Below are 144179 nucleotides of genomic sequence, written 5' to 3' on the forward strand. Positions count from 1 at the left end.
CCTGAGATTTTATCAGCCTCTCCTTCCTCATCCTTCTTAATGCTGCTATATTGGTGGCTCTTTCAGGGTCAGGGGAATGAGACCCATTGTATTTACTGTTTTTGGCATATCAAATACGCCATGGAAGTTTGCCAGGATCTACCGTGTGGGCGGGATACTCACGGTAGCTTGCCAGGCTCTCTGAGAGGGATAGAGGCTTTTAGGCAGCCTCTAATTGCCCTGGCAGGTGTTCCCATGGTTCAAACAATATTTGAATCAAAAGTGTTGCGGTAATCTTGGAAGATGGGTATTAAGTGTCTTATGTTTTTTCCTCAAGATTACGTTATCTCTTTTGCCCTCTGTCATTGTCTGAAGAAAGCTAGACCTTCATAACAGGCTGTAGAAAATAAGGTGGATTCATTTCACTCGTGATATAATGCTGATGGAGCAGGTACATGAAGTGGTTAATACACTGGAGGGCATGGGGATGTGAACCACTCCAGAACTGTAGCACTGTAGCACTGTCCTCCCGTTGTTCATCGATTTGCTCAAGTGAGCACCAGTAACGTTTCCATTGTGAGACTTGTTGTTACTGTTTTTGGCAAATCGAATATACCCCGGGGAGCTTGCCAGGCTCTGCTGTGCGGGCAGGATACTCTCAGTAGCTTGCCGGGCTCTCCGAGAGGGATGGAGGAATCAAATCTGGGTTGGCCGCGTTCAAGGCAAACTCCCTACCCGCTCAAATATGCTCCAGTCCCACTCAAATACAGGAGAAATCCGCCTTCTCCAGATGGAATCTGGGCGACCATGAGCCTCTACAAGCATGGCTCCAGTATGCGGGCACCAGGACTATTTTTCCGAACCACATGGATGTGCAGTTCCATCCTGGCTCCCAGTCAGCCCCTGATCCTGGAAGCCATGCCCTCAACCTGTCCCTGGTGCCATCTTGCCACACACAGCAGTGAAGAAACCTGGCCAGCGGGCACCACAACACCTGGAGAATTCTCCAGGCCCCATACTGAGCCAATAACACCGGGAGGTCCCAGATGGGGTAGGTGCAGTCTCCCTGCCTTCTTGAGATGGAATCCCAGAGACCATGAGCTTCTACAAGCATGGCTCCAGTATGTGGGCACCAGGACTATTCCTCTGAACCATGCGGTCACATAAGCAGCTGTGCGACCTTTCCTTATATGCATAGTGAGCAATGGAAAGTAAATGACCTAGTGTCTGTCCCTGGAAAGAAGGCTTGAATGGTGGTGGGAAAATGTGAGCAAAATATAATGCCCAACTGAAATGCGTTTGGACTGTGCATTACACTACAGTACTATGCCACCCTGGGAGGGGAAGGGTGTTTGTCCCTTCTCCTTTCTCCACTGGCAGCGGTGGCATGGTGGCCACCATTTTTTAGAACCTAATAGACAGCCAGGTATGAGACTGCATTGATGAGGCACTCAGGGCCTCATGGGATTGGGGGGTGGAACTGGCCCTGCTCTCCTCCTCCCAGGTTGCCACCCACAAACGCCTCCTCTGACTCCTGAATGACCATGATTCCAAAGGCACACAAACCAATCTCAGAGCCCAGCGGCTTTTGGCAATAATCCCCCTAGACTTAAAACTAAAATATCAGAAATCCAAAATCACGTGGCCTCAATAGCAGCCACACAACATCATACGCTCTTCATAATCAGCAATAGAAAACAAACTATCTAATGATATCTTTTTGGCAGGTCTGAATGTTGGGGGAAAATTCCAAATAATAATGTTGGGTCTTTTGTCATAATATTGGATGTGATCAATGTAGAGAGAGAGTAAAGTGGAAATCTGCCACACAGGCAGGAGGAGGGCTGGGAGAGGAGTATACTGGGGTTCTTGGTGGTGGAAAATGTGCATTGGTGAAGGGATGGGTATTTGATCATTGTATAACTGACTGAGACTTAAACTGAAAGGCTTTGTGACTGTTCCCATGGTGATTCAATACATAAAAATTTTAAAAAAAAAGACTTGATGTTGCATCCTTATACAAAAAAGGTATTAAATCATTGAGGTCTCCCAAAGAAGAATAGAAAGAGCTATGCTTGGAATATCACGTTTCACTCAAATGAGAGAAAGAATCCGGAGTTCTGACATCTGTTGACGATCAAGAATCAAGGACGCTGTCTCGTTTGCCAAGGTGTCGAAAATCAGATGGGCTGGTCATGTAATGAGATTTAAAGACGACCTCTGGACTAGAGCTGTTACCGACTAGATTCCACGGGATGTCAAAAGACCGCGTGGCCACCCACCTACCAGATGGTCAGACTTCTTCATGAAGATCATGAACGATCGGTTTGAGGCTCTTCATATTCCCGGAGCGAACAGATGCCATTGGGCTACACTAGCACATGACAGGGACAAACGGAGACCTTACTGGCGCCCGCTCGAGCAAATCGACGACTAACGGGAAGTTAAGTGATTAAGTGATTAAGTGAAATCATTGAAAACACTGTTTTGTTTTTAATTTATTAACTATTTTTTTGCCATTTTAGAGTATTCCATACCGGATATTTTCTCTTATAGCCCCCTGAGAATATTTTTGGGTCCCAAATTTAAGTCATATGGTCCTGGGGTGAGAAATGCTGTTTTGCAGCATAGAGATCACCAACTAGAACTGAAGGCCAACTAATTATTGTGTTTGTCACACTATACATATGCAAATTAAGCCCATAATTTTCAGACTACATTGATTTCAAGTAGGTGGAAGTTTGAGTTTCATGTTACTAAATTTATATTACTAAATTTAGAAATATAAAGTAAAAAGCTCTAGGGACCTTTACTACTTACCCTCTTCCAAAATCTTGAAGTGACTTTGGATTCCAGTGTTGCCTTTTTGTCGTTGTTGTTGTTGTTGCTAAAACAGACACACCCTAATGACATAAACTTCAAAAACCCCAAAGTATGGATCTATTTCTGGAGACCTAAACAGCAAACTAAGACATCCAAATTGTCCCGAGTGGGAGACCTCAAGATTACTCCAGAAACAGACATAGTAGGCAGAGGATCTTCAGAGAACACTATAGGAGCAGCGGTGACCACAGCCACCCTAATCCAAGAAAGAGTAAAGACTTTTTTTTCCCTTTTTATTTAATAAAGGACTTGTTGTTTCCTTTGAAAGAACAAGATTCTCTGGGGAATTTCAAATTTTACCTATAAAAGCTCCTGCCTCCCAGTTCAGAAGTATTATTCTTTCTCCAAGAAGCTATCAAGAGTCAATATTTTCACAGTATAACAGTCTGACCTTGCCTTCAGGAAATAAAATGTGGGATTTTTATACTCAACACCACTAACTTACTGGCATTGGAAAATAAAATTTCTGTTTTAAAATTGATTGTAGTTTAAAAATAGAAAATAGAACAGATTTTTCTTATTTCATTAAGAGATTTAAATAGAGTATAAGATAAAGCCTCTAGATAATGTATATTCCATGTTATAAAAATAGTCTAGGGGTACATATTTTACCATTAAATAAACATAGAGCTCACCTAGAACAGAGGAAAGCTGTGTGCTCTGTGCTACCCTGGCATCGAAATAGGCTTGGCCAAAGTACCATAATGCTTAACTATAAGTGAAGAGCATGGTTATGGATAAATTCTGTCATGATTCAAAAAGAAATAACTAGATTTGGACCCTGCTAGGGTTAGGAAAGGTTAATCTGTCCTAGGCACTGTAGTCTGAGTCTGTGGTGAGATGTTCCCAGGAGAGCCACTTTACAAGCTCAATCTATCTCTTACTGTGTCCATACAAAATAACTAATGTTAAGAAGTAGAATTAAGATGTTAACTGAGATGTTAATTAAGTACTTGGACTAAGAAGAGGAGGAACACCCCTATGTGGTGTTTCTGCCCTTGCCCTTGAGCCTGATGGGCAGTCCGGAAGGGTTTTCTTATGTCAAATTTGCTACTGGACTGGGTGTAGCATCTGGGGAGTTGGAGAGAGACAGGAGAGTTGGAGGGAGATGAGAGAGAGAGCAGGGCAGCAAGATGGAGCGTAGAGGGACTAGCAAGGGGGACAGAGGGAGAAGAATGTAGAAGAATGCAGGAGCAGGCGTGTGGGGAGAGAGAAAGAGAGAGAGAGAGAGAGAGAGAAGGCTGGGAGATGGAGCACGGAGAGATGAGCGGGAGAGACCAGAGGAGATTCGAATGAGGGGCAGTGTGAGACTAGAATGGGGGGCTCAGAGAGACTGAAGCAGGTGTGGGGAGAATGGAATAAACAGCAACTGATCAATCAACTGACTTGGCCCTGTTTCCTCCTTTGTCCACCCATGACATCTGCCACCCCAGGCTGGGCAGTGGCCGGAGCCCACTGAACCCGGGTGGTGAGAGGGAGAGCTGCCAAGCCTTCCCTAGCCGCCCGGAGACTATACAAGGTAGGATAAAAAGAAATGTATGCTGAAAGTAGACTATAGACCGAACATGATTGCCACTCAATTCCTCTTTTGCAAACCACAGCATGCAAAAGGAGAGAGAGAATAAAAGGGAGTGCCCTGCCATAGAGGCAGGGTGGGATGGGGGATGGGGGATGGGGGGTGGGAGGGATACTGGGATTAGTGGTGGTGGAGAATGGGCATTAGTGGACGGATGGGTACTCGATCATTGTATAACTGAAACCCAAGCACAAAAATTTGTAAATCTACAACTGTACCTCATGGCGTTTCACTAATAAAAATTTAAAAAAAAGAAATCTGAAGAATAAGAATAATCTATTTCATATGTGGAGTATAAATAAGCATCACAAGTGAATAAAAAACAGGAATAGAACCTGAGAGTCTGCCTAAGAAACTGAGTTGTTTAGGGAGGGGCTATGAAGGAGGATCTATAGACAATAGTGGAGGATCACCAACACTGGTAGTGAGTATAGTGTAGTAACATTGTTATACCAGAAACATTACTATTCACAATATTGCAAATCATGGTGCCTAATTTTTAAAAAAATGAAAAACAATAAAATACTTTTAAAACAAAAAAAACGCATTCATCATTATCCTAGTAGGTCAGCAATTGCCAATTTTACATTTTTTCCAATATTAGAGAATGCACTCTGAACAGAGAGAAGTCTTATAAGTCTTTATATCACTATATCCAAGGACATGTCAAGTCTAACACATTATACATACTCAAATGTTTGTTGTGCAAAAAATGGTATAAAGTACATTCTGTGATTGTCAAAAGTAAAACTGATCCCTGGAACTATTAGCTTGGATTTTCACATTCACACCTTCAGAAATAAAGATGAAAAATTTCTCCTGCTGTCAAAATCTCACTAGATACAAAGGCAGAATGAACTAGAAATTTATCTATACCAAATAGCTAGAAATAAAAATAAGATATTTAGACAATGTATTATTACCATGTAATTGTTTGCTCAAGACAAGGTGACAAAAAACATTTGTTAAATAGGCCTTCAGAAATCCTAGTGTATTATGTATTTGGCTGCAAAGTTGTACTACGAAGGTGTGTGACAATTCTACTAGGAAGTAGCATCTAGTACATTTTGCTTTTATTAGCCTCCAGGGAGCCCTATTAACAAAGCTTTTTCTTGTGACATTTATTGTTTACTCTCTGTCCTGAATTTAATTTTTCCTTAGGGGGAAATCTTGTCGCAGACTGTAAAATAAATTGAATCTTCTTAATCTAGCCCTTTTGACGAATAAACCTATTTCTATTTAACCTTCAAAAGGCTGACAAATCAGATTAATCCTTGTTAGTATCCAATACACATCAAATCAAAGTGTTCCTAACACATATGACAGTGCTCATCAAAAAACTTTCTGGATACTAGCAGTAATTCTCCCATCTGACAGATCATTGATCCATGATCTGTTTATACCTTTAGTCGCCTTATTTGTGCGTGCATGTGTGTGTGTGTGTGTGTGTGGCATCAGGGCCTCACATACAAGACAAATGATCTACATTGAACTTCATCTCTCATCCCAAGTAATCTTACTGCTTTGGGAAGGATGGGCCACATCCAGCTGTAATCAGGGTTTGGTTTGCTCCTGGTTCTGTGCTCAGGAGTTGCCCCTGGAAATGTTTGGGAGACCATATGTGGTACCTGATATAAAAACCAGAGTCAAGGATATCAAGGATATACAAAGCAGTGGTTGAACTCCAAAAGAAGAAAACATCCAACCCAATCAAAAAATGGGGTGATGAAATGAACGGAAACTTTCTCAAAGAAGAAATTCGAATGGCTAAAAGGCACATGAGAAAATGCTCTACATCACTAATCATCAGAGAGATGCAGATCAAAACAACAGTGAGATATCATCTCATACTACAGAGATTGGCCCATGTCCAAAAGAACAAAAGCAATTGGTGTTGGCCCGGATGTGGAGAGAAAGGGACTCTTCTTCACTGACGGTGGGAATGCCGACTGGTTCAGCCCTTTTGGAAAACAGTATGGACGATTCTCAAAAAATTAGAAATTGAGCTCCCATTTGATCCAGCAATACCACTCCTGGGAATATATCTCAGAGAGACAAAAAAGTACAGTCAAAATGACAGCTGCACTTGTATGTTCAATGCTGCACTTTTCACAATAGCCCAAATCTGGAAGAAACCCGAGTGCCCGAGAACAGATGACTGGTTAAAGAAACTTTGGTACATCTACACAATGGAATACTATGCAGCTGTTAGAAAAGATGATGTCATGAAATTTACATACAAGTGGTTCTACCTGGAAAGTATCATGCTAAGTGAAATGAGTCAGAAAGAGAGGGACAGACATAGAAAGATTGCATTCATCTGTGGAATATGAAGTAATAAAATAGGATAATAACACCCAAGAATAGTCGAGAAAAGTACCAGGCTTGGAAGCCAGCCATACATGCTGGAGGAAAAGGCAGGTCAGATAGAGAAGGGAACACCAAGTAAAGGATGTTGGGAGGATCCGCCCACGATGGGAGATGCATGCTGAAAATAGACTATAGACCAAATATGATTGCCACTCTATGCCTCTTTTGCAAACCACAACACCCAAAAGGAGAGAGAAAACAAAAGGGAATGCCCTGCCACAAAGGCGGGGTAAAGTGGGGGGGGGGGATGAGGTGGAGTGTGGGAGAGCTACTGGGATCATTGGAGGTGGAGAATGGGCACTGGTGGAGGGATGGGTACTCAATCATTGTATAACTGAAACCCAAGCACAAAAATTTGTAAGTCTACAACCGTACCTCATGGTGTTTCACTAATAAAAATTTAAAAAATAAAAACAAACAAACAAAAAATGAAGTCAGTTTTATGCAAGAAAAGTTCTTTAAACCATGCATTATTTCTCTGGCCTAAATATTACTTTTAAAAACTCTTAGTTGGACCCCATCATCAACACATCAGTACCCAAAATAAATTTATAACTGTCACATTTTAATGTCAATAATGGTAGTAAAATTGCTGATATGTGTTGATATTTTTAAATTTTTTGATAAGCCTATTCTCCACCTACTATAGGTTTTGGTTACTCAGTATTTACAACTGTATTCTTCTCTAAATAACTACCTCATTCGCAGATAGAAGCTACCTTTCCCATAGCTATCTGCAATAGCTCATAGCCAATGAATCAGTGAGGCAGGGATGTAAGCATTACCTTTATTATTCCAAAGCATGTCATCTTTATGGTACCATTCATGGATCAAACAACATCTTATTATGTTTGTTACTAGATTGTATTTAATCTATTTCTTTTTGTTTTGTTTTTGTTTTGGGGCCACATCTGGCAATACTATTCATGGTGGTACTCAGGAGACCATACAGGATGCCAGAATGGAACCCAGATTGGCTGTGTGCAAAGCAAGTGCCTTACCCGTTATGGCCCCCAGGTCTACTTCCTATTATCTATCATTTTTATGCCATTTCAAAAGCTACTCATTCCAGTCCAGGACAAATGTTTCACCTGACTATTCAAATTACCTTCTAATTAGTTTCGCTTTCTTATTGTTACATCTTTATGATATGACCAAAATATCTAAGATATAAATTTAATTACCTTCCACACTCTCACCACATGCTTTCTTCTTGAAACCCAACAATTACCACTACAATTACAATTACTATTACCTACCCAGAGGCAATAATCTGAACTTTGCTCAAATGTGAAATTTATTTCTCCCCCAAGAAAAATGAGGTCTTGTAGCAAAGAAAACATTAAATTATGTTTGGGGTTTGCTCGAGCGGGCCCAGTAACGTCTCCATTGGAGACTTTGTTGTTACTGTGTTCAGCATATCAAATACTCTCGGTAGCTTGCCGGTCTCTCTGAGAGGGGCGGAGGAATCGAACTCGGGTCGGCCATGTTGGCCGCTTGTAAGGCGAACGCCCTACCCGCTGTGCTATGTACAGTTATATTATAGTTAACTTTGAGTGGCATTTGTCATAATCTTTTTTTTTACTATAATCTTGGGATTAGAATAATTCTATCATCAAGGAAAAACTATAAAATAAAGTAAATCAGAAAAAAATGGGCTATGAGTCCACTTCTCTGTAAGTTAAGGGGTTTGTTATAGCAAGTTAAAAACAGTAAGTTTCACTTGTGTATAGGATAAAAATAACTTCTACATCTAGCTCAGAATTCATATAATATATTAGATTGAAAAGTTCATGGGTCCACATTGGTGTAATGATTGATTCCAGAGTGGGTTAGCATATTTAAGTCCCGTAAAGTTTCAACAGTAAATATAGTGAGCCAAATGATAGTGGCATTATGTTAAATAATAATTTATGTATTTTATATTTAAACAAATATGTAATACATTTAGATTTGAAATCTGATATTTTCAAAGTTCGCTTACAGAAAAACATCAGATTCTGGCTTATAATGTATATTTAAGTTAAGATCTTATATTGAAGTGATGTTTATAAATAGTATTGTAAGACAATGAAACTTCATCCCATCCTGACTTTTTTGGTTAGTTTTAGATTGAGGAGTTGTATCTAGATGTGCCTAGAATGGTGCCAAAATATATAAGCAAATAAATGCTATCAGTATTAAAAGAAACATGAACATGGTTTTCCAAGTGGCTACCAGCACAGGTGCCCTATTCACTGCAAACAAACTTGAGGAAAGAAACTTTCCCAGGATGAGGGTGCCTCAAAGAAGGCCTCCCCAATGCCCTGCAGGAAAAATTTTTCCTGCTAGCAATAGAACAAGCTGGGGGTAGGATTTGAACTAACACTCCAATGGATCCTGAATGATGCTAATGCCTGGCTCCTTCCACAAGTCACGCCAGTGGTGTTAAACTCCCTCTCCATATTCCTTAAAATCCACATCTTATTCTCATTCTCTTATACTAAATTTTCACCAGGGCAGCCTGCTATCCCAATCACAATAGACCACTAGTCTATAAACGCCTATTCTAATCAAAATTACCCCAAACCCACAAAAGTAGTGGTGAGTAAGAGAAACATAACAACCCTAACCTAAAAGTAGTAGTACATCAGGTCAAAATACACATTGCCTGATTCAGTACAAGATGCTCCAAACAATTACACAGGAGCACCAAATTGGAAGGGAATGTCACTGATGGGGAAAGAGGAGACTAGACCGCCACCTACTGAGTTCCTGGTAATGGGGGGTGGGGGGTGGGGAGTGGAAGGATGCTTATAGTGTATTGGAAAAAATCACCTCCAGACCAGCACAGGCACCATGTGGAAACAGAACCCTATCATGGGAAGTAGACAAAGATAGGAGCCGTAAAGTCTTAACAAGAAATTTCCACCCACATACTCTCTCTGATAAAGAATTCAGAAATGAAATGGTGAGGATGTTTAGTGAGCTCAAAGAAACAGTGGAATGGACAGCCAATAAAACACAGGAGGATACGGGGCTGTAGAGATAGAACAGCGGGTAGGGCATTTGCCTTGCATGTGACCGACCCGGGTTCGATTCCCAGCATCCTATATGGTCCCCTGAGCACCGCCAGGAGTAACTCCTGAGTGCAGAGCCAGAAGTAACCCCTGTCCATTGCCAGGTGTGCATCGCCAGGTGTGACCCAAAAAGCAAAAACAAAACAAAACAAAAAAAACACAGGAGGATATATGAGAAGAACTAAATAAAACTACAAGTAGAAACGCCATTATTTTGAAATTTTCCAGGTGAAATGAAAAACTCAGTGGATGCCCTCAACAGTAAGAGTAACAGTAGCCGAAGACAGAATCAGTGAGCTTAAAAAATAAGATGCAAAAAAACCTCAGGCAAAAGTAGAAGATGGAAAATGATCTCAAAATAAATCAACAGCAGGCAAGAGAATTTTGGAATGAATTCAAGAGAAACAACATAATAATCATAAAAGTCCCAGAGAGACAAAAGGTAAGCCCAATTATGAAGCAATAGTCACAGAAATCATTGCTGTAAAGTTTCTAAAGCTAGAGAAAGTAGGTATCCAAATCTAGAAAGCCCAAAGAGTACCAGCTAAAAGGCATCCTAATAAAAAGTCTCCAATATATATCCTAATCAGAATGATGAAAACCATAAATAGAGATACAATACTGAAAACAATAAGATCAAGGAAAGAAATTATGTACAAAGAAGCATCCCTAAGATTTACAGCAGATCTATTGAATGAGATGCTCTGGACCCAAGGTGTCAGTGGTTGGATATAGTTAAAAAAAATCTTAATGAAATGAAGGACTTACCAAGAATACTTTACCCAGCCAGAATTTCATTAAGATTTGAATGATACAAAACTTCATAAATAAATAAAGCTCAGTTACTTTATCAATTAAAAAATAACTTTAAAAGGAGAACTAAAGCAGAAGGCAAAGCAAAACATAAAAATATATTAAACTTCTACAGAAAGTACAAAATCCCATAGCAATAATCTCTGTGTCAATGGTTTAAATGCACCAGTTAAGAGACACAGTGTGGCAAAATGAAGTTAAAAATTGAATCCAACATTTTACTACTTATAAGAAACAAATTCGAATAGTCAGAGCAAACACAGACTCAAAAATCAAAGGCTGGAAAACAATTTTTCAAACAAACAACTCCTTAAAAAAGACCAGGGTGGCCATGCTGGTATCCAAAGATAAAGACTGCAGGCTGAAAAAGGATGGAGGAGACAGAAAAGGTCATTTATTAATCAAGGGATATATACATTAGAAAGAAATTACACTTCGAATCATATATGCATCCAATAAAGGACGAATAAAATACTTAAAACAACAACTAATAGACTTCAATGAATACATTGATAGCAACATAATGGTAGTTGGAGACTTCAACACTGCTATTCTACCTCTTGATAGATCAATAAGACTAAAACTCAGCAAAGAAATACTGACTTTGAAGGAAGAAATGGAAGAGAAGAGGCTAGTAGATATATACAGTGCTTTTTAAAATTTTAATGTAGGAGTATCGCTATTTATTTAGCCCATTGATTAAGCTGATTGAATTGGGGCATGAACTCCACATTACTTTTTTTAAAAAAAATTTAATTGAATGACCGTGAGATAGACCTTTACAAAGCTGTTCATAATTGGGTTTCAGTCATACAATGATGTAGCACCCATCCCTCCACCAGTGTGTATTTCCCACCACCATATTCCTGGTTTCCCTACCATCATCCCGCAACACCCTACCCCCCCCACCCCAGACTCCCTCTATGGGAGGCACTTTTCTTCTTGCTCTCTCTCTCCTTTTCCTTTTCCACATTATATATACAGGGCTTTTCATGCCCCAAAAGCCGAACACACATTCTTCTACAGTGCACCTGGGACATTCTCCAAGATAGATCACATGTTAGGTCACAAAACATACTTCCATAAAATCAAAATGTTAGAAATTGTATCAACTATCTTCTCAGACCATGATGCACTGAAAATAAAGTTAATCACACATAGAAACAGTGAAAGAAATCAAACACCTGGAAACTGAACAAGTTACTACTGAAAAATCAGTGGGTTAAAGAGGAAATCAAAAGATTTCTCGAAATAGATGAGAATGAGGACACAAGCTACCAAAACTTGTGGGACACAGCAGAAGCATTGTTAAGAGGGAAGTTTATAGTTCTGCAAGCATTCATCAGGAAGGAAGAAAGGGCCCACATAAATAACTTGAATCCACAGCGTAAGGTGTTGGAAAACGACCAAAAGGAGCACAAACCAGGAAAAAGGAAGAAAATAACTGAGAGCAGAAATAAAGGAGCTAGAACCACCACCCCATCTTACTCACTGACTCCCCCTAGTCTCCTGGTCCTGCATTTACATATGTCAACTGTGCTCTCCTTAGAATATCCTAGAGGCACAACCAAAATAATTACTGGTTTTATAAAATAAAATAGAACTTTAGCCTTCTTTAGACAAACATCACTTAAAAGAAAAATGCACATCTATTTTCATAGAAGCACAATTTACAATAGCCATGATTTAGAAACAAACCAAATGCCAACAATAGATGAATTGAAAAAGAAATTGTGAAATATATACACAATGGAATACAGTTATAAGTGAAGAAGAAATCTTGACTTTTTGTTTTCTTTTTGGGTCATACCCAGATATGCTCAGGGGATACTTCTGGCTCTGCACTCAGAAATTACTCCTGGCGGGGCTTGGGGCACCATATGGGATGCTGGGAATCGAACCTGGGTCTGCTGCATGCAAGGCAAGCACCCTACCCATTGTACTATCTCTCCAGCCTGCAATCTTGACTTTTGCTTAAAATCTTGGACAAATGAAGTCATATTAAGTGAAATAAATTAGAGAAAGGATAAATGGTGGACAATTTCATTCATATGTGCTATATAAAGAAATAAAGCAAGGAAAAGGACAATATTCAATGAAAAGATAGTTTTGGAATCTTACTATGAAGGAGGTGGGATGAAGCAAAGAGGTGGTCTGGAAGGGAACTATCTAGGGATAGGGAAAGAGGAGCTTTGGAAGTCATGTGTATAGTAATTTTACATCAAAAACAGAAACAAAGACACTATCCTCAGTTACCTCAATACTTTTTTACTTTTTTTAAAAATAAAAACAATGTTTTCATTGTCCTTTTCCATCTATTTTCTATGAGAAAACATGCATTAATGAAGAGTGGGATTTCCATGCTCCCCCTTGAATTTCCACACCACCCCTTCCCTTTTTCGTTCTTTCTGTGTCACGTGGTAGAGGGTAGATTTTATAGTCTAGTCCTTTTATTTTTCTTCACCGAAATTTAGGGTAAACAAGTTTTCTCATGCTACTTTTGAGGCAGGCTGCAACACTATTGTACCTGGAAAGAAAATGACTAGATTCAGTAGAAGAAAAACTCCAGCAAAAATATATGTGTTGTTGAAGGTTTTGTCACAATCCCAAGAGCAACATTCATACTAAGTGCCACATAACTTTCTGAAAATGATAGAAGGTCTTATGTAGATCACTTGCATTGAATAAACACCTCCCTGGTATAACCGATATATCTGAAGTCTGACATCTTTGAGTCATTTTGGAAAACCACAGATTGCTTATTGATTAATCAATTAGCCCAAAGCTTGGTTAGTTTGTGTTTTGACCTTTTTTTAATTCCAAAATGTTATACCCCAAATGTTACACAGATGTGCAGTTTACCTCATGAGGTGATGTGGTGGAGGTATATAGGAGAAACATCATTATAAAACAGCAAAAGAAAAGACCAATTTCACAATGGGATATTGTCTAATCCAAGCTTTCCATTTGCTTCTATTTAAAAAAAGCTGATTAATGACGTGTAGCAATCAACGTTATTTATTAAAAGATAATTCACACTGGCTTTTCTTTTTGAGTTAGTTTTTATATAAATTAGTTATTTCCTTTCTTTGGACAAGAGATAAAGACACTTGCCTTTATGACTTTTCACTTTGATATCCTTATTAGCATCAGAAATAAACGAGAAATGGCCTTCTGACTTTTTCTATTTAAAAACATGGTATTACAGATAAAGTTCAAATTTGTTTAGCCAAGAAATGTGACTCTTCTATATTCTGTAATAGCAGAAATCCCTAAAATTACCCTGTCCAACACTTTACTATAGCTTTCTCCTTGCAAAAAATATCCCTGCATCTACCATTTTAACTCATTTTGTGTGTATCTTATAGGAAAAGTGCTTGATACACAGCCATTTTGAGAACTGAAGATTGTGATCAGTTATGGCTCTTTTGTATTTATTTAGTGAATTGGGGACAGAGTAGAAGTCCTGGTCTTTAGAGGTGTAAATAGAAAGATTCTCTCCTTTGTTCTGTAGATTTTAAGCAAGAACTCTGAAGCTTTATTCCACACATACTGAATCAGAGATGATGAAGTAGAAGGTTGTATTCAGAGTTCTTATTTCTGAGACAGAACTAATCCTTTTCAACGCAGCCTTTTTGCTCATCCAGTCTTTCTTCTCCACGCACCTCCAACCTGAACCCCTTTCCTGGCGCCTGAGTAATTGAGGGGCACATGGTTCTTTAATCCTTATAGTAAACTATTAATGAGAGATTAAGACTAAAAAGAACCCACTCTTGGAAAGTTCCTGAGGTCAAGGGAAATGGAACACATCAACTATCTTTACAACTGTGAAAACCTCCAACGTTCAGAAGAAAAAGAAAAGGCATCAGTGGGTTAGCGGGACTTTCAAATACTACAATTCTGCCTTTCCCTTCATCTTTTCAATTGCTACCAGCTGAGAACTCAGCTCAACTGCTGGATTAGCACCAGGTCCAATCAGCTAAGGCTCACCTCACCCCTGCACCTCGGCTCCTCCTCCTCACCCTGAAGTCTCAGCGTGAGGAGGAGGAGTCTCAGCGTGAGGAGGCGTGCCCTCCGCACGCGCCTGCTAAGGGGACGCCACGCCCCCAAACGGGGCAGGGCTTCATTTGTCACTTCCTCCCCAGAGGCTTCGGAGGTGGGCGTGGCTAGTGACGTAATTGTACCCGGAAGCTCCTATTGGAGGGGAGAGTCCGGGGCGGGGCGGGGAGGAGGCGGAGTCCAGTTTCCCTGGTGACAGGTTGCCCGGCGGTCGCCTAGTAACCGGTCGCGGCCGTCCGGACTGTGTTAGAGGCAGAGGCCTTAGGCCGCGGCTCGAAGCCCACGGCGGGCTCTTTCGAGCGCTTGTGTGATGGCGCGCTCCGCGACAGTGGTCACGCCGTCGGGTTTAGAGGATGGGACGTCCCGGGCCCGCGGGGATGGGGCGGGGGAGGTGGTCGTGGAGCGGGGGCCCGGCGCGGCCTACCACATGTTCGTGGTGATGGAGGACCTGGTGGAGAAACTGAAGCTGCTCCGCTATGAGGAGGAACTCCTCAGGAAGAACAACCTGAAGCCCCCGTCCAGGTGGGTGTCCCGGTTGCCGAGCGCGAGCGCGCATCCGCGCCCCGGGGACATCGGAGGGCTTTTGGGGAGCGGTTAGTCAGCGCTGACCGACCGCGGACTTTCCGGACTGAACAAAGAGCTGAACCCAGGCCCGGCAACCAGGACCCCGGAGCTCAGAGAGTTGAAATTTGTCCTTTGGGTAGCGCGAGGAAACGAGGGCTGGAAAGGCTGAAATCAGACCGGAAGACGGCTCTGTAAGGGCTCACGCTCCTCCACAAAACACAAACTTTTCGCCCCTGATGATGAAAGTCCTGAAGGTGCTTGTGATAGGAAAACACTTGGAAATGTCCAGGAAAAATACCGAAATCGCCGATCACCTCAGAGATGGCATTGTTTCGAACTCTAGATTTTTTGGTTCCTCCGAGAGGTCCTGCGAGCAAGAAGTCTTGTATCCCGCTGAGAACTTTCCATGCACTTGGGAAACTTTTGTGGTTTTGATGCTTTTTTCTTTTCTTCTTTTCTCTCTCTTTCTTTCTTTCTTTCTTTCTTTCTTTCTTTCTTTCTTTCTTTCTTTCTTTCTTTCTTTCTTGCTGTGGTTCAAGTCTTTTCTGTTTGTAGTATTAGTTGTCTCAGGAACTGAGAATTGGGAAAGACAAATGAAATGGCAACTATTGGTTCATCCTACAATTTCAAGTTTTGCCCTCCTGGTGAGGAAAACTACTAGCAGTGCCTGTGGTGGCAGAGGGTAGGGGACAGCAAATACTTTCTCCTCTTTTCACCATACCTAGCCTTAGATCCATGTTTGGTCGGTTTTTCCTTCACAATACATACATTTGCTTGTTTAATTGTGCCAATGAATTACTTAGGTGAAGACTCTAATCTAGATTGAGAAAGTGCTGCAGGATTTTCAGTGGCTAAAGCCCGACTCCAAGTTATTTCCCAGAATAGTTTTGATCTTTTGCTTTTTTTTTGCTGTAACTTGAATTGTGAGATGAGTAGATTTTATGTGAACTCAGCGTATTGCTAATCAGACCCACTAAGAGGAAGAGATGTGTTGATTGACCCATGACAGAAATTTTAGGATTGGTGGTTATTACTTTTTACAGAGAGCCATCATTTTCTGTTAATAAAAGAGACATACCCCCATCCCAAGAATATTTTTCAAACTGAAAGAATGCTTATAAAGTTCAACTAATTACTTCTGTTTCCTTGGAAGTTCAGCAAGATACTTTGAATCATGGATATATTTGGGGAATGGGGGACCTGGGCCAGGGAAGGGCTATCACAGTTCAGTGTCAGTCTGGTTAACCAGTATCGGCATTACCTGAAATGCAGTTCCCCAGTTCCTTTTCCAGCTCCACAATGTTAGAAATTCTTGGAGTAGGGCCTAAAAGTCTGCAAAACCTTCCTGCTTATTCTGGTGACTGCTAAAGTTTGAACTACTGCCATTAATCTGCTACAGTGCACATCAATATCCATTCCTCTGTTATGATGGTGTCAACCAGCAATGAGAATATTAATTGGTAACAATGGGTTCATTGAAAAAGTTGCAAGCATATACCTGTAAGGACTTAATGGCTTTTATTTTCTCCTTCCCCAGCCTTCTGTTATTTTCCAGAAAATTTACATTTATCCTGCAGGAAAATGTTTGTGAAATATGGGCTGTTGACTCTTATGAAAAATATATAATAGTATTATAATATATGTATATGTAATAGTAATAGCTAACACAAGAAAACAAAATAAATCTCTGACCAAACTGACTTAAGTATTCTTGCTGGCAAGATTTGTTGCTAACATAGTCAGGCTTTTTAGAATCATAAATTCTATTGATTCTTGCAAAACTGTTTTTAGTAGACTAGGGGATTTGGCAAAAGCCAACAAATGTTTATTAGACTGGAGGTCTAGTACTCAGTGGTTCTTAATTCTAGCTGTACCTTAGAACCATCCAGGAAGCTTTTGAAATATACCTATATTGACCTTCTCTCCCAGAAGTTCTGGTTTAAACCATGAGGGAAGAAGCAGTATTTGGCCTGCTAGCAATAAGTTTCAGGAGTTCTTAAATCAAATATGCAGCCATAGAGAGAACTACTTGACATGACTTGAGAGGCTAGAATAGTAAGATATCCAGTAACATTATAAAAACATCCTAAAAATGCATTATGAATAATCAGTTTTCTTTAATTGCTCTTAATTCTAAATTACTATTTTTAGGGTGTATTTTATTATTATTCTTGACCCATAAGTGGTTTTGACAGAATATGTATGCTTTCATAGTTAGCATGCAGTGCATTTTCTGTATATAGAAAGTTCTTTGATTTTTTTAAAAATACATGTAATAGTAGGGCTGGAACGATAGCACAGTGGGTAGGGTGTTTGCCTTGCACACAGCGGACCCGTGTTAAATTCCTCTGTCCCTCTTGGAGAGCCTGGCAAGCTACCGAGAGTATCCCGACAGATCCTGGCAAGCCCCCCGTGGCACATTTGATATGCCAAAAACAATAACAAGTCTCACAATAGAGACGTTACTGGTGCCCGCTCAAGCAAATCAATGAACAACAGGAAGGACAGTGCTACAGTGCTATTTAATAGTAATTTCCCTAATCTTACTCCTGCTGATTAAGTACTTTAGTGTGAGTGCTTGGAATACTAGAAACTTCAAAGAGTGAATTATCAATGTCTTTTAATTTTTAGATTATTTGTAAAAGAAAAAAATTCTTTCACAATATTGTTTGCTACTTACTTATTTGTAATATTTCATATCCCTACCTTTTTTATTTTTTGAAACAGACACTATTTTGCACTGCCTACTAACCCTGGTGAACAGTTCTACATGTTTTGCACTCTTGCTGCTTGGTTGATTAATAAAGCGGGCCATTCCTTTGAACAGCCTCAAGAATATGATGACCCTAATGCAACAATATCGAACATATTATCTGAGCTTCGATCATTTGTAAGTGTAAACAACTTTCTTTGTGCTTGTTCTCAAATTATGAATTTTAATATTGGCAATTCAGCAACCTGAATGTTAATCTCACAGATGAATCCTCTGTGAATAAGATTAAACACATAGGTATACAAAATCATATCTGGATTTATTTTCAGGAAAACCTTTTCAGGATGGTTTTTATCATATGAATATACTTTTTAAAAAATGCCCAGTATATACTTTTATAACCCAAAGTAACATCTCTCAATCTTAGTATGTGTGAAGTTTATGGAAGCATGGTTCTTCTCAAAACTTATTTTTTAAAAATCAGACAATTGAAATACTTTGTATTTTGAAAAAGAACTTTGATTTAATTTTAACCAGGAAAGCAGTTGAAATTTGTATGTTTTAGCTACCCAAAAGAATTTTTGGCATACATGTCATTAATTTTTGATAAGTGAATCACTGTTCTTTACATTGTCATTTAATTACATAATTCTAGGCAGTAATTTTATTTTTCACCCTAACAAGATCAGTGGTTTGTTCTACTCTTATGTGGTTATTGCATTTTAACTTGATAAATTTTAAAAATAAAATGCCTCTATATTTTTTAATATTATCAATATATTTTTAAGAAACGGAAAAGATTTATTTCTAAGAAATAATTATGGTTGTAGCTATTCTAAAAATAGAGGAGTGATGCATTCAGCTGTGCTTTACTTAAAATATTTTGTATTTGGAATATATGTAATAATATTCTGATTTTTATTTCAGGCAAGAACTGCAGATTTTCCCCCTTCAAAATTAAAATCAGGTTATGGAGAGCATGTATGCTATGTTCTTGACTGTTTAGCTGAAGAAGCATTAAAACATATTGGTTTCTCATGGAAAAGGTAAAAAATCTTGCAATAGTAAATTTATGTGCTTGCTTTTTTCCTCTTTCTCTTAACTCTTCCAAACTGAAAGTGTCACAGGTGATTAGAAAAGAGTATAGACAAAATTTTAATGTTTGATGCTTTCAAAACCAGGTATAATATTATGCCCCTTTTCAGTTCAAATATGTAATTATTAAATTTAATAGTTAAGTTTATATTAATATTTAGTTTAATTATCCATCTTTATCAATTTAGGAAAATTTTTTAAAGTCTCTGAAAATTTTTATTTATACAAATGAACACATATCCCTGGGGATAACTGACAGCTGAAAAATAAAAGCAAAATGGAAATTAATCTACAATACTTTAAATTGCCCAGTCATCTTGCTTAAATTGCCCAGTCATTCTTGACTGGGTAAGAATAAATATTAAAATCTGGTTGTATCCCTTGATGACCCTCAGACAGCACTGGATGTAGGGCAGGTACACCTAAGCACTGCCAGATAACCCTGATAGTCTTCATCATCCCTAGGCTTAAGCAGCACTGCATCACCAGGTCCAAGCACTAAAGCATTTATCCCACAAGATCTACTGAGTATTTCCAACTTCCCTCCCCCAAAAATCCTGGAAAAACCACCTACCTTGCTCTTGGACTTTTCTCTGAATGTCTGTCTCTGCCCTAACACTGTTTTATTATTATTATTATTATTATTATTATTATTATTATTTTCTTAAGAAACCTCTTGAGTCCCCCTCCCATGTTCTTATTTTTTAATTTTTATTAAAAAAATTTTTTTTATTAGTGAATCACCATGAGGTACAGTTACATACCTATAAACTTTTGTCTTTGTGTTTCAGCCATATAATGATCGAGTACTCATCTCTCCACCAGTGCCCATTCTCTACCATCAATGATCTCAGTATCCCTCCCACCACCCCCAACCCATCCCTCACCACCCTGCCACTGTGTCAGGGCATTTCCTTTTGTTCTCTCTCTCCTTTTGGGTGTTGTGGTTTGCAACAGAGGTATTGAATGGCCATCGTGTTTGGTCTGTAGTCTACTTGCAGCACGCATCTCCCAACCGGAGCCTGTCCTCCCAACGACCTTTACTTGGTGTTCACTTTATTATTTTTATTATATTTTTTCCACAGTATTAATGTCATGCTCATAGGTATTACTTTCTTGATAGAAATTGAGATCTTCATGTATACCCAATAGCAGTTAGCAGAGTAGATAATATAGTAGATGCTGGAAAAGTATTTACTAAATGCATGTGGGAATTAGGTACTGTGAAATCTAACGTAGATTATAATTAGAAAACATATAAATTTATTTATTGATGATTGGGATTATCAGGTAGGTTAGAGATGTTTAGATCAGAACTAATGTCTATAGGAAGGTTCATACATTGTTTCTTGTTAATGTTTTAATGTCTGTTCAGTTTCATTCTCTTGTATAAATAATATAATGAACTGTATTGATCAGTACTTTGGTGGGGAGCCAGGAATCTGGGCTTCTCCTGGTGATACTCAGTATTTTTTAAAACTTGCTTTAATTAGGTAACAACCATAGAAATTGCTATTCATCTATTTTAAACAAAACAGTGGCAATTTCAAGAGCCTGGAAAATGGCTCAGTGGCTTAAAGCTCTTTTCTGGAAAGGAGACCCCAAGTTTAAATGCTAGTGTGGCAGCGTGTACCAAGCTGATCATGCACATCAAACTGTCTGTTGATCCCAAATATGGAAAAATTAATGGCAAATCATATTCTTCCTCCCAGACATTGTCACTTTCATACAGTATATGAAATAACCACGTGATGTCTTCCTCATGGTCATTGTCATCCTCTTCCTCTTCCTTTCCTTTTCCTCCTCCTCCACCTTGCTCCCCACCCCTCACCCTATTTTAAAAAACTTTTATGTTGGTTTTAGTACCACACTCAGTGGTACTCAGAGCTTATACCTGATTCTGTGCTCAGTTATTGTTCCTAGTACATGGAACGCTGGGGACTGACATGCAAGCCAAATTTACATGCTGTGTTCTCTCTTTAGCCCCCTAGTGATCCATAGCACTTTTTTTTAATGTTCCAATTAAAGTTAAATTATGAGATGTGCAGTTCCAAGTGGCATTTAAAAAAAAATGTTAAATTTATTGTCCACTGTGTTTTAAATTCAGTAAAAGCTATTAGCCTTTCAGCCACTATTACACATATTTCTGGGTTTATTTTATTCTTGACTATATAGTGTGACTTGTATAATTTATAAAGACTGACTATACATGGGGGAAAAGGGAGAAAAACAGTGAAAGTAGGTATTTGAAAGAATGTTATATATGTAAATTATACACAAGTTTCATTTTTATGGATGATTAGTTTACATAACTCAAGCAAATCTTATAAGAATATCACTTTTGAGATGTTATCTAATTTTAATTAATGAAATGTTAGGAGATTTATTTTTTAAGAATATTTATTTTGTTCACATCGCTTTCCTATCTTTTTAAAATACAATGTTGATTTTTATATTCTTGTTAACTTGTCACAGATACTTTAGTGTGTGTAGATCTCTGTCCAGGAATCAGATCCTGAACTTCATTATATGCAAAGTAAGCACGCTAACACTGAGTAATGTCCCAGTCCCCAGAATATTTTTAATACAGGAAATAGATGTTGTTAAAACTTTTTTCATAAGTTGTAATTAATATTTGATGTTACAGTTCACTTTTTTGATTTAGAAATAAGAATAGACTTTGAGTCCTCTTTACTATCTTTAGCAAATGAATTTCATCCTGATCAAAGATTTTACTATTATAGAAGAAATTATGGGTGAACTAAAAGGCCAAAGGAATGTGTATGGGGTGCATCATACAAGAGAAAAGTTTTGAAAATATAATGCTAAGAGAATCACCGATGCAGGAAGACGTTGCTAGGTCTTTGTAATAAGAATTATAACTCCTAAACCTAATACAATAACGTGTTTATCATATATGTTATGCATTTAACATATAGTGTTTTTCATTTTTCATTTCATCATCCTGTTATTCGTCGATTGCCTCGAGCAGGCCCCAGTAGCGTCTCTTTCATCCTAGCCCTGAGTTATATTCAAGGCTCTTTAGGAGAATGAGACCCATCATTGTTACTGGTATTTGGCATATTTGGTACGCCATGGGGAGTTTGCCAGACTCTGCCCTGTGGGCAGGCTACATTCGATAGCCTGCAAGTTTGTCCAAAGTAGGAATGAGATAATAAGATGTCATAAAAAAGAGGTCCTGATAAGATGTCCTTATCCGCGTATTTGCGGCCATGCGGTTCCGGGAGCTGGATTTTATAATCTCTGAGTCTTGGCTGTTGATGGGATTTCACGGCGCCAGGGGGACAGGTGGTGGGTGTGACCCCCGCCTACTAGAATTTGGAGGATCTGGGTGGAAGATGCTCGACTCCAATCCGAGTAGGCTTGGAGATCTCGGCCCCGCAACCCCCGTGGCTTTGTCCCTCTGCCAGTACCTTCATGTGTGCGGAGAGTGGTCTCAGCATGGTGGTGGCTGGTCCTGGAGGTCTTCGGCTGCCGGAGCCCTGGTCGGGGTGGGGAGGAAAGCTCAACCCACTCCCCTCCAAGGGGCCTCGGCGAGGAACAGCCAGGCGCAGGGGCAGAAGACTGCATGGTTCTCGTCTGGGAGTTGGATTTTATAGTCTCTGAGTCTTGGCCGTTGATGGGATTTCACGGCGCCAGGGGGCCAGGTGGTGGGTGTGACCCCCGCCTACATATACTAAACATATAGTGTAACAGCTGTTTAATAGCCTATTTAATCAAGGTTGTATATACTAATTTGGGAAAATACACTTTTTAAAAAAATTGAGTTACCATAAGATATACAGTTACAAAGCTGTTCATGATTGGGTTTCAGTGACATAATGTCCCTCCAGCCATCCTTTCGTCAGTGTACATTTCTGTCCCGACCCTTTGCCTGCCTCTGTGGCTGACACTTACCTTCTCTCTCTCTCTCTCTCACTCTCTCTCACCTCCCCCTGCTTTTTCCATCCCCCCTCTTCCTCTCTCTCTCTCTCCCCCTTCCTCTCTCCCCTCTCCCCACCTCTCTTTTGGGGCATTATGGTTTGTAATATAGATAAATAAGAAGTTATCATGTTTCTTCCTTTATCTACTTTTAGCAAGCAGTTCTTATCCAGAGTGATCATTTCCATTATTGCAATAGTGGTTCTTTCTCTATCCTAATTGTCTTCTACCCCTTAACACCAACAATAGACTAATCCTGTTGGCCTTGTTTCTACTATACTTGTATATTAGTCACCTACTATGTTTTTTAGTGTCCCACAAAAGAGTGCAGTCATTCTGTGTCTGTCTCTCTTCTTTTGATTCATTTCTCTCAGCATGATACTCTCCATGATCATCTACTTACAAGCAAATTTCACACTTCATTTTTCCTAACAGTTGTGTATTCCATTGTGTTGATGTACCATAGTTTCTTTATCCAGTCATTTGTTCTCAGGCACTCAAATTGTTTTCAGATTCAGGCTAGTGTATATAGTGCTACAGTGAACATAGAAGTGCAGATGGTTCATCACGGTCCTCCCGTTGTTCATCGATTTGCTTGAGCGGGCCCAGTAACGTCTCCACCGTGAGACTTGTTATTGTGTTTGGCATATCGAATACATCACGGGTAGCTTGCCAGGCTTTGTCGTGCAGGCGAGATACTCTCAGTAGCTTGCCGGGCTCTCCGAGAGGGGCGAAGGAATCGAACTCTGGTCGGCCATGTTGGCTGCGTGCAAGGCAAACGCCCTACCTGCTGTCCTATTGCTCCAGCCCAGATGGTATTTCTGCTTAATGATTTTTGAGCCCCCAGAGTATTCCCAGAAGTGGTATTGCTGGGTCAAATAGGAACTCAGTTTCTAGTTTTTTGAGGAATGCCCATATTGTTTTTTGAAAAAGACTAGACCAGTTGGCATTCCCACCAACAGTGAATGAGAGTCCCCCTTCTCCCTATATCTCAACAGCACTGGTTGTTCTTGTTCTTTTGGATGTGTGCCAGTCACTGTGGTGTGTGATGAGAATAACAATATCTCATTATTGTTTTGATTTGCATCTCCCTGATGATTAGTGTTGTAGTGCTTCATGGGCCATTTGTATTTCTTCTTTGTGGAAGTTTCTTTTCATTTCTTCTCCCCATTTTTTGATAGGTATGGAGTTTTTTTTTGGTGTAAAGTTCTACAGGTACCTTATATATCTTTGATCACTGTCCACTGTCCTCCCGTTGTTCACGATTTGCTCGAGCGGGCCCAGTAACGTCTCCATTGGAGACTTCGTTGTTACTGTGTTTGGCATATTGAATACGTCACGGGGAGCTTGCCAGGCTCTGCCATGCGGGTGAGATACTCTCGGTAGCTTGCCGGGCTCTCCGAGAGGGGCGGAGTAATCGAACTCGGGTCGGCCATGTTGGCTGCATGCAAGGCAAACGCCCTACCACTGTGCTATCGCTCCAGCCCATATCTTTGATATTAACCCCTAATCTGATGGGTATTGGGTAAATAATTTTTTCCCAATCCGTGCTCTGTAACTGCTGGTTACCACTTCTTTTGAGATGCAGAAGCCTCTTAGTTTAATATAGTCCCATTTGTTTTTCTTTGCTTCCACTTGCTCAGTCAATGGTATTTCATCTTTGAAGATGCCTTTAACTTCAATGTCATGGAAAGTTTTGCCTTTGTTTTCCTCCATGTACCTTATGGATTTTTTTCTTTTTCCTTTTGGGTGATACCTGGCAATGCACAGGGATTACTCCTGGCTCTTCACTCAGGAATTACTCCTGGCAGTGCTCGCAGGACCATATGGTATGCTGGGAATAGAACCTGGGTCAGCTATGTGCAAGGCAAATACCTGCTGTGCTATTGCTCTAGCCCCTTGGGTCTGATATTGAGGAATAATCCATTTAATCCATTTTGATCTGACTTTTGTTCCTGATGTTAGAGAGAAATCTGAGTTCTTCTTTTTTTCTTTTTAAATGTAACTGTCCAGTTTTTCCAGCACCATTTGTTGAAGAGGCTTTCCTTACTTTACTTCACATATTTTGATCCTTTATCAAAGATGAAGTGGCCGTATATTTGAGGGTTAGGATATTCAACTCTATTCCACAGCTCTGTGTACCTACCTCTATTCCAATACCATGATGATTTAATACCATAATGATTAAAACATTACTGCTTTGTAGTACATTTTGAAGTTGGGAAAGGTGATGCCTCCCATCTTCTTTTTCCCATTACTTGCTTTAGTTATTCATAAGGGTTTATTGTTCCATGTGAATTTCTGAAATGTTTGATCTATATGTTTGAAAAATGTCATGGGTATCCTTATAGGAACTACACTGAATCTATTATAATGCTTTGGGAAGTACTTCCATTTTGACAATGTTAATCCTCCCAGTCCATGGGAAGGGGTTGTGTCTCCATTTCCTTGTGTCCTGTTTTATTTCTTCTTTTTTTTTTTTTACTGGTGAAACACCATGAGGTACAGTTGCAGACTTATATATTTTTGTGTTTGGGTTTTAGTTATACAATGATCAAGTACCCATCCCTCCACTAATACCCATTCTCCACCACCAATGAATCCAGTAGACCTCCCACCCCCTCCATTCCCCACCACCCCGCCTCACCTATATGGCAGGGCATTCCCTTTTGCTCTCTCTTTTCTTTAGGGTACTTTGGTTTGCAATAGAGGTATTGAGTGACCATCGTGTTAGGTCTGTAGTCTAGTTTCAGCATGTGTCTTGCATCCTGAACAAGTCCTCCAAACACCCTTTACTTGGTGTTCCCTTCTCTATCTGAGCTGCATTTTCCTCCAGCATGTGCTGCCAGCTTCCAAACAGTAGAGCAGACCTCGTGGTATTTATCTCAACTATTAATAGATGTTCATCTCCCATACTGTTACTTTAGCTGCATAGTACTCCATTGTGTAGATGTACCAAAGTTTCTTTAACCAGTCATCTGTTCTCGGGCAGTCGGGTTTTTTCCAGATTTTGGCTATTGTAAACAGCAATGAACATAAAAGTGCAGATGTCATTTCGACTGTACTTTTTTGCCTCTCTGGGATATTTTCCCAGGAGTGGTATTGCTGGATCAAATGGGAGCTCAATTTCTAATTTTTTGAGAATTGCCCATACTGTTTTCCAAAAGGGCTGAACCACTCGGCATTCCCACCAGCAGTGAAGGAGAGTCCCTTTCTCGCCACATCCATGTCAACACCGGTTGCTTTTGTTCTTTTGGATGTGGATCAGTCTCTGTGGTGTGAGATGATATCTCATTGTTGTTTTGATCTGCATCTCCCTGATGATTAGTGATGTAGAGCATTTCTTTATGTGTCTTTTAGCAATTCGGATTTCTTCTTTGACAAAGTTTCTGTTCATTTCATCACCCCATTTTCTGATGGGGTTGGATGTTTTCTTCTTTTGGAGTTCAACCAGTGCTTTGTATATCCTTGCTATCAAGCCCTTATCAGATGGGTATTGGGTGAATATCCTTTTCCATTCTGTAGATTGTCTTTGCATTTTGGTTACTGTTTCTTTTGAGGTGCATAAGCTTCTTAGGTTAATATAGTCCCATTTGTTTATCTGTGTTTCCACTTGGTTGGTCAGTGGTGTGTCATCTTTGAAGATACCATTAGCCTCGATACCATGGAGGGTTTTGCTGACCTTGTCTTCAATGACCTTATGGATTCTGGTCTGATGTTAAAGTCTTTAATCCATTTTAATCTGACTTTTGTGCATGGTGTTAGGTCGAGGACTAAGTCCATTTTTTTGCATGTGATTGTCCAGTTATGCCAGCACTATTTGTTATATAGGCTTTCCATGCTCCACTTCACATTTCTTGCTCCCTTATCAAAGATTAGATGTTCATACATTTGGGGTTGTGTGTAGGATATTCCACCCTGTTCCATTGGTATGTGGCTCTGCTTTTGTTCCAGTACCATGCTGTTTTAATTGTTACCACTTTTTAGTAGTGTTTGAGGTTGGGGAGGGTGATGTCTCCCATCGTCGTTTCCCAAGAATTGCTTTAGCTATTAGTGGGTGTTTGTTGTTCCAAATGAATTTTAGGAGTGCTTGATCCATTTCTTTAAAGAATTTCATGAGTATCCTTATAGGGATCACATTGAATCTATATTGTGCCTTGAGGAGTATCGACATTTTGACAATGTTAATTCTTCCTATCCATGAGCAGGGGATATGTTTCCATTTCCACATATCCTGTTTTATTTCATGGAGCAGAGTTTTGTAGTTTTCTTTGTAGAAGTCCTTTACCTCCTTAGTTAGCCTGATTCTGAGGTCCTTGATTTTCTGGGGCACAATAATGAACAGAATTGCTTTTTTTATGTCTTTCTTCTGTCTCATTATTTGCGTATAGGAAGGCTATGGATTTTTGGGTATTGATTTTATAGCCTGTGACTTCACTGCACAAGTCTATTGTTTCCAGGAGTTTCTTGGGAGAGGCTTTAGGATTCTCTAAATATAGTATCGTATTATCTGTGAATAATGCGAGCTTGATTTCTTCCTTTCCTATCTGGATGTCCTTAGTATCTTTTTCTTGCCTAACTGCTATTGCAAGTACTTTCAGTACTATATTGAACAGAAGTGGTGACAGTGGGCATCCTTGACTTGTCCCTGATCTTAGAGGGAAGGCCCTTAGTTTTTCCCCATTGAGGATAATGCTTGCCATAGGTTTGTCTTAGATGGCTTTGACTATCTTGAGGAAAGTTCCTTCTAAGCCCATTTTGGTGAGAGTTTTCATTATAAATGGATGTTGGATCAAATACTTTTTCTGCATCTATTGATATGATCATATGGTTTTTATCTTTACTTTGTTGATATGGTGGATTATGTTGCTTGATTTCCGAATGTTAAACCATCTTTGCAGCCTCAGGATGAATCCCACTTGGTCATGTTTTATGATCTTTTTGATGAGTTGTTGGATTCTATTTGCTAATATTTTGTTGAGGATCTTCACATCCATGTTCATCAGAGATATTGACCTGTAATTTTCTTTGTTAGTGGTGTCTTTGTTTGCTTTTGGTATTAGGGATATATGTGCCTCATAGAAACTGTTTGGGAAGGTTCCTGTTTTTTCAGTTTACTGGAAAAGCTTGAGGAGATCTGGCAACAGGTCTTCTTTAAATGTTTGTAAGAACTCACTATTGAATCCATCTTGGCCTGGGCTTTTGTTTTTGGGAAGACTTTTGATTATGGTTTCAATTTCCTTGATATTAATGGGTCTATTCTGGTATTCCAAGTCTTCTTTGCACAGTTTTGGGAGATTACGGGAATCCAGGAATTTATCCATTTCTTCTAGGTTCTCTTTTTTTGTGGCATACAGACTCTCAAAGTAGTCTCTGATTATCTTTTGAATTTCATTAGTTTCTGTTGTGATGTCCCCTTTTTAATTTCTGATTCGGTTTGTTAGGGTTTTCTCTCTCTCTTTCTTTGTGAGTCTTGCTAGTGGTTTATCAATCTTGTTTATTTTCTCAAAGAACCAGCTCTTGGTTTCATTGACCTTTAGGATTGTTTTTGGGGTTTCCATGTCATTAATTTCTGCTCTAAATTTTATTATTTCTTTCCTCTGGCCAGCTTTGGGTTCCTTCTGTTGGTCTTTTTCTAAGATCTTGAGGTGTGAGGTCAGGTTATCTATGTAGGCCCTTTCTTCCTTTCTGAGGAATGCTTGCAAGGCTATAAATTTCTCCGTTAACACAGCTTTAGCTGCGTCCCTTAGGTTCTGGTAGCTCGTGTCTTCATTCTCATTTGTTTCCAGGTATCTTTTGATTTCTTACTTGACTTCCTTCCTGACCCACTCATTGTTCAACATTGAGTTGTTTGATTTCCAGGTGTTTGATTTGGTTCTTCATGTCTGTGTGTGATTCACTTCTATTCTCAGTGCATCGTGGTCTGAAAAGACAGTTGATACAATTTCTATCTTCCTGATTCTATTGAGCTATGTTTTGTGACCCAGCTTGTGGTCTATTTTAGAGAATGTTTTGTGTGCACTGGAAAAGAATGTATATTCTTTCTTTTTGGGGTGTAAATCCCGGTATAGGTCTGTTAGCCCTCTCTCTTATATTTCTTTCTTTAGAGCCAGTGTTTCCTTGCCGAGATTTGTTCTTGTTGATCTATCCAGAGGTGATAAGACGATTTTGAAGTCTCCGGCTACTATTGTGTTGCTAGCAATGTCCTCCTTAAAATCTGTTATTAGTTGTTTTAAGTATTTAGCTAGTTCCTCTCTTTTATTTCTTGAAATAGTCTTCTGTAGTTTTCTTTTTACAGGTCTTTCACCTCTTCAGTTAAGTTCATTCCAAGGTACTTGATGTTTTGAGATGCAGTTGTGAACGGGATTTTTTAAAAAATATCTCTCCTCTTTTATTATTTGAATATAGGTAAGCCATGGACTTTTGGGTATTGATTTTGTAGCCTGCAACTTTACTATATAAACATATTGTTTCTAGGAGCCTTTTTGATGCTTTTTTGAAGAGTCTTTAGGATTTTCTCAGTATAGTATCATGTCATCTATAAATAGTGATATCTTGACTTATTCCCTTCCTACATGGATGCCCTTGGTATATTTTTCTTTCCTAACTTTTATGGCAAGTACTTCCAGTAGTATATCGAATATAAGTGTGAGTGGGCAACCTTGCCGTGTGCTTAATCTTAGAGGGGAGACTTTTAGTTTTCCCATTGAATATAATGCTTGCTGTGGGCTTGTGATAGATGGCTATGACTATATTGAGTAAAGTTCCTTCAACTCCCATTTTGTTGAGTTTTTTAATGAATGGCGCTGGATCTTGTCAAATGCTTTATCTGCATCTATTGATATGATCATATGGTTTTTTATCCTTTTTTATTGATATGGTGTATTATGTTGAACGATCTTTGCATCCCCATGATGAATTCCCCATGATTGTGGTGTATGATATTTTTGATGAGTCATTGGATTCTATTTGCTAGTATTTTGTTGAATTCTTTGCATTTGTATTCATCAGGGTTATCGGTCTGTAATTGTCTCTTTTTTTATTTTTTGGTGTCTCTGTCTGCTTTTGTTATTAGTGTCATGTTTTTCTCATAGAAACTGTTTGGGAGTTTCTATTTCTTCAGATTTCTGGAAAAACTTGAAAAGGATTGGGAATAGGGCTTCTTTAAAGGTTTGGAAGAATTAGCTAGTGAATCTGCCTGAGTAAGGTTTTTGTTTGGGGGAAGGATTTTGATTACCATTTCCATTTCCTTGATAGTAAAAGGTCTGTTCAGGTATACCACATCTTCGTGGTTCAGCGTAGGGAGATTATAGGAATCTAGGAATTTTTCCATTTCTTAATCATCTTCTAGTTTTGCGTCATAAAATTTCTTAAAGTAACTCTGATGATCCTTTGAATTTCTGTGGTTTCTATTGTGATATCTTCTCTTTCACTTCTGATTTGATTTATTAGGGTTCTCTCTGTCTTTCTTTGTGAACCTTGCTAGTAGTTTATCGATCTTGTTTATTTTCTCAAAAAAAAAAAAACAGCTCTTGGTTTCACTGGTTCTTGGTTTGTGCTTTGGGATTCCAGCTCATTTATTTCTGCTTTCAGTTTTATTATTTCCTTCCTCCTGCCTGTAATGAGCTGTTTTTGTTGGTCATTTTCCAAGATCTTAAGTGTGAAGTTAGGTTATTTATGTGGGTTCTTTCTTCTTTTATGATGAATGCTTGCAGAGCTATAAATTTTCCTCTTCACACTGCTTTTGCTGTGTCCCACAAGTTCAGTAGTCATGTCTTCATTCTCATTTGTTTTAAGCAATCTTTTGATTTCCTCATTAATTTCCTCTTTAAACCATTTGTTGTTCAGTCATGAGCTGTTTAATTTCCAAGTGTTTGTTATAATTCTCTGTTTCTGTGTGTGATTAACTTCTATTTTCAGTGCATAACGGTTGAAAGGTTGTTGATAAAATTTCTATCCTCTTAATTTTATGGAGATATGTGAGTAGCCCAGCATGTGGTCTATTTTGGAGACTAATGTGCACTGGAGAAGAATGTGTATTCGACTTTTTGGAGATGAAAAGTCACATGTGTGTGTGTGTGTGTGTGTGTGTGTGTGTGTGTGTCACTTGAACACTTGATCCCCCGTTATTCATCAATTTACTCGAGCGGGTGCCAGTAACATCTCCATTCATCTCTGTTGCGTGCTAGCGTAGGCCAATGGCATCTGTTTGTTCTAGACATGCAGAGCCTCAAACCTATCATTCAGGGTCTCGACGAAGAAGTCTGACCATCTTTTAGGTGGGTGTCCACATGTTCTTTTGATGTCCCGTGGAATCCAGTCAGTAATGGCTCTAGTTCAGCAGTTGTCTGTAAACCTCATTATGTGTCCAGCCCATCTGATTTTTGATGCCTTGGCAAATGAGACAGCGTTCCTGATTCTTGAGCGTTGATGAAGATCAGAACTCCGGATTCTATCTCTCATTTGAGTGAAGCGTGATATTCCAAGCATAGCTCTTTCGATTCCTCTTTGAGAGACCCGAATAGCGTTCTCATCCTGTTTTCGTAGGGCCCAGGTCTCTGAGGCATATGTTAATGCAGGAAGAACAGTGGAATCGAAGAGATGTGCTCGTAGCTGGAGGTTCTTTGTCCTCTTAGTTATTTCTTCAATGCTCTTGAAGGCATTCCAAGCCGCTCTCTTCCTCCTGCGTAACTCACGTGCCAGGTCATTCATCATGTTGATTTCTCGACCTAGGTATATATAACTGTTGCATTCGGAGATGGTGGTTCCATTGAGAGTGAATGGAGTGTCAGGAACGAGGCTGTTTCTCATAAACATTGTCTTCGTAAGATTCAGTTGTAGTCCGACCTTTCCACACTCATGGTCGAAGTCGGTCAGCATGTGTACCGCTTGGCTGATGTTTGGTGTAATTTAAAAAATGTCATCAGCAAAGTGGAGGTGGTGTAGTTGCCGACCATCTATCTTCACTCCCATTTCTTCCCATTCCAGTCATCACATGATGTTCTCGAGGGTGGCACTGAAGAGTTTTGGTGAAATGATATCACCCTGCCGAACCCCTCTCTTGACATGGATAATTACTTCTTTGTAGAATGGTGAGATCTTGGTAGTGAATCCGTAATAGAGCTCACGGAGGATCCTGATGTATTGAGTTTGTATGCCCTGATTGGCTAGGGCTTCTGTGACCGCTTCCATCTCAACAGAATCAAACGCCTTCTTTAAATCAATCAACGTTAGACAGAGCGGCATCTTGAACTCCCGAGAAACCTCAATGAGCTTAGTAATCGTGTGGATATGGTCGATGGTACTGAATCCTTTTTGGAACCCGGCTTGTTCACATGGTTGTCCTTCATCTAGTGTTCTGCTAATCCTATTCAGGATGACTCGAGTGAACAGTTTGTAGATGACAGACAATAGGCAGATTGGGCGATAGTTGCCAATGTCATGGATGTCTCCCTTCTTGTATAGTAGTAGTCTTGCTGGTTTTCTATTGGGATGGAACCTTGCATTCAGACAGGTAGTGTGTGAAGAGTTGAGCCAGTGTATTGATGAGTACTGATGGTAAGTTCTTCAGGTGTTCTGGTCTGATCTTGTCTGGGCCAGGTGCTCTTTCTTTCTTTACCGACGAGATCGCGTGTTGAATTTCGGAAGGGAGAACACTGGGAACAATATATCCATTGTGCGGAATGTGTTATGTGGGCAAGTGGACGGTGACTATTAAAGAGATCTGAGTAGAAGTCATGAATAATCTTCTCCATTGCCCTTCTGGAAGATGTGATAGATCCATCAGGATGTCGGAGGGCAGTCATCTTGGTCTTGTAATTGTGAAGGACAAGTGGGCATTACGAATGCTTTTCCCGGCTTCTGCCACATCTACCAGCACCCCTGTTCTCCTGTCTTTGAGGTCATCCTTGATGGCTTCTCTGCATTGTTTTGCCAGCTCGGACGTTCGCTTGCGGTTGCCTGAGGCATGTGCCAAGCCACGTTGGCGAATAAGTTTAAGAGTGTTCGAAGAAAGGCGGTTTTTTGTGGTTATCTCTCTCGGCATTCCTCGCACAATCATGGAGGTGCTGAATCATTCGATCGTATTCCTCATCAATGTTGTCAATGACAGCATCTTCCCATGTTGCCGCAACAGAGCCAAAGAGCTCCCAATATATATATATGTATATATATATATATATATATATATCCCTTTTTTCCTTTTCTTCCCTCAAATAAAGTATTTTTTTTTAATTTTTATTAGTGAAACACCATGAGGTACAGTTGTAGATTTACAAATTTTTCTGATTGGGTTTCAATTATACAAAGATCGAACACCCATCCCTCTACCAGTGCCCATTTTCCACCACCACGGGTCCCAGTATCCCTCCCACCCCCCATCCCACCATCCCACCCTGCCTCTGTGGCAGGGTATTTCCTTTTGTTCTCTCTCTCCTTTTGGGTGTTGTGGTTTGCAAAAGAGGCATTGAGTGGCAGTCATGTTTGGTCTATAGTCTACTTTCAGCATTCTTCTCCCATCCTGGGAGGATTCCCCCAAACACCCTAAATAAAGTATTTTTTGGCTGAGCTTTTAGTCTAGTTGATCTATCATGAGGTGACAAAGAAGTGTTGAAGGGACTAGTGTGTTCCTCTCATTGTCTTTCTTCAAGTATATTAGAGATGTTTTAGATATCTTGCTGGTTTCTCATTTGGTGAGTATACATTTAGGAGTATGAGATCTTCCTGATGTACAGATCCCTTGACTGTTAATTCAATGAACTTCACTGCCTCTTATGACCTTCTTATGCCTGAAGTCTATGTTGTCTTAAACTAGTATGGCCATCCTGCTTTTTTTGCGGATTGTTTTCCTTAAAGAATTGTTTTTTCTAGCCTTTGACTTTGAATCTGCATTTTCTCTGGCTGTTCAAATGTGTTTCTTTCAGGCAGCAGAGTGGTTCAATTTTCTGATCCATCCTGCCACTGTGTCTCTTAATTGGTGCATTTAGCCTTATTGGTATTGTGAAAGATTATTGTTATGTGGTTTTGTGCTTTCTCCAGAAGTTTAGCGTATTTGTGGAGCTTGTCTTATCTTAAAGTAGCCCTTTTATTTCTTCCTGTGGTAATAATATTGTTCCTTTAAATCTGAATTAGTCTGGCTGGGTAAAGTATTTTTGGTGAGGCATTCATTACATTGGGGTTTTTTGATGATAGCCCATTACTGTCTTTGGGCCCAGAGAATTTCATCTGATAAGTCTGCTGTGAATCTTAAGGATGATCCCTTGTGAGTATTTTCTGTTTTTGATCTTGCTCCTTTTGGTCGTGTATGTCTTTGGTGGAGTATTTTTATTTGAATTTCCTTTAGCTTGTACCCTTCAGTCCTCCTGGATCTGGATGCATGCCCTCTTCAGCTCTGGGAACTTCTCAGCAATGATGGCTTTGACAGTTGCTTCTTCATCAAGGTTTCCTTCCTGCCCTACTGGTACACCAATGATTCTTATGTTATTCCTCTTGACATGCCCATAGTCTCTTGTCATCTGTTGAGGTTTTTTTGAGGCTCTTTTCCATCTTCTGTTGCCTGGAGTTTCTCTGCATTTCATCTTGGAGCTCACTGGTTCTGTGCTCAGCAGCTGTTAAATTCTGTTGCTGAGGCCTTTCAGTGAGTTTTTTCATTTCACCAGTTTTTCAGACCTGTCATTTCTGTTTGTATTTTTGTTTGTATTTTCCTCATTTCTGCTCTTGCATCTTTTATTAGCAGTGTGTTCCATTGTTTCTTTGAGCTCGTTATGCATTCTTAACAGTTACATTCTAAATTCCTTGTCAGAAAGGTTATATAGCTCATTATTACTGATTGGATCATCTGAACTAGCAACTTCATTCACTAATGAAGTTGGGTATCTGCGTTGCTTCACCATTGTGACCTTTGCAGTTTGGAGTTGTGTGTGTGCATGTGTGTGTGTTGTAATATGGTTTTGAACCTCCAGTTATGATGTCTCTGTATGTTTACAGTGTCTTTGTTATGGAGAAGTAAAGGAATGCGAGGTCTGGGTTCACTGGTATCTCTCATATAGGATATAAATGAAGTAACTTCTTTGTGTGGACGCTAGTGCGTCGTGTTTTTTGAGGTTAGATTCTAGAGGGAGGGCATGAGAGGCAGTTCCAGTGGTGAAATGCTGCAGAATCTAGCTGCTGGGCTTCCCTGGTGTGGGGACTGGGACTTCAGGTTGGGGAGGGTACCGATCTTGCTGTGGTTCGCAGCTAGAGTTTAAGACGTCAGGAAAATAATTTTTAACAAGGAAAAGTACATTGTAAGGTAGAAAAATTCAAGGAACAAATTCAAAGGCATTTCACTTAAAATGAACGTAAGTAACCAATTAAAAAAATAAAAAAACTATATATTAAGCCACTTTGATGCAAGAGAAATGCAGTTAAAGCAAGAATAAATTTTTTTCACCTAGAAGATTAGCAAAGATTGTAGTTTGTTTGCATGTAACAGTCATTGCTGGCAGTGTAAATTGACTGGAAGCTAGTTCTGTCAGCAAAAAACAAAACAAAAAGCACACAGTGTACCCTCAGGCATTCTACTTGTAAAATTTATTTTAAATGATTGAAAGTGTATAAGAATGATGTTTGCAACATTGTCCAGTTTAAAAAGCAACCACCAAAAAAAAAACTAGAATGAACCTCAATGTTTATTTTTTTTTTAAGTAAATAGATTTTATTTGAAGGGTTTTTGAAGGTGTGGAGAGGGAGAGAGTGAGAGAGGTAATGCGCTCAAGAGAGAACAGGGGCTTCTCCAAGGCAGAGACAGCCCCTAGACACATCCCAACGTTAGCCATGAAAGCATGAAAGTACACATCTCAAAGGGGGAGATGCGGGCAACACATGTGCTTGGGTGCCACATGTGCTTGCCCACGTGGACCCAAGTAGCACATGGGGCTCAGGAAGCATATGCGCCTCAGTGTTCATTTTTTGTTGTGGTGTTGGTCAATGGTGTGTGTGTCCAGTGCTGAAAGTACAAAAGGAAAAGCCATAGATGATGCATTTAAAATATGTGTGGTAGGGAAAAAAGTAGACTATGGACTGAACATGTTTGCCACTCAATGCCTCTTTTGCAGACCACAACACCCAAAAGGAGAGAGAGAACACAGGGGATTGCCCTGCCACAGAGACAGGGGGGATGGGGATGGGGGTGGGAGGGATATTATCCATGGTGGTGGAAAATGGGCACTGGTGGAGGGATGGGTATCTGATCATTGTATAATTGAAACCAAAGCACAAAAAATTGTAAATCTACAACTTTAAAAAAAATAAAATAAAGGGAAAAAAAATAAAATAAAATATGTGTGGTAGATTAGTAAGTGAAGAAGATATGTTAAATAACACAACTGTGAATATCATCCTGTGTATGTAAAATTTTTAAAGTTAGAGATAAACATTTTTGTTTCTTTACATGGAAATTTTTCCAAACACAAAGCATTTAACAGTGATCGTGGAAGGGCAGAATGTAAAGGACAAGATCTGGCACAGAGGTCACCTTTAATATGTTTTTTTTTCCCTGCTGATATATTTTGGTTTTTGACACTTGCCTCACATTAACTTATTATTTCAGGCCAACATACCCTGTGGAAGAATTAGAAGAAGAAACTGTTCCAGAAGATGATGCTGAATTGACATTAAATAAAGTAGATGAAGAATTTGTGGTATGTACATTACTAAACACTTCTTCCTTTTCACTCTTTGATTCTTTTCTCTTAATTTTCCCTGGATTCCATTTTTTTGGAACATAATTTATTGTTCTATAGAAGAAACATTTTTTTTATTATTATTGTTTTGGTTTTGGTATTTAGGGCACACCTGGCTGTATTCAGGGCTTACTCCTTGGGCACTCTGCTCAGTGGGGCTTTGGGGACCATATGGGGTGCTTTGAATTAAATCCATATTGGCTGCATTCAAGGCAAGTATCTTAACCACTATACTATCTCTGTGGCCCAGAAAAGAAAAAATTTTGATGGAATGCCAAATATCAGTCAGACTTTTGGTTAAGGTGCTGTTCATATTTTCTAATGAGTATAGTTTGAATTTTAGCACAGCTTCTTCAGTTGTGGACCACTAGTTATATGAGCAAACATTTTAGTGATAGCCATTCTTGATTTTAAATAATTCATTTATCAAATTTAAAGCATAACGTTATTAAATGAAATTTAAAACATAACAATGGAATTTAAGATTAATGCGTGCTACTTCATAAGAATGCCATTTCTCAAGCATTCCTTTATGCTTGTTAAATTAGGTGAATCTGATTTACTTCTTAAATTAGTACCTTGCAGGAACTTTTAAGAAATACTTATAAATAACATTTAAATAGTTTAAGCAGCGTCTGGACCTTTTCCCGTTCTTAATATCTTAGTCATATTATGAAACTAAATGATCATGCCCACAGCAGCTTGGACTAAAATGTTAAAGATGTCTCTATCTCAGAACTAGAAATAATTGATTTAACATTCAGGAAATATGATCCGAAATTGAAATAGACAGGAAAAGAATTTTATGGTGTATTTTATAATCATAAACCAATTAAAATTTTTAGATGATTTTTACAAATCAATAGATAAGTATATTCTATATTTCTATTTAGTCGATTAAACTATTATGTTTCACAGAAGATGTTTATCATTGTATCCTCTCATAACAAATGCTGAAAATAGCCACTAAACAAATTAGATTGGATGTACATAGTAAAATATCATGTAGTCATTAAAAATTGTTTGCAGACAAATGTTAATGATATAATACTTGTAACTTATACTGTGCTTTATGAATAAACTCAGTTAAATGTGAAAGAAAATAGAAATGTTAATGATTCATGAATATATGAAAGGATTATGGATGACTATTCTGCTTTGTACTTTCAAAATCTTAAACATTTTATTGGTAGTAAATATTTTATTTTTAAAATGTTTTGTTTTTAAAATGTGACTGCCAGTGCTTCCTGGAATACAGGAAGTGGGGGGAGGTAGCCCATCTCAGCTCTGAGAAAGCCTGGAGATTTAGTCACGAAATCCTTATACCCAGATTTTCAGCAGATTGTATCTTGATGTGTGTCCTGAGATGGTAGAGTCTGGCCAGGGGCATGGTGGCCACTTTGGATTGTGAGAGCAAGCGTCTGCCAGGGGCTCTGCTTGGGCAGGCACCAGGTTGACCCGCTCCCCTCTGATTTACCCCAGAATGCTAAGCCTTGCATGGAACCGAGATTAACTTTGGCTTTTGATTTCTTTAAAGATTTATTTATGGGTTTCTGAATCAAGACTGAAAAATGAGCTTGTATAGCTGAGCTGGAGGAAATTTGTGGGTGTCACTCTCACATGCCTAACTTTTGGCCATTTAATTTCTCGAGAAACTTTATCCCAAGTTGTGGGGATCTAGCCAGAGGCACAGCAGGAATTTTGGGGTACGAGGAAGCCTGAAGGCACCATTAGGTTGCTGATGAACTCACCCCACAGGTACAGGTACAAGTTGACCTGCTGGCAGCACTACACTTTTTCTTTTTTGACATTGGCAGTGCTGAGAAGCAAAATCAGGGTCTTCCACATGCAAGCCAAATGACCTGCCATTTAATTAGAGCCTTACCCCTCTTAAGTTATCTTATTACACCATTGCATATGGCTTTCACTGGTATAATTTCATTAGTAATGAAGTTTAAGGTAGTTTATCTCAAACTTTATTTTGTTAATGTGAATTACAATAACAAAATAATGGGTAGTTTATGTATGAGTATGTCATTTTCCCACAGGGAGCAGTTCTAGTCTTCCAAATCTAGCTGATCACAATCAATAATAATGATAATAATGGTTCAAGTGGCTGAGGAGATGACTTAAAGTTCTGAGCATATGCAAAGTAGGCTCTGCATGGGACAGGTCTGGATTTGATCTCTGATACGACATGGTTCCCTGAGCACCAGTGGAAGCAACTTCCAAGCATCTCTGATGTGGCCCAAAAAAGCAAACAAAAATATAGTAGTTCATCAAAAAACGACTGAAGCTTAAAACTTTTTGAGAACACTGACCAGGTAGATAGCTCTAAGCACCTAACACATTATTTGAATATATGAACTGTGGATTTAGCCCCTGGCATACATATGTTTCCCCAGACTACACAGGAAGCAACCCCTGAGCAACCACTGCGTGTAGCCTCACCGAGCACTGTTATATGCTCTTAAAACAGAAACCTTGAGAAAATAGGGAAGGGTGCTTGTTACGATTTCTATATTTGTAAATATATGTATGTTTGAATTATGCCCTTGTATATGATCTATCCTGCCATGTGTACTAGAGAAAAATGTGTATTCAGCTTTTGGGCTGAGGGTCTGATATGCATTAATCCGAGTTCTAGGTCCCCATTTAGTGTTCTTGTATATTTACTGATATTCTGTCTGATCTGTTTAGTAAAAGTGTTGAGGTCTATCACTACTATTGAATTTCTGTCAATGTGTTTCTTTAGGTTTATGGGCAAAAGCTTGATATACTTTGACTATTCTTCATTTGGTGCATATATATTGATAAGAGGTAGTACTTCTAATCTTTTGTTCCCTTAAATACTAAGTAGTCTCCATTCCTGTCTCTAATTATTTTCTTTAAATTGAATCCTATTTGGTGTGATATAAGAATCACTGTACTAGCTATTTTTTTGTCTATCCATATCTTGTGTGATTCTTTTCTCTCCATATATTTATCTCATATTTATATACTCTTATGTACTCTCTGATATTTATCCTGTGGATTTAGATTTGTTTCTTTTAAGCAGAAAATAGACGTACTGTTTCTTGATTTATCCAGCTACTTTATGTCTTTTGGTGGGAGAATTTATTCCATTGATATTCAAAGAGATTGTTGGTATAAAGATTGTGTTGCCATTTTTTTTATATTTATTGGGTTGGTTTGTTACTTTTGCAGTTGACCATTTACTTTTTTATAGGCAGTCTTTCAGTAATTCCAGCAGGGTTGGTTTAGTTGGAGCAAATGTCACCAGCTCTTATTTTCTGAGGTTTTTGTCCTTCCCTCAAATCTAAATGACAGCTTTGCAGGATAGTGGACTCTTGGTTGAAAGTATTTTTCAGTTAGTCCTTTGAATATGTCATTCCACTCTTCTCTTGTGTGGTATCATATGGGAGATCTATTATGATGTTTATGTAACTTCCCTTGTATTTGAGACGTTTCTTCTCTCTTGATGCTTTACATTGTCTGTCTCTGTCTTTGTTTTTACTGTTTTGATTACTATGTTTTGGTGTTGTTGTTTTTTCCAGTCTATTTTGTTTGATACTCTTTGGGCCTTTTGAATACGTGTCCAAGCCTTCCTCTAGAGACTGGGGAAGCTCTCAGTTATTTCTTCTGCCAGTCGTCTTCCCCTTTCTCTTTTTCCTCCTCTTCTGGTAATCCTAAAATTTCTGAGATTTTATCCTCTAATTATTAACTGTTAAATATCTGACATTCTCTTCAATTCCCTTATTTCTTTTTTCCACTTTATTGTTTCTGATGGCTTATATTTTGTCTTGGTATAGCCTCAAGTCATATGCCAATATGTATGGTATGTATACTGGAATTATTTCATTGAGAGGACTGGTCAATGGTTGAACTAATCACAAATGTGTGTGGATCTGAGGGTAGGTAAAATAGAGAAGAGATCAGTATGACAATAATAGCTGGGAATGATCACGCTGGACAAGATCTAAGGGTTAAAAGTAGGTAATGGGATATTCTTGATAACCTTTCAGTATCAGTATTGCAAACCACAATTCCCAAAAGCGGAGGGAGGGAGGGAAAGAAAGAGAGAGGAGGAGAGGGGAGGGAAGGGGAGGGGAGAGAAGGGGAGGAGAGGAGGGGAGGGGAGGGGGGAGGAGGCAGGGGAGGGGGCAGGGAGGGGAGGAGAGGAGAGGAGAGCAGAGGAGAGGAGAGGAGAGGAGGGGGCAGGGGTGGGGAGGGGAGGGGAGAGGAGAGGAGGGGGCAGGGGCGGGGAGGGGAGGGGAGGGAGGGGAGGGGAGTCTGCCTTTGAGGCAGGCTGGAGTGAGGGGTGGGGGGTAATGGTAGGGAACCTGGGGACACTGGTGCTGGGAAATGTACTCTGGTGAAGGGATGGGTATTGGAATACTGTATGGCTGAAATTCAATCATGAGCAGCTTTGTAATGATCTGTCACAGTGATTCAATAAAAAAGTTTTTTAAAAAAGACTGTACCAACAGAAATGGTTGTTGTCAGAGTTTCATATTACGTTTATTCTGGGTACTATTCAACAAAGTGGATCATTATTAATGAAGTGTCAGATGGCAAGAAACAAAGTGCAGTACTGGCATATGTAAAGGGAAGAATTGCAAGAATAGCATTATAGAAAGTTTGAAGAAATCTAGAGATTTCTAGAAATTCAATAATTTTTAGGTACTTTAGATTTTGGTCTCCTGGTCATAAGTTTCAGCTTGAAAAATGAAAAAGTTTAAATGGATATATATAGGATGATCTTTTCATACATGGGACTTAAAAATTAATGGCAAATTACTGACAAATGGCCAAAGACAACACAGTGGAAAAACTGATATAACTAGTTTGTGGGTTGGGTAGGGAAGTTGAAAGGAAAGACCACTGAGGTCCTTTGGGGAGGATGTGGCCTGGAATTATGTAAGGGGAAAGGTAAAGGCCCTCCCGTTGTTCATTGATTTGCTCGAGCGGGCCCAGTAATGTCTCCATTGGAGACTTCGTTGTTACTGTGTTTGGCATATCGAATACGTCACGGGGAGCTTGCCAGGCTCTGCCGTGCGGGCGAGATACTCTCGGTAGCTTGCTGGGCTCTCCCAGAGGGGCGGAGAAATCGAACTCGGGTCGGCCATGTGGTTGCGTGCAAGGCAAACGCCCTACCGCTGTGCTAAACCTATTATTAACAGTATTGTAAACCACAGAAACCTCAAGCAGTAAAATAAAATTTTATTTATTTTTTGAATTATAACGAGATAGAGTTACAAATTTGTTCGTGATTGGCTTTTAGTCATAGAATGTTCCAATACCTATTCATTCACCGGTGTATATTTGCCAGCACCAGTATACCAGTATCCCCAGTTTCCCTCCTGCCACCCTCCCCATATGCCAGCCTGCTTCTGTGGAAGACACTTCTCTCTCTCTCTCTCTCTCTCTCTCTCCCTCCCTCTCTCTCTTCCCCTCCCTCCCTCTCTCCCTCTCCCTTTCCTTCTCCCTCTCTCTCTCCTTCCCTCCCTCCCTCCTTCCCAGCCCTCCCTTCAGGACATTATGTTTTGCAGTACAGATACTAGGAGGTTATCATGTTGTTGTCTAGAGTGATCATTTCAAACATCATTGTCATAGTAGTCCCTTCTCTATCCTAACTGCCCTCCCTCGCCCTTCCACTTGTGGCAAGCTTCCATCCATTGATTCGTCCTCCTATTCCTTGTTTCTACTGTCCCTGGATATTAGTCTCATTTTATGTTTTTTTTTTTTATGTCCCACAGATGAGTGCAGTCGTTCTATGTCTGTCTCTCTTCTTTTGATTCATTTCACTCAGCATGATACTCTCCATGATCATCCACTTATAAGCAAATTTCACACTTCATTTTTCCTAACAGCTGTGTATTCCATTGTGTTGATGTACCATAGTTTCTTTATCCAGTTGTTTGTTCTCAGGCACTCAGGTTGTTTTCAGATTCAGGCTATTTTATATAGTGCTACAGTGAACATAGAAGTGCAGATGGTATTTCTGATTAATGGTTTTGAGCCCCCAGAGTATTCCCAGAAGTGGTATTGGTGGGTCAAATAGGAGCTCAATTTCTAGTTTTTTGAGGAATGCCATATTGTTTTTTGAAAAAGACTGGACCAGTCAGCATTCCCACCAACAGTGAATATCCACAACAGTACTGGTTGTTCTTGTTCTTTTGGATGTGTGCCAGTCACTATGGTGTGTAATGAGAATAACAGTATCTCATTATTGTTTTGATTTGCATCTCCCTAATGGTTAGTGATGTAGTGCTTTTTTTCATGGGTCATTTGTATTTCTTCTTTGTGGAAGTTTCTTTTCATTTCTTCTCCCCATTTTTTGATGGATATGTATTTTTTTGTTGTAAAGTTCTACCAGTGCCTTATATATTTTTGATATTAATCCCTAATCTGATGGGTATTGGGTAAATATTTTTTCCCAATCCATGGACTGTCTCTGTATCTTGGTTACTATTTTATTTGAGGAGCAGAAACATCTTAGTTTAATGTAGCCCCGTTTATTTACTTTTGCTTCCACTTGCTTGGTCAGGAATGTTTCATATTTGAAGATGCCTCTAACTTCAGTGTCATGGAAGGTTCTGCCTATGCTTTCCTCCATGTACCAGTAAAAAAAAAAAGATTAAAATAAACAGCAGCTAAAAACATTTTTTTAAAAAATGAAATATTTTATAGTAATTTTTCTTTGTAGTCCTTTAGGCAATATTCTCTTTTGGGATTCCTGCATATCTTACTCTATATATTACCCAAGTATCAATGTGGAGCTTATGAACTGTAAAATGATCACTATATCTTCTATGTCATTTATATTTTATTCTTCCTACGTTCTTTCCTCAGTTCTCTACCATATTTATCACTTCCACACTCTTCTCTCCAGCTAACATATTTCTGTTATCAATGTCCACTGGTTTGTCTTCTTTTTTTTTTTTTTTGGTCTTTCCATCAGTCTTAGGTTTTTGTCACGTTCATAGGTAAAGTTATTAAATATTTCCCTTAGTCTTTCATTTTGTCTTATTTCTAATTCACTGAGTCCTTGTATTGTGTGATAATGGCAAATTTTCCCCATAAATTTTATAGCTGAATTGTATTCTATTGTATGAATGTGCACATCTTCCTTGTCTATTAATTTCTAATAATGGATCCATTGGTTGCTTACATATTTTAGCTGTTGTAAATATTATTGTAATAAAGATTTGATAAAACTTTTTCTTAGTGTTTTTATATTTTTCAAGTAACCATTCAAAGTGCTGTATGTTAGATCATATAGTATCTCTATCTTTAGCTTCTTAAGGAAACTCCATATTATTTTGCAGAATAGTTATAATGATTTGCATTGCTGCAACAGTTCATGAGAGTTCTTTTTTTCTGCACACCCTTTTTAGCACTTGTATTTGCTGCTTTTAATATAGCCATTCTCACAGCTGTGAGGTTGAAGCTCATTTTGGTCTTTATTTGCATCTCCCTGATTATGGAGGATGAGCATTTTTTTCATAATACCTCTCTGGATAAGTATTAAAATATTGTGCCTAATTTCTTTGGCAGGAGGGTGGGAGATTGGCCGTTGTTTTGTTTTGTTTTTTGGTTTTTCTACTAAGTTAAGATTGTGATGTACTTTGAATAATTGTTTGGGTATTAAGAAGCAGAATAAAGTAATAATAAATGGTCAAAAGCAACAGAACCAGAGAACTCTTATACAGAACTGAGCTTAACATGGTGGGTGTGGAGGAATGTGGTGGTTTGAAGAGAGGACACTTGTGAAGAATGTGGTAGTAGAACATTGTATGCTTGAAGTACTTCTTAAAATAATATTGTAAATCATGGTGTCTCAAATAAAATTCCTTAAAATATTACTGAAAATTTCATTTGGATTCTATTAAATATGTAGAATAGACATTTTCACTCCATTGTAACAAAACTTGTAAAGGAACTATCTTTTCCATCTCTCGATATCTTGTTGTCTTTCTTTAAACAACATTTTGTATTTTTCATTGTATAGATCATTCAATTCCTTTGTTAAAATTATTCCCATTAGTTCTTCTGGATGCAATTGTAAAAACAAACAAAAAAAAAGCTTTTCATGTAGGGATGAAGCTTTTTTTGCATGTTGATTTTGAAAGTAGGCACTTTACCATGTTTATTGTTTATTGTTTACTTTTTGTTTATTGTTTATTGTTTTGTTTATTGTTTATTGTTTTTACTTTTCCTCTATCTTTAGGGAGATAAATAGATAGATAGCTCAAATAATAGTTTTAAATTTTTTTCTGATTTAGATTTCTTTGATATCTTGTTACATAATTGTTGTGTTAAAGACCTTTCATGCTAATGTAAATAGAAATAGTGATCATGAATAGCCTGATCCTGTTTCTGATATTACAGAAAAGCTTTGTTTTTGTCATTTGAGTGCGGTATTAACTGTGACTTTATTATTGTGAAATATGTTTCTTCTGCCCCGTTTTATTGCTTTTGTAAATTGGTGCTGAGTCTTGTCAAATGCTTGCTTCATAGCAATGGATAGTTTTATTTTTTCTTTTATTGGTAATAGTGTGCTACATTGATTAGCATATGTTGAACCACATTTGTTTGTGCCTAGAATACATCCCACTTTGTCTTGATGTATTATTCTTTCAGTGCATTGTTGATTTTGATTTGCTAGTATTGTGCTGAAATTTTTTGCATCTGTTCATCAGAGATATTCGTAGTTTTTCTTTCGTGTGTGTGTGTGTGTGTGTGTGTGTGTGTTTGTGTGTAATGCCCTTGTCTAGTTTTGTACCAAGGTAATGTTAGCTTCATAAAATGTATAGGGTGTATTTTTTCTTTGATTTTTTTGAAAAGACTGAAAAGAATAAGCTTAAGTTCCTTTATTACAGATTTGGTAAATTTCACAGCAAATGCCATCTGACTTTTTGTTGTGGGGGGAAGTCTTTGATTGCTGTTTGAATTTTTATACTAAGTAATTGGTTGACTCTACTTTTCTGTTTTTTGTTTCAGTTTTTGGTTTATATTTTTTATGTTGTATTTATTCCAAGCTATATTTGTTTCTTTTAGATTATCAAATTTTTTGGCACATAGTTATTCAAAGAAGCCTCCTTTAATCTTATTTCTATGATATGTAATTTCTCCTCTTTCATTTCTGATTCTATTCATGTTTTCTGTCTTTTCTACAAGTATAAAGCTTATTGATTTTATGAATCTTTTTAAAAAAATCATTCTCTGATCCAAGATTTCTTTGATCTTTTCTGTTTTTGAAATTTCCATTCATTTATTTTCACTCAAAGTTTTATTATTTTCTCCGATTGATTTTGTTAGCTTTATCTGGATACTTTTAGCTATACTTTTATATTGTGATTCCTCTTGTTTCCTTTGAAACCTGATTGTCTATTAATTTTTCTTAGTAGAATTTTTGTTATAGCCTATAAATTCTGATAACTTGTTTTCATTGTCTCAATATTCTTAAGATATCTTCATTTCTTTGTTATTTCAAGTGCTTCCTGAGAAGCATATTATTTAGTCTCCACATGTTTGAGGTTTTCTGAGTTTTATGCCCTCCTCTCCTGAGTTATTATTTGGATACCATGATTTATAATGCTGTTAATAATAGAGTTTCAGGCATAGTGCTCCAACACCACACCCACCACCAGTGTCAACATTCCTTCATCAGTGTTTCAAGTTCTCTTACCACCCTCTCACCCAGAACCCACCTTGGCAAAATCTTTTCAAAAATTGTTATAGTTTGGGTAACATGTTTGCAGTAGTAATTAAATATATTTTTTATTATTATCTTTTTTTTTTTTTGCTTACATCCAGCAATGCTCAGGGGTTACTCCTGGCTCTCAACTCAGGAATTACTCCTGGCAGTGCTCGGAGGATCATATGGGATGCCAGGAATTGAATCTAGGTCGGCTACATGCAAGGCAAACACCCTACCCACTGTTCTATCGCTACGGCCCCTAAAGAGTTTTATTTTGATATATGAAGGCCTTTGATTCTGTTGAGACGGAAGCAGTCATTGAAGCCCTAGCCAATCAGGCATTCAAACTCAATACATCAGGATCTTCCGTAAGCTGTATTACGGATTCACTACCAGGATTTCACCATTCTACAAAGATGTAATCATTGATGTCAAGAGAGGGGTTCGGCAGGGTGATACTATTTCACCGAAACTCTTCAGTGCCACCCTCAAGAACATCATGTGATGACTGGAATGAGAAGGAATGGGAGTGAAGATAAAAAGTCAGCAACTACACCACCTCCGCTTTGCTGGTGACATTGTTTTAATAACACCAAACATTAGCCAAGCGGCACAAATGCTGGCCAACTTCATCCGTGAGTGTGGAAAGATCGGACTGCAGCTGAATCTCATGAAGACAATGTTTATGAAAAACGGACTAGTTCCTGACTTTCCATTTGCTCTCAACGGAATGAACATCTCTGAATGCAACAGTTACGTATACCTCGGTCTAGAATTCAACATGAGGAACAACCTGGCACCTGAGCTGGGCAGGAGGAAGAGAGCAGCATGGAAGGCCTTCAAGAGTGTTGAAAAAATAGCTTCAGGGCTGGAGTGATAGCACAGTGGGCAGGGCACGTAATGAGATTTAGAGACGACCGCTGGACTAGAGCCGTTACCGACTGGATTACATGGGATGTCAAAAGACCGCGTGGCCGCCCACCTACTCCTACCAGATGGTCAGACTTCTTCATCAAGATCGTGAACGATCAGTTTGGGGCTCTTCATGTTTCTAGAACGAACAGACGCCATTGGGCTACACTAACATGCAACAGGGATAAATGGAGACGTTACTGGCGCCCGCTCGAGCAAATCAACGAATAACGGGAAGTCAAGTGATTAAGTGATATGTGTTCCCTCACCTCACTCCCCCAAACTGCCCAATATTCTCCACCAATATCCTTATGTTTGTTACATTCAGTCCACCACAATCATTCCCCACTACCCAGTCTCTGACTTACTTGGCATTTTCAGTCCTGTAATCTAGGACTAAGGGTTTGCCATCCTTGATTGCTTTGATTCCCTTTTGTTATCACTCTATAGCATAGATGAATGAGATCATCCAATATTTACCTGCTCTAACATGATGCCCTTCAGTTCCATTAAAGTATTAGTGAACTGCATGATTTTATATTGTCTTATGGCTACATAGTACTTCATTGTGTATATATACCACAAATTCTTTATTCAAATATCTGTCTTTTGAATTTAGGTTGTTTCCATATCCTGGCTACTAAGCACTTCAGTGAATATGGGTGTGCATATATCTTTTCAAATTAATGTTTTTGCATTTTGGGGGTAGATGGCAACACTTAGAATTGCTGGATCATATAAAGGCTCTGTTTTTGAGAACTTTCCATACTTTTTTCCATAGAAGCTGAACCAGACAGCATTCCTATCATAGTGAAATAGTTCTTCCAGAGCCAGTAGTAAGTAATGAGCACTGCAGTATGTGCCCCCCAAACCAAATACATACATCTCTCTCTCTCTCTCTCTCTCTCTCTCTCTCTCACACACACACACACACACACACCATTCTCTCCCAAATACCAAAAGCAAACAGAGATGCTACTAAAAAAAATTACAGATCAGTATCCCTGATGAATATAAATTCAGAATTCCTCAGTGAAACCTTAGCAAACAGAAACAACAATAAATCAAAAGGATCAAATAGTATGATCAGTTCATTACATGGATAAAAATATGGTTTAGCATATACAAAATAATTACACCATGTAAAAAATCGAAAGATAAAAATCATATATTAATTGATGCAGAGAAAACTTTTGACAAAATTCATGAACATCCATTCATGATTTAAAAAATCACTCAATAGGGGTTGGAGCAATAGCCCAGCGGGTAGGTTGTTTGCCTTGCACACAGCTGACCCAGGTTCGATACCCAGCATCCCATATGGTCCCCTGAGCGTAGAGCCAGGAGTAACCACTGTGCATTGCTGGGTGTGACCCAAAAAGCAAAAAAAAAAAAAGTCACCAACAAAATAGGGATAGAAGAATGCTGGGTTGGTGGGGAGGGGGAACGTTGGTTTTTTTTGTTTTGTTTTTAGGTTTTTGGGTCACACCCAGCAATGCTTCACACCCAGCAATGCTTAGGATTGCTTCTGGCTCAGAAATTAATCCTGGTGAGCTTAAGGGACCAAGTGGGATGCTGGGGATGGAACCCGAGTCAGCTGTATGCAAGACAAATGCCCTACACACTGTACTGTTGCTCTAACCCTGAAAGAATGCTCCTCCTATTCAAGTTAGAACAGTCTTTTACAACAAACCCACAATCAACATCATACTAAAAGGCAAAAAACCTGTGCTTTCCCTATGAGATCAGGCATAAAGCACAGGATACCCACTTTCTCCAGTTTTATTCAGTAAAACCTTAAAAATTATCACTGATTAAATAAAAGTTATCGCTGCTACAATTGAAGAAGGAAAACAATGAAAATAGAAAAATAAATTATCACTATAATGCAGATGATATGATCGTGTACATTGAAGACCCAAAGACTGCACTAAAAATCTAAGTGGGACTGGAAGAATTTAGGATGCATGCCTTTTGTGCTCCACTTGATTCGATTCCTGGCACTACATGGTTTCCCAGCATCACACAGTGCAACCCTGGATGTCCCCAGCACTAACAGACTGGCCCACATAACTCCTGGCACTATGGAACCCAAAGAGCTTGGCATCCTTGGTGCCTGGCATCTATGATGTCCTTGGTGTGCTTATGAGCACCCCCTCCCAAAATAAAACATATAGAAACAGTATACCAGTGCAGCAAAGAAGCAGGCTACAAAAATCAACATGCAGAATTCTCTATGTGCAAATAAAGAACTAGAAAAGAAAGAAATCAAGATTTCTCAGTTTAAGATACTTAAAATATCATATGCCTAGGAATCAAAGGAAAGATGTTAAAGACCTCAAACATTGGAAATTATAAATCACTATTGAAAGAAATGGAAGAGGACACCAGGAAAAAATATTTCTTGTCCATGGATTTGATGAATTAACATTGTCAAAATGACATGACAAAAGAGAACAGGGAGAATAGTAAGATAGGGGAATAGTAGGATTAGAAAGAATGGCCCTAAAGAAAAATATATTGGTAAGGCATGCCACGAGGATGAGCCCAAAATATGCAAAATATAATTTTCTGAAACATCCTACTCTTCCTCACAGCCCTGTCTTGCATACTTGAGCCTAATGAAAAGCATTAGCCTGTCACCCATCCCCAGAGTTAAAAAGATAGAAAAGAAGGTTTTACTTAACCTTGGGGATTCTGATTAAAGTGGACCCTTCCTCTGTCTCAGAAATGTTCTTGCATTCCTCTTTCTCATCTTAAATGAATTCAGCCATGATGTCTCTTGTTTCTTGCTTTCAGTTTTAAGCTGTTTGAGGTCAAGAGCCTGTGCCAGCAGTAACAAAAGCATTATACAGACTGAATGTGGTTGCCATCAAAATTCCAATGACATTCTTCCGTGACTTAGAGCACATTCTGTTAAATTTATTTTTGAATCATAAAACTTCCCAAATAGCCAAAGCCACTTTGAGAAAAAAAAGAAGTGGGGGGTATTGTGTTTCCTGATTTATATAATGTAAAGCTGTTGTAATCAAAATGGTATGGTGCTAGAATGAAGATAGACTATCAGAAAACTGGAATAGAATAGAGAGTCCAGAGATAAACCCTCAGAACTATGGATGTTTTAATCTATGACAAAGAGCTGAGTGCATGAATTAATAAAATGAATCCCTCTTTAAATGGTGCTGGAAAAATTGACAAGCCACATGCAAAAAATGAAATTGAATACACATCTCATTTTCTTTCTCTGCTGAGTTCTAATGTTTAGCATTGTAGCAGAAAAGTTACTTTGTATTTCAGTCTTTATAAGCCTATTGATATTTTTATAGCAACATAAGAAAAAAATTGAAAGTTTTTTTTTTTTTGGCTTTTTGGATCACACCTGGCGATACTCAAAGGTTACTACTGGCTCTGCACTAAGGAATCACTCCTGGCGGTGCTCAGAGGACCATATGGGATGCTGGGGATCAAGCCTGGGTCGGCCATGTGCAAGACAAATGCCCTACCCACTGTACTATCGCTCTGGCCCCAAAATGTGAAAGTCTTGATGAAGTTCCATGTGCCTTGAAAAATATTCGACTCTTATAGTGAAAAGTTCTATAAAAAGTCTATTATACCCATTTGTTTTGTGGTCTACCTCTTTTCAGAAATACTGCTTACTACTTTTTCTTGGACTGGAGCGATAGCACAGCGGGTAGGGTGTTTGCCTTGCATGCAGCCAACATGGCCGACCCAAGTTCGATTCCTCCGCCCCTCTCGGAGAGCGCGGCAAGCCACCCAGAGTATCTCACCTGCACGGCAAAGCCTGGCAAGCTACCCATGACCTATTCGGTATGCCAAAAACATTAACAAGAAGTCTCACAATTTGTTGTGAGATGTTACTGGTGCCCGCTCGATCAAATCGATGAACAATGGGAGAACAGTACTTGTTCACTTTTTCTTATTCTGTTTAATGACCTACTCATAGTTGTAAATGGCATGACAAAAATCCCATTTGTTGTATTATTATCAATATCTCTATTTCTAATAATAGTTGCTTAATGTACTTTGGTGCTTCTATGGCTTTAAGGTAAAATTACTATCATTTGAAGAGAATATTTCTTGCAAGGATGAATTTATTTATTTATTTATTTATTTGTTTATAAAACTATCCACTCTCCTACAAAAAGTAATAATCTGTCAGGATACTCTATTCATGGTTGAAAACCCTTTTTATTCAGAACTTTGAACATCTCAAGCTATTATCTTCAGTTTTGTATAATTTCTGTGGAAAAAAATCCACATAATCTGATGAGGATACCCTTAAGTGAAATATATTTTTTACTGGGTAGTTGTAGTATTCTGTTACTCTTTAGTTTTTAATATGTCATATATTTGGGGGGTATTTTTTGGTATTAGAACTCTTTAAGCTTCATGTATTTGGATATTTAGTTTTCTTCCCAAATTAACCAAATTCTCAGCTATAATTTTTTTCAACTAGAATATTTTCTTTCTTTTACTGGGACCTATGCCATACTTTCCAATTCACCGCCTTTAACTGCTTCTTTTGGTTTATTTGTAAGCGCCTGTAATTTAGTCTTTAACTCGGCTATATTTTTTGAGGGTTTTTTTTTACAGTTTTTTTGTTTTGAGGGGTTGGGGAGAGGTGGAGGGTGCACACCCAGCAGTGCTTACAGCTGACTCCTAGCTCTGTACTCAGAGATCACTCCTGCAGGGCTTCAGGCACCGAAAGTGATACCAGAAATCACACACACACACACACACACACACACACACACACACACACAGATGTGTCTGTTACCTTTTTTCCCCCCTTTGTATATTAATGACTTTGTGTGAGTTGAATGCTCTCTGTTCTTGGCTTATATCAGATTGGTGAACTGTAGGAGGTAATCCAGATACTTCAGTATCTGTGGCTTTATATACTGACAATACTGGATCTATGTGGATGATTGGAGGTCTGCAGTTCCCAGAGGGAAGAAACTAAAGCAGTGAATTACGGGGTAGATTGCTGAGGGAACCACACATTCAAGCCACCCAAGGGACTGTTAGTGTCCAACCTGTGAGGGTGCAGAGACTTGAAGCTTTCCTCTCCACTAGGTCAATTTTGCTATCTATAGCTTTTTTGGATTATCAATCCTTTTTTCACTATAGTCTATTCTTGATTTGTAGGCTTAGCAGCTTCTTAGGATGATTGTAGAAAGAGGAGTGATCTAGGAGTTGCCATTTTGGACTTCAGTCTTTACGTTTTGATGCTCTAGGCTCCAACAAGAGTAGTGTTTTCTGAGTCGTGATACCAAACACTGAGAGAAGGATGCCTACTGGAATAATCCAGAGGACAATGGTAGTTTGGGCACTGTTCAGAAGCATTTTTTGTTTGTCTGTTTAATTAGGGCTGGAGCGATAGCACAGCGGGTAGGGCGTTCGCCTTGCAAGCACCCAACATGGCCGACCCGAGTTCGATTCCTCCGCCCCTCTCGGAGAGCCTGGCAAGCTACCAAGAGTATCTTGCCCACACGGCAGAGCCTGGCAAGCTCTCCGTGACGTATTCAATATGCCAAACACAGTAACAACAAGTCTCACGAAGGAGACGTTACTGGGCTCGCTCGAGCAAATCAATGAACAATAGGAGGACCGTGACCCGTGAACTGTTTAATTAAAGAAAGTAGATTTCAGAGAGTGGGGTCATTTAGTGACTTTTTCTGAAAAGGAGAAAGTAGGTTCAATAAGTTTGGATGCCGCCAGCAGTTCAGTCTGTACCTGTGAGGTGAATGCATTAGCAGCCTGATGGCAACGTCAGACTTTCAGATACCCCAAAATTGCTGCTGTGCCTTTGGACATACCCGAAAACCTTGGGACAAAGTTTACCAAGAAAATAAAGGACCAAAAGTTAGGTATGTGGGAGATACACCCACAAACCACCTCCGGCTCAGCTATATAATTGGAGACATGGCCTCTCTGGTTCCTGATCAAACTGCTTAATGGCCATGATCCCAGAGTTGCAGAAACGAATCTCGGAACCCAAAGGCTTTTGGCAGAAATGCGTCTTGTTCCTGCAGTAGGTTACTGGGGCTGTGCCACTCCACGTGGGAATAGGTTTCGTGCCTTGGCCTGTTCCCCTGGCGGCCTGGTGACCACCATCCTCCAGAGGCCACAGGACAGTCAGGTTTGGACCTGCAGTGACGAGACACACGGTGCCTCACCACATGGGGGTTGAGCCGACTCTTTATCCCCATTCCAACGAAACCCCGAGTCGCCGCCTACAAACGGCCTCTCTGGCTCCTGATCAAGCTGATTAATAGCCATGATACCAGAGATTTAGAAACAAATCTTGAAACCCAGTGGCTTTTGGCAGAAATGCATCTGGACTGATACAAGGTGGCTGCCGGCTCAGAGCTTATAGGAAAGCCAGGTACGAGCCAGCAGTGATGGGGCAAGGACAGTCTCAGGGGAAGGGGGGTGATACCCACACGTCCTTCACGCCCTACCGAGGTCACGAGTTGCCCCCCACGAGCGGCTCTCCAGCACGGCCATAACAGCAGACACACAGAAACCAATCTCGTAATTATCTGGCTCTTTGCAGAAATCCAAAATCGTGTCCGTGTGACATTATATGATTCTCATAACCAGCTATAGAAAACAAAATATTTCACAATCCTTTTCAGCAATTCTGATTGTTTGGGGGGAAATTCTAAACAATAATGGTGCATCTTTTGTTGAAATAATGTAATCAATGTAGAGAAGAGTTAAGTAGAAATCATCTGCCTCACAGGCATTTGGAGGGGTGGGAGGGGGGGTATACTGGGGTTCTTGGTGGTGAAGAATGAGTACTGGTGAAGGGAAGGGTGTTTGATCATTGTATGACCGAGACTTAAACCTGAAAGCTTAGTAACTTTTCCCACAGTGATTCAATAAATAAATATAAAACAAAAAAATAAATAAATTAAGGAATAGTTAATGCCCAATTCAATTAGCTAATCAATGGCTGAATAAATAGCAGTACTCCTACAAAAAAAATAATAAGTTTGGAAACCCCTGGGCTACAGGCAGGGCAGACCATAAATGAACACAGTCCCTGTGATAGTTCTAGGTCTGGCTACTACTACTGTACTTCTTAACCCAAGATCAGATGTAGAGAGGAGCTTCTTGAAGTGTGAGGAGGCTACAAATAGAATTAGTCAATTCCCAACTGATTCTATAGTTGGGGCCACTTCGGGATAAAACTCATCTTACTGCACACAGGGAGTCAGATTAAATTGTTAGTCCCTATCCTGGACAAAGACGGTATCAGCGGGCAAAAGGATTGTTTTATATTCTTTTGTTGGGGTGCTCTCTGACTTCTTTTTACTTCTAGCTCCTTGGCTGTTTGCCTGTTGTCTGGCATCTGTAGTCACTAATGTCAATAGATATGCTACTCCAATGCGTCTTCATGGAACTTCCCCACTCTCTGGTCACTCTCCTGAGGACAGTATTTTTTTATTTCTGGCTGTGCTGAGTCATACTCTAACTCCTTTTAGCAAATCACACCAGAGATCTTACTCCAGTAAGATCCTCTCTATCTTACTCCAGTAAGTCTTCTCCAGTTTGCACCGCTGTCTCTCCTTGAACAGGCACTGGTCCAGTCATAGGGTTCTTCTATTTCATTTTGTTGACCATTTAGTTAAAGGGAGGGATGGAAGGAGGAAGAGAGTCCAAAATTTTTAATTCCCCATCTTGCTGAAAATCCCTTTATTTTACAACTATACTTTCTAAAAGTTTTCATATTCAAATTCCTTTTGAATGTACTCAATAGCTTTTAACTTTAATTCCCCTTTTAATATCTATTAGTAAAGAATTTTGTCTTACTAGGGTTCAATCCAGTGTCATTCAGCAAGTGTATATTGATTGCCTATGTAAATAGTACTGATTAGGTTATTGTAAAAGCATTATAAGCTTGACTCTTCTCCCATGTGCACTGAATCATTGGGATTTCAGTCATTTACTATGTCCTTTTAAAGTAGGCAATCATGAATGCAAATACAAAATAGTCTGAGTATCATTTCAAAGTTGTGTATCTATGTCTGTGCTTAAGATTTGAAATATAAACAATCAATTTTTTTTTTCTTTTTGGGTCACACCCGGCAATGCACAGGAGTTACTCCTGGTTCATGCACTCAGGAATTACTCCTGGCAGTGCTCTGGTGACCATATGGGATGCTGGGAATTGAATCTAGGCTGGCTACATGCAAGGCAAATACCCTACCCGCTGTGCTATTGCTCCAGCCCCAACAATCAATATTTTCTACATGTGTATTCCAGTACCCCTTTTAAGAAACCCTTGAGTATCTGGAATCTGCATTTATAGCACATCATATCTAGCTAAAATACAGTTCTCTGAAGATTCTGTTTTCTTTTGGTTTTTAGTCTCCACGTGATTTCAAAGTTATTCATGACTTGATTTATATGATACATTGTTTCAGTGCCAGTCCCTTCACCAGTGCCCACTTCCCTCCACCAATTTTCCTCCCACCCTCATTTGCCTCCCACCTACCATCTTGCCTCTGTGAGGGGCACTTTTTAAAAAATGTTAGTGTTTGCTTTGTGGCTTATAGTAGTGTTGCCGCTAGGGTTTCACACAGAAAACTTAACGACCTTCCCACCACCATAGTCATTGCTCCCTTCCTGGCCTGTCTCCCAGCCTCCTCAAGTGGCATGTTTCCTACTGAATGCTGGTTTTCATGTTCTTTGTTTCCATTGTCTTTGGGCATTTATTATTCCCCTATTATGTTTCTGTATACCCTAAAGATGTGAGCGAAGATTTAGTTTTCTGAAGATTAACATAGTTCTCATATATTACCTTAATGTTTATTACCTAGAAAGTTAGTTGTTCTTTTGTTTCTGGCTCAGGGATCACTAATGGTGTTCGGTGTCAGAGATCAAGCCCAGGCCGACTGTATGCAAAGAAAGTACCCAACCTACTGTACTATCTCTCCAGTCACCCAAGCATCATTTATTACAGCTCTACAATAGGAACATTCACCCAACAGCACCCACCTGTTAGGCTCCCTCCCTCCCTCCCCCCCCTCCCCTCCCTTCCTTCCTTTCTTCCTTCCTTCCTCATTCCTTCCTCCCTCCCTCTCTCCTCCCTCTCTCCCTCCTGCTCTCCCTCCCCTCCCACTCTCCTCTCCCCATCTCTCTCCTCCCTGACTCCTCCCTACTTCTTCCCACCATTCACCTCACTACCCTCCTTTTTCTCCTTTGTAAGACTTGAGGGCTAAGCTCAGTTGATTTTATTATGGATACTCTTGTTAAATTGTCTCACCCATTCTGTCTCTTGTCACCAGAGAGAGCATTGAAAATAAGGGGAAGTTTTCGTTTTCTCTCACACTCTCATGGAAACTGCTCATACAGTATTTGCTGGTATTGACGAAAGGATTACCTTTCAAGAGTTGCTTCTGATAACAATAGTCCTGGGAATCAGTACTGAGTCCATCTGAACTGCCCTAGGAAGTTAACATAAAATGTGAAATTGAATCTTAATTATATATAAATAGCTCTAGGAGTCATAAACCAGATATTAAATTTGAGCACATAAGAAATGTGCTCAACATTATTATTGATCCTTAAGTAGATGAAAACAATCTGTCCTGTCAACCTCACTTTTGTCCAATTTACTTTTAAATATTGCAATTATCCCATCAGTTCTCTAGTTGATACTCCACTTGGGACTGTTTTTCTTTTTTCTTGTGTTTATTCTTTGTTTCAGAGCAGTGGTACCATTCTCTCTGTTTCTTTCTTTAGTGATATAAAAAAATTTCTATTTTGGTTTATCATTTTTTTTAGTGCTATGTAATAATACAGGTCTAGCTTTATAAAAATTCATGTGATTAAGACTGATAGCAGAATCAAAGGTGGAATAGGCAATTTAGCCAGTATAGCAGTAAGGCCTTTTGTTGTATGCACAAGCCCTATTGTGATCCCCAGCACTGCACCTGATTCTCCTGAGCACTGCCAGGAGTGAGCCCTAACCATAGAACCAGGAGGAACCCCAAACACAATGAGATGAGGCCCCAAGCCAGTATTGTTCTCTCCAGACAAATTCAGTAACACTTGGGGTGGAATGATAAAAGAGCAAGTAAGGTGCTTGCCTTGTACGCAGCCCACCTGGGTTCATTCCTAGCATCCCATACAGTCGGTCCCCTGAGCTCTGCAAGAAGTGATCCTTGACTACAGAGTCTGGAGTAAGCCCTGAGAACTACCAGATGTGGCCCAAAAACAAACAAGCAAAAAGACTAACCTACTATCAAATTTACAGTGTCATCCCACTCCATATACTGTACCTTTTTTTCCTTTCTTGCCTTGCCTCCCCCTCCACACCCCCGTATCCAACCATGTAACTCTCTAGTAATAAACATAGCTCTCACCTAGTCTAGGAGTCTTGATGTTTTTAACAAGTTTCTTTGCTTTTATTATGCATATGCGTGAAATCATTTAATAATTGTATTTTAAATATAAAAAGTATTTTAAAATAATTGTATTTTATTTTCTTACTCCGTTTAATATAATCATCTCAACTTCCATTCATTTTTGTCCCCAAAGGCATATTTCATTTATTTAAAACAAAAACTATTCTATTTAAAATAACATTATCAAAACCTAAAAAACAAAACAGATGAACTGCTATTAATATTATTGCCTACTTTATGTATAATGCCTATTCCACCTTTGATTCTGCTATTAATACACTTTTCTGAATTAGTCTTTATTTGAGTGTATATGTGAAATTTGGAATGCATGTTTAAATAAACTTTAATAGTTACTAACTTTTAATACTTTTATTCTTCTAAGGAAGAGGAGACAGACAATGAGGAAAACTTTATTGATCTCAACGTTTTAAAGGCCCAGACCTTCCGCTTGGTAAGTTCTATAAGATACACAAAGAGCCAACAGGTAATCAGTATACTTATGTTCATGATAAAACAAGTCTGAAACAAACAGAAATTATTACTGTGGATTGTTTTATGTATCATTTGAAAATTATCTCTCAAAATTGTAGTTCAGTGTATAAAATGTAATTGTAGTAAATATAAAAATCTGAAAGGTTAAGTGGGGAAGCCTCCTGTCAGAGCCATGGAAAATAAACATAGTGCTTCTTCTGCAAATTAAAGCTAATTTGATATTATTTTTTTAAAAAGACAAATTGTCGTATTAAAAGTTATTTTTCAATATAATTTCCCAATATTAAATCATTTTGGTTATAGAAAAACTATTAAATTGAAATTCTTTGAAATATATTGCATTATTTTAAGATTGGTATATAGGTCATCAGATATTGCTTTATGTAGATAGGTAGCCAGACTTTGCTTTTTGGGATTTTTTTCTGTTTTAATTAAGAAATAAACCCCAGTTTATTTTTTAAAAAAAACTACTCTATTTGAAAAGATCCTCTGGGATTTTTGCATTTTTCTATATATATTTTATATGTAATAAAATTATATCTATTATACACTCAAAAGAGTACATATGGATTTTGGTATTATTTATTTTTTTCTTGTTAAAAAGCTAAAAACAACTTTGAATCAACTTTTAGTTTCATATCTTACACACTTCCTTAGCTACGAACCTAGAATGATTTTTTCATTTATCATTTATTGCCTTAGTATTGCCCTCAACTTATTCATCATGTTATTTTTATATGAATATGATTTTGCCCAACTAGAGATATAAACTAATATAGCTAACTTGCTTGAATATGTGCATTGATCTTAATATTTTTACCAGTACTCACTAAGTATTTGATCTTTGTAAATTCTGTGCCCTATCTTCTTCACCTATAACATGAAAATGAAAATATTCCCTTTTTGATATTTTTAATTCAGATTTCTTACTATTGGCAAATCCAAAGCCACATCTCACCACATTCCTCAAATATGATTTCCTTGATAATAACAGATTATGATAATTTTCAAATATAACATAGAAGATACTAAATCTTGAGTGACTTATTTTTTACTGCTCATTTGAAAATTATATCAGAATAATAGATTGATATATAAATCTAAACATAAATAACATCCAGTTTTACATATACAAATCATTTTGTAATTACCAAAATACTTTAAGACTTTCATTTACTGACCTTGTGTAGTATTTGGGTAAATCTTTTCTATTTGCAGATAAATAAAAACCTGAATTTTGGGGCAGTTTAATTTTGAAATAAAATTTAATTACGTTAGATGAAATTGCAGTCAGTTTCTTCAAACCCAAAAAAGTCCTTTTTCCTCTTTACTTAAAACTTTCCACAAAGTATGTATATAAGCATGATTTCTACCTCTAAAGAGTAAACTGTGGTACTTAGTGTTTCTGTGTTAGATGATGATGAAAAAGCACTTCTAAAATTTGAGAGAGAAAAAAGTAGAAATTATGCAGTTATTTACAAAAATAACTGTCATTTGCATGATTTGTTAGTTCACTGATCATATAAGTAGAGTCCTATAAACAATATATGTAATTCACTATGTAAAGTTGTTTGAGTTTTTAGAAAGAGCAGAATAGCTTATTCTATCTATAAACCACTACTTTCTTGGCCCTGATTTTAATTTTTCACTTAAGTTAAGCTATGTAAGATTATGTTTCCCCCTACTTATGTTCTTATAAGTCATCTAAGTATTAAGTCCTTTAAACAATGATCATTTAACATACAACCTTTAGAGATAAGACCATGTGTGATAATTCTTTCACAAGAGGAAGTTTGAACACCAGGTGTTTGTGAATGGTCACTCATGAAGCAAAATGAGGCAGAGAACCCTTTCATATTTTGAAAAATCTGGCAAACTTATGATGTTTCCCACTAAAGCCATCTGCCTGAGACAGCTGCATCTGACTATAGCTTCTGATGGCTTAGGCTGCTCTTTCCCCAAGACAGAATTGCTATATAGGTTAGTAACAGATTTAAAATTTTATGTTCCATGCAGCAGGTAAACTCAATATAGAAGCTATATTATTTTAATAAAGTTGGATATTATGAATTCTTTGCCAGAATAGAAATGATATACTATCCAGGAAATTGATGCATTAAATGTAAATGTGGCTATGACAACCCAGTAATGTATGGATTATAGTAATCCCTCTCTGTTTATGATTTTGAAACAATAACTGGGTCTCTACCCATTCTCTGTTCTCTTACCCTGCTTTATTTTCTTCGTGAATGTTGGCATTTTATTAATTTCTGTTTCAGTGACTAGAATGTAAATGCCTCTTGAGCAGGAGCTCTTTTCACTGCTTTTTCATCCTTGCCTGGATTGTAGAAGGTGCTCAACAATGAATAGTATTAAATGTGATTTTATATTTATAATTTTATAAGTTTATAAGTTTAGTTTAATCTTCATAAAGAACTTCTTAATAATAACTGCATCCATATATATATCATGTAGAATAACTTAGGGAGTAATCTACTTATATTTCATTAAATACAGTGACTTTAAACACGAAAAGTGTGCTCTTAAGTGATAGCTCAAGAAAATGGGTCTATATTTTTCTGTGCTTTGTGGTAAATGGAACAAGAGAGAATGCAAATGAAAAACATATGTTACAGGTTATTTTATCTGCAAGTGGATAGTGAGGCAGAGTTTGGAATGCAAGATGTTTATTAGAGGCAGATACCTGTGAAAGGAAAGGGAGGAAGGACTGGTATGAAGGGAACTCCACCTGTCATACAGGCCTATGGAAAGTTTTGGCTTTGAGCACTTCTGAAGTGTTGCTCCTTGGTTCAATTTCTGGACGTAGGCTGTACCCCTACATGAGGTGGCTTTCTACAGAGGAGATAGAGATGAGGAGATTGGCAGTAGGAGACTATCTAATCTGGCCATGTTTTCTGTAGTGGAGCAGCAAAGTACTTGGCTTTGAAAGAGGACTCGTGACTCATTTTCCTGGCTACAACATAAATGACACCTGATCAGCTGATTCACATAATTTTATATGAGGTACTGTATGTAGTACACTTACGAAGTTTTGAATTATCTTCCTGATCCAGTTGTGACATAGTAGTATTATTTCCTGGACTTCTGAAACTGTATGTAAGAACATAGCTTCTGCTATTAATAATGAATGCTTACAGTAGTGAAATTGTTTGTTTGAAACAGGTGTTTTTTACTTTTGCCTGATATTGTTTCTAAACCTTACTCATCTTATTTTATGGTTCCCTCTTTATTTCTTCTAACCTATTTATGGTTTTAACAGATATTTTTAACAAAATAAGTATGCAATTAATGCAGCATTTGTTTCCCCTACCAAGATTTTATTTGTAGATTAGTAATTAGAATTTTGATACTGCTGATCTTAGAAGGAAAAAAAATGGGTGGGGGTTAGCCCTCAAATCTAGTCTACATAGTTTCACATTCTCTACCCCTTGTCCTTGAAATACAAAATTTTTCCAAAGCCTCCTTAAGAAAGCTCATGGGAGAGGAAGCTGGTGCCTAACTAAAGCTCTGACAGTTGGGCAGATGGTTAGAGGTACAATAGAATGTTCAGAGATGTGAAGGGTGAGAGGAGGAAAGGAGGATTAATGGAGGATGTTAGGGAGGTGTTCTGGTCATTATATTTTTAACTTGAGTATGTATTTTGCAAACTGTGCATGTTTGTGGAAGCTACACTGTAATTACATGTGATCTTTGTAGCTTCCCTCCATTCTGAAGCTCAATTGATTCACAGCAACGGAGTTCTGGCAGCATAACGCAGATGTGTCATTCTCCTCCCCCTGTGGAAAAAAATGGGAGGGAAGCTGTGCTGAATTCTATTTTTAAATGCCCATAGCTTCATTTCAAAACTTTTTTTTCAAATATGCCATAGATACCATTCTTCCTTGTGATGCTAAATTTGAGGTTATAGAAACCAAATCTTAAGTTTCACAGCATAAAACCAACTTTCTCAAAAGGTTTAAACACAATTGGTTTATAATTACTTAGCAAAAAATTCATTGCACCAAGAATGAGAGAATTTTTAGCTTAAAAAGCAAAGCTGTAAGGAAGTAAAAAAATCTAAACTTAGAATGAAACATCATTTTAGTTTTAGTTTAGAGTGCCATCTTGGAAGTCTGCAACACTGTATTGAGAGAATCTGCTTTAGTTAATATCTCCAGTTCTTTAAATTTTCCTTATTTTACATATAATTTTAACTTCTCTTCTAGACTAAGTATCTTTTTTAACTAATACAGGAAAATACCCAAATGGATTTACAGTATAGCTTGCTCTGTAGGCAATCACTAATTTTGATTCCTGCTTCAATAAGATACTTTTTTCTTTCTTAAAATATTTCAGTGTTAATCCTCCCCTATGTGATGTGATTGTGAAGTACCAATAGTGGTGTTTAACAGGAAGAACTGATAAACTATAGCACGTTGGTGATGGAATACTTTGTGACTGAATAAATGCTTTTATTTCTTTGGCAATATACCTGTACCACCTCATCAGTTTTACATCTGAGGAGTAGGTGAGAAGGAAATGTGGATTGGAGAATAAAGATTATATTCTTTGTTGCTCAGAGGAGGCTCAAATGCAGTTCTTGCTGGGTGTAAAAGGGAGTTTCACTTGATCTTTAATGTAGGTTTTGAAGCTACACTTTAAAGAGTGTAGTTTCTTATTTCCAAACTGGTTTTATTTTGCGCCTAGCAAGGACTTTTCAAGGTCCCTTTTAGATCTGAGTCCATACCCATAAGATAGATGTTATGGCAGAAATACTTTCAAAGTCCTGGCTATGTCAATGGCCACATGACCATGTGAAGTGATCTTTGACTTTATTCTTTCTGGTAGAATGGTGATACAATTCTTCTTTCACTTGTTTTAAGATTAACATAACCTAACAGGTTATTTTACCTGTGATATTAACATTGTGCTGGCATAGAATATGCAGTAATTGTATTTCTTATTTCATAAAACATTTCACCTTTTTTTGAAATTGGAATCAATCAGCATTCTTTTTGTTTTGGTTTGGTTTGGGGACCACATCCAGAGGTGCTCAGGGTTCTTACTCTTGGCTCTGCACTCAGGAATTACTCCTAGTAGTGAATGCTTTGGAAACTATGGGATGCCTTGAGTTGAGCCTTGGTCTACTATGTGCAAGAAAAGCACCCTATCTGATATATATATATATATATATATATATATATATATTTCCAGCCTTCTAATTACCAGTATTATTATATGTTTTAGGAATTTTTTTTTAAATCTCCAGTCTCTGTTTCTAGATTGTCATAGGTATTTCTGAGTAGAAGTTTACATGGGATATAACTCCTTAAGAAGCTTTTATTTTGGTATAAATTAGGAAATTCTAGTATATCATACCTTTATTTTCATAATTTGTCACATAGATTATTATTGGGAGACTCACTAAACTAAATTTCCTGTCATATAGGTCTTTACAGAAATAGCAAAGGGGAGTTTTATAAAATACTTTATAGTAATCATTTGAAAGCTGACATTTTATAAGGGAATATATTATATTTTTTGAATCAGTGCAGATGTTTATTATGTGAGTCAACTTATTAGATAGGTACTCAGAATGTGTGCACATTTTTTTCTGAGTAAACCTATCAGTAGGCTTGTGTATAGTATGGTGTTTCAGAGTTTGTGTTATAATGACATTGCTTGGACTCTGCCACTTACTAATTATGTGACATTGGGAAAACCATGAATGCTCATTACCTCTCTAGCAAAGTAAAATGAGAATTCTCACTTCATGGTGTCATAATTATGCATTTTAACCCAGATGTGAAATTATGTACTATGCTTGAGGATTCAAAATGGCAGTAATACCTGCTAAAATATATTACAGGCATACTGTGAATTGGGTATCATGCAAGACTTTTAACTGTGTCTAAGCTTTTTGAGGGGGAATGAGGGACATGGTCACACCTGTTGGTATTCAGAGCTTACTCCTGGCTCTGTGCTCAAGAATTACACTTGACTCTGCTCAGGGAACCATATGTACTGTCAGGGTTACAGCTTGTGTGGGCCCATGCAGTACAAGTGCCTTATCATCTGAACAGTCTCTCACAGCCAAACTTTTAAAATTTTATTTTAAAATTTTAATTGAGGTAATGTAGTTGTAAAAATTTATAAAAGACTGTAAATATTTCAAGAATACAACTTTACTGTTTTGTAATAATTTGTTGGGCTGGAACAATAGCACAGCAGGTAGGGCGTTAGCCTTGCAAGCAGCCAATCTGGGTTCGATTTCTTCCCCCCCTCTCAGCAAGCCCAACAAGCTACTGAGAGTATTTCTCTCACACAGCAAAGCTTGGCAAACTATTTATGATGTATTACATATGACAAAAACAATAGCAACAAGTCTCACAATTGTGAGACGTTACTGTACCGGCTCAAGCAAATCGATATAACAACAGGAGGACAGTGCCTCAGTGCTACAGTAATAATTTGTTACCAAACCAAGCACCCAACCACTCAGATACTTATGTCCCCTTACCACAGTCATTGGACCTCATAACCTCTCCCTCCTTCAGTTTTTCTTTGCCCCCTCTAATAATTCATTTCTGTGATTTCTGTAATTAGTGTTTTTATGTGGTTTTGGCTATTTGCTTACTGTGTCTTTCTATATCCCACATATGAATAAAACCATCTAGCTTGTATTTGTCTTTCTTGAAACTTCTGACTTATGTAACCTCCTCTGGCTCTACCTATATTGTTGTAAGAGGCAAGATTTGGGGGTTTTTATAGCTAAGCAGTATGTAGCATGAGGAATGCTGAGATGCCACAAAAAGATACCTGTCTTCGAAAACTCACGAGCTCATTCGCCAGCGTGGCTTGGCACAAGCCTCAGGCAACTGCAAGCAAACATCCGAGCTTGTTAAGCAGTGCAAAGAAGCGATAAAGGAAGACCCTCAAAGAGAGAGGAGCAGAAGTGCTGACTGATGTGGCAGAAGCTGGGAAAAGCATTCACAACGCCTGACTGTCCTTCTCCAACTACAAGACCAAGATGACTGCCCTCTGACGTCCTGATGGATCTATCACATCTTCCAGATGGACAATGGAGAAGATTATCCATAAATTCTGCTCAGATCACGTCGATAGCCATGTCCACCTGCCCACATACCAAATTCTGCAGGACGGATATGTTGTTCCCAACGTTCTCCCTTCTGATATCAGACACGCCATTTTGTCAGTAAAGAAGCAAACAAGCACCCGACCCAGACAAGGTCAAACCCAAACAACCTGAAAAATCTGCCATCAGTACTCATCAATACACTGATTCAGATCTTCACGTGCTACCTATCTGAATGCAAGGTTCCGCCCCAATGGAAAACCAGCAGGACCGTTCTACTGTACAAGAAGAAAGACATCCATGACATTGGCAACTATCGCTTGATCTGTCTGTTGTCTGTTGTCTACAAGCTGTTCACTCAAGTCATCCTGAATAGGATTGGCAGAACACTAGATGAAGAACAACCATGCAAGCAAACTGGGTTCCGAAAAGGATTCAGCAGCATCGACCACATCCACATGATAACCAAGCTCATTGAAGTTTCTCGGGAAGTTCAAGATGCCACTCTGTCTAATGTTCATTGATTTAAAGAAAGCCTTTGATTCTGTTGGAACAGAAGCAGTCATCGAAGCCCTAGCCAAACAGGGCGTTCAAACTCAGTACATCAGGATCCTCCATGAGCTGCATTACGGATTCACCACCAGGATCTCACCATTCTACAAGGAAGTGATCATCAACGTCAAGAGAGGAGTTTGGCAGGGTGATACCATATCACCTAAACTCTTCAGTGCCACTCTCAAGAACATCATGTGATGACTAGAATGGGAAGGAATTGAAGATAAAAAGTCAGCAACTACACTACCTCCGCTTCGCTGATGACATTGTTTTAATAACACCTAACATTAGCCAAGCTGCACAAATGCTGGCTGACTTCATCCGTGAGTGTGGAAAGATCGGACTGCAGCTGAATCTCATGAAGACAATGTTTATGAAAAACGGACTAGTTCCTGACTTTCCATTTGCTCTCAATGGAATGAACATCTCTGAATGCAACAGTTATGTATACCTCGGTCTAGAATTCAACATGAGGAACGACCTGGCACCTGAGCTGCGCAGAAGGAAGAAAGCAGCATGGAACGCCTTCAAGAGTGTCAAAAAATAGCTTCGGGGCTGGAGTGATAGCACAGCGGGCAGGGCATTTGCCTTGCATGCAGTCAACCCGGGTTCGATTCCCAGCATTCCATATGGTCCCCTGAGCACCGCCAGGAGTAACTCCTGAGTGCTGAGGCAGAAGTATCCCCTGTGCATCGCCGGGTGTGACCCAAAAAAGCAAAAAAAAAAAAAAAAAAAAGGAAAAATAGCTTAAAGGACAAAGAACCTACGGCTCTGGGCACATCTCTTCGACTCCACTGTTCTCCCTGCACTGACATACTCTTCAGAGACCTGCGTCCTATGAAAACAGGATGAGATCGCTATTCAGGTCACCCAAAGAGGAATCTAAAGTGCTATGTGTGGAATAACACACTTCACTCTAGTGAGAGGAGGAATCTGGAGTTCGACCTCCATTGATGATCGAGAATCAGGGAAGTTGCCTCTTTTGCCATGTCATTGAAAATCAGATGGGCTGGACACATAATGCGATTTGAAGGCAACCGCTGGACCAGAGCCATTACTGACTGGATTCCACATGACATCAAAAGATCACGTGGCCGCCAACCTACGAGATGGTCAGGCTTCTTCGTCAAGCCCCTGAATGATCGGTGTGAGGCTTTTCGTGTTCCTGTAGCGAGCAGATGCCATTGGGCTATACTAGCAGGAGACAGGGACAAATGGAGACGTTACTGGCACCTGCTCAGTCAAATTGATGAGTAATAGGATATCAAGTGATCATGTGATGTATGTTTATATACATATATGTGTGTGTGTGTTTATACCACATCTTCTTTATCCACATATCTATTGTTGGATGCTTGAATTGTATCCATCTTGGCTATTATAAAATACAAAGTAATGCAAGTAACATAAATGTGGATTTATCTTCTGATTAGTGCCTTTCTGTTCTTTGAATGAACCCTAGTTTTGGACATACTGAATTATATGATATATATGTGTGTGTATATATATAAACTAAAGGTAAAAAGGTAAAGGCCCTCCCGTTGATCGTCGATTTGCTCGAGTGGGCCCAGTAACGTCTCCATTGGAGGCTTTGTTGTTACTGTGTCTGGCATATCGAATACTCTCGGTAGCTTGCCGGGCTCTCCGAGAGGGGCGGAGGAATCGAACTCGGGTCGGCCATGTTGGCCGCGTGTAAGGCGAACGCCCTACCCGCTGTGCTATCGCTCCAGCCCATATATATAAACTAATAAAGTATATATATACTAAATTCTGGGATTTTGTTAATTTTAATCACTGTGCTTTACAGTTTTACCATACTCTCATTAATCAAGTTTCATGCATAAAATATTCCAACACACCTCCACCAGAGTGTTTCCCTCTACTGTTGTCTCAGAGTCCCCACTTCACAAATCCACAACATTCCCCTATCTTCCACATTTCACTACCATGGTATGTCTTAAGATTTTGATAAATTGCCATATTATTTTCTGAAGATTTATGACAATTTATATATTCACCAACAACATACAATGGTGTCTTTTCCTCCACATGCCTACCAACACTTGCTTCTGCACTGTTTTGATATAAAACTGTCTCACAGGTATGTCATTGTCTTATTGATTTGTTTTTCCCTGATAATATGTGATAAGAAACATTTATTCATGTGCCTGAAAGCCATCTATACATTGTCTCTGGTGAAGTGTCTCTTCAGCCATTCTCCCAATTTGTTGAGAGTTTTTCTTATTTCTGTCGATTGTATATATACATATATCTTGAATGTTTCTTTTAATCAGGTCTGTGGTGTGACAATATGTCCCCACTTATAAAGATGACTTTTCATTTTAATTATAGTTTTTTAAGCTGTGCAAATCTTTTTAGTTTGAATCAGTGCCACGTGTTTGCTTTTGTTTTTCATGCCTTGGAGTTGATTCTCAAAATACATCTTAGGACCTAATATCATAGAGTGTTTAGCCTGTGTTTTCCTCATTGTAATGATTTTATCTCTAAAATTCAAGTCTTTCATCCATTTTTAGTTAATTTTTAGGTGTTGTATTTGATAGTGGGCCAGTTTTATTATTGTATATGCGGCTATGAAGTTTTCTCAACACATTAATTTAAGAGACTTACCTTTTATGCTTCTGCATCCTTTAATGTACATTCACTATAGTTATCCATGTGTCTTATTTTAGCCCAAGGACATACTGTTTTGATTACTTTAGTTTGTAGCTTATAAATTGGAGTTGAAGTTGATTCTCCGTTCTTTTATTGTCTCAAATGTGTTTGGCTCTTTGGGATGCTTTTTGGATTGTTGTTGCTGTTATTCTATATGAAGTTCTATAAAGTTTGTTCTATTCCTTGAAGAATGTGATTGAGGTTTACTTAAGAATATCACTGAAAATGTATAATGCTTTGGATAGGGTATTTTTTTTAACCGTTGAGTACATGACTGTGGAATGTCTTTTCTTCTTCCTGTGTCTGTTTTAATGGTGATGTACAGCTTTTATTATTCAACTATTTCATTTTCCTTAAGTTTAATTTCAGGCTCAGAATTATTCTTGAAGAAATTATAATTGGGATCTTTCTTTTCTAGTTTGCTTGCTTGCATATAGAAATTCAACAAATTTTGTCTATTCTGTTGCCTTCCTATTTACTATTGATAACTTGTTTCCAAAGTTTTTGTGAAATTTTTTTTCTATGTGTGTTATCTGCAAATTATTGGTATTATGTTTCTGATTTGGATTCCCTTTATTTTTCTTACTTGATTTTTCTGGCTAGGACTTTGACTACTTTGTTGAATAATGTTGGTGAGAGTAGGTATTCTTCGTGAGGTGGGTAAGGCGATTGCCTTGCACCCGGCCGACATGGCCGACCCGAGTTCTCCACCCCTCTCAGAGAGTCTGGCAAGCTACCAAGGGTATCTCACCCACATGACAAAACCCGGCAAGCTACCCATGTCGTATTCAATATGCCAAAAACAATAACAACAAGTCTCACAATTTGTTGTGAGATGTTACTGGTGCCCGCTTGAGCAAATCAATAAACAATGGGAGGACAGTGTGCTATTGAATCACCATGAATTACAAAGTTACCAATGGTTGAGTTTCAGGCATATAGTACTCTAACACCACTCCCTTCAACAGTATCCCATTTCCTCCACAACTATCCCCAGTTTTCTTTGGTGTGAGAGGGAAAGGTTTGATGGGGGTTTTTAATGCTTTTTGTGTATGTATGAGGGAACACTCTGGGTGATACACAGGAGCTACTCCAGGATTACTTTAAAATCACTCCTAGCAATGCTCATGTGATACCAAGAGTTAAAAAAAAAAGCGCAGGCCTTCTAGTATGTGTTCTAGTATGTTCTCTGAGCTCTCTCTTTGACTCTAGGAGAATATTATTTCTCTTTTCTTGTTTAAATTTCAATGCAGGATTTCTTTATTCTGGTTCATTCTTCTAAGAATTTGTCCATTTCTTCCAGATTTTCTACTCAATGACGCATAGTTATCTGTAATAGTCTCTCTTGATATTTTTGTGTTATATTGTAGCTTCTCCCCATTTATTCTCATCATATTAAGATTTTTTTCTTTCTTATTGTGTGTTGTACAAATTTTTGAAGAACCAACTCTTGTGTTCTTTGGACTTTTGTATTGTCTTATGGAGCTATTTATTATTTTAACTCTTAAGTTTTAATTAGTTTTTTTCTGTTTAAGTTTTATTTGTTATTCTATAGTATTTTTAGTTGTCAGTTTTTATAGTTTGAGATTTTTTTCTTGATATAAACCTATATTATTGTGAACTTCCCAGTTTCTACTTTTTTTATGCTAAAGGTAAAAGGTAAAGGCCCTCCCGTTGATCGTCGATTTGCTCGAGCAGGCCCAGTAACGTCTCCATTGGAGACTTTGTTGTTACTGTGTCTGGCATATCGAATACTCTCGGTAGCTTGCCGGGCTCTCCGAGAGGGGTGGAGGAATCGAACTCGGGTCGGCCACGTTGGCCGCTTGTAAGGCGAACGCCCTACCCACTGTGCTATATATTTTAATAGTGTGTTTCTTCATTCATGTTCCAGGATTTTTCAAAAAATTCTTTTGATTTTCTCATTGACCAAATTACTATTCAGTAATGATTTTTAGTATTTTTAAAGTTTTCTAGATTTCTATTTATAGCACTGTGACCTGAAAAATTACAAAATGCCAATCTTTTTAATTTATTGAGATTTGTTTTGCATCCCTGGCTGTGATCTATCCTGAAGAATATACCATGCTCTCTTGAAGAAAGTGTGTTTTGCTTTTGGGGTTATAAAGATTCCTTTAAATGCCTATTCATCTGTTTTAACTTCTTTGTGAATCTTTGTTTCTCTGTCTGGTTGATATGACCACTGGTTAAAGTGGGCTGCTATTATTGTGTTGCTGTTGTTGACTCTTCAGATCTGATCATAGCTGCTTTGTATATTTTGATATGCCATTGTTTATAAATATTAAGTCTTTATGAAGTGATCCTTAATCATTATGTAATTTCTAACCCTATCACTTGTCATCTATATTAACTTGAAGTCCAATAGAGGTATGATTGACCCTGCCTTTTTTTATGCTACCATTTGCTTGTATAGTTGTTTTTCAACCATTTGTTTATTAATGTTAAATTAACCATTTGCTCATTAATAATTAAAATTATTAATGTAAAAAGAATAATTGTCATTTGTGTATGTAGGGCCTGGATGTTATGGCGCTATATCTCTGTTTTTTGCCTCTCATTCTCATATATTTATATCTGCCTTTTATATAGTGATCCCTTTGCCTCTTTTTTTCTTATAATTTTTTTAAACTACCATGAATTTTTCACCTATGGTGCTAACATAATAGCCAGTTTTGTGTTTTTGTTTTTTGTTTTTTGTTTTTTATTAGTGAAACACCATGAGATACACTTGTAGACTTACAAGTTTTTGTGCTTGAGTTTCAGTTATACAATGTGAGTACCCATCCCACCATCAGTGCCCATTCTCCACCCCTACCAGTCCCAGTATCCCACCCCCCACCCCCATCACCCATCCCACCGTGCCTCTGTGGCAGGGCACTCCCTTTTGTTCTCTTCTTTTGGGTGCTGTGGTTTGCAGAAGAGGCATTGGGTAGCAATCATGTTTGGTCTAGAGTCTACTTTCAGCATGCATCTCCCGTCCTGGGCGGATCTTCTCAGCACCCTTTATTTGGTGCTCCCTTCTCCATCCAAGCTGCCTTTACCCCTAAAGTGTGCAGCTGGCCTCGAAGCCATGGAGTGAACTTCCTGGTATTTATCACAGCTGTTCTTGGGTGTTAGTCTCTTATTTTGTTACTTTATGTTACCCAGATGAATGCAATCTTTCTATGTCTATCCCTCTCTTTCTGGCTCATTTCGCTTAGAATGATATTTTCCATGTAGTAACACTTGTATGTAAATTTCATGACTTCATTATTTTCTAACTTCTACATAGTACTCCATTGTGTAGATGTACCAAAGTTTCTTTAACCAGTCATCTGTTCTCGGGCACTCAGGTTTTTTCCATATTCTAGCTATTGCAAACAGTGCTGCAATGAACAAACAAGTGCAGATGTCACTTCGACTATACTTTTTTGCCTCTCCGGGGTATATTCCCAGGAGTGGTATTGCTGGGTCAAATGGGAGCTCAATTTCTAATTTTTTGAGAATTGTCCATACTGTTTTCCAAAAGGGGTGAACCAGTCGGCATTGCCACCAGCAGTAAAGGAGGGTCCCTTTCTCTCACATCCGTGCCAACACAAGTTGTTTTTGTTCTTTTGGATGTGGGCCAGTCTCTGTGATGTGATGTGAAATGATATCTCATTGTTATTTTGATCTGCATCTCTCTGATGATTAACGATGTAGAGCATTTTCTCATGTGTCTTTTGGCCATTTGGATTTCTTCTTTGAGAAAGTTTCTGTTCATTTTGTTGCCCCACTTTTTGATGGGGCTGGATGTTTTCTTCTTGTGGAGTTCAACCAGCACTTTGTATATCCTTGATATCAACCACTTGTCGGATGTGTGTTCAGTGAATATCCTTTCCCATTCTGTAGACTTTCTTTGTATTTTGGTCACTGTTTCTTTTGAGGTACAGAAGCTTTTTAGCTTAAGATAGTCCCATTTGTCTATCCCTGTTTTCACTTGCTTGGCCAGTGGCATGACATCTTTGAAGATACCATTAGCTTCAGTGTCATGGAGGGTTTTGCCAACTTTGTCTTCAATGTGCCTTATGGATTCTGGTCTCATGTTGAGGTCTTTGATCCATTTTGATCTAACTTTTGTACATGGTGTTAGGCATAGATCTAAGCCCAGTTTTTTGCATGTAGTCGTCCAGTTTTGCCAGCACCATTTGTTAAAAAGGCTTTCCTTACTCCACTTCGCATTTCTTGCTCCTTTATAAAAGATTAGATGATCATATATGTGAGAGGAGATGTCAGTATATTCAACCCTGTTCCATAGGTTTGCAGCTCTGCCTTTGTTCCAGTACCATGTTGTTTTAATTATTACTGCTTTGTAGTAGAGTTTGAGGTTTGGGAGGTTAATTCCTCCCATTTTCTTTTTCCCAAGAATTGCTTTAGCTTTTCGTGGGGGATTATTGTTCCATATAAATTTCTGGAGTGTTTGCTCCATTTCTTTGAAGAATGGCATGGGTATCGTGATAGTGATCACATTGAATTTGTACAGTGCTTTGGGAAGTATTGCCATTTTGACAATGTTAATTCTCACGATCCATGAACAGGGGATATTTTTCCATTTCCTCACGTCCTCTTTTATTTCCTGAAGCAGCGTTTTGTAGTTTTCTTTGTACAGGTCCTTTACTTCCTTAGTTAAGCTAATTCTAGGGAGTTGATTTTCTGGGGTACAATTGTGAATGGGATTGTTTTCTTCATGTCATTTTCTTCTCTCTCACTATTTGCATTTAGGAAAGCCATGGGCTTTTGGGTATTGATTTTATAGCCTGCAACTTTACTATACAAGCCTATCGTTTCTAGGAGTTTCTTGGTAGAGGTTTCAGGGTTCTCTAAGTATAGTATCATATCATCTGTGAATAGTGAGAGCTTGATTTCTTCCTTTCCTATTTGGATGCCCTTAATATCTTTTTCTTGACTAATCGCTATTGCAAGTACTTCCACTACTATATTGAACAGTAGTGGAGAGAGTGGACATCCTTGTCTTGTCCCTGATCTTAGGGGGAAGGCTCTCAGTTTTTCCCCATTGAGGATGATGCTTTCTGTAGGCTTGTGGTAGATGGCTTTAACTATATTGAGAAAAGTCCCCTCTATCCCCAATTTGGCAAGGGTTTTCATCATAAATGGGTGCTGGATCTTGTCAAATGCGTTCTCTGCATCTATTGACATGATCATATGATTTTTATCTTTTCTTTTGTTGATATGATGGATTATGTTGATTGATTTCCAAATGTTAAACCACCCTTGCGTCCCCAGGATGAATCCCACTTGGTCATGGTGTATAATCTTTTTGATGAGTTGTTGAATTCTATTTTCTAGTATTTTGTTCAGAATCTTCACATCTGTGAAGATTGGCCTGTAGTTTTCTTTTTTTGTGGTGTCTTTGTTTCCTTTTGGTATTAGAGAGATATGGGCTTCATAGAAACTGTTTGGGAGAGTTTCTGTTTTTTCAATTTTCTGGAAAAGCTTGAGAAGAACTGGCAATACGTCCTCTTTAAATGTTTGGAAAAATTTGCCAGTGAATCCATCTGGACCTGGAGTAGCCAGTTTTTAATTGAAAGCAAGTGGGGCCTGAGTGATAGTACAGCCTGTAGGGCACTTGTCTTGTGACCAACAGAGGTTCAATCTCTAAGCATCCCATGTCGTTCCCCAGCCCCACCAGGATTGATCAGTAAACCCCGAGCATAAAGCTTGAAGTAATTCAGGAGTACCACTGGGTTGTAGTCCCCAAAACAAATTAAAAAAATTAACCACGTGAAAAAACAAATTGAAAGCAAGTAAAACTCGAGTTGGTGCTATGATTTTCCTTTATGACTCTCTTTCTATGACATTTTGTGTTTAGGATTTTTGTTTTCTTTTAGTTATATTTCTACTTCCAAATAGACTTACTTTTTCTTTTATAAAAACTCCATAGTTTATTTCTTGGAGGCAAATTTAGTGGTGAATTTCCTTAATAGTTGTTTTAAAACTATTCTTCCTTCCAGTCTCAGTAAAACCATAGCTGGATGGAGTATTCATAGTTGGAGGTCTTTTTCACTAATCATGTTGTATATCCAATGCTGTTTCTCTCTGGCCTATGGGTTTTCTGTTGAGAAAGTTGCTGATTGCCTTACACATGACTCCCTTATATGGCACTCTTTGCTTTTCACTTGCTGCTATGGGATTCTCTCTTTTGCTTATTCTTTTTGTTTTTTCCTATCTTAATCAGAATGTATCTTAATGTGTGTATACTTGTATTTATTTATTTTTAAATTCTTTGAGTTTCCTAAATCAGTAAGTCTGACCCAGAGGCTGCCAAACTTAGTTGGCTAACAGCCTCCTTTTCAGAAAAATTAATCACTCAGTGCCCACACCCACTAAAAGTCTACATTCTTTAAATAAACATACAAAAAGCATCTCCCGCTAACCCCGAACCAACTGCACCCTCTGAATTGTTTCTGAGGTTTACTGATGTTTTCTCAACTTGGGCAAGTTTGTGGCTATTATTTCTTCAAATTAGCATTCTGCACCATTCTTTTTCTCTTCTCCTTCTAGAACCCCATTGATGCAGATATTTCTCTTGATGGTATCCTGTATAGCCCTTACATCTTGTTTTTAATTCTTTCTTCTTTTTGCTAATCTATTTGAAAAGTTTCTAATACCTTATCTTTGCATTATCTGATAGCATTCTTCCGCTTATTCTTTCTTCTTTTGAGAAATCCCTCTTTTGTATTTTTCTAATTCAGTTACTATGTATTTTTTAGTTCTGCGATTTCTTTTGGCCTATTCTCAATATTTCCCAAATTTATCTTTGTTGAAGTTCTCTTCTAGTGATGTCTTCATTTTAAAGTAGTTTTTAAATTTAAATAACTTTGATTTACAAAGTTATTATAGTTGAGTTTTAGCATATAATATTAACACCAAACCCACCACCAGTGTCAGCTTCCCTCCACCAGTGTTCCCTATTCTCTCTGTACCCCTAGCCCCCTCCCCTTGCTTCATCTGTCAGCTTGACAAGCACATTACGAAGTTTCAGTGGTATAAATTTAGATCCCATGTTTCAGTGTTTTGGATATATGTCAATGAGATATCATCTCACACCAATGATATCAAAAATAATGGGACCAGGGACATGGTGAAACACTTTCATCTGCTGCTGTTGGGACTGTTTACTGATAAAACCCCCGTGGAAGACAGTATGGAGATTTCTTAGTAAACTTAGAATTGAACTGTCATATAACCCAGTAATTCCACTTTTGGGCATCTACTCCCAGGACAAAAAAAACACTTTCAAGAGGACCTATCTCACCATTATTTATTGCAGTTCTCAGTATAGTAGCTATGATAACAAATCATCCTATGTGTCCAACAACAGAAGAATGGTTTGTGAAGATGTGGTCTGTATATGTGTGTGTGTTTACACACACACATATACAGACCACATCTTCACAAACCATTCATCTGTATATATGAATTTATATACTTATATATTTCATATATATATACATACATATATGATACTATACAATAGCAAGGAATGATGAAATCATGCAGTTTTCCCCAACCTGGTTGGAACTAGAAGACATCACGTTGAATGAAGTAAACAAGAAGAAGAAAGAAAAACACAGTGTGATCTCACTTATCTGTGATACATGGAATACTAGATGAGGAAACATTATAGTAAAGAGGGGATGCCTAGATCACCCTTGACCCCAGTGTTTAGAGAAGAGAATGACAGGGAAGGAATGATCTTCATTTTAATAACCATCATTAGGACTACCACTTTGAAGGGTTTTTTTTTGATAGTAGTACGAAGAATTCTTTCCTGGTATCATTTTGATTCATCTCTGCAGGTGAGTACCTCTGTTTTCTCATTGCACCTGTTACCCCATGAAGACTGGGAAAGGGGCCAGGTAACTGTGTTCGACAGCCTGATATCCACAGTCATATGTGCATGGTCCTGGCTATGACTCTAAGAGCTCGAGTTTCTAGTCATGTGTGCCTGGCACCAGCTGTAGCTCTGAGGTCAAATATAGATTCACAGTCAGGAGTGACTGATTGTCACTAAAATGCTGTGGACACAGAGACTTAAACCATCACTGGGAATTCATGCTAGGACAATTCTGAGAGGAAAGGAGCTGGTCCCTCAGTCCCAGCTGGCAGCGGAGTGTATAATTTACCAACGGGGTAAACATTCCTGTTGATCTTGTGCCAGCTAGGGTATACAGCATGTTTTTAGCCCCCTGTCTGTACAGGCTTGATTTACATTTTGAGAGGATCCTGGGGTGATTGCTTGCTATGTAGTTTTCTGGTGGTCAAGTGGAGACAGAACTTAGGTCTGTTTTTGGTCAAGAGTAATAGCACTCTTAATATTTGTTTCTTTGCCTGCTGTTAGCTCACAAATTGTGTAGTGATGGGTAAAACATACTTTATGAATTTTCCTCAGTATATTAGTAAAGTGAATGGATTCCTTCATACATCCATCAGCAAGGATGCTAGAGGTCACTACGATGGTGTGTTCCCATTACTTCACACCTATATATGTATCATCTGTATATTCCCTGTACTTCTTTATCTTCTATTCAAGAATTCTAAGTATAGGATTGGGGTGCCAAGTAGTTTGGAGCAAACTTCTGCACCTTAGGAATCTCTTTTCTATTGTAGCTTATAGCCTTATGGTTTCTCTGTGAAGACATCTCTCAGTCTCTGTTTCCAGGCTATCTGGTTGATATCCTTTTGTCCTTTTCTATAGAAAATGTTGGTTAGAATTTCACGTTGCAGGGCGGATGAGGGGGGAGTTGAAGCAATAGAAGAGCAGACAGATCACTTGCACACATCTGACCTGAGTTCAGTCCCTGGCATCATATATGGTCCACCCAAAGTATCAACAGGAGTAGACCCTGAGCATTACTGGGTGCAGACCCACCTACTCCCCGAAAAAATTGGATTGGTTTCTGTGTAGATACCCCCAAGTTTTTGGTGTAGATTAGCCATGATTGCAGAAGGATATCAACACAGGGTCTTCGTATTTGACCATACCCCCCTCCCACTGTGCAAAACTTTTAAATAGAGCATCTAATTTAATCCTCACAGCAGCCCTTCTAATGAAGAAACTACTATTATTATCACCATTTTTTAAGCAGAAACCCTGAAATTCAGAAAAGTAAATTGACCAACTGCTAGTAAGTGATGAAAATGGGATTTTAGCAGTCTTGGGACAATTTAATCTTGAGAGTTAATTGGGATTTTAAGTCTCTCACAGTAGGTATATGAATTGAGTGTGCCAAATGTTTTTGGGCACTGGCATTTCCATGAAGTTGCTAGGAAAGAAAGTGAGGCTTTAAGAATTTCAAGCTTGGAACTTGTTTTATACACTGTACAACTCTCACTATAATGCCATAGTAGTTTCTCCGTATTTACTTATGGGGGTGTTTCCTTGTGGGTTTTTTTGAAAAATATTTTAGAAACCAAGGTGAAAAACAATTTTTCTGTAACACTGAGTATATATTAAAGTGACTAAAGTATTGGCAAAGATAGGTGTTTAATATTTTAATCAAATAATACTGGAAGTTGAATTCTCATTGAATACATAACAGAATACTACTGAACTGTAAAAAAAAAACAAAATCTGCCATGTGCAATAACATGGATTGAAATGGGAATTATCTCAGTAAGTGAATGAGTCAGGAAAAACACAAATTACTGAACTGCCACACTCATATGTGAATAAAAAGAAATATAAAAAGAAATAAAGCAAAGAAAAAGACCAAACCAAACTCATAGGCTCTCAGATCACAGAACTGTTGTTACTAGAGTGGATGGGGGAAGGGAGATTGAAGTCGGGCTGAGCCCAGTCATCTGTGGTGAAGGTAATTAATATTCAAGTAATGATTGGTGATGTGGTAAAACATGTACTCTGAAGAGGTAAAACTAGCCCCAAAACATCACTATATAAACTAATATCATCTCATAAAACATTAATTTCTTATTAGAAAATTGCACTGATTTTGCATAAATTTTAAAATTTTGGTCACTGTTCTTTAGAATTTACAGTACTGTCACTGACAGGATTTTATGAATACAACATTTCAGCACCACATCCCCCACCAGTGTGTCCTTGGCCATTGTTATAGATTCTCTCCTCTCCCTCATCCCTACCCCACCTCACCACCAAGTGTCACTACCATGATGAGTTCCATTCCATAGATAAGCTCTTAGGTTCTCCCAGCTTACAGTTACACTGTGCCTTAAATATGATTTGTTAAAATCATTGCATTTCAAGTAAACACTCTTTAACTGGAATAACTTACTTTTTAATTTGTTATTTTATAGATTTTTATAGATAGTTGGTAAAGAAGAATACCCTTAGGAGAAATACATTTATTTCATTGTAATGCTATATAATATATATATATATACACACATATATATATGATGTGTAGTGTTTAGCTTCATGTCACTTATCATATGGTGAAATAAGCATTGAATAATTAACAATGCAAAAATGATCTCAGCAATCTAAATAAAATCATGTTTTTTTTTAAATTCTGGGAATCCCAGCCTTCTCATCCTAACCCCTACACCCAAACTCCCTACATTGAGCTAGAACTTTCCTACCTCTTAGGACTTACAGGTACTTAGGTTTATTTTTAAACTCACAGAAGTTTAAAAGAAAGAACCAGGTGCTACAGGCAATCAAGGAGATAGCCAAAGTTGATCACTGGCATTTTTATTACAAGAAAGACATATAAGAATGCTTTAAAAACAGGCAAAATAATAAAGATTTTATTGATCTGGGATTATTAATGTAGAATGTCATGCCCAGCTTTCATAGGGCCATTGGGCATCACTGTATTACAGAATGGTACAATAAAAAATATCAATAAAATATTAAATCATGATCAGTAAATATCAGCATTTTCCATATCCAGTATCTGGGAGTGTTTCATTCTCTCAAGAAGTAGGAATTTTGATTTAGTTATTAAAAACTCATGCATCTCCACTTTGCTTTTTCATCATTATAATATACTATTAGGATCTCTTAGCACTTCCTTCAATCTCCCAGCTTTACCTTGAAGTCTGTGAATCTCGTATAACTGTCCAATGTTTCATGATCTAGGTTCTCTTGACCAGGCTCCCATTTAAACTTGTTATATCTCTTTATCTTCTGATTTGGGTCTCCATTCTTAAGGAGGTATCTTCTCAGGGGTGTGTAACCTTAAGCTTCACTCTTGCATGCAGTCATGTGTTTTCTTTATTTAATAGTAAGACGATTCTCCATCATTGATCTTGATGAGTTATGTACAGTATTCTTAATCAGATTTTTTTTAAATGGCTTTGCCCTGATAGCTTTCTCTTTGTTTTCTTTGTGATAGTGTAGGAAATGTCTTTACCATAGCTATCTGTTCAAACTTTCAAACTGGTTTGGACTGTAGGGATCCCCAAAACCCCAAAACATAAGACTTTAGTTGCCATAGGTATAGCAGAGATTAAATGAGTTCCAGAGAAACCTTTGCTAGTATGACAAGGCTATAACCAATATTACTCTGTCATTAACCTGTTCTACATCCCTTGGGGGATTGTCCAATAATGTGTGCAGTACATATTTAGGTTAACCCAGGAGAGATTTGTTTTTGTTTCAGTGCCACACCCGGCTGTGCTCAGGACTTACTCCTGGAACATTACTACTCTCCATGTTCGGAAGACCATATGGCTTTCTAGGGATCAACCCTGGATCAGCTACATGTAATACATAAGGTCAATGCACCTATAGCAGTTCTGTACTACAGCTCCAGACCCCCAGGAGTGATTGTTATTAAGTTTTTTGTTAAACATGTCAATTCATCAGACATATATCAAAACTGTGACTAGTGCTCCTACTACATATCTCCTTATTTTTTTTTTGTTAAGATATAATTTGTTAAAAGATCTTTTTGTTAATAAGTCTATTACTCCCCCTGCTGGCAGTCTTGGCCTATCTAGAGTGCCCTGTGTTAGAACTAAGGGGCAGATACTTGTTTATCAGATTTTCTGGTCACAAAACCTAGCACTACCACTGTCTATTCAGCAGATTTGAGGCTGCAGATGGCTCCATTTATCTTCAGGTGACCTCCCTTTCTCCATTCATGTAACCAAAATACTATATCCAATTATACATACATGCATACACACACACTTACAAGTGTGTGTGTGTGTGTGTGTGTGTGTGAGAGAGAGAGAGAGAGAGAGAGAGAGAGAGAGAGAGAGAGAGAGAGAGAAACTACACATGCTGTTGTGGAGAACATTATTTTTTCAGATGCGTGGCTAGCCATTAATATTGCCTGAAAAGAGGAAATATTACTTACTGGACAGGATTCTGAGTCAGTTATTATTTGATCATCAAACCAATTTCGATGGTATGCCCCAATATTTGAGTACAGGTTTATTGTGGGGGGCAGTTTATACTCTCTATCTCTCTCTCACACACACACACACCCTTTCTTTCTTGTTTTTTGGGCCACATCCAGTGGATGCTCAGGGTTTATTCTTGGCTCTGCACTCAGGAATCCCTCCTGGTGGGCTCAGGGAACTGAATGAAATGCCAGGGATCACCTGGGGCAGCCGCATACAAGGCAAGCACCCTCCCACTGTACTAACTCTCTCCAGTTTCTTTTTTGGTTTTTTTTTGGGGGGGGGACTAATGATTACACCCATTAACCAGTCTCAAATTCTTCCTAAATATGCTATAAAATCTTTAGTAGGGATTAAGTGTTTTTGTCTTTCCATAATGAACACGGTGCATGAATTCTTACCTTGCATGTTGTTAAGAGCTTAATTAAAAAGTTTTTAAATTGCTTATTGATAAATTAATCATAGATTAAATTTCTGAATGTCCATGTCCTATTGAGCTTCTCTAATTTTTTATTCAGCAGCATTAACTAGAAAACAATTTTCTAAGGACTATGGCTTAACTTAGTTTATGTTTTTTTAGAGTGAAATTTTGTTTTATAAACATTTTTTTAAAATGGAAGCTTGCCAGGCTCTGCCATGTGGACAGGATACTCTCATTAACTTGCCGGGCTCTCACAGAGGGATGGAGGCTTTTAGGTGGTCTCTAATCACGTTGGCAGGTGTTCCTATGGTTCAAACCACATTTGAACCGCATCAAATATGGTGTAATAATCTTGGAATATGGGCATTAAGTGTGCAGCCTGGAGCATGATGGCTGCTGGGTAGTGGAGGTAGTGGAGGTCAGCCAGCCGATGAGGTGTTTATCTGTTACCAGCAGGGTGGGGCTTCTGGGTGTGATCCCTGGGTCACCAAAGATTGGTTGGAGGCAGGCAGAGGATCTCTGTTTCCAGGTCCCGTTGAACCTTGAGTCCAAGATCACAAAGGTCTGGTATCTGGTTCTGTGGGGCTTCACTCATGCCTGAGGCTCAGCCCAAGCATCCGGAAAGCGGCCTGGAGCATGGCAGCAGCTGGGTAGTGGAGGTAGTGGAAATAGCCATCAGTACTCATCAATACACTGGCTCAGGTCTTCACGCGCTACCTGTCTGAATGCAAGGTTCCATCCCAGTGGAAAACCAGCAGGACTGTTCTACTGTACAAGAAGGGAGACATCCATGACATTGGCATCTATCACCCAATCTGCCTGTTGTCTGTCGTCTATTAGCTGTTCACTCGAGTCATCCTGAATAGGATTGGTAGAACACTAGATGAAGGACAACCATGCAAGCTAGCCAGGTTCCAAAAAGGATTCAGCATGATCAACCATATCCACATGATAACCAAGCTCATTGAGGTTTCTCGGGAGTTCAAGATGCCGCTCTGTCTAACGTTCATTGATTTAAAGAAGGCCTTCGATTCTGTTGAGACTGAAGCAGTCATTGAAGCTCTAGCCAAACAGGGCATTCAAACTAAATACTTCAGGATCTTTCGTGAGCTGTATTACTGATTCACCACCAGGATCTCAACCATTCTACAAGGAAGTGATAATCCATGTCAAGAGAGGGGTTTGGCAGGGTGATACCATTTCACCAAAACTCTTCAGTGCCATCCTCGAGAACATCATGTGACGACTGGAATGGAAAGGAATGGGAGTGAACATAGACAGTCAGCAACTACACCACCTTCGCTTTGCTGATGATATCGTTCTAATAACATCAAACATTAGCCAAGCAGCAATAAAGCTGGCTGACTTCTACCTTGAGTGTGGAAAGGTCGGACTACAGCTGAATCTCAGGAAGACAATGTTTATAAGAAACAGACTCGTTCCTGACGCTCCATTCACTCTCAACCAAATGAACATCTCCAAATGCAGCAGTTATGTGTACCTAGATTGTGAACTCATCATGATAGACAACCTGGTACCTGAGTTGCACAGGAGGAAGAGAGCGGCCTGGAACGCCTTCAAGAGTGTCGAAGAAATAGCTAAGAGGATGAAGAAACTCTGGCTCTGGGCACATCTCTTCGACTTCACCATTCTTCCTGCATTAACATATGCCTCAGAGACCTGAGCGCTATGAAAACAGGATGAGAACGCTATTCGGGTCACCCAAAGAGGAATCAAAAGAGCTATGCTTGGAAGATCACGCTTCACTTAAGTGAGAGAAGGAATCCTGAGTTCCGACCTCCATCGACAATCGAATCAGGTACGCTGTCTTGTCTGCCAAGGTTTCGAAAATCAGATGGGCTGGACACATAATGCGATTTGAAGATGACCACTGGACTAGAGCCATTACTGACTGGATTCCACAGGATATTAAGATACATGGCTACCACCTACAGGATGGTCAGACTTCTTCCTCAAGACCCTGAACAATTGGTTCGAGGCTCTTCATGTTCCTAGAGCGAATAGACGCCATTGGGCTACACTAGCACGCGACAGGCACAAATGGAGACATTACTGGCGCCTCTCGAGCAAATTGATGAGTAACAGGATGTCAAGTGATCAAGTGATTAAATGGAATCAGAGTTAATTTCTATTTTAATAGCTCAGTATGCCACATAAAAATGCCATTTGTTAAATGATGAAAATATTGAAAGGAAAGGTTTTATCAAAATATTATGACCTAGGTATGATAGAAAGTTTTAAATGCATTTATACCTGCTCGGACTTGCTCGGTTAATGTATCCACTTGTTAGGCATTGAGAAAACCTGAGTGAGGATCAAGATTATGAAATAGATTTTTAAGCATGGAAGAATAAGGAGACTGTGTAGTTTTATAGACTGAATAAATGAAAGCCATTTGACCACGCCTAGTGTTCTCTTCTAGGCCTTTCTTCATTTAGTAACTAGGCCATTTCTGCCAGTATATTAACTATGGGCTGGGAGTGGGTAAGTACTTTTAAGCTGTTACATTCAATCATTTTAGGACATTGGGAATACAAGTTAGCAAATCATTGCTTAAGGGGAACCAAATAATAAGCTAAGTAGGGTAAATGCAACTTACTAATGGGCCCAATATATAAACAAATAGTAAATTATGCCCTGGGATATCTTAGTGCAATGTTTGATCTTATGTATCCTGCTAATTCTAAATTCTGAATCTAATTCAAGCAAAAGCACTGCTAATTTATTTGCCTTTTTGAAAATTAGGAAAATGCATTTCTTTGAATACCAGTTTTTTAGTATGCTGTGAACATCAGCAATGCTATGTTGAGTACTTAAAAAGTCCTCATTGTTGGGAATTTTTCAGGGAAAGTTGATGTATCCTCCTGTAACCTTTTTGTGTGGTTTTATACTCCACCTTCCTGAAAGGAGAACTAAAGGAGAGAATAAGCAATGGACTTAGAAAGCACTAGTTCTGGAATTTAATCAATCATTTTCATTTTCCCAGACACTAGTTCTATAAATCAAACATCTAAAATCAGTAACATAAACTATCTTCATTATGTTAGAATCATTTAAAACTGCTGCTGAAAGGATTTCCTCCATTTTTCAACCGGTTCTTCAGGATTGGGATGTGTAGATCCATAATGATGGCAGGAAAAAAGCCTGTGTTCATGCCACATAAACTCTGAATATCAGAACTCTTGTGCTGCTTGCTATTAGTGCTTAAATCCTTCCACCCCTGCAAGTCTAGTTTGTGTAATATAGAATGACTGGGTCAAAATTGGGTCTCCGAGAGCAAAGAGGTACCAGTACTGGTTATAACAGTGCATGCAAAACTAGAAATAGCAATATATGCAAGTATCTTAATTTTCTAAGCATATGCTTGTTATAAGTGCCAGTGCAAATTTACTTAACAGAACTTAAGGGGGTTAGATTTCAACTGGCAGACCCAGGAACTATGATTATCGTATAGTCTTATGTAACTTCTTATGTAAGAACATCCAGTTTTCGTGCATAGCCCCGAATTTGTTTATATACTTGTACATAACACTAAATACTCAAAATAATAGTTTCTATTTTTGAATAAGTATTCTGATGTTTAAAATAAAATTTTGACTTTTTTTCATCCGTTTATTAAGGTTCCAGATTTACAATACTGCTAATTATACGTTTTATGGATATATCATTCCCAAACCACACCCATCACTAGAATACTTGCTACCCACTACCAGTGTCCCAAAGACCCTTCTTCTGCCCCATGTAAGATTAGTTCTGTAGAAAAAAATCTACAGTTCTGATAACCTTGACCATTTGTTGTTTCCTTACAGTGATTCTTTATTCATTTTGGGGATCGATCTCATTTTTTGTTATTTTTTTATTGTGCAGGTGATGAAACTTAAACATACAGTTGAATATGGCTAATATCCTGAAGTTCCACAAAATTGTAAATCAATGATAAATTGACAAAGCAAATTTTTTTCAAAAACGTATCTTTTGGGGGCTGGAGCAATAGCACAGTGGGTAGGGTGTTTGCCTTGCATGCAGCCGATGTGAGTTCAATTCCCAGTATCCCATGTGGTTCCCTGAGCACCGCCAGAAATGATTCCTGAGTGCAGAGCCAGGAGTGACCCCTGAGCATTGCCAGGCAGGTGTGACCAAAAAAAGCAAAAACAAAAAAAAAAGTATCTCTTTGTAGGTATTAAATTTTAAAAATTAAGATTGTCTATAATTCTGTGCTAATAAATTTTTAGATTTACATGAAATAGATATATCCCACAAATATAAAAAAAAGGGTGAAGAGAGGTAAGGAAGACATAAGGGGAGAATCTGGATACACCTATTGAAGTAAAAGTAAGTTTTATCCCAAAAAAAGAATATCAATTTTATGTTATAAAATATTATGGATAACGCTTAAATATCTGCATTAATAAGTAAAATATTATAATAAAAATATCTCTTTCAAAGATACCTGGCCAAGTTTATAGCATTCAATATAAATGAAATGTTAATTTGTTATTGCAAATAGAATCTTGCCTTTTATTCACTCATGGTTTCCACATTTCACCAAAACTAATGCTTGTATCAATATGTTTTAGTTCTATTTTTATAAATAGAACATAGTTTAATGAATTCATATTTATGTAGTAATATATAAAAACACTCATTTTATATTAATGATATTAGAATTATTGTAACCCCCTGATTTTCTTACCAGAAAGCAGTACATATTCCTGTTACGACCCTTAGTCTATTTAGGAAAATTAGAAAGTAGAAAAGAGTAGCTTCCATACCTCTGTAATGTCCTAGAGTCTCAATTGGGATTAAGTTTCTATTCCTAAGAAACAGTTGGTGGAAATACCAGTTTCACAACAATATAAGTCCAGTTTAATATTATTTTGCTTAATGTTAAACCAGATTAGGAAGACTAGTGTAATGAAGTTTCATTTAAAAATGTCTTTTAGGGCAGCTCAGATAGAGAAGGGAGCACCAAATAAAGGGTGTTGGGAGGTTCCTCTCAGGATGGGAGATGCGTGTTGAGAGTAGACTATAGACCGAACATGATTGCCACTCAATATCTCTTTTGCAAACCACAGCACTCAAAAGGAGAGAGATAACAAAAGGAAATGCCCTGCCACAGAGGTCGGGTGGGATGGGGGGTGGGAGGGATACTGGGATCAGTGTTGGTGCAGAATGGGCACTGGTGGAGGGATGGGTATTCGATCATTGTATAACTGAAACCCAAGCACAAAAATTTGTAAGTCTACAACTGTACCTCATGGTGTTTCACTAATAAAAATTTAAGGAAAAAATAAAGTGAAATCCTAAATACAAATACAAATTCAGAGCCATACAAAAGAAGTTTTAATGTAATAGTATGCTTCTAAGTTAAATCAGGAATTGGTTGTATATTTCATGTATATTTGCATTTTTTCCTCTTCCTTTACCCTCAAATTAAATGTGTTCTCAAGTGACTGTAAAAAAAATGGCAATCAGAATGTGAATTTCTTTTAATGACATGAATGTCTTTCAGTGATATAAATTCACATGTGGTTATTTATTATTTGGTCTTTTTTTAAAAAAAAATAGTATTATAGAAAATTTTAAAAATACAACTGTTATTATCCAGTTTTAGGAGTTAACATTTTTATCAGTAATACTTTCTTTAAAATCCCCCACCTATGTCTTTTTTGTGTGTGTGCAATATTATTTTATCACTTTTTGAGTCTTTAAGTGCCAGGGATTGAATCCAAAGCATGTGCTTCACCACTGAACATCAGCTGTGTACCTAGTATTTTAAAATAAATTGTAGACATCGTATTACTGTTTACTTGTAAATATTTCAACATACATATTAAAACATTTTTACTATAATTACCATACCATTATATCATATTTATAAAATTAATAATTCCTTAATATTATTTTTTCTTTTATATTCAGATTTTTCCTGTTCATCTCAAAAACATGTGTATTGTTGGAGGATTTTGTTTTGTTTTGTTTGTGACAGGGCTGTATCTGGGCTATACCCAACTGTACTCAGAGGTTTACCTGGCTCTCTGCTCAGGGACCATTTCTCCTGGTTGTAATCAAACAGAGTCAGCTTTATACAAAGCCTTCATCTAAAGCCATATTATACAGCCCTATAGAAACATGTTTTGTTTTGTTTTTAATTTATATATTTGACTGTTATGCTCTCTCATGTCCCTTTCTGTATTAATCATTTTTAATGTTTCTCCAGGGCAGAAATAAAATGCTGAAATTTGGCCTCTATTCTATTTGAGTAGGCTTAGTAAATCACATTTTAAAATTACACTATAGTTTGACCCAATCAAAACATATGTTATTTCAGTACAGGAAATTCAAAATAAAACGTTTTCTTATCAAATGTGTGTTTATATCTCCAGCTCTTAACAACATGAGGTCATTCTGACATCTCAAGATAATTTTTTCTCTTATAAAAATAGTTGAATCACTTTGTATATAAGGAGATGTCCCTGAAAATCAGACTTAACTCTTTTGCAAACCACAACACCCAAAAGGAGAGAGAGAACAGAGGGGAATGCCCTGCCACAGAAGCAGGGTGGGGTGGGGGGGATAGGGGTTGGGAGCGATACTGGGATCCATGGTGGTGGGAAATGGGCACTGGTAAAGGGATGGGTATTCGAAATAAATAAATTTTAAAAAATAGTTGAATCATGTATTTACTGCTTTTGAAAATATATTTATTTTGCTGTTCTACTTGTTAGCACATTAATTTCTTTGGTATGAATAGGAGGACAGAAAAGGATTTCTACTGCCACTATAATTTCGACACTACCATACTTGATATAAATTGTGCAGTACTGCTGAAATAAATGCTTAAAAAATTTACCTTTTTTTTTTTATAAATTCTCAATCTTGTGATATCTTTCCTTTCTTAGGATATGAGTGAGTCTGCCAAACAAGAAGATATTTTGGAATCCACAACAGATGCTGCGGAATGGAGTCTAGAAGTGGAACGTGTACTACCACAACTAAAAGTCACGATTAGAACTGACAATAAGGTATAAAAGAAAGAACCTTTTGTTCAATTAGTTTGTCATAAGGCAATTTCAGGGTCAAGAATATTCCCAATTATATGAATAATTTAAGAGCAGAGGGATACCATTCTAATTTGGTCTTGATGGAGATTTAATGAATTACTATAGAAAGAATAATATAGTCCAAAAGTTTTAAACTATTCGAAACATGTTTCTCTATGATTAAGGAATATTTTCTTGCAATTGAAAAATATTTTTGACATATTTTCTTGGAAATTATATTTTGTTTAAATGAATAGTGAATGAATGGGATTAGAATTTTGTTACTTTATACATGCTGATAAAAGTTAGAAAATGACAATTCTGCTGAGTGGCAAAACAAGACATTCTAATAGCTGTGTTATATAATCTAGCACATATGATAAAAATTGTGCCATTTCCTAAAATACTAAGAAAAGTTTATTCAAAATGATTTGGGGATCATGCCAGATGAATTGGCATAGGGTAGTTTAACATAGTTTATGCTTCCTTTTTACTTGCCATTTATATATAAGAAATTTATAACAGCTAAATAAGTGATTAGACAAAATTCTCATGAGTACTATTGAAATATATCCTGGGGTTAGCAAGGCATATAAATTAACTTAAAGATTTTTATTGTTAGAAGATAGAAACAAGATCTAGAATTATAGAACCAGCTTCCTGCATATCTGACCATTCTAAAAAGATGGTCATATAAATGTCCTCCAGATAGAGATACTACAAATATGGGTATTTTCAGAGTACCATGAAATAATTTTTAAAATATTTGAATCTGGGCTTATAGAACTATATCCTGGAAAAGATAAGAAGTAATAACATAGACAATTAGGTAGTCCTAGAGTAGAATAAGGAGAGCAGAGGTCTCATTAGACTATGAAAAGCTATGGAAAAAATATTTTTCTAAGGTAAGTGGTAGATTCTGTAGCCGGTTTATTATAGGAACTTATTAGGTAAGATAGGTATTGACTTTTTTGAGTATTGTTGTTTGCATAGGAATTTCTTCACTGATGAGATTTCTGTTAGAAGGTATAATATAGAACATTACTTTTTTATTTTATAACATTTATTTTTATAAAAAAATATAATTTTGGGCTGGAGCGATAGCACAGCGGTAGGGTGTTTGCCTTGCATGCAGCCAGCCCAGCCGGGCCGGGTTCGATTCTTCCACCCCACACGGCAAAGCCTGGCGAGCTGCCCATTACGCATTCAATATGCCAAACACAATAACAACAAGTCTCAGGATGGAGATGTTACTGGGCCCGCTTGAGCAAATCGATGAACAACGGGAGGACAGTGACAGATAATTTTTTTTTCATAGTCAGTATTTTTTATTTATTTATTTTTTAATTTTTTTATTAGTGAAACACCATGAGGTACAGTTATAGACATAAATTTTTGTGCTTGGGTTTCAGTTATACAACGATCAAGTACCCATCCCTCCACCAGTGCCCATCCTCCACCACCACGGGTCCCAGCATCCCCCCCATTCCCCCCCCCCGTCCCACCCTGCCTCTGTGGCAGGGTATTCCCCCTTGTTCTCCCTCTCTTCTTTTGGGTACTGTGTTTTGCAAGAGAGGCATTGAGTGGCAATCATGTTTGGTCTATAGACTACTTTTAGCATGCTTCTCCCACCCTGGGAGTGTCCTCACAACACCCTTTATTTGGTGCTCTCTTCTCTATCTGAGCTTCCTTTTCCCCTAGCACGTGTGGCTGGTCTCCAGGTCATGGAGCAGAATTCCTGGTACTAATCTCAGCCACTCCTGGGTGTTAGTCTCCCACTTTGTTGCTTTATGTTCCCCAGATGAATGCAATCTTTCTATGTCTATCCCGCACTTTCTGATTCATTTCGCTTAACATGATACTTTCCATGTAGTACCACTTGTATGTAAATTTCATAACTCCATCTTTTCTAACAGCTACATAGTACTCCATTGTGTAAATGTACCAAAGTTTCTTTAACCAGTCATCTGTTCTCAGGCACTCAGGTTTTTTCCAGATTCTGGCTATTATAAAGAGTGCTGCAATGAACAAACAATTGCAGATGAGTGACAGATAATTTTAATTCCTGGTTTTTATCTGTAGAAATTCTCATTAAAAGTCACTATTTTGATTTTCAGAAATTTAAAATAAGTGTATAGTTGAAAATTCTTATGGTCATTTTTAAAATTTCTTCATTTGGGGGAAGTTTTGGGATCACACCTGGCTGGGCTCAGAGCTTACTGCTAGCAGTGCTGGGGGAAGCATCTGTGGTCCAGAGATCAAACCGGTGTCAGGTATATGCAAAGAAAGCACCTTAACCCATGTACTATCCCTCAAGTTCCTTTTTAATTCCATTTGAAAGTAAGCTTAGTTTGTTATTATTGTTTCAGTAAACTCTTAAAACCAAGTATATCAAGTAATACCTTTTAGGATTTCAGGAGTGTTTTTATAAACCTGGTCATTGATTTCCACATAATAGAAATAATTGACTCAAGAAATAAAGAATTTTGAGCTGGAGAGATAGTTAAGAGGCGAAGGTACATGCTTTATGTGTAAGTTTCAGGTGCCACCTGGTCATCTTGATAGCATATGCTCCCGGAAGCCCCTGAGCTTCGCCATGAAAACCCCACAGTAACAGCGTGGTGACCTGGTCACAGCACTAGAGCTGAACCACACCCTCAGGCCCTTGCATTGAACCATCTACCTTATTGGTCAAGAATCCCCAGGAATTTCCCTGGGCCAGAAAAAAAACAAAAAGTATTGTGGTCATCAAAATCCTAAGTGCTTAGAAAACTAAATGAGCTGCTTATTTGGGAGTAATAAATATGTTGAAAGTTGAACACTTAGCCCATACTATATGGCACCAATTACAAATCAAACCTATTGCTAGTGTAACAAAACATCAAATTTCTTTTAAATGAAATTTTAGACAATATAGCACTGTAGCTCTCTCCTCCCATTGTTCATTGATTTGCTTGAGCAGGCACCAGTAACGTCTCCATTGTGAGACTTGTTGTTACTGTTTTTGGCATATCTAATACACCACGGGGAGTTTGCCAGTCTTTGCTTAGCAGACCGAATACTCTCTGTAGCTTGCCAGGCTCTCTGAGAGGGCCGGAGGAATCAAACCTAGGTTGGCCACGTGCAAGGCAAACGCCCTACCTGCTCTGCTATCGCTCCGGCCCTTTAGACAATTTAAATATTTTTATTTTATCTTTACAGTAAAAGGTCAATAATTCTGTAAAAGGTTTTACAGAATTCTTCTATAAAAGAACTGTATGCCTACTAATTCATGAAATATTTTCTTTGTTGCACATGGGGATACAACTTTAAGATAATTTTTCAAAATATTTAAGAATTAGGTTTTATATTAATTTGAAAACATAAGGGGCTAATGAATAGAAATCTATGTCTTATATCTCAGAAATAAAATTGTCTGGTTACCTATTATTTTCTTTTTTCTTTTTCATATGAGTTTTCATATGGTCTCCTTATACCCTTCCAATGGTTGCTATTTCAGCCAAAAGTAAAGAAGTTTGATTATGGTAGGGCCCCCAACTAAGGAAAAATAGGATGTATTGAGCATGTATTGCTGGAGTCAATCAGTTCTTCAACAAAAGGGACATGACCCTGCTGATGATTTAAGAGGGTTCCACTGAGCTTTTGTGATCATTTTTTATTATATATAAAATAGGAGGTCTATTCATGAGTTTCCTGCGGTTTTTCAGGCTTTTCTTCCCCCTATGTAAACAGGGTTCTATCCCCATTTAATGCTTCTTGGTGTCTGTTTGGGGGTTGCCACAAGATTGTCAACTGTCTTGGTGTGAATAGATGTATTTACTGTGCTAATATACTGCAATTAGGATAGCACTGCACTGTAGCACTGTCCTCCCATTGTTCATTGATTTGCTCAAGTGGGCCCAGTAACATCTCCATCGTAAGACCTGTTGTTACTGTGTTTGGCATATTGAATACATCACAGGGAGCTTACCAGACTTTGCCGTACAGGCGAGATACTTCTCGGTAGCTTGCCGGGCTCTCAGAGAGGGGCAGAGGAATCAAACTCGGGTTGGACGGGTCGGCCACTTGCAAGGCAAACGCCCTGCCCACTGTGCTAATTAGGATATAATGAGAAAAGTGGATTATGTAAAGGGAAAAGAGTTAGCATGCAGTTGTCTCTGGATACCGTTTTGGATTCTATTGGTGATGATGGATATGAAACCTACACCTTGAAATTTTCGCAGGGTTTCAGCTAAATAATAAGGAAGAGATATAAAACTGATCCTGCCAGCTAAGTATTTCTCTATCTCAGCTTCATTTTGTGTTTGGGGGGAGTCACTGTCACTATAACTCTCCTCCCATTGTTCATCAATTTTGCTCGAGCGGGCCCAGTAATGTCTCCATTGTGACACTAGTTACTGTTGTTTGTATCGAATATGTCACGGGTAGCTTGCCAGGCTTTCCCATGTGTTCGGGGGGATTATTTTGAGATCAGTGTATCCTATTACTGGTCACTGTCATTTGTTTTTAAGTAGTATGGCAATATGGAGATGAGTAATAAAAAGCCTTCATTTGTATATTCTTTTATATTATAACCTTTTTTTTTCTTTTGGATCACTGTGAGATAAAAAGTGTTCATGATTAGGTTTCAGTCATATAGTGATCCAATAACCCATACAAAGCTGTTCATGATTGGGTTTCAGTTGTCATACAGTGATCCAACACCTGTCCCTCCACTAACGTACATTTCCAAGCACTAGTGTCCCGGGGTTCCTTCCCATCACCCACCACCCTCAGGCCTGCCTCTATAGCAGGCACTTTTCTTCTCTCGTGCGTGCTCTCTCTGAGAGACAGAGATTTGAGCTTTTTTGTAAAATTATTTTATGTTAGTTAAATTTTGTATTTATTTGGTAGCACTATAGCACTGTCCTCCCGTTGCTCATCAGTTTGCTCAAGAGGGCCCAGTAACATCTCCATTGTGAGACTTGTTGTTACTGTGTTTGGCATATTGAATACATCATGGGTAGCTTTATTTGGTACTAGATTATTTTTTTTTATTTTCCTTAAAATTTAATTTATTCCTTTTCTACATCATTATATGATTTATACAAAAGCACATCTTTTCTGTTCTTTTGTCATATTATAGTATACTTGTTTGATAAGATTCTATCATATATCAATATTTTATTTAATACAGTCTTCATAGTGTTGTAATTAGGCTTTTTATTACTGGATAGCATGTCCTTGTTTTTGGCACCACTTCCTATTGCTAGTGCTCAGAAAATGAGAATAAATTTTAAAATTAATTTAAACAAATTAAAACTGAGAAAATAAATATATTGCCAAAAGTACAAATAACATGTTCTACACTGACGAGAAAAATTTCTATCATGTCATGCTATATTAATAGTTTCTTCTTTAAAGTTGGTTATAGGAAATGGCCCTGATGATTACTTCCAGGGCCATATACTCATAGAATTTTGTATAAAAATACAATTTTTTGTTCTTGAAATAGATGTTTTCCAACTTGGAATATTGTGTCTAAAGGCAATCAGAAATTCTGCCAAGAGAGTCAGAATTTCTGCCAAATTCTAGGTCATTCATCTGTTAATTTCTCAGTTATGAATATAAATATATGATATAGGAGTCAGTGTCATAGAAGGATAGTCTGAGAGTCCCTGAACTAGGGTAAACATAAGGCACATGAGTAATGTTGATATTCTGTAACTCTACAACTTGTAATTTTTGTTCCTTAACCACTATTTTTTCTTCTTTGCCCTGTTCTGTTTGGCTCTTTTTAAATTGTTCTTTATTAGAGCCAATAGTTGTCCCAACAAGTTATTCCCACAAGTGTTACTTATCTTCTCCGGTGGAATTTAAATTAAGATCAAACATCTGTGCTTAAACATAGACTACAAAAATCTGTAACTAGTCAAGAATTATTCTACTGAATCTTGTAAAACAAAAAATATTTTTAATTATAAAAGTATATAACAGTATTTTAAAAGGAGGAACTTCAGACAATATGCTATAAAATAGAAGCAAGCAACTGAACATTTGTTTTCATTATCAATTATTGGTTTATTAAACAGTAGTCTCAGAAACCTAAATGAATTGTGTGAGACATGAAGATGCTGAGTATCTAGAGCCTATGTCCTATGCCACTCTTTGGCCCCAGCTTTCATAGTTATACCACTAAACCATGGAAACCAGGGAAAGCTACTCTACCTCTGTGTATGAAGTTTTTCTCTTTGTTCCTTGTAGCATTATGGGAATTGTTGCAAAGCAACAAGAATAGTGTCTGGCACATAGTTAATAGGTGACAAGTGTTCATATTTGTTATATTACATCATTATTGGGCTGGAGTGATAGCACGGTGGGTAGGGCATTGGCCTTGCATGCCGCCAACCTGGGTTTAATTCCTCCATTCTTCTCAGAGAGCCCGGCATGCTACCGAGAGTATCCCGCTCGCATGCAGTCTGGCAAGCTCCCCATGGCATATTCAATATGCCAGTAAGAGTAACAACACGTTTCACAATGGAGACGTTACTGGAACCCGCTCAAGCAAATCGATGAACAATGGGAGAACAGTGCTACAGTACTACATCATTATTATAGTGATATCATATTCTGTTATATCACTTATATTTGGGGCTTATATGAGTATTAAGGAAAACTTTACAAATTTATATTCTACTACCTACATCATTTAAGGGAGTATTTACAAGAATCAGCCTTCTATCCTTACATGAGATTTTATTAGACTCATATCACTTTGACAAATACTTTAAGTTCTTTCCATAATAAAAGTATGTGTATATATATGTGTATGTACATATGCACATATAGATATATGATGATAGTAAGAACTGACAAATCATAGAATGTGTGCCAAATACTATTCTTAGTTAGCTCTTACGCATATTAACTCATTTGATTTTTAGTCACATTTAACTCACCACCCTATGAGTGAAAGGTCCCTTTTACTACAGGTGAGGTAACTTAAAACAAGAGTAGCTAAGTAACTTGCCTTTGCCCAGCAAGTTACAGGATATATGAAACTATCATCTTGTGGCTTACCTATTTTATTAGTGGCAATCTAGCATACCAGTTCAGAGTATACATTCTAAATCCAAGTTGCTTGAGTACAAATCTTGCCTCCATCATTTATGAGCTGTTGAACCCTATGGGATACTATTAATCATCAGTTTGTTCCTCAGACTCCTCATCTGTGAAAAGAATTTCATATATCACTAGAAATTTGGTTCAGACTAGGAAGAGGACCTCCTATGCAATTGGTTAGAAGATTTGGTTTTGTTTGTTTAAATCCTATATTGGAAGATGGATGACAAACTAGGAAAGCCAGTAGCCGTTTTGACTAGAGAGTTGGGTTTAGTTTCCTAGACTGTTTGCTTCAGGTTGTGATCAGGGCTCTGATCTGTGTTCTGTGATGGTCTGTCTGTTATCTATTGTCTGTATATGCAGTTTTTTCTCAACTTCATTCACTGAACCAAAGGAAAGTAACTTTTTAAATGATCGGTCTTTATCAGGAGAATAATTTTTTTGGCAGGGATTTTTAACACAATATAAACACAGAAAACAATAATTATTTCTTTTCCCCACAAATAAGAACAGGAGGAATGAAATTTGGGTTTTTTATTTTTAATTTAATTTTAGGCACCATGATTTGCAGTACTATGAATGGTAGAGTTTTGTGCATAAAATGTTTTTACACCACACTCCTCCACTAGAGTATTCATTTCCTTCTACCATTGTCCCAGCGACATCCCATCTGATACCCCCACCTTCCATAGACCCATTGCCTCAGTTATACTTTACTTATTCCCAATACTTTATAATATTGTAATGGTTTAATATTAGGTGTTTAATGCACTGAGCAAATGTTCTATCATGCTTTAATGCCCTGTGGATATTGTAATTAAAAATTTGATTAATGACTTAAACTATTTTCTGAATTATAATTAAATGATTCCTGCTTTGTTATTTCAAAAGATAGTTGGCTAGGTACCCCTTCATTCCACCAAATGTCTTTAGTCATTATGTAAATCTTCAGGCTCATTATAAGGAATTTAGACGGAGATTTTTTTTAAGGCTTTGGCAGTACTATAGCATGTTTCTAATTATTTCAAATCTTTGATTTGCTGAACTGCTTTCTTATATCTTACCTATTCTTCAGTGTCTGACTTTCTCAGGATGCAGCTGTTAAAAGAACCTTAAACTTTAAATTTCAACTTCAAGCAATTGGATTTTGTTTTAACGTAAATAAACCATACAGGTATTGCCTTGGGTAATTCACCACAGGAAACCTTTCGGGAAGAATCATTGTGCTAAGGATGGAATCATTGCAATAGTCTTGAGCCCTTGGGCTCTCTAGGCACAGTGAAAGCTAAAACCTAACAGGGAGGAGAGAGGCCTTCATTAATCAGCAGGTGGAATTCCATTTAAATGAACCTGGAGGGACCACAGAATTGCTATATTAGATCTAAGTCTCTTCAAATGGGAAGCCAAATCCTGCAGAAATGTACAATGATAGGCTTTTTTGTGTCTGGAAGCAGTAAATGGTATTTTTCTCATTCCAAAACGCAGTGGAAAGACTAACTTACTTTGACCTTCTGCCATCACTATATTGGATGCAGTGTAAGGGAGTGTTAATTAAATTTAGCTTTGTAAATAATTTTCACCTGTAGGTGTTTATAAGTTGTTATAATTTGGGAATAAAAATATTTCTTAACTTGTACACGAGTTACTGGATAGACAATATTAATAAAATTCTAATATCCACCAAAAAAATGATGTATTCTGTGGGTGAGCCTGTAGGAATACATTTTATGTATTAGTTTTTTAAATGGTATTCTGCCTCTTATTTGAATAATGAAGAAATCACATAATTTCTATGGATTTTTTCTGGTAGACAGGACTTTTGTTGATAAATATTCATAGCATTTTTAAAAAGTAAGCACCAATTTTTTAAAAGTACCGCTTTTACAATTACCAGTAACAAATGTAAATACAGGTGGCAATAAGTTGGTCTCCATGAGGCTCCATGCAAGAGTAATAGCTCCAATTACTGTCACAAATGTTTATAATTGTATCTATTGCTGCCAGACAATAAATGTTTTTTAATATAGTAAGGCCATAAATGTACATGCTGCTGTTGTTTAAACAAAATACAATTTTCAGAAAATTTATCCTTGAAACACCTGCTATAATCAAAAAGAGGTGAATGCTATCAAAATAAACTGCCTAAATTAACCAGACACATACATTTTTAGAGCAGCCTACATGATTACTCAACTGCCACATAGTCTCAGAGAATGAGGGAAAATATTACTGATTGACTTTTTAAGCAAGCTTTCTTTAAAGGAGACCACAGGAACCAAAATGTTGCGGAATTTTGTATCTTTTTTCTTTTGTATCATTTTTAAGGGCTGAGCACAGTGACAAGTCGCTTGTCTTGCACACAGCCGACAGGGGCGGACCCCAGTTAGACTCCTCCACCCCTCTGGAGAGCCCAGCATGCTATCGAGAGTATCACACCCGCATGACAAAGCCTAGCAACCTAACTGTGAGGTATTTGATATGCCAAAACCAGTAACAAGTCTCACAATGGAGATGTTACTTGTGCCCGCTCGAGCAAATCGATGAACAGTGGGAGGACAGTGCTATACAGTGCTATCATTTTTAAAGTATGATGTTTTTCTGTAGACTTAAAATTATTTAAAGGTAGCGTTTCCTCACCCCCCCTTATAACATGTGGGTTGTGGTCAGATACCAAGGTGAGGGAAAAGAAAATATTCTGTGTTTAAAATTATGCACAACAGAGACGCTGCAAAAGGGTGGAGAAAATCCGAACCATCCTTAAGCAGTTGGGAAAGATTTTTAGCTGCTTCTGTCAACTGTCTTGTTGAACATTCAAGATAGTCTGTGTTTAAAGATAGTTGATGATGGCTTTCTTCCTATTTACCCTGAGAGTGATAAATGCATCAACTGGATCAAGGAAAGGTTTCATTTATCACAGGCTGAAATAGGAGAACAAGTCTTTTTGCTCTAGAGATTACCATCAACTCAAACTAAAGAGCATCAAAAGTGGAAACTGATTTTAAGGAAATAACCAATGAAAGACTGCATCTTATATAAATTTTGCAAAGGGAAGTTATAAATTCCTCATTGCAGATATACCTCAAGTAGACATTTGTGATTGAGAGCAGTGAACTAATACATATTGATTGTAATTAAAATTTCTAGACTGCCAACATGTATCATTATTGCAAAGTATGATTTAATGTTTCTTTAAATTACTTAGTATAAAATATGAATTGAAGCAGAAATTATTTGTCATATGGACCATCATATATAACGTACCTTTTATTAGAATGAATCATTTTTCCAATCAAGCATATGAGGGTAGTTCTTACTATTGCTCTTTTATTGCAATGTTCTTAGTATTTAGACAAATTTTAGCCCCATAGTTTTTATCCCATTATATTGGGTTCTTTTTTTGTTTTGATTTTTGAACACTCTACCTACTGTATTATCATTCTGGTCCTATAATAGGTTATGTTTTTTAACTCAAATTAATACCTTTCTTCCTTTTCCAATTATACTGGATAACTTTTTTAAAAGTTCTTGTTTCTTCAGTATATTAACATGGATAATTAGTTTATAGATTCTTGATAAGGATTGTCAGTATCATTTCTTCTGTCATGCTTACTCAGCATCTTGTGAAATAATTACTCTTGATTTAGCCTAATTTCCTTGCATTCTGATAAGAGCCTCATTCACTCCCTGTCATATCTGTTCTCAGGACTTGTAACTCCTTCTGAAGCCTTGAATAGATGCAGAAGAGGGTGTGGCCATAATGAAAGGATGTTGAATGGAGCTAGCAAAAATAGGTCTGGGGCCAGAGCCATAGTTTAGCATGTAGGGTTGGTTCCCTTTCACTCAACCAACCCAGATTTGATCCATGGCACTCCTTGTGGTCTCCCAAGCCCTTCAGGAGTAATCCCTAAGCAGAGAGACAGGTGTAAAGCTTGAGTACAGCTGGTTGTAGCACAAAAACCCGAGAGGAAGGGAACACAGTGAAAGAAAAGAGAGAGAGTGATAGATAACTGGTAGGGCATTTACTTGGCATGATAACTGGTAGGGCACTTGCCTGGCATGTGGCTGACCTGGATTCAGTCCCTGGCACCCAATATGGCTTGAGTACATCTGAGTGTTGCCCAAAAACCAAAAAAGAGAGAAGGAAAAGAGGAAAGACAGTAGGAAGGGAGGGAAGGAATGAAAGAAGAGGGAGAGGAATGGAAGGAGGGAGGGTAAAAGAGGGAGGAAAGGACAAATAAAGAAGAGAGAGAAAGAAAGAAAGTGGGTGGGTGGGTAGGGAAAGATTATTTGGGGCAGGAGGAAGCCAGAGAGATAGGAGATGGTTGGTAGGGTACTTGCCTGCCATATGGCTGACCAAGGTTCAATCCCCAGCACCCTGTATGGTTCTCCTTTCCTCATCCCTCTTAATAACCACTAATTTGCTCTTATAATCCAAAGGCATAGCTTTGTTTAATCTAGTAAATTCATTTATTTTGTTTTCCTGTGCCACACAGGAGTGAAATCATGCAGTGTCATTCTCCATCTGACTTGCATCACTTAGCATGGTACTTTCGAGGTCTATCCATATAGTTGAAAATGGCTGGATTCTTCTGTTTTTGCTTTAGTTTTTGTTACTTTAACATCTTTTTTACTATATACATATGCCACAACTTTTGCCAGTCATCTAACCATAGATTCTTAGTTTTATTTCTTAGCCATGATGAATAATGCTGCATTAAACATGTGGGTGCATATATCTCTTTGATTTTGTGTTTTTATATTTTGAAGTTATTAACCAAAAGTGGGATAACTGGGTTGCATGGAATTTCTCCTTTTAATACTATGTTCCATAATAACTATGCCAATTTACATTCCTCATCCCTTAGCAGTATAAAGGGTTCCCTTATTTCTACATCCTTGCCAACCCTTGTTTGTTATCTTTTGGATAATAGTTATCTTCACCAGGTGTAAAGTAATATTTATTGTACTTTTATTTGCATTTCTCTAATGATAAGAGATGATGAACATCTTTTCATGTCATTTTAGAAAAAATGCAGCTTAAGCATGAACTATTATTATCTTTATTATTGGGTTTGAGATGCTGATGTTGAGGCTTTTTATATCTGATGCTTACAAACAATATTGCTTTGTAACTTTTTTCCTTGGGACAGAAGGCTTGAACCACTCCTGGATGTTCTCAGCTTACTTCTGGCAGGCTTCAGGGGCCCATGTGAAGTGTCAGGGCTGTGTAGAAGGCAAGCATCTTATCCAATGTGCTGTCTTTCAGCCTGCTGTGTAACTTTTTCTTCAGATGTCTGTCATGTTACAGTAAAATGCTATGCAGGCATCATAAAACAATTTAACAGTTGTTTCACCCCATTTCCAAACACACTTTCCCCTCTGGTAGCATTTGTGTAAGTTTGTTATTATTTCTAAAATCTTGGGAAAATTCATTAATGAAGACACATGGGCATGTATATTTCTTTATGAGAAAAATGTTTATTTCAAAATGGTTCAAATTTATTTGATTTGTAATCAAATATTCTAAGTTGGTTTATTCTCAATCTTAAATATATTTTTATAAAAATTTAAGTATTACAGATGGAACAAGTCTCATTTAAGCATTGCCTCCTTAAATTTTTCAGTTACACTTTACTATGTTTCATTAGGGAACTGATACAATATAATGGTCTTTACAAATCTGGGCTCTACTACTGATTCACTATATGAGCTTATGCTGTTTGTTTAAAAGTAGCTGTGTTACAATTTTTTCATCTTATTAAAGTTTTAAAAGAATTATATGTACTGATTTAGCATGGGGCTGGAGCGATAGCACAGCAGTAAGGCATTTGCCTTGCACGCAACCAACATGGCCAACCCGAGTTCGATTCCTCCGCCCCTCTCAGAGAGCCCAGCAAGCTACCGAGAGTATCTTGCCCACACAGCAGAGCCTGGCAAGCTACCCGTGATGTATTCAATATACCAAACACAGTAACAACGAAGTCTCCAATGGAGACGTTACTGGGCCCACTCGAGCAAATCGATGAACAACGGGAGGACAGTGACAGTGACAATGATTTAGCATGGTGTCTAACATATACTAAACATTCCTTAAATGTTAACATTGAAGTAATTTTTAGACTTGAAGCCATCTCAGAATAGATGTGACTATTGGGGAAATACTCTATAGCCAAGGAAGAAGATAGAAAAGGTTTCTAAAAAAGCCAAAATAAGGATCATTAGCTATGTACCTTTTAAGAGATATCATGCATTTTGTTTATAGGATAATGTGGTAAATTCTTCTTTGGAATTCAAATATAATTGTTATAAAATTTATTCCAGCAAGAGTGGTTTCCCAAAGTGTTCATCTGCAGTAGATAAGTAAAATTCTTTCCGTACTATCTATGCTTTAGCTAAGAAACATCTACTTAATGTGCAACTTGAAATTGGTAGTTGTGAGTTTATTGTGCATCTTACAGAAATTGAACGACAAAGCAAAGAAATGAAAGAGGCAGACTGGTCCAATGGAAAATCTATAAGTGCGAGAAAGGACATTTGGTCTCCTATTCATTTTGTGATTGAAAGTGTAAAAATCACACAACCTCAGTTTGTAATCTGATCTGTGAAATGAAGGTACAGGATTTCCTCCTCTGAGTGATATTGAAAATCTCTGAAGAATGTGAATTTAGAGTTGAAACAAAGGCCTAATTATAAGAAGAATAAATGTGGAAGGGGAGTGAATTTAATGAGAAAAATAAATGGTCAGGTACCTTAAAGAAAGGAAACCCATTTAATCCCTTAAAAATATTTTTATATGAACTAAAATAAAACTGCATAAACAGGCATAGCATTAAGATTTTGTTGATACTTATTCATAACAGAATTCAGAGTTCTGTTATGGATGGGTGACAGAAGCAAGTTTTTGTGCTGCAAAGTAATTTGAGACATTAGAACCTGCTGATCTTTTGTGGGGTGGATTAGAAGATCCTATAGACCCTTGAACTTTTAGATTCAGTTTTGATCTGGAATAGACTTCCTGAACCCAGGAAAAAGACATACCAAAACACACAAAACTGGCTTCCTTGACTTTTTCTGTCAAGATTCTGTCTTTCCACACATGAAGAAGCTCAGACTTGGGTGGGGGCAAAAAACTGAGCTTGATATTTTACCAGTTGTAAATTAGTGAAACTCGCAAGTTGATAGTTTTGCCATCTCTACTACATGTTTCAGTTCTTTCTCTTATTGTTCAGAAGAGGCTTTAAACATTGAGTTGGAGATTCAGACAAAGAAACAAAATGCTCTTTGTTTTGCGCATACAACACAGGAAATTGTTCAGGTGTTGTTCTGTTGAAGGAAAACCCAGAGAAGCAAATTGTCTTGACAGTCACTAGCTGGATCGCATGCATTTTGATTTCATGGGATACTGTGAATCAACATCTGCAGATAAGTTATTACAATTCTTCGTTTCTTAAAAGGGTGGAACTTATATTTGGTTGCTGAAGAATTTGGAAGCTGGGAACTGAGAGCTAGTTCAGGGATAAGGGTGCATGCCTTGAATGCTATGACCCTATTTTGATTTCCCAGTATCACATGATCCTCTAAACACCCACAGATGTGGCTTTCCCCCACTCTCATTAATGCTACAGTTCTGAGCTGAGTGCAGCTTGTCCCTGGGCTTGTGAACTGAGAATTGCTGAGAGATGCTGTAGGCCTCCTAAGCACTGCCTGGGAGCACTCCGAAAAAAATATTTTGAAGTGAAGTGATTACTATTTTCAACTAGTAGTTTTGCTCCCTATTTAATACATGAGATTTTGTATGAAAGGATATTGAAAAATAGAAAGCCTAAAGAAATTATGTACTCTGTCAGTGTTAGTCTTCTCTTTTCCATTAAGAGATGAAAACATGCAAGATTGGGTTTAAAGCTTGCCTTTACGAGGCAAAAGAGGGGTCTGGAGAACAAAGGTTAGGGTGCTTGCCTTCCAGGCAAGTGATCCTGGTTCAATCCCCTGCATCCCATATTGTCTCCCAAGCTCCTTTAGAAATAATTCCTGAGTGCAGAGCCAGGAGCAGCATCAGTGTGCTCTCTCAAAAGAAGAAAAAAATATAGAGGTTCGGATGTTTGCAGTTTGATCCCCACTGTAAATGGTAGCCTGAGCATTGCCAGAAAAGGTCCCTGAGGACAGAGCCAGGAATAAGCCCTGCACACTGGAGACTGTGATCCCCCATCAAAAATAAATTAAAAATAATAAAAGACAGAAGAGATGATGCTAGATTACACTTAGAGCACTTTGGACTAGGCGGCAAAACTTCAGAGGCCTTTGTGCTCATAACATAACAAAAAGAATTCAATATTTATCCTAGATACCCTTTGTAGTTTATTCTATCACAAAGAAAAATAGGATGTAATATGTAGAAAATGCATTGGCTGAGGAATAATTTCTGTTTGAAATTTAGTAAAGATCATTCAATCTATCCAGTTCTTTCCCCCCTCCTCCCAAGGTTTTTTTATTGAATCACTGTGATATAGACCCTTACAAAGCTGTTCATGATTAGGTTTCAGTCATACAGTATTCCAACACCCATCCCTCCACCAGTGTACATTTCCCACCACCACTGTCCCCAGCTTCCCTCCAATCACCCCCCAAGCCAACATCTAAGAACATCTAAGGTGGAACACTCTCTCTCTCTCTCTCTCTCTCTCTCTCTCTCTCTCTCTCTCTCTCTCTCTCTCTCCTCGCTCCATGGCTCTCTCTTGCTCTCCCCCCCACCAGCCCGCCTCCTTTCCTTTTCTCCCTCTCCCTCTCCCCCTTTGCCACCTTTTGGGCATTGTGGTTTGCAATACAGATTCTGAAAGCTTGTCCTGTGTATCCCTTTACTTACTTTTAACACTCAGTTCTTGGCCACCATGAATATTTCCGACTATTATTGACGAACAACCAGTGGGTTAGAGAGGAAATCAAAGAAGAAAAAGGATTCCTGGAAACAAATGAGAAGGAGGACACGAGCTACCAGAACTTGTGGGAAGCAACCTATCCAATTTTTTGTTCTTTTTGTGTCACAGCCAGCGATGCTCAGAGGTTACTCCTGGCTCTGCACTCAGAAATCACTCCAGGCAGTGCTCAGGGGACCATATAAAATGGTGGGAATCGAACCCGGATCAGCAGCGTGCAAGGCAAACACCCTACCCACTGTGCTATCACTCCAGACCCACTATTCAATTCTTGACTCAAACTTTGTAATGTTTTTAGCCATCTCATTTTTTTCAAGCAATGTATATTGCCATTTTTGTGTTTAAAATATTATAAGTATAAGCATTTCAGTGTTCTAGTATAACTGCAGTATACCTCTATTAGGAATTTCTTGAGCATTCAAAAGTTTAGAATTTTTCTAATAGTTAAAGTGATTAAATTCCTTTTAAATAAATTTTGGAAATGTAAGAATAATGAAAAAAATTTTAGAACACTAAAATTCAACTTTCTGTTATAACACATAATATACAAACATACACAAATCACTTGATCACTTGACATCCCATTACTCATCGAGTTGCTCGAGCAGGCGCCAGTAATGTCTCCATTCATCACTGTCCTGTGTTAGCGTAGTCCAATGGCGTCTGCTCACTCTGTGAACAGAAGAGCCTCAAACTGATCATTAGGGTCTTGAGGAAGAACTCTGACCATCCCGTAGGTGGGTGACCACATGATCTTTTGACGTCTGGTGGAATCCAGTCAGTAACGGCTCTAGTCCAGTGGTCGTCTTCAAATTGCATTATGTGTCCAGCTCATCTGATTTTGATGCCTTGGCAAATGAGACAGTGTCCCTGATTCTCAATCGTCAACAGAGATTGGAACTCCGGATACCTTCTCTTACTTGAGTGAAGTGTGATACTCCAAGCATAGCTCTTTTGATTCCTCTTTGGGAGACCCAAATAGTGTTCTCATCCTGTTTTCATAGGGCCCAGGTCTCCGAGGCGTATGATAATGCAGGAAAAACAGTGGAATCGAAGAGATGTGCCTGGAGCCGGAGGTTCTTCGACCTCTAAGCTATTTCTTCGATGCTCTTGAAGGTGTTTTAGCTGCTCTCTTCCTCCTATGCAGCTCAGGTACCAGATCATTCATCATGTTGAGTTCACAATCTAGGTACACATAACTGCTGCATTCAGAGATATTCATTTCATTGAGAGAGAATGGAACGACAAAAATAAGTTCGTTTCTCATAAACATTTGCTCGAGCAGGCCCAGTAACGTCTCCATTGGAGACTTTGTTGTTACTGTCTTTGGCATATCGAATACGTCGCGGGGAACTTGCCAGGCTCTGCCGTGCAGGCGAGATATTCTCGGTAGCTTGCCAGGCTCTCCGAGAGGGGCGGAGGAATCGAACTCGGGTCGGCCATGTTGGCTGCGTGCAAGGCAAGCGCCCTACCGCTGTGCTATCGCTCCAGCCATTGTCTGTGAGATTCAGCTGCAGTCTGACCTTTCCACACTCACAGTTGAAGTCAGCCAGCATTTGTGCAGCTTGGCTAATGTTTGTTGGTATTAGAACGTTGTCATCAGCAAAGCAGAGATGGTGTAGGTGCTGACCGTCTATTTTCACTCCCATCCCTCCCCATTCCAGTCATCACGTGACGTTCTCAAGGGTGGGACTGAAGAGTTTCTGTGAAACGGTATCACCCTGTCAAACCCCTCTCTTGACATGAATGATCACTTCCTTGTAGAATGGTGAGATCCTGGTGGTGAATCTGTAATATAGTTCATGGAGGATCCTGATGTATTCAGTTTGAACGCCCTGTTTGGCTAGGTATCCAATGGCCACTTCAGTCTCAATAGAATCAAAAACGTTCTTTAAATCAATGAATGTTAGACAGAGCGGCATCTTGAACTCCCGAGAAACCTCAATGAGCTTGGTTACCATGTGGATATGGCCGATGGTGCTGAATCCTTTGCAGAACCTGGCTTGCTCGCATGGTTGTCCTTCATCTAGTGTTCTACCAATCCTGTTCAGGATGACTAGAGTCAACAGCTTGTAGACAGGTAATAGTTACCAATGTCATGGACATCTCCCTTCTTGTACAGTAGAACAGTCCTGCTAGTTTTCCATTGGGACGGAAACTTGCATTCAGACAGGTAGCGTGTGAAGAGCTGAGCCAGTGTATTGATGAGTACTGACGGCAGGTTCTTCAGGTGTTCGGGTCTGACCTTGTCAGGGCCAGATGCTGTTCACTTCTTTGCCGACCAAATGGTGTGTCATATTTTGGAAGGGAGAACGTTGGGAATGACATAACCATTCTGTGGAGTTTGGTATGTGGGCAGGTGGACATGTCTATCCAAGAGATCAGGTAGAAGTCATGGATAATCTTCTCCATTGCCCTTTTAGAAGATGTGATAGATCCATCAGGACATCAGAGGGCTATCATCTTGGTCTTGTAGTTGGCAAAGGACAGGCGGGCACTGCAAATATTTTTCTGACTTCTGCCACATTGGCTAGCACTGCTGCTCTTCTCTCTTTGAGGTCCTTTATCGCTTCTCTACACTGCTTTGTGAGCTCTGACATTCGCTTGTGGTTACCTGAGGCTTGCGCCAAGCCACGTTGACAAATGAGCTCCATAGTTTTAGAAGACAGGAGTCCTTTCATATACAAATATGACCTCCACTACCTCCACTACCCAGCCGCTGCCATGATCCAGGCTGCTTTCTGGACACTCTGACCCAGACTCAAGCACGGGTGAAGCCCCACAGAACCAGTCAAGTGGAACTTTGTGACCTTGGAATCCAGGCTCAATGTGACCCGGAAACAAGAGATTCTCTGCCTGCTCCCACCAATCTCAGGCAACCCAGGGATTAAACCCAGAAGCCCCACCCTACCCTGCCCTGCCTGCTTCCACCAATCTCCGGTGATCCAGGGATCACACTCAGAAACCTCACCCTACTAAGTACCAGATAAATACCTCATTGGCCGACCTCCACTACCTCCAGTACCTCCAACTACCCAGCCGTCGCCACGATCCAGGCTGCTTCACGGCCAAGCAACACATCATAAGACACTTAATACCCACCTTCCAAGATTACCGCACCATATTTGATTGGGTTTAAATATGGTTTGAACCATGGGAACACCTGCAAGGGTAACTAAAGGCCTTCCTAAAAGCCTCTATCCCTCTCGGAGAGCCTAGCAAGATGCCAAGAGTATCCCCCCTGCAAGGTAGAGCCTGGCAAACTATTCGTGGCATATTCGATATGCCAGAAACAGTAAATACAATAGGTCTCATTCCCTTGACCCTGAAAGAGCCACCAATACAGCATACACAAATCTTTTTACTAAATTGTACATCTCAGGAATATGTTTTTCCAGACTGTTCTTTCACTTTTCTATGTTTTACTGATTAATTGTGAAGGTCTGACTTTACTGATTTAATATATAATTTGAACGTATAAATTATGCATATATGTGACTATGTAACCCAAATGATGGATCACTTGTGAACCCATTACCCAACTTTATAACTGTGCTATTATAATACCCCTGCTTAGCTGTGTGTTTTCTGCTGCCATCTTTTCACCCATAGGTAACACTTCCTCAAGTTCGTCTATTGCCGTTAGCTTTATTTTTTTCTTTTATATTTCTAATTTTTTCATTTGTCTTCAAACAAACTATCTTTGAGTTTTGTGTAGTTTTGAGCTTTATAAAAATGTTAATAGTATCACTTATTGTTACTACAAATAACAATGACTTATTTGTAGCGGTAAAATATGGATGTCATAAAAATATTTTAAAATTTTTCTGATATTTAATTTTTCTGCTGTTTACTTTTACAAAGAGCTTTTTTCTTTTTATCATTATTCTTATTAATATATATTACCAATATTTCCTTAAATAATTTCTGGATGCAAAATTACTGAGTTAAAGGGTAAGAATACTTCTGACACTTTTAAAAATACACTGAAAACATGAGGTCTAAGCTGCAGCCACTGAAATTTTATAATGTGCTTTTCAAATTGACTGGCAGGGATGGGTCAAGAGTTGAGGAGGGGAGGGGAGGGAATATGGGATCACTGGTGGGGGAAGTTGACACTGGTGGTGGGATTTGTGTTGAAATTTTATATGCTAAAACTCAACTATCAATAACTCTGTGAATCATAGTTCTTTAACAAAAAATTAATTAATTAATAAAAACTAAGGTAAAAAAGACTTTGAAAGTAACTGTGTATCAGGAAATAGTTCTATCTAGGAGTTATAAAATATGAATTCATATTTGCCAGGCAGATCATTTTAATCATTACTAACTTTCTATTTTAGTGGACAATAAGAATATACTAATGTCAAACGGGTTTATCAGTATAAAAATTCTGGAACCAAATATTTCAGTGTTTCTCACTTCCTGAGATTTATTCTGTTCTTAGTACCCTCTGATAAACCTATGCTTTTAGTTCCTAAGGCTTGAAATGTTAGACACCTCCACTTTCTCTTCAGCTCCCTTCCCCTTAAGTTCATAAATCCTGTTAGTTCTGTCTCTATTTCCCTTGAGTCCATCCTTTCCCTTCATTTTTTATAAGCACTACTGTAATTCAAAACCCGCTAAACTGGCGCATTACCCATTACACACTAACTGGTTAGACAACTAACTGATCTCCTACCTGTCCTTAGTTTCCTTTTATTTCCACCCAGAGGAGACCCACAATTGAGGTAAATTTTATTTTTTGAATCTACTTATTTTTCTTTTCAAAAATTAACCCAAAGGATCCACTAAGCAACAAAATTCCTGAGAAAAAGATTTCGATAGATGTATACTATAAATGACACACATAAGCCTTTTATTTTTATCATTTAGTTTCAGTTTTGACATATTAAAAATAAGCATATTTTATTTTCCCCAGATTTTCTAATCTGACCTTATTCCTCCCCCAAGATTTTTTTTTAATTGAATCACTGTGAAACAGACACTTACAAAGCTGTTCATGATTAGGTTTCAGTCATACAGTGTTCCAACACATCAATGTACATTCCCTAGCACCAATGTCCCCAGTTTCCCTCCTATCATTGCCCCCCCAACCCCCCCACCAGCCTGCCTCTATAGCAGGGCACTTTCTCTCTCTCTCTCTCTCTCTCTCCCTCCCTCCTTCTCTCCCTCCTTCCCTCCCTCCCTCCATCTATCCATCCTTCTCTCTCTCTCCCTACTATTATATATAAAATATATAAATATTATATATAAATATATATTTATTTATATATATTTATCACAAATGAATGTAGTCATTCTATATCTGCCCCTCTCCTTCTCACTCATTTCATTCAGCATGATACTCTCCATGTCCATTCATTTATAAGCAAATTTCATTACTTCATTTTTCCTAACAGTATTTTATTGTGTTGATGTATCATTGTTTCTTTAACCAGTCATCTCTTCTGGGCCACTTGGAAAAATATTTTTTTATTTATTTTTATTTTTTTTTACATTTTTATTAGTGAAACACCATGAGGTACAGTTGTAGACTTACAAATTTTTGTACTTGGGTTTCAGTTATACAATGATCCAGTACCCATCCCTCCACCAGTGCCCATTCTCCATCATTTACATTTTTTTTTTTAATTTTTGTTAGTGAAAGACCATGAGGTACAGTTGTAGATTTAAAAATTTTTGTGCTTGGGTTTCAATTGTACAATGATCAAACACCCATCCCTCCACCAGTGCCCATTATTCACCACCACTGGTCCCAGTATCCCTCCCACCCCGCAACCCCCCAGGTATTCCCTTTTGTTCTCTCTCTCCTTTTGGGTGTTGTGATTTGCAAAAGAGGCATTGAGTGGCAATCATGTTTGGTCTATAGTCTACTTTCAGCATGCTTCTCCCATCCTGGGAGTATTCTCCCAACACCCTTTATTTGGTGCTCCTTTCTCTATCTGAGTTTCCTTTTCCCCTAGTGTGTGTGGCTGGCCTCCAAGCCATGGAGCCAAACTCCTGGTACTAATCTCAGCCACTCTTGGGTGGTAGTCTCCTATTTTGTTACTTTATGTTCCCCAGATGAATGCAATCTTTCTATGTCTATCCCTCTCTTTCTGACTCATTTCGCTTAACATGATACTTTCCATGTAGTACCACTTGTATGTAAATTTCATGACTTCATCTTTTCTTACAGCTACATAGTACTCCATTGTGTAAATGTACCAAAGTTTCTTTAACCAGTCATCTGTTCTCAGGCACTCAGGTTTTTTCCAGATTCTGGCTATTGTAAAGAGTGCTGCAGTGAACAAACAAATGCAGATGTCACTTCGACTATACTTTTTTGCCTCTCTGGGATATATTCCCTTCTGGGCCACTTGGGTTGTTTCCAGATTCTGGCTATTGTGAATTGTGCTGCAGTGAACATGGGAATGCAGACAGTGTTTTGTTTTGGGGCCCCCAGGGTATATTCCCGGAAGTGGTATTGTTGTGTTAAATGGGAGCCCAATTTCTAGTTTTCATTTGTTTTCCAAAAGGCTGGACCTGTCAACATTCCCAACAACAGTGAAGGAGAGTCCCTTTGCCCCCAAATCCATACCAGCACTGGTTGCTCTTGTTCTTTTGCATATGTGCCAGTCTCTGTGGTGCAAGAATATATCATTGTTTTGATTTTGTCCTTAGTTTCTTAACTTCCTAAGAGCCCTTCAATATGTTACTAACTCAAAAGAGACTTGTTTTTAAAAATGAAACCAAATATCTATGATAGTGCTAGCACATCATTGTCTACATGATAAAATCTACACTCTAGTTAAAGTATAGTTACCTTGGGCTGCTTACACCCTATAAATCTTCCTGGTTTTTCTTATTTATGTTACTGCCTCAGCCCAAGTTTCCCATTCTTTCCCACTCCTTTCCAGCTTATTGAAATGCTACTCAAAGTTCCATTGAAATGCCAGCTCCTCCATGAAATTTACATTGGTGGTTAACACCAATGTAAGTTATCATAGTTAAACATAGATGACGCAGTCATGTTTGCTTCTCTAGAAACACTTTGAATGTTGATGCATGAATAAAGAAAATTTAATCTGTACTGGACAGATAATATTGCTGAGTAGAAAAGCAGAAAACATGGACGGGAGAGATAGTATAGCCTGTAGGGTGCTTGTTCTGCAAAAGACCAACCCAGGTTTGGTCTTTGGTACCCCATATGGTCCTCCAAACCTCACCAGGAGTAGTCTTTGACCTCAGATCCAGGAATAAGCTCTGAGAGTCACTAGGTTCACCCCCTCCAAAAAAATAAGAAAACAAACTCTATTACAGTAGATCAAAATTATATACATGTATATGTATGTATGCTTATAACAGAGATTGAGAAAGTTTGGTATTAAACTTCTAAAATCCTTTTTCAATCACTCAGGATGATTACAATCTTTCTTAATTAGTAATTTTCCAATACTTGTTAGATTTATTTTAAACTGTAAATATGCTTGCTTCAAAGAGCCTTAAACAGATTTCCATCCTTTGGCTTTTTGGACCATATTTGGTCCAGATGCAGGAGACCAGTCAGTTGCTTCTCCGTCTTTCTGCATTGACTGGCCAAATTGGAGTACCCTGGTTCCTTTCCAAATGTGTATAGTTGTAACCACAGGTGGTACACAGTCCCTTTATCTATAAAATTAAAATGTTACACTAGATAATTGTTAAATGGATGACTAGATGTTTTGTAAGGTTCTTTTCAGTTCTCCTTGCCCACTTTTATTTTGATAAAGAGACAAAAAATACTTAAGGACTTAAAGATGAAGGGATTGCTCATTTGTTCTCTGCTCTAGTCCTTTCACTAGTAGCCAGTTGCTTATTTCATAACTATGAAGTGCCAAAATGTGTTGTGTGGGAATTAGAACACTTGGCTTCTGAACCAGGCTCACCACTTCCTATGTGACCTTGGTGTGCCCTTTTCTGTTGCTGGGCCTCTTGTTTATCTGCAAACAGTAAAACTAGATGCCTTTTGTGGTTCTTTGCAGCTTTAATATGATTTTATGGTAAATATGTCTGAAGTACCCAAGAATTTTACTCTATAGACACTAGCCCGTGTTTCAAAGTTAAGAAATCAAGAAGAATAGAATTATTTACAATATGTTTTTCTTCTCACAAAACTGTGAAGGACAAAGGAGAATATTAGTGTATGCTAACATATTTGAAGAATATTCTGGATGCACTAGTTACTTTAGTTAGCATGGTATTTTTTTATGATGTGTTTTGAAATCTTATAAATTGTTGCTGTTAGCTATGTAATCTAAAAATGTTTTTAAATTGTAGGAAATGTTGGAGTTTAAATATACGGACTTATTTAATCTATAGTATGCACAATATCTTTGTACACATAAAATTTAGTCTCTAGTATGCACATTATCTTTGTACACATAATCACAATATTGCAAAATATCAAACTAATAATTATTGTAGGTTTCCTTTCTTAAGAAAGATGCTTCAGTCTTACTCGGAGGACCCAATTTTAATTCCCATGGGGCAAACTAATATTTGATATATGACTCTTATTTCAAAGCCACTTCTAATAAACATAATTGTTAGTGTTAAAACAAGTACTTTTCTATAATTGGATTTTTTTTTAAATTTTGACTGATAGTCATAAATATTAACCACTAGCAATATAGGAATAATTTATATTCAAATTGTCATACATTACTCTGTGAACACATAAAATAATTTACATTCATTTAGAATCCTTTATCCTAAAGTGCTCTGCACATATTTTTAAATAATCTGATTTCAAGCTATATATAGGACTTGCCCATCTGAAGTAGGGCAAAAACCAAAAGTAATTCAAAGAAAGAATACAACCTCAAAAAGAGTAGAGGAAAGAAAGAAATGTGGTATTATTTTAGTTGTTCCTGTATTCCTATGCTTATAGGATTGGAGAATTCATGTTGACCAAATGCACCAGCACAAAAGTGGAATTGAATCTGCTCTAAAGGAAACAAAGGTATGTTAATTATGTCAAATAAAAAGGTGTCTGTTTATTCATCTATAGAGCATCTATTAAGGAGCACTTGGGGGGAAAAAAGACAAAATTTTACCTTTAAGGTGCTTACTGACTGGATGTACTGTGTTACATTTCAACAGCTCTAACAGTTGAAATATAAAAGCAGTATATCAGTAGCTCTTTGAATCCCTGAATATCAAGTGGATAACAGATCACCAGACCAGCAATGTCTAGAACCTACCCTTTCCTCAGGTTTGCTGCCCTACCAGAATTAGGGATTTAGGAAAGAAATCAAAAGAAACTAAATTGTGAGTCCCAGACTATAGCTATAATCTAAATGATCTACTTCCAACAGGAATATTTTAGTCATCTTTAAATTGTGCTATAAAAAAAACATGTTATTCCCTTACCTACTTTGATTATGAACTTTAAGAAATTCTACTCACATTCATTTTAGATATGCATAAGGACAAATAAATTGACTATTGCTACCAGGTGCTTTTTAATTTTAACATTCTGCAAAGTGTGACTAAAATATTTCTCATCACAGACTTCATTTGCTATTGAGAATTTCAAACTGTCTTCTCTTTCACAAGTGGTTGAGAATGTGCAATAGAATAAAGGAGAAGTAATCTATTTTAAGCTGTTTTTGAAAAATTTATTTGTGAATTCTTTTATCTTCTAAAATCCAATGGAATTTCTAGGGATTTTTGGACAAACTCCACAGTGAAATTAGTAGGACTCTGGAAAAGATTGGCAGTCGAGAAAAGTACATCAACAATCAGCTTGAGCACTTGGTTCAAGAATATCGTGCCGCCCAGGCCCAGCTGAGTGAGGTAATTTAAGAATAATTCCCAGGGGTTTGTTCTAATTAATGACCCTAATCCCTAAACTTGACACTACACTTTCATTTCCATTTAAGAATTGTAAAATACTTTTCACAAACAGCAGCGCCTTTATTCCCTGTTCACTGAGGAAGCTGAGCAAGAGAATAAAGCTTGTCATCCTCATTTACTGTGACAGGAATTCTTTCCTCAAACCTTTAAATATATTTTATCATATGATTTAAATAAATGAAGACACACTTTGTTGGGAGGCATGGCTTAAAACAAAAACAGTGTTCAGGACACCTGGTTTTGTTCCTAAGTCTACTGTTAATTTACCTTATGAGTAGGAGGAAGAATAGTAGGCATTTACATGGGTCAAAGGAAAAAGAGATTTCTTTCCATAATGGCCTATAACCACATTATAAGCAATATGAAATTAAGACATATTTAAAGACAAGAAGTTTAGTTAATTAATGAGCAACTTTTTAATTATTTCAAAGTTTAAATTCAGCTGAAAAATAAGGCCTTCAGATTTCGAAAGCACCACATATTTGTCCTAGCAGGGGGATCTAATGGCATTTCTTTGTGATTTATACCCCCTCTTACCTGAAGCTGTATTGAGGGAGACAAGTAAAGATACTTGCAAACATTTAGTTGAAGCTTTTTTTCTTTCAACAGACAGGGTTAGTTGAAGGAGGAAAAATAAATAAACTTGAAGTACTTATTGTACTTTCCAGGTAGAAAGTAATTTTTTTTGTTTTGCATCTGTTATTTGTTAGTGTGTATATATTTATACACTTCTATTTTAGGATACTTTTAAATGCTGTAAAAGTCTTTGATTACAATGAGACTAATGATTTAGGTACTAATATTAGGTAATTGACTGCTATATTAAAAAAAATCTCATACTGTAATAGTATTTGTTACCCTTACCCATTATTGACCCTGTTGCTCTCTTGTGATTGATTTTTTAAAACTGGTTTTCTCTGCTTTAGCCTCACAGATTAGATTAACCAAAACTATTCTCCTTAACTGTGTAGGAATGGTTGAAGACAATTGTGTGTAAGTGTGTGTGTGTGTGTGTGTGTGTGTGTGTGAGAGAGAGAGAGAGAGAGAGAGAGAGAGAGAGACCTATGTTCATCAAGGTTGCACAGTGTATAGTTAGTTGTAATGTTGAGATAATTTATTTTCTAGTGCTTTATTTAAATGTATGGTTCCTGTTAGGAACATAAAGAAAACAGCTGCAGTTAAATATTACTTTTGAAAATGTATTACTTTTAAAAATGTAAGAAGAAAAGCTGTCATTAAAAAATGTGAAGAAATTACAGACATTAAGAGGTCATGTTTAAGTTATCTGCCTCTGTTTTAAATTGCTCATTAAACCAAATGTTTTCTACCTCAGGCAAGGGAGCGATACCAGCAGGGAAATGGTGGAGTAACGGAAAGAACCAGAATTCTCTCTGAGGTACATGCTATGTGCTCTTGTATGACCTCACCGGTTAACCTGTCACAGCAGTTAGAGCCATGAATGTTTTAATACTGCTACGGTCCTCAGTTGTTAATTCCACTATTGTTCCCTATAGCTTTCAATATTTTTCTTTAGGAGACAGTCCTAATTTTTCTATCAATGTATTTATATATTACCTATTATAAAATTACTGAAGTTGCTCTCAACATAAGTCTGATACTGTTAGCACATTATAACCTTCCTTGTTCTTTTAAATGTCATTATAATTAATATATAGATGAGTTAGGAGTACTGTCTTAAAATAAATGTCTATGAGATTTTAGTGTTAATCTGCAAGATGACTTGCTTTTTGTATTTCCAATTTGTGATCCTGGGTATTTATTTCCATAGTCTACAAATGAGCAGTGGTTATCTCATTTTCCTTGCAATAATTTCTGGTATGTTTATATATAGTTGTATTTATTTTCATTATCTTAAAAAAAAAGCTTAGAGAAATAAAAGCTTTACAATAAAACCAGGAGCCAGTATTGGGACTAAGATGCAAGATTATTTTTGGTTACAATACAGTATAATTGTCACAAGCCTTATAGCGATTATCTGAGAAATAAATGGTTATTTTAAAATACTTAAAAGGCAACATCAGAAATATTTAGACTCCGATCGTGTGGTGCTTCTATATAAACAAAATGTTATGTAATGTAAAGTGCTCACTTATGTTAAGTAAATTAACACTTAAAGAGAGTCCAGGGAACCATTTTGTTCTTTTGAAGCAGGTTGCTATCCCCAGTTGTAACATTTCAGGTGCCTGAAAAAAAATTCATTTGCTTTACTTGGATGAGCCCTTTATTCCCAAAGAAGGTTTTACTCACTAGTATGATCAAGATTGAGCCCACTGAGTTATAATAGTTATTGCTTAGTCCTAGATCATATATAAAACATTTAACTTTTAAAGAATGACATTTTCTACTTAATACTAGTTTGGAAATTTTGTAATAATAGAGAGACTATAATAGTAAAATTTGGAGATGACATAGAGTACAGATGAGAGCATATATGACAACACAGCATGCCTCTTGGAATCCATGGTTTGGAAAGAGCAGTTAGAATATTTTTATATGTAGCCATATGGTATAGACATATTTAGTGTCCTAGAGAAGAAAAATGGCATATTTTGTTATAAAACTACAATGTAAGAAAGATACCTTGTAAATCTTTTGAGTCCAAGACTTTTTTGAATATTTATACTATTTTAATTATTAATTGGTTTTTAGAACCTCACACAGTTATTGCTGTGAGATAACAGCAAGGTTGTCATGTCTACAACCTAAAAACAACAACCTAAATAATTTTTCTCTGTTAAATTGCAGTCTAAAAAGTTAATGAGAAAGTAATTTAGTGAAAGTTAACATTCTCAGAAGATTAAAAAAAAAACTTGTGTCTACACATTTTATCTGATTATTTAGTGTAAGTCTCAAATACTAATATTTCTGTCCCTTTATAACTAAATTAATATTTCTAATTTATCATTTAAAACGTATTAATAGTCAATGTTCATTAAAGAATTTTTTTCAATAAAGGTTACAGAAGAATTAGAAAAGGTAAAACAAGAAATGGAAGAAAAAGGTAGCAGTATGACTGATGGTGGTAAGTATACACATTTTATAGACAAAATAAGTGAAAGAATCTTTTGCTGAAATCTACTTAACAAAATGGTATTAATACAGAGTTTACTTTTAAATTAAGTTTATTTGAAGGGAGATACACTGGGAAAATGTTTACTAATCAGCATATCATTTTACTTATAAGTTAAGAAGAATGGTGATACTCTTACTATTATTTTTTTAATCCAAAGTGCATTAATTTAGATATAGAATGAGAAGTGTTTTACAGATGTACTTTATTGGGCTACTTTATAAAGCAATGCTTTATTCTTCTTTTATCAGTGAGTTTTATCCTTATTTTTGTGTACAGAAGAGCACTAAGTGCATGCCCAAATGTCACAAAGGCAGTGATGTGTTGACCTTTGTGGTTTTTTTCTCTTCTTAGTAGACCTTACTGGGCATGGGGTCTGAGAGGGAAGATTTAATAATCCTTGTGTTAGTAATCACTCTCCACTGAGAGCTGGTTACACTGACATGGCCTAATAGTGAATGCCTAAGGCTTCTCTATGCTCTAGGAAGATTTTTCTGAAGAGCAAATATATTTTCATATGAACCTATTCTATATCTCAAAGGTAATTCTTATTTCTTTTTTTTCTTCCATTGTATCTGCTTTTTAAGACAAATATATTAGCCCTAAAATCATATTAAAGACATCTTTAAAAATAACTTTAACACTCTTTCCCTAGAAATAAACGAAGTATAAGCCTCAGTATATCAAGTGCTGCTTTATTTTCCATCCAAAAAACCTTAGGTTTTAAAATGCCACAGTAAAACTATGAATATCAATAAGTTGTTTGCTGTGCTTTTAACCTTATTTTTGGCTCAAGACAAAGTGTCATACAATTCTCTCATATACTGATGCCTCAAATAAACTTTTTTTCCATGTTATTTTAATTCTGCAGCTCCTTTGGTGAAGATTAAACAGAGTTTAACAAAACTGAAACAAGAAACCATTCAGATGGACATTAGGATTGGTGTTGTGGAGCATACATTACTCCAATCAAAGCTGAAGGAGAAGTCCAACATGACTAGAGACATGCATGCAACAGTTATTCCAGAATCTGCAATAGGCTCTTATTAAAGCTTACATTTTTCAGTTGGCTTTTATATATATTATATTTTGTAATTTTAAAACAATTATATCTCTTAAAGTATGTTCAATGGCTATTTTTATCCTACACATGTTACATAGTGGTGATAAAGTCTTTAAATTGAATATAATGTTTAATAAGCTAATTTAAAATTCTAAGAACTTTTCATTTATCATAACATATGTGTAAAGCCCCCACCTAGTGATTCATTTTTTCCTGTTATTCTTTTGTAGGCCAATGCCATCCTTACTCTTGCTTTATGTTTCACTAAAATTATGTTCTAAGGATAGCTAAGAAGAAACGTTAAGGGATGGGTATCTGATCATTGTATAATTGAAACCAAAGCACAAAAAATTGTAAATCTACAACTTTAAAAAAAATAAAATAAAATAAAGGGAAAAAAAAAAAAAAAGAAGAAACGTTAAGTCTCCTGATTCATATTGAGTTTATTATTTATCATGAGGTTTTATTAACAAAAAGTCTGCTGTGGGGTATTCAGTGATCTAGAGCAGCTTTGCCCAGTCAGGATATTTCCAGGGGACACATGAATGAAAGTCACATACATGGGGAGCCACAACATAAGACTAGATACAAACCCAGTTAGAACAGGAAGGAAACTAGGTTTGGAAGGGGTGAAGTACTGATCTAGACTGTCTTTGTATTTTGGTCACTGTTTATTTTGAGGTGCAGAAGCTTCTTAGTTCAAGATAGTTTCATTTGTCTATCTGTTTTCTCTTGTTTATCTACCATCTTTTTAAGTAGACAAACACAATGCCACCCCTCAGTTGCACCTGAGGCTACTACTAGATCGTTGCAGTGTCCCCCGAAGGGGGGATTTAGATACCACCAGTTTGGGAAGCACTAATCTAGAGCCACTAAATCAATTAGTTTGCTCTTATGATGTAACAGTATGGGGATGGTGTGTGGGTGTGTGTGTGTGTGTGTGTGTGTGTGTGTGTGTGTGTGTGTGTAAAATAAAGAGAGCTCCTATTTCTTTTTTTTTTTTTTTTTTTGCTTTTTTTTGCTTTTTGGGTCACACCGGTGATGCACAGGGATTACTCCTGGCTCATGTACTTAGGAATTACTCCTGGCGGTACTTGAGGGACCATATGGGATGCTGGGAATTGAACCCAGGTCGGCAGTGTGCAAGGCAAATGCCCTACCCATTGTGCTATTGCTACCGCCCTGAGAGCTCCTGTTTCGTAAGGAATCATTTTGTAGCAGAAGGATAAGGCAAATCATGTGAAGGTCAGCCTTCCCATAAAACTAATCACATGTTACTGAACAACCTTCTAAGATGAATTTTCTAAATTGGTGAAGTAGGCAGTATTAGAGTGACCAGACTTAGAACCAGGCAAACTACTGAATGGAACACAAGCCAGAAGAAAAACGACATTTATTTTATTTTATTTTATTTTTATTTTTTTATGTAGGAGTACTGCTATTTTATTTTAAAGAAAAAAGCTTGGTGGTAGATTTTGATATAAATAAGATATAAAAAACATAGTAGAATCATTTTTTCACTTTTTTATCCTTTTTAACTTTCCCATTTTTCTTTTATTTCTATATAGATGCTCTAAAGTATACAAAAAAAATTTATTTCACTCTAAAGTTTAGAAGAAAGAAAATTCTCTGTATAAGCTATTATACAAAAGGATGACAACCAATACAGTGACAAACTGGTTTATTTAATTTGTAAAGAAAAGGGAGGAAAACCCACCATATGTATTTTAAATAAAAGTATGAAATTTTCCTTTTTTTATCGTTAACGTCTTATCTTCATTCCCACAAGCTAACATTGATCTCCTGAAATTTATTTACATAGGTTTTGCTGTGACTGAGCGGTTTTCTTATTGTTGTTAATTCAATCAATGTAGGGAGCCCTTCTAGATAAATTAGAATTCTACATAAATATTTTTTTCTCAGAAGCAGTCCCATTTCACACAATCACACAATAATCTGAGTAATTCCACTTGGTAATGTGAGCATCCTAATTTTGCTTCCTTCTCTGAACTAATCCAGTTTTCTCAAATGAGGTTGTATTCCTCATCATTCTCATAGTAATTCTAATGCAGAACTTACTATACTCCTGTAATTAATTTTTCTTCTACCATCTCTAATAATTTGAGCTTTTTAAGGTTAAAAATTCTTTTCCACTTACATATTCTAGCCAAGTTCCTAGCATGTGAATAAGCTAAAGGGGGTATGACAGGCATTGTGCAGTTCCAAGCTGTCTTGTAGTTCCAGTTCTGCAGTTATATATATAATGACATCAAGCCTGAGTTTTGCCACATTTTCAAAATTTGTGATAATAAATTATGGGTTCTTTCCCTTTGGAGTTAGATTGGATTGGGAACATTCCTTTGAACTCATGTTTTTTTCATACCTATTGATTAATAGAAATAGTTATAGAAGTACTTGTATACACAGCACTTGTATATATATTAGTTCTGTCCTCAGCATAGAAGTATGTAATACCATTTAACAATGGGAATTCCTAGAACTCAGAGCGTGGTCTCTAAATTTCTACTTGATAAAAAGATTTGTTTAAAGTCACTGATTTCCTGCACTGGGAAAGGAATTCCAGATTCAAATTCCATTTTCCAGATTCAACAAGAGTCTGGAATGTCTTGCTTTTTGAAAAGGTAAGGAAGTTCTCAAAGATCATGGCAAAACAGCTAAGGTACAAAAATTGAGAGGTTTTCAGTTTTTTAATAAATGTGATTATTAAAAAAGATTGTGAAATTATAATAATATGCATCTTATTATACATCTTACTATCATCTATAAGTGTATAAATGGAAAAAAACCTTGCAATAGAATAATAGTTCATGTAAATAGAGTACTACATTTAAAAATCACCATATGGCTCCACCATATGGTAACTGTTTTGGGCAAGAATGATCAATGGAGGCTAGACATAATTAAATGAAAAGGTGAATATTTACATAGTCTCAAAATATCTAAGATACTTCATACAGCAAAAATAAACTGTTGCTGTATAAAACCTGACAGGCACCACTTTAAGTGATCAAAGTTAACTTCACTACCAATGGAACAAATAGATTTCCTGTGTCTCCTGAAAAAGGCACACACTTTGTGACTCCTGCTGAAAATGCATAACCTTGATCTAATCATGAGGAAACAGTCAAATCCTGTGGAGTGACCTTGTACAAAGTGACCTACATTCTTCAAAAGTGATATGGTCATGAAAAATAAGATATATTGAAGAGCAATTCCAAATTAAAGAAGACTGCAATAAGGGATTCCAACTGGTTCCTGGACCAGGAAAAATAATTTTCCATTTTATTATAAAGGGCATTGACAAACAGGTAAAATTGGAATAAAACCTATATAATGCATAGAAGTTTTTTTTTATATTTGTATTGTTTATATAAAATATTTTTGGCAGTACAAAGGTAGTTGGAGTTAAAGGAACATCAGTAATAGTTGAGAGAAAAAAATACTTGTTTGTGGACTAGAATGTAGCTTAATGGATTAATGGTAGGTCACTTGTTTATTTGTTTCTGGTTTGGGGTCACATCCAGTGATGTTCAGGAGTAACCCATGGATCTGCACTCAGGAGTCACTCCTGGCAGTACTCAGGAGACCATATGGGATGCTGGGATTTGAACCCGATCACCTACATGCAAGGAAACCGCCCTAACTGCTGTATTATCTCTTAGGACCCTAGATCACTTTCTTACATATGAGGTCCTGCATTTAATCCTTGACATATCAAAACAAAAATGTATATACATTGTCTTTATATGTTTATACATAGAAAAGCCGTCTGAAAATATTAACATGTTGGGAATCTGTCACTGTCCTCCTGTTGTTCATCAGTTTGCTTGAGTGGCCCAGTAACGTCTCCACTGAGACTTGTTACTATATTTAGCATATCTAATATGTCACGGGTAGCTTCCCAGGCTTTGCCATGTGGGCGAGATATTCTCGGTAGCTTGCTGGGCTCTCTGAGAGGAATGGAGGAATCGAACCCGGGTCGACCAGGTCGACGGCGTGCCCTACCACTGTGCTATCGCTCCAGCCCATTGGGAATCTAGGGTCCGATATATAGAAATTTATTTTACTTTATTAAAATTTTTTCTAAAATACTTCAGAATATAAAACTTTAAAGTGATAGTTCTTAGTAAGAACTAGTATGGTCTCACGATGGAGACGTTACTGGGCCCGCTTGAAAAAATCGATGAACAACGGGAGGACCGTGACCGTGACCGTGATCTTCCTTTCAAATCCAACAAGATATATAACCTTCAAATAAAATTAAAGATATTTTAAGCTATGGTTTCACAATTATTGATTCACTGACCGAATCGGAACATTTTTTTAATAACTTAGGAAATTTTTTGTACTACCCTTTAATTTATCAAGATCTGCACTTCACATGAGTTTCATACAAAAGAAAAGATTTTTAAACAGGAAATATGAGATGCTAAACAAATTTTATTTTCTTCTAAACTTCTGTCTTCATTGTGAATCTGCAAACAGTGAATATAGTTCATTAATATATTTTTAATAATACATAATCACCGACTCTTTACTTGTGATCACTTAACATACATATATCTCAGATTATTTTCCTACCTTTTGTCAGAACCAGTGGACCTGTAAAAAGAAGTGATGCGTTCTGGTTAACAAGCATATGATGCCCTTTGAATATCAATAGTCTTTAAGGATTTGGGAGACTTTGTAGAGAACCTAGAATTACATGGCCAAATGCTTTTCTACTTAAAACTCTTCTATGCCTGCCAAAAAGCTTTCTCTTTTTCCTGTAAGACAGTCCAATGTAATAGTAAAATGCACTGCCCTGTTTTGTGATCAGATAGCAACCATTGAAATGACTTTGTGTTTTAAAAGACTTGGCCTAACAAACAATCTTTAATTCTAAAACTTTATTCTTTAATCAGAAAAGGCACTTTCAAAGTGTCTTTAAAAACAAATTCACTAGGTTTGGGGTATTGGGTTTTGTTGTGGAGTTTATTTGACAAGTCTTTTTTTAGAATTTAAAATAGAGGAGAGCATGCACCATGTTCATCATAGTGTATCCTAAATAGCACACCTCAAGCATATTTCCATAACTGTGTGCTTTGGGTATAGACAGACAAAGTTCAAATCTGTGATTCAGTGACCATCAGCACCTTATTTCATACTTACCTTGGTCAACTCTACTTCCTGCCAAATAGTTCATTTAGCACTCAAGTAATAGCATCCTCTCCATTCCCTGCTTCTCCCCATCCCCCCCATTTGAAAAGCTAGTGCTTTGTATGTCCATGGTTAACACACACTTACCTTTCTTAATCAGCAAAGCATTCATAGGCTAGCAATCAGAGGTCCATAACATGAAAAGTCACCAAAATCAAAAAGGCAACTAAAAAATTTAGCCCTCTCTGCCTTCAATCTCCACAGGTGACATGATGCAACAAATCAGAAGTCAGGAGTATCACCCTTGAAATTTTCACTATGCTAACAGCCTCTCAGTTGTGAAGAGATCTTGTTTGTTTTGTTTTTTTCTGTGCCATGACTGGAGCCCAGGGCCTTCCTCATAGAAGGTATGAATTCAGCAGCTCAGCCACATCCTCAGCCTCTGGAGATGCCTTCAAAGAGATGTTTCTTAAACTGTGGCCTTTGGACTATCTTCTCATTAACCCCAGCTTGGGTGTATTTAATAATTACCCAAGGTAATTGAATCCATGTCAGATTTTGAGACCTACAATATCAAAAACTGTCCCTAAAAACAATCAAAAATCCCAAAATAGTGAAGTGCCTTGCTCATTGACAAACTACAGTTCCCTAAAGGCTCTCAGTGCACCCTTCACCAGCTTTGTGGAATCTTGATGTTCACCGCAACTAGCACCCATCCTGTCCCATCCATGGCAGTCATGATTCCACCATACAGTCATATTTCCATTCATGTCCAGGAACAACTTTTGTCTTCTCCATACATAAAGCCATTTACAAAGACTACTGCATGACTTTCAAATAACTTTCAAATTACACCTTCTAGTAATATTTTCTTCTCTACAGTTTAATACTAGACTATTCTAAGTGCTTGTAATCTACAAATTGCCTACTTTTAAGTCTGTAGCCAGCTCTCTGTTTCACTGTTTACAATAACATACAATGGTGCACAAACTCCTAAGAGCTGATTGTCAGATACTCAGAAACCTTAAGAGCAGTTGCTAAACTGTCAGTAGCCTAAAAACTAGCCCATAATAGAAGTATTTACACCATGGAAATAGGAAAACACTAAAACTCTCGGGGTTTAAAAAAACAAAAAACAAAATGAAAGACAGTTAACCAACATTTCGTGGATTCATATCATGTTCTATAGACCTGAACCAATTGCAATAAGTGCATAACAGAATGCCTCACCATATTTTAAGGTAGATTATTATAGCACTAATTGAATTAGACCAGATTTTCAGATTGTTCTAAAAAAATCATTAAGTCTCCATAAAGTCACTCAGTGTGTCAAATGTGCATCCCCTGTACCATTTTATTGATTTTATTCTCCTGCCTTCCTAAGTAAACCCAGTTCCCTTTACTGCTTCTCAAATCAATAGGCTAACACAGCCTAAGCATCTTCTTATACAAAAGATTCTAAAATCCTGCTTGCACAACTAAAACAAAATTATAGAATGCACAACTAGTTCAATTACTTGACTATTAAAAACAACTAATTCAGTTCACTGCATCATTGATCCATTTAATTATATAGCAGATTTCTGCTAATAATAGAAAATGTCTCTGACCCAACCATGCTGAAACTGAAACTGGCCAGTTTTTCACAACCATAAAATTCAATAAGAGTTCTACATGATACACAGGGACTAAAATTCATAGCCAAAGGTTAGTTTTTTGTTTTTGTTTTTGTTTTTAATTATTTTAAGTCTTGTATTTTACTTCAATTCTCTTATTTTTCTGGACTTCATTAGACATTAATAACAGTCTATACTTTTGCTCCCATTACTAGATATTTTGTTTCAAACAGATTCTGACTGATAAGACCATTTTTTCATTTGATCCTTGTGAATCATTAAGCAGCCCACAGATATGCTGAAAGCACTGCAAGTCCTTAAGTGCCACCTTTAGTCATATTTCTGACTCTAGATGCTACTAATATACCTCTGTACTTACAAATACAACCAAAAATGTGATGAATGAGTATATTTTAACAGTATTGGGTGCTGAAGGAAACATATAAATAAGGCATAATATCTTCCTCCAAGAGATGTCTGATGGAAAAGATATGCATATAATTTAAACACTACAATGGGATCATTCATAATAAGCAAATCATAGTGCTATTAAAACTGAATGAAGAAGTCTACAACACGGAAAGAAACAATTCATAGAGTTCTTGATAGGCATGCAACATTCCAATAGCAGAGAAAAATAGGGAAAGATCATACAGATAAAGCAAAAGCCACAAAGTTGTGGAATTATGGAAGGGTGCTAAGAGATCAGATGACAAAACACTAGAGGGACACTGGAAGGAAAATTAAGATAAAAATGAAAGTTTTGAAATGCCTGGATAGGGAGTTAAAGCAAATTAAATGGCATGATATGATAAGATATAATCATTTTATTTTTATGAAGCAAAATACAGTTGAAATAAAAATCCAGAGTAGAAAACTTATTTAAGCAAGGCCTAACGTTTTGTAAAATGGGAAAGAGGAGAAACAGCTTTCCAGGAAGAGGAGCTAAGGCGTAAAGTTACAAAGATAGAGATCATTATTATTACCATGTCTGCCAGGCGCTGTGCTAAGTATTTTATCTATATTACCACATTTTATTTTGTAACTGAGTATGAGAGGTATGATTTCCGTTTAACAGATGTAAAACTGAGATCCAGAGAAGCTAAGTAACATTAACAAGATCACATAACAGTGAACTCAAGATTTGAACCCATTATGCCATAAAATGTTCAAATGCGAGAAAAACAAAGATATCTGATATAAAAGGGCAACAGTAAGCCAAGTTAGTTGTATCATAATAAGCTCTTTATAATTGCTCTTATTTGAGCAGCTTCCATTTGGTAAAGAATTTAATGTATGTATTAAAGCATCACAATAGCTTGTGAGGTAAGTAAGCTAGGTCACCCGGAGACAATGCTAAAAAAATTTCACACATAAAGGGCAGAAGGAGTTGAGGGGAGGCAGGCAAATGCTAGTCTTGACTTCCCAGAGAGGTATCAGTAGAGAAAGAGTGAAGTTTTGGCAGCTCTAGATGACAACTGTGCTATTCTATGCCTGCTACTATTGACCCCTTTTATTTAATACACATGGAGAAAAAGCCATATTCAGGGTCAGGAGAGAGATGCTTGATTTGAACCTTGTTGAATTTAAAGAATGTTAAAAACTCCCACATAAATATACTCAGACTGATAGTTGAAAATATTGCCAGTTAGTATTTGGTCTGAGATATCTTTGGGAATGGAATATGGTGGAGAAGCAGACACTGAAATGGAATATAAGAAAACAGATGAAGCTTTCATTTTCTTGGAGAACGGTGTGAATATGGCACATGGTAAGTTTGTCCAAGGAAGTCATGATTTAGTCCAGCAGAATCAGAAAGGCCAGACCTGGAGTTTCAATCCAGAAGCCACTGTCCAAGAATTGGAGCAAAGTGGATATGAGGTCAAATACTAAATTGGGAAACGGCAGGACAAGGAGGATGAAAATATGATCCTGGGGCTGGAATGATAGTACAGTGGGTAGGGTGTTTGTCTTGCATCCAGCTGACCCAGGTTTGATTCCCAGCATTCCATATGGTCCCCTGAGCACTGCCAGGAGTAATTCCTGAGTTCAAAGCCAGGAGTACCACCTGTGCATTGTCAGGTATGACCCAAAAAGGAAAAAAAAAGATCCTGTCTTTCCAGGTTTTGGAGATGGGAGGGAACGGAGTACTGGCTGGGTGGTCCCTACAGTAGCCATACCTTGGAGGGGATCCAAAAGATCAGAAAACTTCCAGACCCTTGGAAACTCTTCCTCAGCCTCCTGTGATTACATCCAGATGGTGCTCCTTAACCTAAGGTGCCTTCTCTGACACATTTCTCTTTGTTTAGGCAGAGGTGATTCAGTAGGAATTTAGGCAGTACCAATCTCACTAGTATCCTGGGGAAAGCTGGAGAAATTCTGGCCCAGTGCACACTGTTTAGCCATGAACCCAGCTCATTTACACATACAGGTGGCCAGCTGGAAGAGAGCAAGGCCAGTTCAGTTCTGAAAATTTAAGCCAGAGTCAGGGCTACAAAAGGGAGCTGTCTAGCAGGTCTACATTCAAGCCTGAATGAGGTAAACTGACTCCTAAACAGACACTGGGAAAAGCATCAAAACTTGGAAATGCTTACTCTTGTCAGAGTGATAAGTGCTGGACAGAAATGGGAAACAAATTGTGATTCTTTCATCATGTTCAAGGCAAATAGGAGAAAGTGTTTCTTTCCTCGGTCTCTATGTCACCTTCATTCTAAATTTTTATTCACAAAACATTCGGAAAGAAAACTCACGATGCCTCCCTAAGGGGCAGCTGTGAGAATGAAATGCAATAGTGCATATCACTGCCTCAATTAGGCTCTCACCGTGTGTTTATTGGCCCCAAAGCCCACCCTCCCCCTTCCCCAGAGCAACATGCCTTAGCTTACATATCCTTGGATCTCACCATAGAAATACAAACAGGTGGCATCAGATTAGGCGTGGCTGATTTCTAGACTTCACAGTGAAAGAAAAAGAGTTCAGCCTTTGGTTTCCAGATTAGCTTTCACAGTGTACTAAAAAATGTGTTCTTTGGCTATACCTTTTTATGGGTGAGAAAATTGAAATAATCAGCTGAACAGAAGTCCCTTCTCCAAATTCATAGCTGCAATGTGTGTCCTGGCAGATACTTTCTTGCCTGTCGCTTAGCATTAGAAAAAATTCCAGAGAATTGAAACAAGTAAGACAATGAATCCTTTGGTAGTACTTCTCCTTCCAATTCTGGAACAAACCAGTTCCCCAGAATTACCTTATAGGAGGTTTGTGCTTAGCAATTAGATTTCATCACTCCTATTTCATAAACACAACGATGATAATCACTGGTCTGTTTATCTTTCCCCTTATTAGAAATAGCTGTCTTTTTTATCCTAGGGAATTTCTAGGAAGTGCCACTTCACAGACCCACCTTCCCTGTGCTAGGGTTCACAGAGCTCATCTGAAAAAGTCACATGACTCTCAAAGCATATCAGAGTCCCAGTATCCATATGTTAACTTCCTAATTATAAGGGGACCCGTGATCTTTGACAAATCGAATAAAGAACCTAACCTGTAGTAAATTGGTTGTCCTCAACAACAGACCCTCAAAGTTGAGAGAAGCTGAGAGGTAAGACTCTTACCCCCTTCTCGAAGGTCATTCTGAGCTTATAACCATATACTCTGTCATCACCCTCTTCTGTCTACTACCAGAGGGTCCGAGGATCCCCAAGACGAGCACACCACTGTGAAAACCTATGAAATATGTCAAGGTATCTGTGTGTATAGCCACACCAATATTCAAAATGTGTAAAAATCTCACCTGAAAATCCAGATTTCAGATGTTGGCTTTTAAATCAGAAGATGCCCTACACAAAGTCCATGCTCCACCTGGAACCATTCGATCACGTGGAAGTGATCACCTCTCAAAACTCATTCCAGTTCCAAATGCTGAGGGAGGATATGGAACATGAGACTCCCTGCGTTGCTTTCTTTATTCTCTTGCATTGTTTTCTTCGCCCAGTAGTCTTTTCTCTGGGAAACAAGAGAAATTCCACTGCCTGTGTGATACTAATTATCACCAAAGTCCGTAGCATCACCAGTCACCAGTTAGCCAACCATTTTCAGAGAAAAAAACTCAACAGTAATTTTCCTCCGACTGAATTACTAGGACTCTTGGGATAGATACTCTCCCAGATTTTTAAGGCCACTCAAAGGCCATGGGACTGTTCACTTCCAGCATGAAATGCATGCTGGAAGACCTCTGAAATTATCATAGGGATCTTTTGACACTGCCTGACTCCTCTATGGAGCAGAAAGCTAACCCTTCTCCACTAGTCAACTGAAAGGAGGATCACCTTTCATACTTCATTATTGTTATGATAAAGTATTTCTAGCCCATACTTATATATGCCTTATATGTGTATTTTATATTTCAGGAGTTTGATACATTAACATAAAATTTTATATATGCTGGGTCCAGAGAGATAGGGTAGGGCACTTGCTTTGCATGCAGCTGAACTAGGTTTGATCTCTGGCTTCCCATCTGATCCCCTGAGCACACTAAGAGTGATCCATGAGCACAGAGCCAGGACTAAGACCTGAACACAGGTAGATGTGGCCCCAAAAACAAAGTCTAAAAATTCTATTGTCATTATTCTAATTTGAGGGAGTACCCTACATGGACATTAATAATAATATTAATCTTGAATGGACCTGATTCTACTGAACAGGCCTGTATATTCATTTTCACTAAACTCTTCCATTTATCCACAAGATTCATGGAGCAGAAGTCATTAGCCTGATTTACTGAAAAGGAAACTCAGACTCAGGTGAGGCGAACTGTGCAGGGGCATTTAGGTCGTAGAAATGAAGTCAGAAACATACCAGCCACAGCTCAAGGGCTCTCTCCATTGGAATCAGTGAACCTTTAAGATCTGTCTCTTGATTGAATAAACTCTCCTCGGTCTGTGGCAGCTCCGACATAAGAAGATAGAGCGGAATATTAAAATTTCGCATGCACTGTACTGAAAGTTCCTCAGGATTGTATTGACGTTAGAGGCTTAGAGCAGTTGTCAAGGCACTCTATAATGAAAAATGGTCATGGTTGGAATGTCTTCCTTTATCTCCCTAATTCTGTAACCTAATTTTTATCAAGGACCTGAGGCCTGAAGCACTCAAGCTGCATTTTGAAGTGTATCTCATTAATATTTACCACCATAACCTCCAAGTGGGTGGGGCATTGCCTCATTATCTTCACCTCTCAGGTGGAAATATAGTCCTGAAAAGTAGCACAGTGCTGTGCTGGCCAAGGATTGTCAGGCTCTTCCTTTCAGCACCATCATCTATGTCCGACTCAGCTTTGCCCTCCTCTGTCAGAATCAACACTGGGATCAACCAAGTGGGATGCTGTCATTTCAGCGTGATGCGCTCAGTGTCACAGTCTGAACAAAATAATAAGATCAAAGCCCTGAGGCTATGATGAAAATGAAAGACTAAGATAAAGTGAGATTGGCAAAGAAGCCATAATATATTGGCCTAGGTATTCAAAAGTCCCTAGAAAAATATGAAAAACACGAAGGCATACTTCATACAAGGTCAGTAAAAACCTATACCTTGCAGTGAAAACAGTCTGCTTAAAGATCCAAGCCAGGACTACGCAGGAACTGGGATTTTAGATATGATTCCAATTTGATCTTTCTGCAGGCTCATAAGCATCCTCATGTCAATTACATTGCTTCCAACACTTCTCACTCTAACTTGGCAAAGACACTTAGCATTAGCAACTGCACTGACCACTAAGAAGATAGTAAATGCCATGGCAAGTCAGTGGTCCATTCAAGTAAGAACTCTGTCACTCTTATCTGAAATATTGGAAGCACATGACCTTTTTAAAGTTGGTGATACACTTTTAGATTATCCTGCAAATACAAAATCACTCAAGATTGATTTTTTAAATAAAATCATGTCAGTGCTTTATATACATGTTTAAAAGGAATCAGTGGATTGTAGAACAGTAAAATGTATTCAAACAAAAATTAATGTAGCTGAGTACATACAGAACATATAGTACCTATAGAACACAAGAAAAAGCATTTTGAAAAATAATCTTGAAAAATAATAAAAAGTTTTATAGAAAATAAAACAATATTTTAGGTTATATTTCTATGGAATAGAAAGCTATCATACACAGATGTATATATAATCCATATATAAATGTGTATATGTATATATCTGTATATCTGTGTATAGACACTTAAAACTTTCCACAAATTATAATGTAATTTCAGAGTGTCTGAGTTTAATAATAAAGAACAAATCAATCAGAATTTACCTACCTAAATAAATTTGAAGGAGGATTGTTAAACAAATTATTGTTAAACGAAAACAAAACAAGCTTATATTTCCATGTATTACATATGTTTTTCTTTTTTTTATTATCTTGTGCAGGGGTTTATAAGCTTTTTATTTTTTTAAATTTTTATTAGTGAAACACCATGAGGCACAGTTGTAGATGTACAAATTTTTGTGCTTGGGTTGAAGTTATACAATGATCGAGTAACCATCCCTCCACCAGTGCCCAATCTCCACCTCCAATGCTCCCAGTATCCCTCCCACTCCCCCAACCGCCCCATCTCACCCTACCCCTGTGTCAGGGCATTTCCTTTTGTTCTCTCTCTCCTTTTGGGTGCTGTGGTTTGCAAAAGAGGCATTGAGGGGCAATTATGTTCAGTCTATAGTCTACTTTCAGCATGCATCTCCCATCCTGGGAGGATCCTCCCAACACCTTTTATTTGATGCTCCCTTCTCTATCTGAGCTGCCTTTTCCCCCCAGCATGTGTGGCTGGCCTCCAAGCAATGGAGTAAACCTCCTAGTACTTCTCTAGGCTATCCTTGGGTGTTAGTCTCCTATTTTGTTACTTTATATACCCCAAATGAATGCAATCTTTCTATGTCTGTCCCTCTCTTTCTGACTCATTTCACTTAGCATGATACTTTTCATGTAGTACCACATGTATGTAGATTTCATGACTTCATCTTTTCTAACAACTACATAGTACTCCGTTGTGTGGATGTACCAAAGTTTCTTTAACCAGTCATCTGTTCTTGGGCACTCGGGTTTTTTCCAGATTTTGGTTATTGTGAATAGTGCAGCAATGACCATATAAGTGCAGATGTCATTTCAACTGTACATTTTTGCCTCTCTGGGATGTATTCCCAGGATTGATATTGCTGGATCAAATGGGAGTTCAATTTCTAATTTTTTGAGAATCGTCCATACTGTTTTCCAAAAGGGCTGAACTAGTCGGCATTCTCACCAGCAGTGAAGGAGGGTCCCTTTCTCGCCACATCTGCACCAATACCTGTTGCTTTTGTTCTTTTGGATGTGGACCAGTCTCTGTGGTGTGAGATGATATCTCATTGTTGTTTTGATCTGCATCACCCTGATGATTAGTGATGTAAAGCATTTTCTCATGTGCCTTTTAGCCATTCAGATTTCTTCTTTGGGAAAATTTCTGTTCATCACCCCATTTTTTGATGGGGTTGGATGTTTTCTTCTTGTGGAGTCCAACCAGTGCTTTGTATATCCTTTATATCAACATCTTATCAGATGGGTACTGTGTGAATATCCTTTCCCATTCTGTAGATTGTCTTTGTATTCTGGTCACTGTATCTTTTGAGGTGCAGAAGCTTCTTAATTTAAGATAGTCCCATTTGTTTATCTCTGTTTCCACTTGGTTGGTCAGTGGAGTGTGGTCTTTGAAGATACCATTAGCCTCAATATCGTGGAGGGTTTTGCCGACCTTGTCTTCAATATACCTTATGGATTTTGGCCTGATGTTGAGATCTTTAATCCATTTTTATCTGACTTTTGTGCATGGTGTTAGGTCGAGGTCTAAGCCCATTTTTTTTTTGCATGTGATTGTCTAGTTATGCCAGCACCATTTGTTGAAAAGGCTTTCTTTGTTCCACTTCACATTTCTTGCTCCCTTATCAAAGATTAGACATTCATACATTTGGGGCTGTGTGTATGTATATTCCACCCTGTTCCATTGGTCTGAGGTCCTGCCTTTGTTCCAGTACCAGGCTGTTTTAATTATTACCACTTTGTAGAAGAGTTTGAGGTTGGGGAGGGTAATGCCTCCCCACGTCTTTTTCCCAAGAATTGCTTTAGCTATTCGTGGGCATTTGTTGTTCCATATGAATTTCAGGAGTGCTTGATCTATTTCTTTGAAGAATTTCATGGGGATCCTTATGGGGATTGCGTTGAATCTGTATAATGCTTTTGGGAGTATTGCCATTTTGACGATGTTAATTCTTCCTATCCATGAGCAGGAGAAATGTTTCTATTTCCTCATGTCCTCTTTTATTTCAAGGAGTGGCGTTTTGTAGCTTTCATTGTAAAGGTCCTTTACCTGTTTTGTTAGGCTGATTCCAGGGTATTTATATATATGTTTTTCTAATATTGATTATTGCAGCAATATTTAAAACAGAAAAATCTTAGGACAGAACTAAGTAGCCATTAATAGGAGGATGGATAAAAGACATGTAAATTCATAAACGGGTATAATTCCATTTTGAAAAATTGGTTTTTTTGTATTAATAACAAAGAATTGTCAATTTATTGTCAGATAATTAAAGCAAGAGACATCCATGTGAGTATGCATAGGATAGTCTATTTGCTTACAGCCTACCTCTATGGTAGGCACTTTTATGCGCTCTCTCTCTCTCTCTCTCTTTCTCTCTCTCTCCCCTTCTGTCTCTCTTTCTCTATCTCTTTCTCTCCTCTTTCTACTTTTGGGCATTGTGGTTTGCAATACAGATACTGAGAGGATATAATGTTTGGTCCTTTACCCATTTTCAGCACATATCTTTCATCCAGAGCAATTTCTTTCAACCGTCATTGTCATAATGGTCCTTTCTCGATCCCAACTGCCTTCTCCCCCAGCCCTTGGAGCAGGCTTCTAACTGTCCTGGCCCTTGGTTCTACTGTTCTCGGGTGTTTGTCTCATGCTATATATACATATATATATATATATATATATGTATATATGTGTGTGTGTGTCTGTATATATATGTGTGTGTGTATCTCACAAATAAAAGAACTCTTTTTGCCAAAAAAGAAAATGGTAAGGCGTGAATATATTTGATCGCTTAATATATATTTATTGAACACCTTCTGTGGAACCTACAAGGATCTTTTCTAGTGCTGAAGACATGGCAATAAAGAAAACAGATTAAACTTCCCACCTTTGAGGAGTTCATTCTATTTGCTTACGTATGCTCTTTCCAAACTAATTGAAAAGGCTTACAAGACACTCATAACAATGATTACCTTTTGGGGGAGTCAGGGACTAAGCAGATGTAGGACAGGCACAGGAGAGAAAGATTTCACTGTATGGCCTTTTATTTTTCTTAAATATTTAAATCAAATAAGACACAAATGAAAAAATACACAGAAAAATCTTAAACACCTTTCCTGTTTAATTTGATATGGATTTGCTCTAATTTATACAAATCTGTCTTGAACCTCTTTATTTATCCTAAGCACCAGACCCTGTTAGCATAGCCTCTTCGTGTATTTGCTCATGGAATTTAAATAAAATAGCCTCAGTTTTGTTTATCCTATAGGCATTTCTCTCTTGGTGGCAAAACAATCCTTTCATCTAATATTCTGAGATAAAATGAACACTTAATGTTCATATTTATGTTTATTGTCCTCAAACCATTCATTAATCTACAATCCTTAATGAAATCTCCTCCATTATATTTGCCTTTTCTCACTGAAGAATTCTCATTCCTGTTAATAAATTTTTGTTTCCATTCTGTTAGTTACATAAACCAGCTTTTGGGCTTATAACATAGGGGACTGGGACTTTATTTCTTTCCCTGATGGAACCACAGCCCCCTGCACCCCCACAATTCCCTCTTGCCTCTTGTATTACTTTCCCTCAAAAAACATTTTTTAAAATGTTCTGAACACAGGAGGGTTTTTTTTTTAGTACTAATTAAAGTCATTTCATGCTGTCCTTCATTCTCCCGCCCACTTCCGTTTTCAGTCTTTGACCCTCATCAGCATTGTTGGGTGTCATTCTCCCGCCCAAAGGTGTTTTTTCTCATATTCTCTTACCATATGATCTCTAATTGCTTGACTGAAAGATGTTTACTCACACTGATTATCTTCAGCTCCTTTGCAGGGTTAGAAACAGTTAAAAGACATGTATGTATTCCTGCAATTGAGCACAGACTTGTAACGTTGAAAGGATCCTTGGCTGCCAACTGCACTCCAGCCTCTTACAGAAGCAACTCTGGAGAGTCTGGTCCACACCACTCAGTTCCCCCTGGGCCTGTACCTGCATCTACTGTTCCATGCCATCTGGCTCCGCTTTTGTCTCCTGTGATCCCTTCCTGGGGTGACTAACTGCTTAGTTAATCCAGGATGTGAGACTTTTCCATTGAAAATAAATAGAGAGTCTGTGGCAAACTCAGACCAACTGGTTATCCAACCTTTAGTATTTCACATACTCTACTCTGCCATTGTGTTGTACACTGTCACTCCCATAGGAATGGACAAAACCAGTGGCTTCTCATTGGAGGTCTACCCTGCGGCTGTTGTCATCATCTATACCTGCTTCTGTAGAGATCTAGAGGGTCTGAGAATTTACATAGTCCTAATGCATCCCTAAGCCAATGACTGCAGAGCAGGGGAATCAGGTACATCATACTATTGTACGTGATGGGCACAATGCTGAGACATGCCTTGTATCATCTTCACAGAGTGTCACTGTGTTCAGTTAACCTTGACAGTCAATATGTTCAGTCAACCTGGACCTTAGCTTATAGCCACTTCCTTATTTGGTTGTCTTCAGGTTATTGCCTCACTTTCCCAATCATATTACTTCAGTTTTTCTTGGAAACCCATACTATTAAATCACTTTTTGGGAACCTATACTATTTAATCACTTCCTCATCTCAGAGTCTGCTTCTGGGGAACCCATGTTTTATTTAGCTATGATACTAAATCACCCCAAAAGGTAGTAGATAATAGTCATTTTACTACCTCTCAAGTTTTGGTGGGGTTGACCAGACTAGGCTACTGGTGGTGCAGGGAGAGGTGTCTTATAGTCTTTGTGATGACTGCTGGGGCTGCACTCATGTGGGGTCTCTACTGGAATAATGGGTGTCAGAGATATCCTGCACCAAGGACACTCAATGTCTAAGGCCCCTCAGCATTTCTGCTTGTCTCACTGGGGTCTCTCATGTTGTTGTGACAGGAGATAGTCATTGAGTGCCAAACAGCTGTTCTTCAGTCTCTCTCTAGGTAATTTCAAGGTGTTTCCTCTTGAACTAGTTTTCTAGGGCTAGATGTGACAAAGTCCTACTAACTGGTGGCTTGAAACAGGAAATTGTTTTTGTTGTTCACTTACAGAGGCTAGAGCAATAGCATAGTGGTAGGGTGTTTGCCTTGCATGTGGCTGGCCAGGCGGAGCCAGGTTCGATTCTTCGGTGCCCCTCTCGGAGAGCCAGAAAACTACTGAGAGTATCTCGCCCACATGGCAAAAGCCTAGCAAGCTACCCATGCCATATTTTATATGCCAAATACAGTAACAACAACTCTCACAATGGAGACATTACTGGGCCCGCCCAAGCAAATCAAACAACGGGAGGGCAGTGACAGTGACTTATAGAGGCTAGAAGTCCAAAATCAAGGTGTCAGCAAGAGCAGGCTCCTTGTAAGGGTTCTAGAAGAAATTCTTTTTTTACTCTTTCTAGCTTCTGGGGATTGTTGTCAATCCTCAAATGTTTTTAGCCTGTAGCTGCATTACTACCTCTTCTGTATGTATGATCACATGGCTTTCTCCTTGTTTGCCTTTTTCTCGTGGGCCTTCCACAAAGATACCAGTCATTGAGTTTAGATTCCATCTAATGCAGTATAATTTCATTTTAACTTGTTTATATATTCAAGCACCCAATTACAAATAAGTTCACAGTCACGGTTCTGAGAGGTCATGAGACATATAGGCACGCGGTCTCCCTATTGGAGTAGTTGGACTTTATACAGGTGGTTCAAGGGTCTCCAATTCCCCAAAGTTGGAGTTGAAATAAATTCTTTTTATTTATCTATTTATTTAACTTTATTTTTTAAAATTTATTTATTGAATCACCGTGAGAAAAGTTACAAAGCTTTCAGGTTCAAATCTCAGTCATACAATGATCAAACACCCCTCCTCTCACCAGTAATTATTTTTTACCCTAATATACCCCCCACAACCCTTCCAATGCCTGTGAGGCAGATGATTTCTACTTAACTCTCTCTCTACTTTGAATACATTCATTATTTTGACAAAAGATGCACCATTATTGTTTGGAATTCCCCTACCCCAACAATCAGAACTTCTGAAAAGGTACTGTGAAACAATTTGCTTTCTATTGTTGATTATGAAAACCAGATGATGTTGCATGGTCATTATCGCAGCCGCGCCATTTTGGATTTCTGATATTTTATTAATTAAGTCTGGAGGGATTTCTGCCAAGAGCTGGATAATTACGAGATTGGTTTCTGTGAATCTGGTGCCATGGCCGTGCCAGAGAGCTACTCATGGGGGGCAACTCATGGCCTCAGTTGGGCATGAAGGACGAGCCGGTTCTGTCCCCTTTCCCATGAGGCTTCAGTTGCCCCATCACCGCCAGCTCATACCTGGCTTTCCAATAAGCTCTGAGGCGGCCACCATGCTGCTGGGGGTGTGAGGGGGGAAGGCAGAAAAGATAGACACCCTTTCCCTCCGGGGGGAGGAGGGGCATGGCGCCAGACTTTAATACATAGTCCATTCACATTTCCGCCTCAAGCTGCTGGGCTCTGGATTGGGTCCATGTGCCTCTGGTGCCATGGCCGTGCCAGAGAGCCACTTGTGGGGGGCAACTGATGGTCTTGGTTGAGCGTGAAGGACCTTTAATTTTATTTTGGAACCATAGTTTTCAAAACTTTTTTCTTTTTAGGTCACACCCAGTGATGCTCAGGAGTTATTCCTGGCTCTGCACTCAGGAATTTCTCCTGGCAGTGCTCAGTGGTTACTCCCAGCCCTGCACTCAGTAATAACTCCTGCCGGTGCTCAGGGGACCATATGGGGTGCTGGGAATAGAACCTGGGTCAGCTGCATGCAAGGCAAATGACTTACTGTGCTATCGCTCCAGCCCCATTTTTAAAACTTTTAATAAGAGGTGTAGGCTTTCCGAACCAATCCACTATCAGTGTCAGCATTCCTCCACCAATGACCCACATTTCCCTACTTCTTCCCACCGTGCCTCTTTTAAAGCATACTCATTTTTTTAATGTACTTATTATAGTTTGGGTCACATGTTTATATTAGTGTTGACTCGTATGGTTTTGATGTACATAGTTACCTCACCTATATATCACTGAAATGTCCAAGACCCTTGACCAATGTCCTTATGCTATTGCAAATTCACTTCCTCATTACTCTCATTCCTCTCTCCCGCCCCATGGCATTCAATAATCCAGGGTCAAGGATTTGCTATAATTTTATTCATTCCATTCCCTTATCATGTTACCTTATATACCACAGATAAGTAATAATAATAATATGTTTTTTTAAAATCTCTTTATGACTTATTTCATTTAACACTGTATCTCCAGTCCCATTCATCCAGGTCCTAGTAAACTTTTTGATTTCATCTTTTCTTATGGCTGTATATTATTCTAATATATATGTGTGTGTGTGTATATATATATATATGTCACAAATTCTTCAACCATCTGTTGTTGAGCATTTGGGTTATTTCTGTATCCTGGCTAATTGTACTAAGTGCTATAATGAGCATAGGTGTGCATGTATCTTTTTCAAATTAATGTTTCTGTGTTTGGGAGGTAGATGACAAGAAATACAACCAGAGTCATATGGGAGCTCTATTCTTATTTTGGGAAATCCCCGTATTGTTTTCCATAATGTCTGAACCAGGCAATATTCCCATCAGCTCTGAATGAGGGTTCCTTCTTTGTTAACTACATCCCTTCCAACACTGGAGAATACCTCTGTTTTTAATAGATGTCATTCTTGTTGGTGTGAGATGCTACATCATTATAGTTTTGATTTGAATTTCCCTAAAAATAATGTGCACTAAGTTTTTTTTTCACCATATACATATGGACCATCCATTTGTCCTTGACATAGAAGTGTCTGTTCATCTCACCCAATTTTCTATGGGGTAATTAAAGTTATCTGCCCATATTAAGACTTCTAAGTGCATGCAGTCTGCTTAGCACTGTTTGCTGAGATTGTAGTGAAAAAAGTTAAGCAATGTGTCTGCTCTAACATGATTTTACTTGTAGCAGAGAATGTCAGTGCCTTTAGAACTTTTAACTTGGTGTGGGAGTGCAAAGAAAAAAATTAACTATATCTGACATCTGAATTCTAATTTGACTGGGATTCTGGACAGAATAAAAGATAATGGAGCTTATTTCTTGGCTCAATCATACCTGGGCTTCATTTCCTCATCTATATTATAAAAGCTTTGAATAAGACCATCTGAGGGTTTTCCAAATTAGATCTCCATAATTTGTACCGTTGCTCTCTTTGTTCAAATAACTGTCTAACTTGCCTTGTCTTTATAAAGATCTGAAAGTAGTCAGTATTGAGAAATGGTGAAGAAAGAAGGAAAGAATGAGCACTTACAAATAGCAGGTGGAAATGCATTTCCTAGACAGCTGAAAACTACTTCTTCCATTCCACAAGAAATTCCACATTCTTGTACTTTCTTTTAAATTTTGACATTTTCCCAAATTATTAATATGCATCTGTTCAAATTGTGGTTTCCATCTCAACTGACCCATTTGGCAGTAGTGACAGACTGCAAATTGTGATATGGGCCAATGTCATATGACTTTGTACCACTACTATCCTGAGCATACACCTGTCACAAAGAATGCCAGGTGTTAGGCAGCAGATGTTCCTGGGATTTAAAAAAAAAAAGAACGAAAAACAAGTAATAGCTCCTCTATCATTCTTATCACAAAAACTCAAAAATATTCACTACTGTATTGAACAGGAAAGATCAGAAGTTCAGCCCATGTGGTGGCATATGTGTGCTTTGTTCCAAGCATAACAGTAGAGCCTAAAATACATAGAGATTTTGTTTTGGAGAATAGGTTGATATTGTTCTGATAAAGTGTGTTGCTTTGCCGGTGTTTTGAAAACAGGCAGTTCTAGGAACACATGCATCAAAATTATTTGGGCTGCATATTAAAATGTAAATTTTGAGCCAATCTCAGCGGTTCAGAGTTAGGAGGGCTGACACTTAATCATTTTCTCATGTCATATAGTGGTGACAGGTTCCCAACCATAAATCCTAGGAGCATAACATCCTCTTGAGCAGCTCCCATCGCTCCCTAATCTTTTACGTAGACAACTTAGAATCCAGGTCAAGGCTTCACGAATTTCCTCCTGCTGGGGCCTGGGAATTAGTTCAGCCATCAGTATCACCTTTGCTACCACCTCCCCACTCCTGCTGAAGCTGTAGGGATGCAACATCCAAAGGAAATGCATAAAGGTCAAATCTGCCCCTTCTCCTCTTTCATTCCTCCTCTCTCAGTCTCCATCTGGAAATCTCAGTTCTGAGGACTGAGTCTAGGGATGTATTGACAGGGTGGGCAGAGAGGGGGCGGGAAGGAAAGGAACTTTGGCAGGCTATTGGTATTTTGATGGTGACTGTGGTATAATAGCAGATTCTGAAAAGGCATGAAGTTGAATCCCTAGTACATATATAGTCATGTATATTAATGTCACCTCAATTTAAAATACTTAAAAATTAATTCAGTAACAACAACAAAAATAAAGTCAGAAGGACCACACCAATAAGAAGTCAGTAGTAGGCTCTGATTCATAGCAATGGAGGGTGAACTCTGGGGAGTCAGAACTGGAGCAGGCAGTGGCAGGGGTGGGGGTGGGGGTAGAGTGTGGTGAGTGGGTGGGAGGGGCACCACCAGGTCAGTGCCTCAGAGAAGGAAATACTGGCTGCCCAACTAGTGGCATCAAGTTACAAGAGCCAGAGAGTAAAAAGACTAAATCATATCATTTTGTTATATGCCACTAATAAAATCTGGAACAGTATACAACAAGATAAAGGGTCAGTGTATATTAAGAAAATTTGAAGAGTGAAATTTGAGTCACAGAATTTAACTATCACAGAAATGCATTACCTATGATTTGACCTGTGATGTTTAAAATTGATTCTATTGTGTTTTAAAGTCATTTATTGTACTCATTCAATGAATATTTTTCATTGCCTATTTAGCAAAAATTGACTTGCTCTTATGTTCTTTATGATGCCTGCTTTGCATCTTGAGTAGCTTCCGTCCAGAACCAGTACCATTTTCCCAGGTTTCATGAATTTGCCCACTTCAACAGCAACCACCAGGGCCTGCAGCAGAAAGAGAAAGACTCAATTTTCTTTTTTAAAAATGACTGCTGAGACTGCAGAATGAGGTTCAAATGAAGACCATGACTGCAAGCGTAGAGGCCTTTACCCAAGGTCCCCAAGTTGAGGATCAGAGGATAAAGATCAGGTGAGGGAGAAGAATGACATGGGTGAAGGCTGTGGCTGGAGAGAGAGCAGAGGACTGCTCTGAAAGACATTTTGAAGATATCAATAACTTTGAAGACTAAATACCAAATGGAAGGAGAGCAGAGAGGGAGGAAAGTGTGGCCCATGGCTCTGACAAGGGATTACACAGAGCTGTGTCCTTTGTTCCAAGAGGAACATTTCAAGAGGATTGTTTCAAGGTAGAACTGAAAGTATTCACTTGCATATAAGTTCAGTCTGAAGTGGTTTTGAAGCATCATAATGGAGACCTTGAGGAGGCCATTGAAGCTTGGCACCATCAACACTTAAAAGCCATTGAATTTAGAAATATGACTGAGCTTCCCTAGATTCTATAGAAACCATAAGGAATAAGGAATGGTTGATGGCAGGGTTCCTGGAGACTCTGCCTGGATTTGGAGTACAACTCTGTAAACTTCCAAACTATATAACCATAAGGAAATCATTCAAATACTATGGACCAAATGGTCCTCTATATAAAACAGGAAAATAAAATATTTCCTTAACCTGCCATACTTGTTGTGGCATGATGCTTTTCAAACTCTTAGCATGGTTCTCATAATCAAGTGACTCTTCTATTAATGTGTCAGAAATGTAGACTATCTCCAGAGTACATACAGAGTTAGGAGAGCCAAGGCATAGCATTGAGAAAATGCAATGCTAAAAAACTAGATAAAGAAGTATGGAGAACAACCAACTGATGGGCTGAGGATATGCTGCATAAATTTACCCACTAAAGAAATGGGAGTGGAGCAATAGCACAGCAGGTAGGGCGTTCGCCTTACAAGCGACCAACATGGCCGACCCGAGTTCGATTCCTCCACCCCTCTCGGAGAGCCCGGCAAGCTACCGAGAGTATTCGATATGCCAGACACAGTAACAACAAAGTCTCCAATGGAGACGTTACTGGGCCCGCTCGAGCAAATCGACGATCAATGGGAGGTAAAGTTTAAAAAGAAATGGGATCGCTGCCACATCTGGAGCTTTCTAGGGTAGGTTACCCCTCATTAAGCTTCTAGGAATAAAACCAAGGACCTTGACCCCAAAAGAGAGTCTTGGTCCAAGGAATAAATTGTGATAGAGAGTGAAGACAATAATCAGAACGAGCTGGAATTAGGCTAGGAGCTGGGAGTTAATGTATAGAAAATGACTGGTGCTTCATGGGTTATCCAGAACATCCACATAAAGATAGGTGGACAGGAGAAATCACAAAGTTTCATAATATTCTTAAATAGGTAAAATCCTGCTGCTACTAGAGACACTTAGCAATGTTCTATATATAGACCTTGATATAACCGACTTTGATATCTTTTAGTTCAAAAGTTTGAGTGCCCAGTGTTATGTAAGTTTAGTTATGGCACAGTATGGAATTCTACTACTTTTATATTATATTAATATGTCACTTTAAAGTTATATCTTCTCTAGTATTCTCAATTAGCATTTCTGTTTTTTAGTTGTCAGATATCAGATGGAAAGAATTAAGTTTATTCAAATCCAGTTGACAGCCATGTTCAACATGTTTTAAAAATGCTCATTGATACAATAATGATTATATTAAAATAATAATTGACAATAAAATGACAGAAATGGTTATAATAAATTTCTATTATTAATTCTGTCCAGTGACAATAGAATAGGATCAAATATGGTTTCTGTGAAATAAAAAAAAGCAGTTCTATGTATGTGGAAAGAAAGAGAAAGAAAGAAGCATGAAATGGCAAGAAAACTTAATTAAAAGCAAATTTGGATTGAAACCAAATACGTAGCAATAGAATTTACATTATTAAAGTATTGATATTGGCTCATGCTTCTAGAAGTCTGTTCTCATTATTATGATAGCTTATATTTCCCTCATTAGATTGATGGCTTGCTGAAGGAAGCAAAAGTGAATTTGTCTCAGTAAGTGAAAATCATTTCATTGAACATGATTTTTTTTTTGGTCTAGCCCCCAATACTAAAATAGTCACAGGTTGAATTTCAAATGGTTTCTAGTCCAGACTATTTTCATTCAAAGGCAAACATGCAATGCTTGTCCAAAGGAAGAAACATTATTACTTAGAATTTAACAAAGATTTTGGGAAATATTTAAATAGACCAAATAAATCTTCAATTCTCCGGCCCCCTACCTAAAGTCGAAATGTTGTTCTGATGGGTCTTCAGGCTGACACTTTCTATTTAATTTTGATGATGTTTCTTGTTATGTTGACAACACCATATAGTCCCT

The 144179-nt window shown here is 37.9% G+C and overlaps 1 protein-coding gene across 1 annotated transcript; it reads left to right on the top strand.

Annotated features, from left to right (window-relative positions):
* The first annotated feature begins 14986 nt into the window (after positions 1-14986).
* IFT57 (intraflagellar transport 57) lies at positions 14987-118657 on the top strand. The gene is made up of 11 exons (XM_056109317.1): positions 14987-15261; positions 18031-18193; positions 18944-19062; positions 36642-36732; positions 58217-58285; positions 88388-88510; positions 113474-113545; positions 114250-114381; positions 115775-115837; positions 117418-117484; positions 118404-118657. The coding sequence occupies exons 1-11, from the start codon at positions 15050-15052 to the stop codon at positions 118580-118582; spliced, it is 1290 nt and encodes a 429-aa protein (XP_055965292.1). The 5' UTR covers positions 14987-15049; the 3' UTR covers positions 118583-118657.
* Positions 118658-144179: the final 25522 nt, after the last annotated feature.

Source organism: Sorex fumeus, unplaced genomic scaffold (genome assembly GCF_029834395.1).
Source record: "Sorex fumeus unplaced genomic scaffold, SorFum_2.1 ptg000265l, whole genome shotgun sequence".
Lineage (NCBI taxonomy): Eukaryota > Metazoa > Chordata > Mammalia > Eulipotyphla > Soricidae > Sorex > Sorex fumeus.

Bases quoted from the DNA above. Each gene is read 5' to 3' on its own strand.
- IFT57 (XM_056109317.1), top strand. From the start codon at position 15,050: ATGGCGCGCTCCGCGACAGTGGTCACGCCGTCGGGTTTAGAGGATGGG. The intron at 15,262-18,030 runs GTGGGTGTCCCG...TTTTTGAAACAG, and splicing joins AACCTGAAGCCCCCGTCCAG to ACACTATTTTGCACTGCCTA. The intron at 117,485-118,403 runs GTAAGTATACAC...TTAATTCTGCAG, and splicing joins TAGCAGTATGACTGATGGTG to CTCCTTTGGTGAAGATTAAA.